This window comes from Mesoplodon mirus (assembly GCF_964341445.2).
Source record: "Mesoplodon mirus genome assembly, chromosome: 6".
Classification (NCBI taxonomy): Eukaryota; Metazoa; Chordata; class Mammalia; order Artiodactyla; family Ziphiidae; genus Mesoplodon; species Mesoplodon mirus.
Genome location: NC_138982.1, coordinates 135,392,889 through 135,528,244, shown reverse-complemented (window position 1 = coordinate 135,528,244; position 135,356 = coordinate 135,392,889). Strand labels below are relative to the sequence as shown.

Sequence of the window (135,356 nt, the reverse complement as noted above, 5' to 3'; positions counted from 1 at the left end):
TGTTTCTGCCTCCTCATATCCCTCCCCTGCCTTCTTGCCCTCACCTCCACCAAAAGCTATCATTATCTCCAGCCTGGCTACAGTGAGGACCTCCCGCTGCCTTTCCCATTCCAGTCTTGGCTTCTCCCACAGCCCCTCCACCGCCTGCAGGATGTGGACCTACGATGACTCAGGTAGAACCCAAGCTCTTCCATGCTGGGCACAGGCTTCTTCCCTGGGTTCCCTCTCCATCCTGCTTTCCTCTCCAACCTCAGCCCTGCTGCTCTCTGCTGCACACTCGTCCTTTTTAAGGATGTGGAGTCATGGAAGAGACCTGAGTGGGGTGTGTGGGGTCACCTCTTCCTGATGTCAGAACGAATTCAGTTAATTTCGAGAATGTTCTACTGCGGGAGTCACCAGCTTTTCCCAAAGGAAATCTGGTTTTTAAGGCTCAGTACCAAACGTGGGTCTGGGGTGCTCTTGGCAGGAAGGCATCAGAGGATGGTGGCCCTGGGCTGGTCATTGGGCTGAGCCACAGGAGAGAGTCTGACTGCTGTCGCTGAGTGACTAAGACAACCTACGGGGAGCCTCCCTGCTGGCCTTTTCCTTTCTGTCTGGGAAATTCTTTTTTTAAAAAAAAATATTTATTTATTTATTTATTTGCCTGCGCCTGGTCTTAGTTGCGGCACGTGGGATCTAGTTCCCTGACCAGGGATCAAACCCAGGACCCTTGCATTGGGAGCATGGAGTCTTAACTGCTGGACCACTAGGGAAGTACCTGTCTGGGAAATTCTTATGATCAGCTTTTCCTGTTCCTTGCTGTGGCTCTTAGACAATTTATCACAGAGCTGCTAGTGGACATAAATATTTTATCCTGTACATGTAGACACAATCAGTGACAGCTGAAGTTTAGTACTATGGAGAACATCACTCATTTGCCACAATTTATGTTTTTTGAAAAAGAAATACCACTGAGATCAGTTATAAGGATAACCTGGTTAGAGGTTAGAGGTCAGAGGTCTGCCTTCTAGTTTTCCAAGAAAACCAAGGTCTACTCAACGAGTACCCTAGGATGTGTACAAAGCAGCCAGCAACACTCCTGGCCAGGCAGATCTCCCTCCCAGGACAGCTTACAATAAGCACTTGAAGGCACTGCAGGTGGCAGAGAATTTTCACAGTGCATGTTCAGTTATTGTGCTGGTGCTTTTGATTTCTCTGTGTTAGTAATTTGCACTTCCACAGGGGCCTGGGGATAGTCACACACTGGAAATGGTTGTCTCCTTCTTAAGAGTAATTTCTCCTCTTGACTGCTAAGTCTTGACTTCCTAAAATCCAAAGTAAGCTGGCTTCTGACTACTGCTGCATTCACCAGGGTTCTCTGGTAACACCAGAGTCTTAAAAAGGATGGGTATTCTGGCTCTAGGAAATGTCATGTTATCTACCTGTCCTTGGGTAATGCCAGTGTGCATTAAGCCATCCTTGGCTCATGCCAGCCTCCCTCCAGCCCCTTGGCAGTTTGTAAACTCATCTGCAGGTAACACACCTTTATTCCAAGTCTAAATGATAGTCCAGTGACTGGTGAACAGTACCACGTATTGGCTTTTTGACTCAAAAGCATCCCTCAAATCTTCAGCTTCCTCAGTTGCATGGGAGAAAGCAAACATGTATTGAGAGCCTTTAGAGGATGGGAGAAATACAATGATGAGCAAGCTAGTCCTTGTCCACCAATTGCCCTGATAATTAGAGCTCTGATTAAACCCTACACTAGGGGCAAGAATATGAGATGATTCAATAAGGTCATTCTGCAGTTACCTTTTCCCCTTAAACTTATTTCCCGACGTTCATTGATTTTTAAAAAAATTAATGAACTTTATTTTTTAGAGCAGTTTTAGGTTCCCAGCAAAACTGATTGGAAAATACAAAGTTCCCACGTACCCTCGGTCCCCACACGTGCACAGCCTCTCCCCCCCAACATCCCACACAGAGGGTCCGTTTGATACAACTGATAAGCCTACGCTGACACATCCTTCTCACCCAAAGTTCATAGTTTACATTAGAGTTCACTCTTGGTGTATATTGACGGGTTTTGACAAATGTATCGTGATACGTATCCACCATTATAGTATCAGACAGAATAGTTTCACTGCCCTAAAAATCATCTGTGCTCTGCCTGTTCCTCTTTTCCTCCCCCTCCCCTCCCCCACCAGGGCAACCACTCATCCATTTACTGTCTCCATAGTTTTGTCTTTTTCAGAATGTCATACAGTTGGAATCACGTAGTATGTAGCCTTTTAGATTGGCTTCTTTCACTAAGTAATACGTGTTTAAGTTTCCTCCATGTCTTTCCATGGCTTGATAGCCCATTTCTTTAGCACTGAATAATACTGCATTGTCTGGATTTTCTTGTTTATTCATTCACCTACTGAAGGAGGTCTCGGTTGCTTCTAAGTTTGGGCAATTATGCCTAAAGCTACTATAAACATAGGTGTGCAGGGTTTTGTGTGGACATAAGATTTCAGCTCCTTTGGGTAAATACCAAGGAGTGGGATTGCTGGATCATATGGCTGTTCATTGTTTTTTAATGACGTTTACCCCATTTTAATCCCCACAGTTTCAGAAATTTCAACCTGGGAAAACCAATGGACCAAACAAAATTGCTCTTCCTCCATTCATCTCCTTCCCCGTCTTTCCCTTCTCCGTTCCTCCATCCTGCCTTCCCCCTCTCCCTCCTTGTGGTTGACGTGCTGTTGTGCTGTTACTTTGTCTTTAGTTGTTCGTTTGTGTCGGTCTCTGTATTTCAGCCCAAGAAGAGCGGATTTCATGCCGGCCTGGGCCAGGGAGCAGAGACTGAGGGAGAGGGGGCACCCAGGTTCAAGAGCACCTCTCTGAACAGTGATACATAATATACACTGAACCAAGGGAAGTGCTGCAGGGGGAGAAAAGCTGTGATGGGGGAGGGGGAATTGGATGCAGGAGTAAAGGTACAAACTTCCAGTTATAAGATAAATAAGTCCTAGGGATGTGATGTGCAATATGATGAATCTTACAGTACTGTCGTATGCAATATATGAAAGTTAAGAGAGTACATCTTAAGAATTCTCTTCACAAGGAAAAAAATATATATTTTTTTTCTATTTCTTTTACTTTGTATTTAGATGATGGATGTGCACTAAACTTATTGTGATCATTTCATGATGTAAGTCAAATCATCATTTCATGATGTAAGTCAAATATATGCTGTACACCTGAAACTTAGTGCTGTATGTTGTTTATAATCTCAACAAAACTGGAAGAAAAAAACAGAAAAAAATTAAAAAAAAAGAGAAACAAACATACAAAAAGCTGTGAAAAACCTTAATTCGATTTATAAGGGTACTTTGCAAAAAAGTCTCGACCTCAAAATTAAATTTAGATGTTCAGTAAAAGAGATGTTTTGTGATTTCTAAAAACTCTCTGTTGTATGTGTATGTGTGTGGGTGTGGTGCACATTGCTGATATTACTAAATATGGAATCATCTAGGAATATCAGATACAGATTTTGAATTATGTCCCATTATTTGCTTATTGAGAAAAAAAATTATATGTTTTCTAGCTTGGAAAAAAAATCCAAACTTGTTATTTCTTACATGGGAAGTACTTGATATATCCCTTGACCTTTCTTGAGAAATTTTAACTCATTTTGGGATGTGTTTGGAGTACAAATAGTGTAATAAACAGTCCTGTCTCAATAGGTCTACTTTGTGTAAAATTATGCTGTGAACTTAAGTTTATCTTGAATTTCGATATTAAGGTATCGGTTAACGACTTTGAAGTAGATATTTATAGCAGCACTTATTCAGTGGAAATTTCATCTTCAGTGTATGTATTTAAAGCTTCGTTCCATAGTAATTCTTCAAATACATTCTTTTAATTGCTATTCCAGTATTTTTTAAGTGTTGCAGATTCTCTTTTCAGAAACGTCTCCTTCCATCACCATAATCTAATAATTCCAGGAAAAAAGAATAAAAGCAATAGTAGTTTTTTTCTTCCCAAATACCTGGCCAACTCATTCACAATTATGGAGTCTAAATGAGGACTTTTTCCCTGGGTCTCTACCAAGAGCAACTAATGTGAGTTTCTCTGATCACTGAAGCACCACTTTCCCGGGGGGGAAAGCAGGTAAACGCATCTCTGTGGTACCCTGAGAAGTGTGGGGAATTAACTGGAACCTTAACTGAAATCACAAGCACAGCAATTTTGTGCCTCAGAAAGTCTATGATGAGCCAAGACCATCAGAGCTGTGACTGTAATGTCATGACCTTGACACGGTTGTTACAAAAACTCTGCAATAAATACTTGTCCACAGCACTTACGTGTGATCCTCCAAATCTAAAAAGCTCTGACAGAGAAAGACAAATACCATATGATATCACTTACATGTGACATCTAGAAAAATGATACAAATGAACTTATTCACAAAACAGAAATAACACACATAGAAAACAAATTTATGGTTACCAAAGGGGAAAGGTGAGGGGGATAAATTAGGAGTTTGGGATGAAAATATACACACTAATGTATAGAAAATAAATAACCAAGGACCTACTGTATATCACAGGGAACTATACTCGATATCTTATAGTGGAAAAGAATCTAAAAAAGTATATATATATATATATATATATATATATATATATATATATATATATATATATCTCCTAACTTCCCCAACTTCTCAATTTTTTGAAGAGAATAAGCCAGGGGGATTTGAAGAAGGGTGGCTGACTATGTGCAAGCTGGGAGGGGACCTGGAGGGACTAAAAACTGCCCTACACACGACCAGCTCCCCCATTTCCAACTTCGTCCCATGGTCCTGTCTCTGGGGTGCTTGGCACTTCTGTTTCTGGAAATTTTCTGGGGGCTCCTTGTTCTTAACCGGCTGGGTTCTCATGGGCAGCCCTTTCCTGAGATACTTAATTTTCAGGTCTCTCTACTCTGCTAAGTGCTGTTCCTTTATTGACTTTCCAGATTCCAAATATCTGTCAACATCTTTTGTCTCTTTTTTCTCTTCTTCTGCTATTGTACATGTGGGTTTCTGCTATTGTATTCTGTTAATGTGTCTTGGGTTGTGGTTTTCTGCACTTGGAAGCAGACTCTTGACACCTTACGTCCTCAAGGTGGTTGGTTGGAAAATGACGCAGCTAGGATTTGAGTTGAGGTCTGCTTGCCCTCCTAGGGGAAGCATGGAGATAAATAATTATGTCCAACTGGCTGGGTTTCACGATGAGGGGCTGAGGCCTTTCTGTCGAGCATGGAATTGCTGAGTGGAGTTTCACATTGTCACTCTTGCACAAACCACACCATCCTAGAAATCACTTTTGATTTCCAGGTTTGTTTCTTTCAAACAGAGCAAAAACATCAAGATACATGAGAGGCAACTTGGCACTATAGCAACTGACTCTTGTTTAACACACAGCGAGGAAGAAACTTGAAAGTCCAATACTGACTCTGAGCTTGGCCAAAGGTAAGCAGACACTGGAAGTAAGTTGTATAGTGGTCTGGAGCCAGTCAGTTAATAGAGGCTTAAATGGAGAGAAGAGAAGAGAGTTTCTGTGTGTGTGTGTAGAGAAAAAGACTGGAATCTCCCTCCCACTCCTGCAATATAATCATCGCCTACCTCTTACCTGCAAGGCATTGCAAAAGGGCATCCTCAGGAAGAGAAGCAGGGAAGGGTGGTGATTAAGACCTCAGGCTCTGGACTCAGACCTTCCGGGTCTCAGTCCATTACCTGTTGGCTGTGGTACCTGGAGGACTTCCTGTGTCTCCTCTCGCCCCCACCCCCACCCCGGGTCCCTCCATTGTAGCCACACTGGCCCCCTTGCCCATCCTTGCTCATGAAAAGCATGCTCCTTTGCACTTGCTGTTTCCTCTATTGGGAATGCTCTTCCCCAAACAGCTGCAGCTCTTTCTCCCTCACCTCCTTCAGGTCTCTTCCTCAAATGTCTCATCTTTACTGAGGTCATCTGTGATCTCCCTCCTGCCTCCCAGCTTTCCTTGTCCACAATCCTTGGCTTTACTTTTCCCCGAAGCAACCTGCCATATGACTCATTTACATGTCTGTCATTGTCTACTGTATTTCTCTAGAGAAACAGAACCAATAGGATATAATACACACACACACACACACACACACACACACACATATATGTATGTGTGTATATTTGTATACATGTGTATATATGTATGTATATATACATAAAAAAATTCATTATAGGAATTGTCTCATGCAACTACGGAGGCTGAGAAGTCCCACGATCTGCTGTCTGTAGGCTAGAGACCCAGGAGAACTCACGGTATAATTCCAATACAAGCCTGAAGGCCCGAGAATCAGGAGTGCTGATGATGTAAGTTCCAGTCCAGGCACAGGAGGAAAGACCCATAACCCAGCTTGAAAACGGTCAGGCAAAGAGAATCAATTCTCTCTTTTGTTCTATTCAGGCCTCCAGTGGATTAGCTGAGGCCCTTCCACATTGGGGAAGGCGACCTGCTTTACTCAGTCTACCTAATCAAGTGTTGATCTCATCCAGAATCCTCACAGACACACTCAGAACAATGTTTAGCCAAATATCTGGGCACCCTGTGATTCAGTTAAGTTGACACATAAAATTAACTATCACATCTATCTCCCTTCACTAAAATATAAGCCCTAAGAAGGAGGGGACTCTGTTTCCTTCTGTGTTGTATCTCCAGCACCTAGAGCTGCATCTGGTTCTGGTTCTGGTTCTGCACCAGATAGTTGCTCAGTAAATATCTGTTGAGTGAATGAATGAAGCGAACCCATCTCTCACTGAGAAGATGAGGAACTTGAGGCCCAGGATGGTGCATGGTCAGTGGCCTTGTGACTGGTTAAGGTAGGACTCAAACCCAGGGGGCTGTATCAGTTATCTATGGCTGCATAACAAATAACCCCAAACGTAATAGCTTAAAACAACATTATTATCTCAATTTCTATGGGTCAGGGATCCAGGCAGAGCTTGGCTGGCTCCTCTGTTTAGGGTCTCTGAAGGTGTCAGCCAGGATGAGGGTCCACTGGAGAAGAATCAACTTTTTCTTTATTTTTTTATTGAAGTATAGTTGACGTACAATATTATATAAGTTTCAGGTGTTCACTATCATGATTCACAATTTTTACAGGTTAGACTCCACTTATAGTTGTTTTAAAATATTGGCTGTATTCCCTGTGTTGTAAGGGAAGAATCCACTTTTAAGTTCACAGGGTTGTTGGCAGAATTTAGTTTCTTTAGGGCTGTTATGATCTTGGAGAGAGAGCAGTGAGCGGTCCTGAAGAGAGATCTTAGCTCCCTGTCTAGGAATTGAAGCTGGGTAGCTTGGATGAAAAAGTAGGAATCTTAGCCGCTAGACCACCAGGGGCTAGAGGCTAGAAGCAAAGTGGCCCTGGCTCTTGCCCCTGTTTGAAAGCAAGAAAGTTTCAAGGAGGCAAAAACTGTAAAAACAGGTAAACAGTTTATTATTAGAGACACAGCACAACATATGGGAGAGCACACAGAGAAACAGTTTACATATTTAAGTCAGAAGCAAGGCAGAAATACACACATGGAGAGAAAGGGTGTGGACATCCTGAATGAGGGGTGCAGTAAAGAGGCGGTTAAATCATTTATATAGGGCGGTTCTTCCGGGTCTTTGTTTACCTTTGGCCAATTATCTTGTTTCTTTTCCCACCGCTGACCTGTCCTAGGGTCCTCCCCCATCTGCCTGTGCATCTTTCCGCCAAGATGGATTCCAGCGTGGGGGCCTGTGGGAGGCTTGACATCACCTATTATGGGGTGGCACCCCTCCCTTTTTGATCCCCAAGGAACCTTGCTGAGCATGTGCAGCCAGGGAAGTTTTCCTTGACCTCTGTAGTGGTCATCTTATCTCTTTACTTCAGCAGAGATCAGCTCTTGCCACTAACTTTGTCCTTAGAGTGTCTAGGGAAAACAAAGCTTCAATTTTACTCCGTTTGACAAACACCAGCTGTCCAGCCCAGGGCTCCATCTACCTCCTACCTCCGTTAGACTGAGGATCTCAAGTCCTTGCTGGCTAGTGACTGGAGGCCTCCTCAGGTCCTTGTCATGTGGGCTTTTCTTTTTTTAAAAAAATATTTATTTTATTTATTTATTTTAATTGTTTTTGCCTGCGTTGGGTCTTAGTTGCAGCACGCGAGATCTTCATTGAGGCGTGCAGGCTTTTGTTGTGGTGCGCGGGCTTCTCTCTAGTTGTGGCCTGCGGGTTCCAGAGCATGTGGGCTCTCTCGTTGAGGCACGCGAGCTCAGGCGTTGTGGCGTGCGGGCTTAGTTGCCTCACGGCATGTGGGATCTTAGTTCCCTGACCAGGGATCGAACCCTTGTCTCCTGCACTGGAAGGTGGATTCTTTACCACTGGATCCCTAGGGAAGTCCCCATGTGGGCTCTTCTACCCTCAAAGGGTGCAAGCTGAGAAGGCACTACAGAGAGTCTGCCAGAAAGATGGGAACCGCAATCACCTGTAACCTAAGGAGCATCCTGTCCCCTTTGCCGCATTCTATTAACTCATAGGTACCATCCATACTCAAGAGGAGGGGATTACTCAAAGGTGTGACTACCAAGAGATGGGGAACAGGGGTGACCATCTCAGAGCCTGCCTGGCATAGGTGAGTAAGACCACAGACTCTGGAGCCAGACCACCTAGCTTCAAATCCCTGCTCTGTCACTTCTTCCCTGTGTGACCTCAGCTAAGTTACTTAACCTCTCTGTGTTTTGGTTTCAACATTTGAAAAGTGAGGCAAATAATAGCATCTGCTTCATAGGGCTGTTGTGGGAATTAAATAAAAATGCAGAAGGGCTTAGAACAGGGCCTGCCCACAGGATTGGCTGTTACTCCTTCCTGCTCCATCAGGGCAAGTGCACACTGTCACCCTCAAAGGAAAGGAAGTCTCAGCTGCCTTGGGTTTCCTGTTTTTTGTAGAATTGTTCAATCCAATCTAGAGTCTGTCTTTGCCCAGATTTCTCCTGCTCAGAGACTTTAGCCCCATGGTTTTAACCTTCTGGGCATATTTTTAGTCACAAACCCAGGGCAATAATCCAGCTCATAAAGTGCCAGCCTGTACGTTAGTGGCTGTTGAATGAAGAGTTCTGATGGGTGTGGAAACTAAGGCCGTGTTTGATGTCTTCTTGGCCCAGACACGAGTGGTGAGGTAGCCAGGAGACAGAACGTGAACTTGACTCAGGGAGGAAAATCACACTGAGTCTTTGTTGCATGAAACAGACTTTTTTTTTTTTTCCATTTTTTCCCCCCAGGGAGTGGATTGGCTTGAGCATTGTCTGAACTAGAGTTCAGGATACAAGGCAGCAGGCAGTCAGTCCTCAGGTTAGTACCTTGCTGAGGAGAGGGTGGTATCAGGTTCCCATACAATCAGCTGCTTGTCCTCCTCCCCATTTTAAACATTAAAAAGAGGTTATAAGTCTGTGTCTTTATTCCCTTCTTTTTATGGCTGAGTAATATTCCATTGTATATATGTGCCACATCTTCTTTATCCATTCATCTGTCGATGGATGCTTAGGTTGCTTCCATGTCCTGGCTGTTGTAAATAGAGCTGCAATGAACATTGTGGTACATGACTTTTTGAATTATGGTTTTCTCTGGGTATATGCCCAGTAGTGGGATTGCTGGGTCATATGGTAGATCTATGTTTAGTTTTTTAAGGAACCTCCATACTGTTCTCCATAGTGGCTGCATCAATTTACATTCCCACCAACAGTGCAAGAGGGTTCCCTTTTCTCCACACCCTCTCCAGCACTTATTGATTGGAGATTTTTTGATGATGGCCATTCTGACCGGTGTGAGATGATATCTCACTGTAGTTTTGATTTACATTTCTCTAATGGTTAATGATGTTGAACATTCTTTCATGTGTTTGTTGGCAATCTGTATATCTTCTTTGGAGAAATGTCTACTTAGGTCTTCTGCCCATTTTTGGATTGGGTTGTTGGTTTTTTTGAGATTGAGCTTCATGAGCTGCTTGTAAATTTTGGAGATTAATCCTTTGTCAGTTGCTTCATTTGCAAATATTTTCTCCCATTCTGAGGGTTGTCTTTTGGTCTTGTTTATGGTTTCCTTTGCTGTGCAAAAGCTTTGAAGTTTCATTAGGTGCTATTTGCTTATTTTTGTTTTTATTTCCATTTCTCTAGGAGGTGGGTCCAAAAGGATCTTGCTGTGATTTATGTCATAGAGTGTTCTGCCTATGTTTTCCTCTAAGAGTTTGATAGTGTCTGGCCTTACATTTAGGTCTTTAATCCATTTTGAGTTCATTTTTGTGTATGGTGTTAGGGTGTGTTCTAATTTCATTCTTTTACATGTAGCTGTCCAGTTTTCCCAGCACCACTTATTGAAGAGGCTGTCTTTTCTCCACTGTATATTCTTGCCTCCTTTATCAAAGATAAGGTGACCACAGGTGCGTGGGTTTATCTCTGGGCTTTCTATCCTGTTCCATTGATCTATATTTCTGTTTTTGTGCCAGTACCATACTGTCTTGATTAAAGATGCAGACTTACTAGAGAATGGACTTGAGGACATGGGGAGGGGGAAGGGTAAGCTGGGACAAAGTGAGAGAGTGTCATAGACTTATATATACTACCAAATGTAAAATAGATAGCTAGTGGGAAGCAGCCACATAGCACAGGGAGATCAGCTCGGTGCTTTGTGGCCACCTAGAGGGGTGGGATAGGGAGTGTGGGAGGGAGGGAGATGCAAGAGGGAAGAGATATGGGGACATATGTATATGTATAACTGATTCACTTTGTTATAAAGCAGAAACTAACACACCATTGGAGAGCAATTAAACTCCAATAAAGATGTTTAAAAAAACAAAAAACCTCCCAAAAAACAAAACAAAACAAAAAAGAGGTTATAACTGGTCAGATTAAAACAAGGGAGCCATTCACTACTCTGTTAGTTTCCTGTGGCTGCCTTGACAAATTACCATAAGCTGAGTGGTTTAAAACAACAGAAATCAGTCTCCCAGAGTTCTGGAGACCAGAAGCCTGAAATCCAGGTGTTGGTAGGGTTCCACTCTTCCAGAGGCTCTAAAAGAGAATCTGTTCTTTCCAGCTCTGGTGGTTCCAGACATTTCTTGACTTGTGGCCACGTCACTCCAATCTCTGCCTCTGTGTTCACATCACCTCTTCCTCTCCTATCCACGGAATATCGCCCCCCCCCTCGCCTCTCATATATGGACACTTGTAGGGGCATTTAAGGCCCACCCAGATAATCCAAGATAATGTCTTTATCTCAAGACCTTGACCTTAATCCCATCTGCAAAGACCCTTTTTCCAAATAAAGTCACATTCACAGGTTCCAGAGGTAAGGACCTGGATATCTTTTCAGGGGGTTATTTTTCAGTCTATCCCATCCCTACCCTACCCCGTCCTGCTGCTTGAATAATTCCACAATTGAATGATTGAATGATGCCCAAGTGGACAAAGTGGAGAAGATGGTCTAGTCATGGAAAAACTGAGAGATGCTGAAATCGTAGACCGCAAGAAGGTCGTTTCCAAATGTTTTAGAACAAGTTAAGGCTGTCACCAAGTCCCAGTAGAGGAAGAGGCAATACACGAAAGTGAAGAGGAGTGTAACTAAATAATGTTCACCCATTAATGTTTTTTGAGCTCAGACTCAAAGAGGATCCATTCTAAAGGTGCAAGGTGGGCACACAGCTTCAGGCAAGTGTTAGTGACTAGAACCTGCTAACGAGAGTGCCAGCGAGACCACAGCACCAGAATGAGCCAAGTATCTTCGAGACGTGAGCTTCTGAGAAGCCACATTTGCAGCAGGAAGAACAAAGAGGGGCACGCCTTCTGCTTTGGGTAGAAGGGGTTTTGTAAATGGAGAACCAAGAGGAAGCAAAACTATTTACCTGCTATTTTTGCTTCTGGCTCCACCATCAAAGCGACTCAGACAGGAAAGCACAGATGGGGTGACAACGTGCTGCTGGGCAAATCAAAGCCAGAGATGAGCATAGTTAAGGGCCCTTTGGAAGGAGCTCTGGCCTCCAAGGCTAGAAGACTTAGCCGACTTCACTGTGGACCAGTGAGAAATACGGGTGGGGAGGCTGGAGAGGCGCCAGTGGAATGAGGGCGAAGGAAGCACCAGGAGCCCATGAGCAGATCAGGGTCCTCAGATCATGAAATTCTCCAGTTTGACTCATAATGTAGAGAATCGGTTAACCATGGCCCAGAGGATAATTTGAGCTGAGGGAGATTTTGGGGAGTTGGAGATATTTAGTTGAAAAAGTATTAATGAACTTTATCCAATACTGATATATACAGCCAGCTAACCAGGCAATCCTCTCTTTGAATGTTTATTCTCTGTCCTTTTCAAGGAGAAGCAATAGTGTATATCTCTCGAATCCACTGGATTCAATTCTTGGGCGTTCCCTCCTCCCTTCCCCCTCCCTTAATCCCCTCACCCAGCCTAGACACAGATCCTGTTGCCTACACTCCCCTCACCCCATCACTTTTCCCACTGAGTACGAATGAGGCAGATGAAACCATGGAGCCCATGAAAAGAAATCCTGACAGCTCTGGACCAGCCAAGGGCTGGCAGCAGAACTTATAAGAGGAAAGAGACTAATTAAGGAAGAGGTAACGCCGAGTTAGCTTGGGGAGGGGGAATAAAAGCATGTAAAGCTTTACCAAGAAATATTTCTCTGTCTCACCGTGAGTATAAAGGTCATTAGTGGATTGATGGGCCCTAAAGAATAGAGAACTTTAAATCGGCAGAAGTCTCAGCAACCATCTAGTAGCCCCTTTGCTGTTCTAAGTGCTGGGGAAGACAAGGATATGGTGCCACCACTTTAATAGCTAACAGTGTGAAACCAACGCTGTGAAAAGACAATGTTAAAAGGTGCTAAACTGCTTGGGGAAACAGTCTGGCAGTTCATCAAAGAGCTAAACATAAAGTTGTCCAAAGACCTAGCAATTCCAGTCCTGGTGATACACTCAAGGGAACTGAAAACACATGTTTACACGAAAACCTGCTCTACACAAATGTTCATAGCAGTATTATTCATACTAGTCAAAAAGTGGAAACAACCCAGCTGTCCATCAGCTGATGAATGGATAAACAAAATGTGGTAAATCCATACAATGGAATAGTACACAGCAATAAGAAGAAATGAAGTATCGCTACATGCTACAGCATGGATGAACCTTGAAAACATGCTAAGTGAAAGAAGCCAGTCACAAAGGGTCACATACGATATCATTCCACTTACATGAATTGTCCAGAATAGGCAAAACCATTGACACAGAAAGTAGATTAGTGGTTGCCTAGGGCTGGGAGGTGGTGGGAGGAATGGGGAGTGATTGCTAACAGATAGGAGGCCTCTTTGGGGGGTGATAGAAATGTTCTGCATTAATAGGGATGATGGCCATACAACCTTGTGAATATACAAAAAAAATTCGGACCCTACACTTTAGATGGGTGAACTGTATGGTATCTGAATTGTATCTCAGTAAAGCTGTTATTTATTTTTTGTTAAATGCCGAAGTTGCAGTACACACAGGATGCTAGGGCAGGACTGAGGAGGGCCACTAATGTGACTTAGGGTTTGGCTGGGAACTTCCTGTGTTCTTTGCACAAATACCACTGGCATCACTTCTCTGTACAGCTTCCTGGAGTCTGCTGGCATTGTGATCAGCCACAAAATCTTCCTCTGGTTTAAAATAGAAACCATCTGTGTGTCGTTCTCTTGTTTTATTTGGCAAGTGCAATCTGTTGTCATTCTTTAAGACCATATTTTCTAGCCATGAGTTCTACATAGAATCTCTGGAAGGCTAGCAAAAGAAAGGGAAAATATTAATTTAAAAAAATTGAAGTATAATTGACCTACAATGCTATGTTAGTTCCAGGTGTACAGCATAGTGATTCTATATTTCTCTACAAATATAGATTACAAAGTGATCACCATGATAGAGCTAGTTACCATGACTATGTAAAGTTAATATAATATTACCGACTATATTTCCCATACTATGCATTTCATCCCCAAGACTCATGTATTTTGTAAGTGGAAGTTGGTACCTCTCAATCTCCCCTACTTATTTTATTCATCCCCATGCCTCCTTCCCTCTGGCAACCAACTGTTTGTTCTCTGTATTTATGAGTCTGTTCCTGTTTTGTTATATTTGTTCATTTGTTTTTTAGATTCCACATCAAAGTGAAATCATATGGTATCGGTCTTTCTTTGTCTGACTCATTTCACTTAACATAATACCCTCTAGTTCCATCCATGTTGTCAAAAACGATAAGATTTAATTCCTTGTATGGATGAGTAATATTCCATTGGATATATGCCACATCATCTTTATCCATTCATCTATCAATGGACCCTTAGGTTTTTTCCATATCTTGGCTATTGTAAATAATGCTGTGATGAACATAGGGGTGCATATATCTTTTCAAATTAGTGTTTTTGTTTTCTTTGGAAAAATATCCAGAAGTGGAATTCCTGTATTGTATGGTAGATCTATTTTTAATTTTTGGAAGAAACTCCATGCTGTTTTCCATAGTGTCTGTACCAATTTACATTCTCACCAACAGTGCATGAGGGTTCCCTTCTCTCCACATCCTCATCAACAGTGTTTTTTCTTGTCTTTTTGATAATAGTCATTCTGACAGGTGTGAAGTGATATCTCACGGTTTTGATTTGCACTTCCCTGCTGATAAGTGATGTTGAGTATGTTTTCATGTTTCTATTGGCCATCTGTATGTCTTCTTTGGAAAAATGTCTATTCAGGTCCTCTGCTTATTTTTTAGTTGGGTTATTTGTTTGTTTTTGATGTTGCACTGTATGAATTATTTGTATATTTTGGATATTAACTCCTTATCAGATATAACATTTATAAATAACTTCTTCCATTCAGTAGGCTACCTTTTTGTTTTGTTGATAGTTTCCTTCAGTGTGAAAATGCTTTTTAGTTTGAAGTTGCCCCAGTTGTTTATTTTTGCTTTTGTTTCCCTTGCCTGTGGAGACAGATCCAAAAAATATTGCTAAGACTGATGTCAAAGGACATTCTGCCTATGTTTTCTTCTAGGAGTTTTGTGGTTTCAGGCCTTGCATTTAAGTCTTTAATCCATTTTGATTTTTTTTTGTGCATGGTGTGAGAAAGTAGTCTAGTTTGATTCTTTTGCATGTAGCTGTTCAATTTTCCCAACACAATTCATTGAAGAGGGTGTCTTTTCCCCATTGTATGTTCTTGCCTCCTTAATCGCCCATGTATGTGTCGGTTCATTTCTGGGCTCTCTATTCTGTTCCATTGATCTGTGTGTCTGTTTTTGTGCCAGCACCATACTGTTTTTTTTTTTTTGTGGTATGCGGGCCTCTAACTGTTGTGGCCTCTCCCGTTGCAGAGCGCAGGCTCCAGACGTGCAGGCTCAGCGGCCATGGCTCAGGGGTCTAGCCGCTCTGCGGCATGTGGGATCTTCCCACACTGGGGCACGAACCCGTGTCCCCTGCATCGGCAGGCAGACTCTCAACCACTGCGCCACCAGGGAAGCCCTGTTTTTGTTTTTTTTAACCATACTGTTTTGATGACTCTAGTGCCTTTTGAAATCAGGGAGCATGATATCTCCAGCTTTGTTCTTCTTTCTCAAAATTGTTTTGGCCAATCAGGGTTTTTTATATTTTCATACGAACTTTAAAATTGTTTGTTCTACTTCTGTGAAAAATGCCATTGGTATTTTGATGGAGATTGCATTGAATCTATAGATTGCCTTGGGTAGTATGGTCATTTTAACAATACTGATTCTCCCAATCCATAAACATGGTATACCCCTCCATCTGTTTGTGTTGTCTTCAATTTCGTTCATCACTGTCTTATAGTTTTTTGAGTATAGGTCTTTTACCTCCTTAGTTCAATTTATTCCTAGGTATTTTATTCTTTTTGCTGTGATTCTAAATGGGTTTGTTTTCTTAATTTCTCTTTCTGAAAGTTTGTTGTTAGTGTATAGAAATGCAACAGATTTTTTTTTTTTTTTTTTTTTTTTTTCTTTTTGTGGTATGCGGGCCTCTCACTGTTGTGGCCTCCCCCGTCGCGGAGCACAGGCTCCGGATGCGCAGGCCCAGCGGCCATGGCTCACGGGCCCAGCCGCTCCGCGGCATATGGGATCCTCCCAGACCGGGGCACGAACCCGTATCCCCTGCATCGGCAGGCGGACTCTCAACCACTGCGCCACCAGGGAGGCCCATGCAACAGATTTTTATGTATTAATTTTGCATCCTTGTACTGTATTGAATTCATTGATAAGCTCTAGTAATTCTTTGTTGGCAACTTGAGGATTTTCTACGTATGGTATCATGTCATCTGCAAACAGTCACAGTTTCACTACTTCCTCTCCAATTGCATTGTTTTTATTTTTTTCCTGTGTGACTGCTGTAGTTAGGACTTCCAATAATATATTGAATAAAAGTGGTGACAGTAGGCATACTTGTCTTCTTCCTGATCTTAGAGGAAATGCTTTCAGCGTTTCACCATTACGTATGATGTTAGCTGTGGGCTTATCATATATGACCTTTATTATGTTGAGGTATATTCCCTCTATACCCACTGTGTTGACAATTTTTATCATGAATGGATGTTGAAGTTTGCCAAAGCTTTTTGTGCAGCTATGGAAATGATCATATGATTATTATTCCTCAATTTGTTAATGTAGTGTATCATATAGATTGATTTGCAGATATTGAACCATCCCTGCATCCCTGGCATAAATCCCACTTGATCATGGTGTGTGATCCTTTTAATGTATTGTTGAATTCAATTTGCTAATATTTTTTGAGGATTTTTGCATCTATGTTCATCAGGGATATTGGCCTGCAATTTTTTTTGCATGTGGTGTCTTTGTCTGGTTTTGGTATCAGGGTGATCCTGGCTTTGGAGAATGAGTTTGGAAGCATTCCTTCCTCTTCAATTTTATGGAATAGTTTGAGAAGGATAGGCGTCAACTCTTCTTTAAATGTTTGATAGAATTCACATGTGAAGCCACCTGGTCCTGGACTTTTGTTTGTTGGGAGTTTATTGATTAGTGACTCAGTTCCATTACTGGTAATCAGTCTGTTCATATTTTCTATTTCTTCCTGATTCAGTTTTGGGAGACTATACATTTCTAGGAATTTATGTATTCTTTCTAGGTTGTCCATTTTATTGGTGTAAAATTGTTTGTAGTAGTCTCTTATGATGCTTTCTATTTCTGTGGTGTTTGCTGTAACTGCATTTCTGAGTTTATTGTTTTGTGCCCTCTCTTTTTTTCTTGATGAGTCTGACTAATGGTTTATGAATTTTGTTTATTTTCTCAAATAACCAGCTCTTAGTTTCATTGAACTTTTCTATTTTTTTAGCCTCTCTTTAATTTATTTCTGCTATGATCTTTATGATTTCTTTCCTCCTACTAACTTTGGGGTTTTGTTTGTTCTTTTTCTAGTTCCTTTAGGTGTAAGTTTAGGTTGTTTATTTGAGATTTTTCTTGTTTCTTGAGGTAGGGTTTAGTACTATAAACTTCCCTCTTAGAATGGCTTTTGCAATGTTCCATAGATTTTGGATCATTGTATTTCCATTTTCCTTCATCTGCAGGTATTTTTGATTTCCTCTTTGATTTCTTCAGTGACCCATTGGTTGTTTAATAGCATATTATTTAGCCTCCATGTGCTTGTGGTTTTTGCATTTTTTTCCTTGTAGTTTATTTCTAGTCTCATAGAACTGTGGTCAGAAAAGACTCTTGATATGATTTTAGTCTTCTTAAATTTACTGAGACTTTTGTGGCCTAGCCCATGATATATTCTGGAGAACGTTTCATGTGCACTTGAAGAGAATGTGTATTCTGCTTTTGGATGGAATGTTCTATATATTAAGCTCATTTGGTTTAATGTGTCATTTAAGACCAGTGTTTACATAGTGATTTTCTGCCTGAATGATCTGTCCATTGATGTAAATGTGGTATTGAAGTCCCCTACTATTATTGTGTTACTGTCAATTTCTCCCTTTATGTCTTTTAATATTTGCTTTATGTATTTAGGTGCTCCTGTGTTGGGTGCATATATATTTACAGTTGTTATATCTTCTTGTTGGATTGATCCCTTGATCGTTATGTAATGTCCTTATCTCTTGTTACAGTCTTTATTTTAAAGTCTGTTTTTTCTGACATGAGTACTGCTACCCTGGCTTTCTTTCCATTTCCATTTGCATGGAATACCTTTTTTCATCTCTCATTTTCAGTCTGTGTGTGTCTTTAGATCTGAAGTGAGTTTCTTGCAGGCAGCGTATAGATGGATATTATTTTTGTATCTGTTCAGTCACTCTATGTCTTTTTTTTTTTTTTTTTTTTTTTTTTTTGCGGTACGCGGGCCTCTCACTGTTGTGGCCTCTCCCGTTGCGGAACACAGGCTCCGGACGCGCAGGCTCAGCGGCCATGGCTCACGGGCCTAGCCGCTCCGAGGCATGTGGGATCTTCCCAGACCGGGACAAGAACCCGTGTCCCCTGCATCGGCAGGCAGACTCCCAACCACTGCGCCACCAGGGAAGCCCCACTCCATGTCTTTTGATTGGAGCAGTAAGTCCATTTACATTTAAAGTAATTATTGATAGCTATGTACTTAGTGCCATTTTGTTAATTGTTTTCTGGTTGTTTTTGTGGTTCTTTTTTGTTCCTTTCTTCTTTTGCTCTCTTCCCTTGTGATTTGATGACTATCTGGTGTTGTGTTTGCATTTCATCTTCTTTTTTTTCTGTGGGTATCTATTAAAGGTTTTTGGTTTGTGGTTACCAGAAGGATATATATAAAATTATTTTAATTTGATGCTCTATTAAATCAGAATACACGCCAAACCCTGCATTTTCACTCCCTCCTCCCCCGTTTAATGTATTTGACCTCAAACTGCATCTTTTTGTTTTGTGTATCCCTTAACTATTTATTGTGGATATAGATGGTTTTAATACTTTTTTCTTTTAACCTCCTACTAGCTTTATAAGTGGTTGATCTACTATCTTTACTGTATATTTGCCTTTACCAATGAGATTTTTCTTTTTATAATTTTTATATTTCTAGCTGTGGGCTTTTCTTTTCTGCTTAGAGAAGTCCCTTTAACATTTCTTATAAAGCCAGTTTAGTGGTGCTGAACTCTTTTAGTTTTACTTGTGTATAAAACTCTTTATCTTTCCTTCAAATTTGAATAATATCCTTACCAAGTACAGTATTCTTGGCTATAGGTTTTTTCCTTTCATCACTTTAAATATATCATGCTACTTCCTTCTGGCTAGCAAAGTTTCTGCTGAAAGTCAGCTGATAGCCTTACCAGAGTTGCTTTATATGTAACTAGTTGCTTTTCCCCTGCTGCTTTTAAGATTCTCTCTTTATTTTGCCATTTTACTTACAGTGTGTCTTGGTGTGGACCTCTTTGAGTTCATTTTGTTTGGGACTCTGTATGCTTCTTAGACCTGGATGTCTGTTTCCTTTCCCAGGTTAGGGAATTTTTCAGCTACTACTTCTTCAAATAAGTTATCTGCCCCTTTCTTCTATCTTTTCCTTCTGGGACCCTTAATATGCAAATGTTAATATGCTTGATGTTGTCCCAGAGGTCTCTTAAACTATCCTAATTAAAAAATTCTTTTTCTTCTTTTTTTTTCTGTTCAGCTTGGGTTATTCCCACTACTCTTACTTCCAGTTTGCTGATCCATTCCTCTGTATCATCTAATCTACTGTTGATTTCTTCTAGTGTATTTTTTTATTTCAGTTCCTCAGCTCTGTTTGGTTCTTCTTTATATTTTCTAACTCTTTGTTAAAATTCTCACTGTGTTCACTCATTCTCCTCCAGAAGTTTGTTTTTTAAAAATAGTTATTTATTTATTTATTTATTTGGCTGCTCCAGGTCTTATTTACAGCAAGTGGGATCTTCGTTGCCAAATGGGGGATCTTTAGTTGCAGCATGTGGGATCTTTTAGTTGTGGCATGCAGACTCTTAGTTGTGGCATGCAGGATCTAGTTCCCCAACCAGGGATTGAACCTGGACCCCCTGCACTGGGAATGAAGAGTCTTAACCGCTGGACCACCAGGGAAGTCCCCCAGAGTTTGCTGATCATCTTTATGATCATTACCTTGAAATCTTTATTGGGATTGTGTATTTCCACTTTGCTTATTTATTCTTCTAGGTTGTTTTTTAAAAATTTTTTTAAAATAAATTTATTTATTTATTTATTTATTTATTTATTTATTTATTTTTAGCTGTGTTGGGTCTTCGTTTCTGTGCGAGGGCTTTCTCTAGTTGTGGAGAGCAGGGGCCACTCTTCACTGCAGTGCACAGGGCCTCTCACTATCGCAGCCTCTCTTGTTGCAGAGCACAGGCTCCAGACGTGCAGGCTCAGTAGTTGTGGCTCACGGGCCTAGTTGCTCCGCAGCATGCAGGATCTTCCTAGACCAGGGCTCGGACCTGTGTCCCCTGCATTGGCAGACAGATTCTCAACCACTGCACCACCAGGGAAGCCCCTTTTTTTAATTTTTAAAAATTTTATTTATTTTTAATTTAATTTTAAATTTTTAAATTTTTATTTATTTTTTTATTGGAGTATAGTTGCTTTACAATGTTGTGTTAGTTTCTGCTGTATAGCAAAGTGAATCAGCTGTACATATACATATATCCCTTCTTTTTTGGATTTCCTTCCCATTTAGGTCACCACAGAGCACCGAGTAGAGTTCCCTGTGCTATACAGTTGTTTCTCATTAGTTATCTATTTTATACATAGTAATGTATATATGTTAATCCCAATCTCCCAATCCATCCCACCCCCCCTTTCCCCCCTTCTTCCACTTGATATCCATACATTTGTTCTCTATGTCTGTGTCTCTATTTCTGCTTTGCAAATAAGTTCATCTATACCATTTTTCTAGATCCCACATATATGCGTTAATATATATTTGTTTTTCTCTTTCTGACTTACTTCACTCTGTATGACAGTCTCTAGGTCCATCCATGTCTCTGCAAGTGGCACAATTTCATTCCTTTTTATGGCAGAGTAATATTCCATTGTATATATGTACCGTATCTTCTTTATCCATTCCTTTGTTGATGGACATTTAAGTTGTTTCCATGTCTTGGCTATTGTTGAATATTGTAACTAGTACTGCAATGAACATCAGGTGCATGTATCTTTTTGAATTATGGTTTTCTCAGGGTATATGCCCAGGAGTGGGATTGCTGGGTCGTATGGTAGTTCTATTTTTAGTTTCTTAAGGAACCTCCATACTGTCCTCCATAGTGGCTGTATCAATTTACATTCCCACCAACAGTATAGGAGGGTTCCCTTTTCTCCACACCCTCTCCAGCATTTATTGTTTATAGATTTTTTGATGATGACCATTCTGACAGGTGTGAGGTGATACCTCATTGAAGTTTTGATTCGCATTTCTTCTTCTAGGTTTTTATCTTGTTCCTACATTTGGAACATATTCCTCCATTGCCTTGTTTTGCCTAATTCTTTGTTTATTTGTATGTGTTAGGTAGCTTGGCTATGTTTCCTGAGCTTGGAGAAGTGGCCTTATATAGGAGATGTCCTGTGGGGCCCAGCAGCACACTCCCCTCTGGTTATGAGAGCTGTTGCTCTAGGGGTGTCCTCCATGTGAGCTGCATGGGTTCTTCTGTTGTGGCAGGGCTGACTACTGGGGGTGAGCTGGTAGTTGGGGCTTCCAGGCCCTGCCTCAAGCAGTGGCTGCCAGCCCACTGGTGGGAGGAGTTGGGTTCTGGGGTGGCTGGCTGTGGATCCCAGGGTGTTCCAGGACTAGTGCTGGCCTTCTGGTCGGTGAGACTTGGTCCTGGATCCCCTGGTGGGTGGGGCCAGGCTCTAGGGCAGCTGGATGCAGGGCAGGGCTGGTCTACAAGTGGGTGTGACTGGCTGCTTGGCCTGGGTGGCTGTGGGACTGGTGCCAACCAGCTGGTGGGTGGGTAAGCCCCCAACACTAATAGGCTAGAGGGAGGACCCTAAAATGGTGCTTGCCAATATCAGTGTCTGTTCCAAAAATGGCTGCCACAAGTGTTTATGTCCCCATGGAGAATCCCAGTGTCCTCCTGCCTCTCTGGGAGGCTCTCCAAGATCAGCAAGTTGGTATCACCCAGGTTCCTTTCAAATCACTGCCTCTGTGCTGGGTCTTGGAGAGTGTGAGAACTTGCACACACCCTTTAGGAAGAGAGTCTCTGTTTTTGATGGCCCTCTGCCTCTCCTGTATGCAAGCCCCACTGGCCTTCAAAAGCAGATATTCTCGGGGCTTATCTTTGCAGTGCAGGACCCCCCAGCCTGGGGAGCCCAATGTGGAGCTCAGACCCCTCCCTGCTTGGGTAGAATCTCTACAATTGTTATCCTCCTATTTGTAGATTGCCTATAGTGGGGTATGTGTCTTCACTATACAATGTCTCCACCCCTCCTACCTGTCTCACTGTGGTTCTATCTTTATATCTTTAGTTGTGGAAAATCTTTTCTGCTGGTCTTCAGGTTGTTCTCATCGATAGTTGCTCTGTAAATAGTTGTAATTTGGGTGTGCCCATGGGAAGAGGTGACCTCAGTGTCTTTTTACTTTGCTACCTTCTCTGTCCTTTGAAACAGGACTTCTAAAAAACTTAAGTTTCTTTTAAAAAAAAAATCCTTAAGTTTCTTCCACAGTATTTGGTCCATCCTTATTACAGTTCTCCATTTCTTTCTTTCAGAGAGCTAAATTTTAAAAGCTCATTTGGTGAAAATACTCCACCATTGGTCCTTGTGCTCAAAGATGACTTTTAACATTAAAACAAAGTTTGCTACTGATGGTATAATTTCTAACCCACTTTTCTGCTGCTAACTAAAATAAGGGCTGCACTTTTGGCAACAAGAAATAAAAATATTAAAAATGGGGAATAGAATTGAGATGCTGTAAAATTCTGAGTGACCTTTGATATACAGTTGAAGGTGACAAACAACTTCAACTCAATTTAAAAGTAGTCAGGACAACTGTATAGAATATAACCTTTTTCTTTTATCTGGAATATTTTCACTGATTTTATTTTTCTCTTGCATATGTTTTGTGTTCTGTTAACTTACTTAAACATAATTAGTTCTATTTCATCTGCATGTGTTAATGAGTCTCTGTTTGATCTTCAGTGTAGTTACCAGGTATTCAAGAAGCCTTCAGTTTACCATTTCTTATTATCCATTATTTTAGCAGACACTTCTTAGTACTAGGTACTGTGTTAGGTGCTAGCACAGAGAAAGGGGTAGCCGCGGGGAGAATTACTTCCCAGATGGCCAGTGGTGAGCAGCTCAGAAGCCTGGAGCAGTGCTGGGAGGGAAAGTTTTCTGCCATGAACATATTTCCCAGAGATGTTCACAACCCCAAATAACTTCTGACCTTCAGGTAAAAGTGGAGAGGGGTGGTGGATCCTTTAGCTGGGTATTAAAAGCAAGAGTGATGCCTTTGAAGGCTAAAGAACAGGAAGACAGATGGGAGTGTAGGGTAACAAGTACTTACAACCTCTCACACCAGCTCTGACAGAGCAGCAATCTGCACCTTGGTTGCACACTCCCTGGAATAACCTGGGAGAGATTTAAAACCTAGGATGCCTGAATCCCATCCCAGAGAACCGGAATTGTTTGGTCAGTGTGAGACCTGGCATTGACGCTTCTAAAGCTCGCCAGGTGGCTGCATTGGCAGCTGTGGCTGAGAACCACAGTGGTGAGGAGGAACAGGGTGACCTGGAGGCTGGTCTGGTGTCGGAGGGCAGGGTAGGAAGTGCCCATGAGGAAGTGCAGTGAGCTCCTCTCTCACAAGGCTGGGCTTCCAGAAGAAAACAGCAAGGGGAGGGCTGGGAGTGACAGGAAGTTGGCTCATGCTGGCTTCCCTCAGGGGGCCTTTCAAACAAACAGGACATATGTTTCTGCTACAATGTCTTCATGGTGGCCCACAAGATGACCTGCTGCATCCCTTTCCAGTCTCAGAGTTCTTGGACATTTTCTCACTGGTGAGATTCTCCCCTCCTTCTTCACTTTCTAGCTGCAAAGTTTGCAGCCTCAGCAGCCAGTTGCCCACATCCTCCTCAAGATAGCCAGGCTCTAGAGACTTGGAAAGGCCACATATTCCACCCTGAGCACCAGCAAGGCCCAGGCCACAGTCCTTGTCACACGTCTGGGATGAACTCTTAGTGCAGGTCCCACAGCCTGCCTTGGGCTTTTGTTACACGGCTTCAGAGGGTCCTGTGGAAGGTTCAGCCACAAAGAATAAGTAAGATAATAAATGTAAAGTATCACAAAGCCTGGCTTCTACTCACTTAATGTCAGTTGGGACAATCAGAAGTGTTTCCAGACATTGTCAAATGTCCTGTGGGAGACAAAACTGCCCCTCCCCAATTAAGAACCACTTCTCTAGTAACGAGGTGACTCTAGAAATTTTAATACTTAACTTATCCATGGCTCAGATTCATCTTATTCTCCTCTGAAACACAACAGGACCTTAAAATGTTTCATCTTCAATTGTTTTCCTCCCTGTGTTTTAGTTGTTTTTTAAACCCAGAATATATTATTATTGTTTTATACAGAAAATAGTCGTTTAGATTTACTCATATATTTACCAGTTTCTTTCCTGTATTTCTTCTTACATAACTTCCATCTGGGAATATTTTCCTTCTGCCTGAAATATATCCCTTAGATCTTTATCCAAAAAGATCTTTTTACGTCAAATGTCATCAACTTTTGTTTGTCTGAGTCTTTATTTTATCCCTTTTCCTGAAAGATTTTTTGCAGGATATACAGTTCAAAGTTGACAAAAATTTTGGTGCACTTGGAAGGTAGTCTATCACTTTTTGGCTTTTACTACTGCTGAGAAATCATTTATTTATTTATTGAAGCTGTTTATTTTATATTGGAGTATAGTTGATGAACAACATTGTGTTAGTTTCAGGTGTACAGCAAAGTGGTTCAGTTATACATATACATGTATCTATTCTTTTTCAAATTCTTTTCCCATTTAGGTTGTTACATAATACTGAGCAGAGTTCCCTGTGCTATATAGTAGGTCCTTTTTGGTTATCAATTTTAAATACAGCAGTGTGTACATGTCAATCCCAAACTCCCTAACTATCCCTTCTCCCCACCCTTCCCTGCTGGTAACCATAAGTTCATTCTCTAAGTCTGTGAGTCTGTTTCTGTTTTGTAAATAAGTTCATTTGTATCAAGAAATCATCCATAATTTAATTGTTCTTTCTTTGAAGGTAATGTGCCTTCTCTGTTTTTGATGCCCTGAAGTTTCACCCTGATGTGGTTTCTTCTTCGTCCAGGTAGAGATTTATTGGAATTCCTGAGCTTGTAACCTCGTGTCTTTCATCAGTCATTATCTTTTCAAACATTGCTTTTGCCTCATCTTTTCTCACCTCTCCTCCTGAGACTGTGATTAGACATGTAATAGATCATCTCGCTCTATTCTCATATATATTATATTTTAACCTTCATATTTTCCATTCTTATGTTTCTCTGTAATGCATCCTTGATAATCACTTCAGATCTACCATCCTAGTGATGGTTAATTTAATTTAATTTAATTTAATTTAATTTAATTTATTTATTTATTTTCGGGTATGTGGGCCTCTCACTGACGTGGCCTCTCCCATTGTGGAGCACAGGCTCCGGACGCGCAGGCTCAGCGGCCATGGCTCACGGGCCCAGCCGCTCTGCGGCATGTGGGATCTTCCCGGACTGGGGCATGAACCCGTGTCCCCTGCATCGGCAGGTGGACTCTTAACCACTGCGCCACCAGGGAAGCCCGTGATGGTTAATTTTATTTGTCAACTTGGTGAGGCCATAGTACTCAGATATTTGATCAAATACCAGTCTGAATGTTGCTCTGAAGATATTTTTTTTACATGAGATTAACATTTCAATCAGTAGACTTTGAGTAAAGCAGATTACCCTCTGTAATGTCAGTGGGTCTCATCCAATCTGCTGAAGGCCTTGAAAGGGAAAATACTGAGGTCCCCAGGGGAAGGAGTAATTCTGTCTCCAGATTGCCCGTTGGACTCAGCTGAAACGTCAACCCTTCCCTGGGTCTCTGGCTGCCCTATATATTTTGGACCTGCCAGTCTCCATAATTGCATGAGCCAATTCCCTAATATAATTGTCTTTCTCTCTTCTTTCTCTCTCTCTCTCTCTCTCTCTCTCTATATATATATATATATATATATATATATATACACATGCGTGCACACACACAAACACACACATCCCATTGGCTCTGTTTCTCTGAATCCTGACTAATATGCTCCCCTTTCTGTCCAATTTACTTATTTTCACTTCAGTATTTCCTAATCTGCTATTAAGCCCATCCTCTGACTTTTATATGTCAGTTCCAGTTGACCCTTGAGCAATGTGAGGGTTAGGGACACTGAAACCCTGCACTGTCAAAAATTCACGTATATAACTTTACAGTTGGCCCTCAGAGCCATGGTTCCACATCCACAGATTGTGTAGCACTGTGGTATGTATTTATTGAAACAATCTGCGTATAAGTGGATCTGCACAGTTCAAACGTGTGCTGTTCAAGGGTCAACTGTATTATATTTTTCATTTCCAGAGGTCTGTTTACCACAACCTCTACTTCTTCCCCCCTCCAACCAACCCCCCCCCCCCAAATCTGTTTGATCGTTTCTTAGTCTGTGGTGGATTGTAATTATTGCTCCCAGCTATCCTCTCTCTTCCTTGTGAGGGAGTCATACAGTCCCGACTGCTCCCCTGTGACTTGCAGTTCCTCCCTGGGGAGTAGTACACTTCCCCATTCCACTGACGTTTCACTTGGCCATGCCTTTGGCCAAAGGAAGTGGAAAGCAGTGGCATGCTCCATGTCCAGCAGAAGCTCTAAGGACTATTGTGGGGCTGGCAGTTCTCTCCCCATTTGGCAGGTCCTTCAGCCTAGATCCTAGAATAAAGACGTCACTGAGATAAGAACAGACCCTCAGTTGACTGAGAGCCATACACAAAATAAGTGAGAAAGAAGTCTTTGTTCTCAAAGCCACTGAGATTTGCGTTGCTATGAATCATTCAGCCTCTTGTGCTGTCCTGATGTTATCAATGTCTTCTTACATTTCTTTGACTGCACCCAGCACACTGTCTATTCTCGAGTGTTTATATCAGTACCTGAAGGGTTGGTGGATCTGGCTGAGCTGCCTGTTGTTTCTGCTGGCTCTTGCTTGTGATGTTTTCTTTTTGGGTTTTGTGATTTCTAACAGTTAATGCTGAAGTTTCTTGTTTTATTTTTTTGTGGTACGCGGGCCTCTCACTGTTGTGGCCTCTCCCATTGCGGAGCACAGGCTCCAGATGCGCAGGCTCATCGGCCATGGCTCACGGGCCCAGCCGCTCCACGGCACGTGGGATCTTCCCAGACCGGGGCACAAACTTGTGTCCCCTGCATCGGCAGGCGGACTCTCAACCACTGCACCACCAGGGAAGCCCAATGCTGAAGTTTTATTTGACCACCCAGAAAGTGTGATTTGGGGCTACAAACCTACAGTTTTGAGATTGTAACTTCTCAGGAAAGATACTATCTTGCCTCTCCACTCAGAAATAAAACCGAAACCAAAAAGGTTCGCTTGTAGTCCCTGGGGAGGGTGTGTAGTAGGCTGAATAATGACCCTCAAAGGTACCAGGTCCGAGTCTCTGGCGTCTGTGAATGTGACCTTATTTGGGAAAAGGGTCTTTGCAGATGTGATTAAATTAAGGATCTTGAGTTGGGTAAGTGATCCCGGATAATTATCTGGGGTGGCCTTAAATGCAACCACAAGTGTCTCTATCAGAGAGGGGCAGAGGGAGACATACATGCAGAGGAAGAGCAGGTGATATGATTATGGGGCAGAGATTGGGCTGATGCTGCTGCAAGCCAAGGAATGCCGGCATTTGGAAGAGGCAGGAACAGGTTGTCCCCTAGAAACTCTGAAGCCTTTTTCGACACATTAAATTCCGCCTAGTGATACTGACTTTGGACTTCTGAAGTCCAGAACTGTAAGAGAATAAGTTTCTGTTGCTTTAAGTCACAAATTTTGTGACACGTTATTATGGCAGCCACAGGAAACTGATATAAGGGTGGGATGGGATTCACTTATTCCTGGTTCACCTTTTACAGGGTAGCGGACGCTCTTTGGGATTTCAGATTTATGGGGAGGCCTCCTTTACGCCCCACCTTGAGTGAGCCCAGAGCTTTCTCTTCTGTCCCGAGTCCTTGTGAGGGGCTGAAATCTACAGGGTTTGTCAAATGCCCTCAAGGTGAAAGGTGGTACTTGACAAACTTCTCTAGGTTTCGGCCTCTGAATATTCCTTCCTTCCTTGCTAGGAAACATCTGAAGTGTTGTTTTTTAAACATAACATCCAGCATTTTAGTTGACTTCATCTGAGGGTCAGGGAACTTGCCATCCTGCGGGACAGGGAAGTCTAGATGTAGTTCCCTGAGACTGCTGACATCTTGGGGGCCAAATGGTAGACATGTCTCCTTCTTATTCATCGTGCAGAGACATGAGCAGATTTCATCATTAAAGAGGCGATCAAGAGACACACGGGGGCTTCCCTGGTGGCACAGTGGTTGACAGTCCGCCTGCCGATGCAGGGGACACTGGTTCGTGCCCCGGTGCGGGAAGATCCCATATGCCGCGGAGCAGCTGGGCCCGTGAGCCATGGCCGCTGAGCCTGCGCGTCCGGAGCCTGTGCTCCGCAACGGGAGAGGCCACAAGTGAGAGACCCGTGTACCGCAAAAAAAAAAAAAAAAAAAAAAAAGAGACACACGGAGTCATGAGGAGGATGGAATACAAGGGAGACCTCAGCAAACATCCATCAGTCAGTGGTGGGAGTTGGGGATGTACGCCGGGGGAGGGGGGAGGCACTCAGACAGTGGACAGTGCATCTCTCAGTGTGGCTAGAGAGCCTGGTGGCTGAGATGCCTCTGATTCCACTCCCACAACACAAAACATGGGGCAGGCCAGGGCAGCACCTCGGGTCAGCTCCTGTGCCCGCCTGGGTGGGCTTTTAGGACTGGGAGATCCACATCCACTCTGTTTTGCTTTTGGAGGCCTGCTCGGGGTTTTAGTTGCAACCACTGGAAACTGACTCTGGCTGATAGAAGCAGGAAACGAGGGTCTCAACCTGACCTCGGGGAGCTCACAGAATCTCAGGAAAGGTTGGAGGAACAGCCTCGGGAGGACGCAGGCAGGAACAATGTCCAAATCAGACCTAGTCTGTTGCTGATGCTAGTTCTCCCTGGCTACTGGATGCTTCTGCCAGAACCCCTGCCTCTACTGCTGCCCTGCACCCACCTCCCCATCTTCCAACTGAAAGCTGGGCTGGAGCCCCGGTTATATGCCTATAGTCCAGCAGCAAGGGGGCTGGAAAAGAGCAGGTGGCATTTTGAGTCCCTTCACACTTGCCAAGATGGAGATTCCTCAAACATATGAAGAGGGGTTTAGGCAGGGACTGGATGAATAATGGGGTATCTCCTTTCCTTCTCTCCCAAGTCAGGTGCATCTACATGTGTACAACTTGACAGCCCTCTTGTCACGCCTCCTTCAGGGAGGAAGAGCTGAACTGGGGAAGAGAATTAATTTCTCCCTTGTCATAAGACTAGCCCCAGATTACAATCAGGGGCGCTAAGAACCCAAAACATGGTGATCTCTCCCTCACATTATTGAAAGAAATTTAAAAATACTGAACGGCTCAACAAACTTCTGATCTTTTCCCCCATGTTGTCTCTATTAAAAAATGTCAAATTATTTCAAATAGTGGTTTTTCTATTCTGGGGACTTTTGATGGATCTGCTTTATTTGTCTGCTAGGACATTTGCTGCTGACCGAGGTTTGTGAAGTCAGTCATACCCGTGAGATTATGTAGCTGGTAAGGCCAGCTACCGTTTATTGAGTGACTACTATGTGCTGGCACTGGGGTGGGCATTTTTCACCAAGTGTCACTAACCCTTACATCCCCAGGTACAGATGAGGAAACTGAGAGGTTACAGGCTAGTAAGTGTCCGAGGTAGAATTCAAAGCCCAGGGCCTTCTATTCTCTGAAGCTTCCCAGATGCTGTCAGGTCCCTGCACCTGGCACAGTCCCTGGTTGACAGCAGGCAGGGACTGAGGAACATCCCCTGAATCAATGAATATTAAAGATGGCACACGAGAGCCTGGTTGAATCTGACAATCACACAGATGTAGTGTCATTAAACGAACTCAAATGGATTAAACAGAGAATAAGACTTTAATTGAGCACCAGCACTATATATATATAATGTGTCCACATAGAAAAATAAATCCAGTCCAAGTGTCCCTGAGAATCCACAAGGTCTGCGCTCTGTACATGTACAGTGTTTGCTGAGGGTTACTTTTGAGTCGAGGCCATTTTTCACATCAGTCTATCGGCACTCTGGTCAGGTTTTACAGCATCTTGGTTTTTATTCCTCATTTTAAATATTTTTGTTTCTCACCATTTAAAACTTGTTTTTTGTTTTGTTTGTTGGGCCGTGTGGCTTGTGGGATCTTAGTTCCCCGACCGGGGATTGAACCCAGGCCCCAGCAGTGAGAGTACCGAATCCTAACTACTGGACCGCCAGGGAATTCCCTGGAACTTTTTTATATTGAGTGAGAAAATGAGGCTGAAAATCACACCTTCAGTGGCTAACTATTTTTTCAAATCATTAAGGCCTTTATAAGGTGGCTAGTTCCCAAGATGGAGTATTTGTGCCAAGTGAGCCTTTAAAATCCAGCTCCTTGGTGGTGTGAACGTTGTCCCAGCGTCTGAGGTTCTCAATTTGGGGGTTACTCAGCTGGTCTCAGCCCTTGTTTGTCGGTTGCTCTGATCACCCTCAGAGGCAGGCGTGAGAAGGAGGGGGTCGCTGGGCCCGGCTGAGTGTGCTTCCTCCTTGGAGACCAGCTCAGAGGATCCCTGTCCAGACAAGGTCCGGAGGCTGCAGCCTGCCCCAAGGTTCGGCTTGTGGCTTTCAGACACTTCTGTGATGACGCTCAGTTTGTCAAAAACTTCATTCTCATCAGACAGTGGGAAGGAGAATAAGAGAAGTGTGCTGTGATGAGGGTGGTTCAGAAACTGCAGGAGAAAAAGAAGAGTTACTTAGCAAATTTCTGCATTTCTTTTTCTGGGCTCAGTTTTATACAGAACTCCTGGCTGGAAAACGCTGTTTTAAAAAAATGTGGCAATAACAGTATGACACTTCCTCAAAAAATTAAAAATAGAATTACTATATGATCCAGCAATTCCACTTCTGGGTATACACCCATAAGAACTGAAAGCAGGGTCTCAGAGAGATATATATATACCTGTCTTCAGAGCAACATTACTCACAATAGACAACGATGGAAGCAGTCCAAGGGCCCATCCATGGAGGACTGGATGAACAGAATGTGGTCTAGCCATACAATGGGATATTTTCTGCCCCAAAATGTAATGAAGTTGATACATGTTACAACATGGGTGAACCTTACGCTAAGTGAAATATGCCAGACAGAAAAGGACAAATGGTGCATGATTCCACTTACACGAGGTACCTCGACTAGGCAAATTCACAGACAGAAAGTGATGGTGGTGGCCGGGGCCTGGGGGAGAAGGCAGATGGGGAGGTTTGTTTATCGGATACCGTTTCTGTCTTGCAAGATGAAAGGAGTCCTGTGACTGGAAGGTGGTGATGGTTGTACAACAATGTTAATGTACTTAATACCACTGAACTGGACGCTTAAAAGTGGGTAAGGTGGTAAATTTTATGTTATGTGTATTTTACCACAATTTAACAAATGCGACAATAAACCTGCATCTCATTTGCTAAGTGATTACAGGTCCCCCCTCTGAGAGTTCCTCTAGTAAACCCAGAGGGAGACTTTTAGGATGATCCTGCTGCTGTGGGGCTGACACAGCCTGGGCATCCTTGCCTCTAGGAAGCAGGGATGCTGTGAGCACAGGGTAGATGTGTCTTGGAATAACAGCTAGTCTCCTGTGCGTCCTCAGGCTGAGTTGGGGGCCCGCTTTGGTGCTCCCCAGCAGCCTGTGTGTCCCTCTGTTTCAGCCCTCAGCTCCATGGCGTCCAGTGTGGCAGCCACCAGCCACTTGAATCCTGGCTGGTCTGGATCTACGTGTTCTGGAGGTGTAAAACACATACCTGATTTTGAAGACTTCGTATGAAAAAGAGAATGTAAATATTTCAACAATTGAAAAATATAATTGAGTGCATGTTGAAATATTTGGGATAGATTGGGTTGCATAAAATGTATTATTAATATTCATTTCCTCTGTTCCTTTTTACTTTAAAAATAACTGTGGCTACTAGCAAATTTAAAATCTATGTGCTTTGTTTCCTTCTAGCCCGTTTTACGAAGGATGACTCCTCATGGTGTGTCCCTCCCAGCAGATGGGCTAGTTACAGACAGGAACCAGAGTCTAACCATCCCTGTCGCTCCAACACTTCAACCATGAAGATGCCCATGTATGTTTCCTGAAATATCTGCTGAGTGCATGTTCTCCACTTTTCATTCTTGTAGGTTCACCCAGGCTCTTAATCTTCAGGACAAGGTGCAGAAACATTCCTTAAAGCGTGGCATTTTTAACTTCTTCCCTTCAGTTGGTTTCACCTTTAAGGGATCAGTTAAGCCTTCTGAAAGTAATTTCCATACCTCAGCCCTCTGAGACGACTAAATTCTACCCTCCCCCACCCCCATCAGCCCACCGAAGGGAAAGGCAGGGGTCAGAGGAATTTCGCCCAGATCCGTTGTGCAAAGGCGGTAGCTGGGGGGAGGAGGGACCTCCCCAAATGCTCCTGATCCAGCGGAGCCATGGGAACAGACTGGAAGCTACCCTTGACTCTCCTGGGAGACAGGAGAGGAGAGAACAAAGCAAGATGCGCTAAATGTCAAGAAAGCGCAGAGCAGGCTGGTGGCAGGCTCAGGGTATCCGTGGTGGGTAAACCTCCCTATGGCTTTTTCAACTAAAAGTCTCCATCCCCAGCAAATCTCCCTCAACTCAAAATTAGCCTCTGGGCCACGGTTAATGAATTCTCTGCATTTTGAGTCAAACTGGGGAATTTCATGATCTGAGGACCCTGAGCTGCTCATGGCTTCCTGGCACTTCCTTCGCCCTCACTCCGCTGGCCCCTCTCCAGCCTCCCCCGCCCACCCATATTTCTCACTGGTCCACAGTCAAGCCTGCCAAGTCTTCTAGCCTTGGAGGCCAGAGCTCCTGCCAACTGACCCCTTAATTAAACTCGTCTCTGGCTTCGATTGGCCTGATACCACATTGTTGTCCCATCTGTCCTTTCCTGTCTGATGAGTCCCTTTGATGGTGAAGCCAGAAGCAAAAAAGCAGGTACACAGTTCTGCTTCCTCTTGGCTTTCCGTTTACAGAACACCTCCGATGCAGAGCAAAGGGTCCGCCCTTGTTTGTTCTTCCTGCTGCGAACAGGCTTCTCAGAAGTGCACCTCTAGAAGACGCACGTCTCATCCTGCTGCTGCAGTCTTGCTGGCACTCTCCTTAGAAGGTTCTGGCCCCTCTGAGTCTCTTGCCTACAGTCACGCGGTCCACGTTCTATCTGTGTCAGGAGCTGTGCTGCCCACATTTGTTCACTGGAGCTGAAACAGCTCCCAGCCAAGTCCCCGTCCAGGAACTGCCCTCCGCAGAAGGGAGCTGCCTCGTACGAGTCCTTCCCAGGGGCAGCCCGGACAATGGACTGGCCGGTGTGGGAACAAAGGCCCGACATCAGCTACCACGACACCATGTTAACAGGCCCAGGAAAGCAAGAAGCGGCGAGGCCTCCCTAAGACACGCACTTCAGAGGGTGGGGAACTCACCCTGTGAAGAGTCAGGGACCTGTCACATCAGTTTTAGGGATCCCACTGAACAGGGAATGCCAGGACATCCTCTCCAAAGGAAGGGACCGTCATTGTGTCTTTCCCGCCACCCCTACCAGGGAAGCACGATGCGAGGTGGGCCTCTTTGGGTTCTGGGGTGGGGGGGGGCGACACGTTCCACACCAGGAATATGGCTCCTGGTGTGAGTGATACAGAAGGCCGCCGGCTCTGAGGGGGGCCTGGAGCAGGAAGGGGCCCCAAAGAGGGTACGGGCTTTGGAGCAAGTCGTCCTAGCCACACCTCACACCGGCTGATGCCGGGGTACGAAGGCCCGGCCTCACCTCCCAGTGACATCTCAGCTGAACCCAGTGAGAACATGAAGAGGCCGTGAGACCCGGCAGATCCTTGGAGGGTCTGCGGTGGGAAAAGGGGGTGAGTGGAGTTTATGGCGAATCCCAAGAGGAGCGTCACTGTGTGATCGCTACAGTTCTGAGGCCAGGCTGGCCACCTGCAGCCAAGAATTATACCCTGTTTGAAAAGAGCTCTGGGAGTATTGGCCATGGGGACTTGGGAGAGACAGAACCTTGGGCCACAGGACTCCAGGTGACCGTGCCACCTACAAGTGACCCTCACGAGGCCTGTCAGACCCACCAGGTCCTGAGGTGGGGTCAGAGGGCACACGTGCAGGCGGCCCGGCCTCCCCTGCTGCACCAGCACATCTGCCTCTGTTCACACCATGACCGCGCCGGGGGACGGGGCCTCATGACCAGGAGAAGTGGGAAGAGGCCAAACGTGGCTCACAGGGAGGTCAGCGTGGCACATGGGCACAAACCAAAAATGGCCCACAGCTGCACTGGAGCCCCAACTGGGGGCCCTGAATGGCCGTGGGGGGAAAGCTCCCAAGAGGCAAAGCTCCGGGCCGTGCATCTGGTCATCCCCTTTGTGTGGGAAGAAAAGTGGCCCAAGATCAGGTACTCATGGAATCCGAGGCAGGGGCCGATGGCGAGGCTGGTGGTCAGGGGCCAGAGGAAGGGAGACTGGAAGGCCAGCACAGGGGAGTCTGGAAAGAGGCGCGTGGATGGACTATGGGAGCAGCTCCAAGTGGGGAGGTCTCTGGACCACATATGAACTCCGAGACCCAGAGCGGGGCCCTCTGCCAGTGGAGCTCTGTCAGGCCTCAGCAGTGCCGGCCACGGCCCTGCAGGATAGGGACAGCCAATCATTCCCGAAACAGGTGTCAACTCCAGTCAGAGCGCACTGGTGCCCCTTCCAGAGTCCATGCCTCAGAAGGTGACTTTATTTGGAGGTAGGTCCTTACAGAGGTAATCACGTTAACGGAGCTCGTTAGGGTGGGCCCTGATCTGATCTGAGGAGATTTGGACACAGATGGGAGAACGCCATGTGAAGATGAAGGCAGAGATGGGGGGATGCTTCCACATACTAAGGAACCAAAGGTTGCTGGCAGCCACCAGCAGCCTGGGGAACGACCTGGAACGGCTGCTCCCTCACAGCCCTTGGAAGGAACTGACCCGGCCGACACCTGCATCTTGGACTTCCAGCTTCCAGGACCTTGAGGCAATATGTGTCTGTGGTTTAAGTCGCCTAGCGTGTGGTACTCTGTTACGGTGGCCCGTGCTGACAACACAGACCTCACATTACATCATGTCAGGCCATGGGACCCAATGACAGCAGAGGAGGCCAGGAGTGCAATACCCTGATGGTATCGCATGCTGGGCCACCCACCCAGTGTCTGACAGCCTGGAAGGACGACAGCTGGCCGCTGAAGGTAGGGGGGTTGGGGGGGGATTGGGGAGTGGCGCCAGCTTGGAGACGGTGTTCTGGGAGGACCGGGCATCGTCCTCCAGCACCAGGCATGCACTGAGAATCAATGACAGTATGTGACAGTGTGTCCCCAAGAAGTAGAGTACAGGGGTTCAGGGACCTAGGGGTAGAAGTAGGAGTGGCCCGCCTGCCATGACTCCTGCTGACCCACTTGGGGAACTGGTATCCATGCAATCTTAGGCTCCGTGAGCTCAGAGCGGGGGGCAGCAAGCTATGGCCCAGGGGCCGAAACCATGTTTCTTTGTATGGCTCAGGAGTTAAGCACGGTTTTAGAGTTGTAAGTGATGCCATTTAAGTGGTTACATAAGTATCTACATAATATCTCAAAGCCTAAAACAGTTACCATCCCAGTGGGGGACGTTTCCACCAGGAGACACAGTAGGGATCCCATGGAACTTTACGTGACAGCTGCCACCTCGTCATGCCAGGATCCTTGTGCCAAGACACTAGCCAGCAAGGAAAGGAGTCGCCACATGGGTCATCAGGAGGAGAAAAGCCTGCTGCTACATGATGGGGGCACCCAGCTGGGTGATGGGGCATCTCATGGTATTGGGACTTCCCCGACCCAATTCTGATGGCAAGTGGATAAGCACAAGCGCCCAGATCTCTGGTGTCCTGTGACCAGGGGCTCAGTCCTCGCAGAGCGGAGGGTCTGAGTCACCCCATCAGGTCAGTAGCCTATGTCAGCAGCGGCTGGTCAGGGGAGAGGGGCCTCTAGAAGGGAGCGCCGAGCAGAGGGTGTTACTTGTGCCCGTGGGACCAGCTGCAGTGATGGGGCTGGACCTTGTTCCATTAACCTTCCTCTTGTACCTTCCCCGGGGGAAGAGATCGACTTAGCTCCTCGAGAAGCTGCGCCCGTGGGTCCCGGTGGTTTATGGGGTGGGCTGGAGTGGACGCTGCAATGCGCCACCCAGATGTCCTTCAGCAAGGAGGAACTTGCTCCCCTGGCTGCTGGGAGTGGGGCTGCCTCCCCGCCGAGTGTCTCCCCCAAGGTTCCCGGGGCTGAAGGAGCTGCCACATCTAGTTACCTCCTTCCTGGGGGCGCCCACACCCAGCCCAAGGGTAATGTGGGCCCACAGGCCCTCTAGCCTCAGCCCTGGCCATCTCTAAAGAGCCACTCCAGCTCCAGAGCCCCTGCAGGACTGGCATCATATCCCTCATCCCATCCTGCTGCACTCTCTCCCGTAGAGGTGTTACTCCCAAGGTTACCTCCACTAAGACTTCTGAATGCAAATCTCCATTTTAGAGTCTGTTTCTTGGGGAATGAGACCAAAGACAGGATCATTTGGGGCTGAGCCTGGCATATTTTCATTTCTAAGTGTGAGAGTATAGCCAGGATGATTTCATTTCTTAAGGCCACTTCTGTCCTACAGTCTCTATCCAGGTACATCCTTTCTCCTTCCCAAATCTTTTGAAAATAGCTTTCTTGAAAAAAAAAACAAACTGCTTTCCTAAAGTCTCGGACACACATCCCATAATTCCAGTCACTCTCAGATATCCCACAACTGAAACCGCTCCTGCCCCTCCTCCCATCCTCTGCCCATGGCTGTTCGCTGGCACTCAGCCTACAGTTTTCCCTCTCTCATCTTTTCTGCTCCGAGCTCTGCTTTATCTCTTCCTGTCCCAGGACCATCACCTTTGCTCCCTGATGACTTGGGGCTCGGGGCAGGGAAGGTCGGAGAAGGAACAACGTCCAGGTTGGAGGGCGGGATTCGGAAAACAAACCTTTACCCCCTCCCCTGGGCTGTTCCATGAGCTCAGACTTCCCTGAAGTGGCACCAGGGATGGGAGCAGCGTGCAAGGTGCGTGTCATTCTCCAGGAAACCACGCTGTGCTGAGTTAGGCGGCCCTGACTTAGAAGGACAACTTCTGGTGAGCGTTTTCGAATCCACACCTGGCTCCATCCCGCTACCTACCTCTTTCAGGTGCTGTGGAAGAGAATTCCTTGGGGGGATGGCATGCTTGGCCTTCTTGTAAACGCACCGCAGCAAGACGAAGCAGCCAGTGAGCATCAGGAGGGCGGTGCACACCGAGGCTCCCAGGACCCCGGCCACGATCCAGGAGGGGGCGATTTCTGCCAGGACAAGGGGCTGGGTCATGTTCTTGTCAGGCACAGACTGGCTGACAGTGACCGTAACACTATTTTCACCATCACAATCCAATGGTAACCCCTGACCGTTGTGGGGACCCACACATTTGTCTCGGAAGGCATGAGGAGGAAACCCAGCAGCTGTTCGAGGATCCAGAGGTTTCCAAGTCTCACCCTTTCCTGTCTTCCTCCAAGTTGGGTTTCTGGCATGATTGTTGATACACACAAAAAGCAGCAGCCGCAAGAACTCTGATCCACTTTATCTACTCACAGGGTAGCAATCAGCTCCCTGGTGGGGATAAAGCTCTTCTGCCTCGAAGCAGAAAACGGGACTCCCTGGGCCCCAGAGCCCCAGTGAAACACAGGTGCTACAGTGTTCTGAACTGAGAACTGCACAGATGACCCCACCTGATCCCCTGCACTCAGAGACCTCCCCAACAGCTAGTGTGGTCGCCAGCGGCCTAAGGCTGAGCTCTGGGACCACCCAGCACCCCCTTGAGCTCCTCTCTGGAAAGACTCAAGGCTTCCAAAAGAATTCACCTTTGTTCGGCCAACTCTTGACCTTCCTCGCTTAGTGCATTTTCACAAAAAGCTCGGGACTGTAAATCTTTCCTCTGTCCCTCTGGGACCTACGTGTATCTCCTACAACCAAGGAGCGTCTTTCTCAAGGACCTGAAAGCCATTTCTCTGAAATGTCATCATCGGGAAGGAGCAAGCCCCTGTCTAAGAGTTCCAGTGGGACCTACCCTGACATGGTTGGTGACACTATGATGAAGCCCTGGGGGACAGTGCCTGGGTCTCCTTGGATCTCCAACCCAGACATTTTAGCATCTTAGACAAGGACATTCCACAGGCACACCTGGTTGATGGTGACAAAATTCAAAGGATGCTTTTGTGACTCACCAAGAGGGGGAAATGGGGAGGGAGAGCAGACACTGTTTTACACAGGCTGTGAATTGTGGGAGAATCTAGTGACCAACACCCTCTCTATAAGGCTCTCTAACCTGTTTCAGTCTGTCTGATCATGCTGTCAGGTGGACTCCCTTTCTGTTTCACCCACAGGGAAATCGTGCCTTTGCTTACCTATGGGATTAATCTGTAGGCAGTGGGCTTAGATGTTCCTTCCTTCCTGTCATTTACTAGCTGAGCAACTTTGGGCAAGTTACTTCACCTCTCTGGACCTTCATCTTCCGTCTCTGAAAGGGGAGAAGAGCCTTTCAATGCTCTCACTGAAAACTTGTGAGGTTTAAATGAGAGAACTATATTTAAAAAAATATAAAATGATGTCTGACAAAAGCAGATTCTCAGTGGGCTATACTTTTCCTTTCCTTTTTTTTTTTTTTTTTTGCAGTACGTGGGCCTCTCACTGTTGTGGCCCCTCCCGTTGCGGAGCACAGGCTCTGGACGCGTAGGCTCAGCGGCCATGGCTCACGGGCCCAGCCACTCCGCGGCATGTGGGATCTTCCCAGACCGGGGCACGAACCCGTGTCCCCTGCATCAGCAGGCAGACTCTCAACCACTGCGCCACCAGGGAAGCCCTCCTTTCCTTTTTTTAAAAAAATTATTTATTTATTTATCTGCTTTGCTGCACGCGGGTTTTCTCTAGTTGCGGCGAGCAGGGACTACTCTTCCTTGCGGTGCGCAGGCTTCTTATTGCGGTGGTTTTTCTTGCTGCGGAGCATGGGCTCTAGGCACGCGGGCTTCAGTAGTTGTGGCACGTGGGCTCAGTAGTTGTGGCATGTGGGCTCAGTAGTTGTGGCACGCAGGCTCTAGAGCACAGGCTCAGTAGTTGTGGCACATGGGCTTAGTTGCTCCGTGGCATGTGAGATCTTCCCGGACCAGGGACCGAACCCGTGTCCCCTGCATTGGCAGGCGGATTCTTAACCACTGAGCCACCAGGGAAGCCCTACTTTTCCTTGTCTTTTAAAAAATGTTTGGATTTTGTCAGTTAATGGGTGATCACTTAAGAGTCATGAAATATTTGAAATAGTTCTCTTTTTGGTCAAAGTGTGTGCCTCATGCCATGTTTCATGACATAAACCTTAAGGAATATTTAAATGTATGATTTTAATAATGTCCTTATTAATAACGGTAATGACACCTAACCCATATTGCGGGCTCACTCTGTGCCTGGCGCTGTCCTGGGTGACACACTTTGATTCCCCTCATTTTGCAGATGAGGCGGCCAAGGCACCAGGCAGTTCAGGATGCGCCCCACGCCACTCGTTACGTTGGGAGTTCACAGCAGGGAAGGACGGGACACAGGACAACCGGGCATGTACTCAGGCTTGGGGAAAGCAGTTGGCAGGTGTTTAGAGGAGAGAGGGATGATTCCAAGGTCAGGGATTCTAGTGATTCAAGCTGGATGGGGATTCCCAAAGCACAGAATTCTGATTCAAGCACAAATGATTCATGAAAGGAATAAAAAGATAAGCTCTTGTTATTTAACAGTGCTGTTGAGAGGCTTAGCCACCGCAGGAGGAACACAGGCAGGTCGGCTCAGCCTCAGATAGAGGCGTGGCACTGGACAGGGAACTACAGAAAAAGAAAGGAGACGGACAGAGAATTCCCTCCAGAGAGACAGCAAGACTTTCCATCTTCTACATGGCTCTTCATTTCTGAGAATATTTGCTTAATATGATTGTAGAACAGCTTCGGGTGGCACTGAAAAGATCACGTGCCTGGGTGAGGTGAAAGATTCCTAGATTCAGGCAAGTAATTTGTGCGTTTACAAAACGAGGGAGGCCTTCCCTGGTGGTGCAGTGGTTGAGAGTCCGCCTGCCGATGCAGGGGACACGGGTTCGTGCCCCAGTCTGGGAAGATCCCACATGCCGTGGAGCGGCTGGGCCCGTGAGCCATGGCCACGGAGCCTGCGTGTCCGGAGCCTGTGCTCCGCAACGGGAGAGGCCGCAGCGGTGAGAGGCCCGCGTACCGCAAAAAAAAAAAAAAAAAAAAAAAAATGAGGGAAAAATACCCAACAACAAGATTCAGGAAACTCCAGGCTGGAAAGCTTGATGTGATATCCAGAAAAAAATACAAACATTCTGGAATGGATGGTTAAGTGGCTAATTACAAATACTTAAGAAAGATAAGGACAATAACAAAAAGTAATAACATGAGGACACCGAGAAGAAATTAGCTCCAAGTGGCTGCCTTTCCTTTTTTGGACAGGGTTACTTGTTGGTAAATTATGGCACATTATGGGCTGGTTTTTCCCAAGCTGTTTTCCTTGGAATGCTCATCCTCAAAAAAGATGTTGAGAGATCAAATATGCTAAAAATGCTAATATACAGGGTGACTTTTCTGAGAGAGAAATGCGGCGTACCATCATTTCCAAGCACATCTGACTACCGGGCTCTTGTTTTGAGACATATCCCATAATCACTCATGGGACACAGTTGTGACAATGCTGCACTTGGCATTGGGTGTCAATTTCAGCTGATATTTGCCAAAGTCTTTCATGGTGACTTTGTGGACAGTAAAACAAAAGAGCTTACATAATAATCCACTATACTCAGATGGATTGGTGACCAGTAAGCAACTAGTTACGCGGTCTAGAGGAAGGTATATCCTAGACACACCAACAGTTTAAACAACAAACCGGTAAGGATCCTGAACCCCCTACCAGCACATCAGTTGATGAGACAAAGCAAGACAGGGAGAGAGATATGTTCAAGGACAAACCCCGACACTCACGAAGAACCTGATGCCTCAGAACTGCAGTGACACGGAAGATGAAGAGTTTTGCTCTCTCTCTGGAGGGCATTCTGTATTACTCTCCTTTGTATTTCTGTAGCCCCCCGATCAGCATCTTGCTTCCAGGAGGGCCTCCGTACATGAAAATGGTCAGGAGCGGACCTGCACGTATGCATCCTTTTGTGGTCTGAGCTGGCGGAACCTCTGGACATCCTTAAGTAACAAAAAGGCCCCAAAAGGCCTGACGTTGGTACGCAGACACCTAGGCCACAAGTTTTTGTCATTCTGTACGCCCATGCAATGCATCCGTACAAAATCACTCAGTGTCTAGGCCAACTGGTGCCCTCCCCCTCCCTCTTTTCCTCCTTCCCTTCCTCCTTCTCCATGTTTTTTTTTTTTTTTTTTTTAAAGAAACACCAGGCGTAGAGGCACTCTGCTAGACACTGGGGTACACATCATATGTGGGGGACTGCGTTGAGGTCCTGAATTCACGAGGAACCCTAAAACCGGCTTGCTGAGCACAGTGAAGGGGTTTCCAAACCCTTCCCCCATGCGCCTGAAGGAACTGGAGATGCGCAGCCTCGGAAGGAAAGGCTTCTGGCGGGGGTGGTGTCAGGGCTCGATCTTGGCTGGGTGGGCTTGGGAGGACTTGCTTCAGGGAGCCCAAGAGGATAGAACGAGCACACTGGAGGCGGACGCGTGGAGGGAGGCCTCAGCTCCCCGGACGGAAGGATCACCCATCAGTCCCTTTGGTCTAGGAGTGAACGAGCTGCCTCAGAAGGTGGGGTCTCCTTCCCAGCGTGAGGCGGTCAGTCGCGGCTGAACTGGGTGGGAGTTGGAGCTGGATGATGATCTCTAAGGAGCCTTCTGGCCGCCCTCACACTCCCGGGGAGTCTCTAAAGCTACTTAAGATGCTCAGAGGAGGAACTTCCCTGGAGGTCCAGGGGCCAGGACTCCGCGCTTCCACTTTAGGGGGCATGGGTTCGATCCCTGGTCGGGGGACTAAGGTGCCACAAGCTGCACAGTGCCCTCCCTTCAGAAGAAAGATGCTCAGAGGACACAGAACTGCAGGCGGTGCATCTCGAGACTCACCGTCAGCGGCTGTTTGCTCACAGACAGGCTCACTCCACTCCCCAGTTTTGTTCCGATCAGGAAGAAACCCTCGAACTTGAACGCAGTAAGTTGTCTGTGACTCAAGATTTCGGAGGACCTCGAAGTCATACTGACCAGTAAGTGGAAACTAGTAACAGAGACAAAAATAAGAACGTGCCTCAGCAGTGAAGGGACGTCATCTTTTCTTCTCCCCCCCCGCCCCACTTACTGGTTATAATCTCTCCTTCAGGCTCAAAATAGGAGGATGGAGGAAGCAGGTGCTCCTCCTGGGTCGTCTCAGGGGCCCCGGAGACCATTCTGAGGTCGGGGTGGGCAGGGCAAGGACTGAGCATGGTCCTGCCAAACCACCTCATGCCCTGAATTCTCCAGTTTAAATGACACGCAAGCCATCCCGCTTCCTTTTTTTAAAAAAAATAAACCAGTTGTATGGGTTGAGTTTTGCCCCTCCCAAATCTGATGTTGAAGTCCTAACTCCTAGTACCTTCGGAAGTGACTTGGTTGGATAGAGGGTCTTTACAGATGTAATCAAGGTAAATGAGGTGATTAGCGTGGGCCCCAATCCAATACGACTGGTGTCCTTATAAGGAGAAAATTTAGACACAGACGTGCACACAGAATGCCACGTAAGGGTGAAGGCAGGGATTGGGGTGATGCCTCTATATACTAAGGACCCAAAGATTGCCAGCGCCCACCGGAAGCTGGGCAAGAGGCCTGGAACACATCCTTCCTCATGGTCCTTAGAAGGAACCAGTCCTGCTGACACTTTGATCTTGGACTTCCAGCCTCTAGAACCTTGAGACAATACATTTCTGTTGTTTCATCCACCCAGTACTTTGTTAAAGCAGCCCTGGCAAATGTACACACCAGTCACCTACAGTAAGACTCAGTGTGATTTTCTGGCGAATGAACACACAAGTCATCTGCAGTAAGGCTCAGTGTGATTTTCTAAGTCCAGAGCATGTTCCTGACAAGGCTGCCTGGGGGGTCTCCTCTGAATCACTTCTCCGTTCACGAACCTGAGCTGCCCGCCCCCAAGCGGATCCACTCCCCTTGAGGGCACACCCCTCAGCCTAACTCTGGTGGGGGCATCCCAGACTCATCTTAGTTTAATTTAAATATATCATAATTGATGATGTATTTCTGAATTTGAGAAACCAAAATAGTTTACAGCAAAATAAAGGGAATTAAAAGAGTACATACTGCCTATATTTCCAGCATGGTTACAATTTCCTCACTGGAGGGCCTTATGAAAAATCTGTTACCTGAATAGGAGCTGCAATAGAAAGTGAGCACAGACTCTGTTTTTACTTTAGTAATTGGTTACTTTTCTTTGGGGGCTGGGCCTGATGACAGCTTGATTCCTTTATTGTGTAAGAAGCGAAGCTCACTGAAGGCCAGAATTGGATTTTACCAATTGAAAACATGAAGAGTACAGTATGAATTCTAATCATTAAAAGCAGAAATAAAAAACAAAAAACACGGGCTTCCCTGGTGGCGCAAGTGGTTGAGAGTCCGCCTGCCGATGCAGGGGATGCGGGTTTGTGCCCCGGTCTGGGAGGATCCCATATGCCGCGGAGCGGCTGGGCCCGTGAGCCGTGGCCGCTGGGCCTGCGCGTCCGGAGCCTGTGCTCCGCAACGGGGGAGGCCACAGCAGTGAGAGGCCCACATACCGCAGGAAGAAAAAAAAAAGAAAAAAAAAAAAAAAAACAAAAAAACACCTGGCTTTCATTTCCAGGAACCCAATACTTCTAAAACCTTACATTTTTTTCAAGGCTAAACTCAGAGGCTGACACATCAGAAGCATACATGGAAGAGGGTGGCATGGATGTGAGGGCTTTTCTAGCCTTTTTTCACTTCTGGACAATTTCTGATTTTTTCTCACTTTCTCCCATCAGGAAGAAAGAATTTCTAAAAGCTTTTAATGCTCTTAGCTCGGCGACCTAATATGGCACTCTCTCAGAGACACCTGCATTCTAAAAGGGAACCACTTAATCTCATTTCTTTCAGGCTGCTGTAACAATACCAATGACTGGATGGTTTATCAACATTTATTTCCCACAGTTTTGGAGGCTGGGAAGTCCAAGATCAAGGCAGTGGCAGATCTGGTGTCTGAGGAGGACCTGCTTCCTGGTCCATAGCTGGGTCTTCTCAGGAGTCCTCACATGGTGGAAGGGGCAAGGGAGCTCTCTGGGGCCTCCTTTATAAGGGCACTAATCCCATTCATGAGGGCTCCACCTGTATGACCTAATCACCTCCCAAAGGCTCCACCTCCTACTACCATCACATTGGGGATTAGGTTTCAGAGTATGAATTTGCAGGGGAGTGTGGGTGGGGTGGGGAGAGGGGGAAGGGAACACAAACGCTGAGTCTATAGCACCTATAAACTGGTAAAGGTGACCCTGCAGGCACAGTGAGGGAGGCACTGGGGAGCAGGCAGCCTTCCCAACACTCTGTGTGTCACACCGAAGTCTTCCACACTGCAGGCAGAGTGAAGGCACAAATGTGTAACCATATGCCTGTCCTGAGGGCACATTCTAGATAAGAAGCTAAAGAGATAAACTGGGTTTTGAATTTCATGCCTGGGGCAGGAGGCACTCAGGCCTGGTAACTGTGGAATCTGATCCTTGATCACAGTAGGCTGCTAGCTCCAGGAGTTATCTTTGCACCCCAGACTTTAGCAGGGACACTTGCATTTGATAAGTGACCATAAAACTTTCTGTGTTGCTTCCTAGGCACACAAATCCTGGGGTCTTGACTATAAGCAAAATCATCTATTCTGTGAAGAAGGCAGATACCCTGCGTCAGTTAATGGAGCATTTTTAAAAACTGAAGTATAGTTGATATACGATATCTTATTGGTTTCCGGTGTGCAACATAGTGATCTGACATTTATATATGTTACGAATTGATCACAACAGAGCATTTGGGGGGGGGGATTAACTTGAGATTTTGGGGGGGCTACATAGTATGTAGATGTACATTTAATTACATCATTCCTCAGACAATACACACAGGTGATCCTTTCTTCCCAAACGCTTGAGAATCAGTGATACAATCAACATTTAATGCAGAGGAGATAACATACGCATAACTTAACTTACATAAAATATACGTAAGTTAGTTTAGGACCACAGATAGCATTCAACTCAGAAGCACTAAGTGTAAGAGTTAAACAAAGATGAATGAAAATAGTCTTAACACATCTACACAAGGGGACGGGAACCTCACGTATTGACCACACCCATTGTTCAGGTAATGGGACAAGCTTACTTTTTTCATTATGTCATTAAATTCCTCAACAATCCTATAAAGTAGGTTATTATCCCCACTTTATTAATGAAGTGGATTATATGCCCATTTTGCAGACCTGAGAAGCTGAGGTCAAGAATGTGACTAGAGGGCTTCCCTGGTGGCACAGTGGTTAAGCCTGCTGTTGCAGAGGACACGGGTTCGTGCCCCGGTTCGGGAAGATCCCACATGCCGCGGAGCGGCTGGGCCCGTGAGCCATGGCCGCTGAGCCTGCGCTTCTGGAGCCTGTGCTCCGCAACAGGAGAGGCCACAACAGTGAGAGGCCTGCGTACCGCAAAAAAAAAAAAAGAATGTGACTAGAGTCACACAATGGCGGGGGCAATGTTCCAACAAGATCTTTCTGCTCCCAGCCCATGTTGTGAAAGGCACTGTCCCCCATGTTGTGAAAGGCACTGTCCCTTTCCCACTGTGAAAGGAAGAGGAGGAAAGCAACGGGGAAGAGTGGGGTCAGTCCAGTAAAATGTGACACCCACCATTCATCCAGGGCTGGGGCTGCCCTGGACACGGACTTGACTATTCTGTGGTGTACTGGGGCCTCATGCCATGTAACAGAAGACGTTCACTGATCACCTGACTCCGCTGACTCCAAGTTCTGCCAGCCAACAGCTGAGTCAGCTCCGCCTTCTCAGGCAACTTCCCTTTGGGGAGAGAAAGGCCTGAGCTCCTGCACCAGCACCCAGGAAGTCTGCTCTGTGCATTGCCCTTGTGGACTGGGAAGCGTGACCTGACATACCGGCCATCCCCCACAAGGGGAAGCTTCTGGAGCTCAAAGGACCAGGCCTGAGATCCTCTGGACCAGCGGTCCCCAACCTTTTTGGTACCAGGCGCCGGTTTCGTGGAAGACAATTTTTCCAAGGACCGGGGGCGGGGGGGTGGTTTTGGGATAATTCAAGCGCGTTACATTTATTGTGCAGTTTATTTCTATTATTATTACATCAGCTCCACCTCAGATCATCAGGCATTAGATCCTGGGGGTTGGGGACCCCTGCTCTGGACCATAAGGTGCTGCCACTGGGCAAAGCCTCCCTCTGACCAACACTGAGCAAAGGAGAGGGAGCTTACATCTGCAATGCATGTGATTTGCCATGCTTACCTTTTCATCTGAGCCATTTTTCCAATATTGCACATGATAAGTCCATGAGTTATAAATATTCCTCATGCTCCATGTTTCAGGTTCATTCTTAATTTTCGGGGCTAAGAAACGCATATGTAAAGAATTAGCAAGTGCTTCTACTTGGATGCTGGGAGGTCCGATAATGGCTAAGTATGAGAACAAAGCAAAATGACAATCAAAATTCACATGTTAAAAACATCAACATTTACTCTTCATAACTGGGCAGACCAACTGGGCTACTGAAGTACTCTGCCCTGTGATACACTGCTGAGGTGACACTGACAGACGTGGCTAAGGAGGATTCTTGGATTTTGTTTCTTAAAAAAAAAAAAAAAATCTTTTAATCTTTGCCTTCATTAATCAGGTTTAGTCCATTTATGTTTACTGTGATTTGATATAGTTGGAATTATTCCAACTATATTACTTTGTGTTTTCTGTAAAGAGTCCCTTCCTTTTTTTTTTTTTTTTTTTTTTTTTAATGGCTTATTCCTCTCCTCTTTTTTTCTTTCTGTTGGGTTGAATTTTCTTTATTTCCATTGCTGGGTTGGAAGCAACAGATAGTATTTCTATTTTTAGTGTTGAACCTATATAATTAAACCACTTTCCAGAAAATACATTTTCCAACAAAGTCTGAAACTAGATCTTCCCAGACCAGGGCTTGAACCCATGTCCCCTGCATTGGCAGGCGGATTCTTAACCACTGCGCCACCAGGGAAGTCCTGGGCAATCCTTCTAATGCATCTCTCGATCTGCTCTTTGGAGGGCTGCACTTGAGTTTAGTTCATGAGGTTCTTATTCTCCTTATTCTCTCAATTGCTATCTGGTGATTTAATTAGTTTTCAATTCCTGATGTTCTAATGATGTTCATTTCATGACCTCTGGTGGGTCCCCATGACCTTCCAGCTCTAACCCGGGAATATTTTTTTCAATGCCGACCAGCCAGCCTGACCCAACCCATCTGCCATCAGCTGTATCCGTCCCTCTGTCCTTCATCCTGGGCCAGCTGGTCTTTCTGTCTCTACACCTGCCTAAAATCAGTCTTTATTCTTCTGCTGATTGTATCACATTTCTTTAAGTCATGATTCCAAACTGACTTCCTCCTCCAAAATTCAACACACAAATCCTTCTAGTTTTTCTCATTAACAGCACTGGCCCCAACTCGTTTTTACCCTCGAGGCATTAAAGTCATCAAATTTATATTTAATTATCTTATTGCTTTATGCCTATCCTGTCCTATCTCTCCCACAAACTTCTTTAAGGCCACAGCCCTCTTTATTACATTCCCTAAGCTCCTTGTGCAAGGCCATCCACTTGGTGGGCACTCAAAGAATTCTTGCTGACGGGCCAACCAAGGGGGAAATAATCAAGGCAAGATGATGACATAACAACAAAATAAAAACCAAGATGGCTTACTGTCATCCACAGGACAGAAGGTGATGTTTATCCAGTCTGAATGCTCATCTTCAAATTGAGCCCTGACCCTCAAGGTGTGGTCACCATACTTGGAAAGACTTGAGAAATCACATTCCGTCAAGACAGTACTTGTGCATATATCTTGGAATTTTCTATAACTACAAAATCAGAAGAAATCATGAGAGTGCTAACCTCGGTCGCTCTGAGGCTGACTGGTGCTTTATTCTTCTGCTACCAAAGGATAATGGAGGATTATGTGAGAAGAATAAAGCAAATTCTTTACTGTCAATTTCAAAGAATACTATGTATCATTCATACGAGCATTTTCCAAACTGTGCTCCATGGAACCTTAATGATCCTTGAGGTATCATAAGACATTTCAAAAATAATCCATCCCACAGTCAAACAATTTGGGGCAAAAACTGGGTGAGACATGAATAGGTGTCTGTCTTCACAACAGAACTGCTCAGAGACTTTCATATCCTAATAAAACGTGTCTTTCCAAAAAGGGGTTGAGTATTCAACATATTTGACCAAGAAAGCTGCCTTCTTTGACTATGTATTTCTGAAACTTGTGGGGCATGGTTTGTGCAATGTTGATATTCACAGATTAGCCAAAATAAGTGTATCACAATGATTTCAAATAATGTCTTGTAAGTGACTATTGTTCAGTTACGCTGGAAAAATTATAAAATTCGTTGACCTCAGATCTCCAGCCCTGGCACCAACCCCTGAAGGGAGGGTGGCAGAAACATGAAGTGGAAGGAAAGGAATGTTTGAGAATACCTACCAGGTGTGTGTAACTTAATGTCACAACAGCCAGAGGAGCTATAATTAGCTCCCCCTGATGTAAGGAAATCCAGGCTCTGGTCTTGCAAAAAGTAAGAATTTTGTCTGACCGGCACCTTCCTGTCTTTGTGCCAAAACCAATCTGGCTACCCTAAGAGGTAACAATGAAGGTGATGGTGATAAAAATAATAACAGCCAACACTTGTCAAGCACGTAGGTGTCAGGTAGGGCACTGATTTCGCAGTATTATCTCACTGAATTTTCACAACCCACAACCCCAGGAGGGCGGAACTGACGTCACTCCTATTTTATAGATGAGGCACAGGCGTAGAGAGCCTAAGAAACTCCCCCATGGGACTTGGGTCTGCTTGACTTCAGAGCCCATTGCCTCAGGCACCACTCCACAGTCCACTGCATTCTTAGGAGGCAGAGATAATTGGGCTTATTCTATTTCACTGTCTGCTTTTTTCCTTAATAGACCACAAACATTTCTCTAATCAATCAACTCTTTGTGGCTGCCTAACATCCCATCACTGGGGAAATCCAAGGGTCATTTCATGAAGGGGGTTTTCTCACATGTGGCCATTTCTTTCCATGCATTTAAACTAATGCATGAATTGGGTGGAACACAGAGTATTGCAAGAGTTGTTCTGCAATAACTTCCCTTTCACTAGGTCATTTTTATTGCATCTACAGATAGTTTTCTTCCCATTAAGTATCTAATAGGATCTATTCCCCATATTTACATCTAATTGTTTTAGATGTTTCCATATTAAAATCACCAAGGGGGCTTCCCTGGTGGCGCAGTGGTTGAGAGTCCGCCTGCTGATGCAGGGGACACGGGTTCGTGCCCCGGTCCGGGAAGATCCCACATGCCGCGGAGCGGCTGAGCCAATGAGCCATGGCCGCTGAGCCTGCGCGTCCGGAGCCTGTGCTCCGCAATGGGAGAGGCCACAACAGTGAGAGGCCCACGTACCACAAAAAAAAAAAAAAAAAAAAAAAAAAAATCACCAAGCCATCCTCTGAAGTTCCCTCCACCACCGGCCAGCCCTACCCAATGCACACATACAACAAGAGTTTGTGCTATGCAACTGCTCAGGTTAAATTCGAATCAAACCTTTTCCAGAGCCACAGAAGGGTAATCAGATTTTTCAGATCAAATTTCTTCCACACCCAGCACGTGTTTTGTTTTCCCCAGCACAGGCCACGCTTGGTCTGCACGTCTATGCTGAGGAGACCTGGACCCCAGGTATCCGTTCTTGGTTACTGGGGGCTCGCATCTCAAAGACAAACACCTAAAACCAAACACCTCTACTGCAATAGCAAAGAAGCAAAGAACAGAACAACAAGAAATAAACCACAGGGGAGAGGGACAGACAGAGAGGGAAGTTCATTTTCCACAGTGAAATCCCTAGAGCTGTCAAGACAGAGTGGAGAAGACACAGAGACGAAATTATAAAACGAGTCAGTGCTAGAAACTACACCGCAGGAGAAAAATAAATCTCAGAATGATGCTTATTAATTAAGTCCTTGGGGAAACTGACAAAACTGGAATATGGACTTAAAGGACTGTATCATTGGTGAAGCTACCAAATCTTGATAACTATACCACAGTGATGTGAAAGGTTATCCTTGCTCTTATGAAGTACACAATGAAATATTAAGGGGCAAAAGTAAGAAAATGTGGCGAACCTTAAAAATTGGTGAATATAGGCTCTTTGGAAGTTCTTTGTATTATACTTGAAATTTTGAAATGTTTTGTTTCCTGGGAATTATTTCGAACTAAAAAGTTGTGTTTTTTTTTGTTTTTTTTTTTTGCGGTGCGCGGGCCTCTCACCGCTGTGGACCCTCCCGCTGCGGAGCACAGGCTCCGGACGTGCAGGCTCAGCGGCCATGGCTCACGGGCCCAGCCGCTCCGCGGCATGTGGGATCTTCCCGGACCGGGGCACGAACCCGCGTCCCCTGCATCGGTAGGCGGACTCCCAACCACTGCGCCACCAGGGAAGCCCCGAACTAAAAAGTTTTAAAAAAATGTAAACGAGGATTATCTTATTCATCTTTCTCCTTCTTCTCTGACTTAGCAGGTCTTGGATATGTTTGTAAAATAAAGGCCGGGTGGGAGGAGTGTGGGATCCATGGCATCTGAGACCCCCAATTCCTCCCTCCTCACTGAAGGAGTTGTCTGCTTTTGACAAAGTTTCTGAGTCACACAGGAAGCAGGTGTGCGGCTCACAGGCCTTTGGCTTCCTGTTGCTGTCTGCACCTGACACAAAGGTGCGTCATCTGCACTCCAGCCTGTGGTGTACAGTGGCAGGCTGCCAAGGGAGGGCTGGCACAGGGAAAAAACAACAGGCCGGGCAGGTCCTGGGAGGTCAGAGCACCACTGAGGCAATCGTGGTTGGTGATACCCTTCCTTCATAAGCGTCTGCTGTCTTCAGAGGACACAGCCAACAGCCAGCAGCTGTCTTACAATCAATTTCAGAGTAACTGAGTGCCCACTATGCAAATGATCTGCACCCCGCAGCACTGGGGTGTGCAGTTTATAACCTACCTGAGGGGGTCGGTGGTAAGCAAGCAAGGGGCTTCCTGCCTGCTTTGAATACCTCCGTTTTCTTGGATAGCTTCCACTGTTGACTTCTAGCAATACTACTCTAAGAACTGGAAGATGGTCACCACTGGCATTTGTCTCTTAAAAAACATTAATAGTGACAAGCCCGATATGTTCGCATTGCGGTAGGCTGCCACAGTGGCCGGTGACACTCACCACCTACGTGATAAAATGTCTGTCACACCATGAACCATCACAAGAAAAAGGAAAAAGGATTTTACTTGTCTGTTTTCAGAGAACAGAGCTTTCACAAGAATTTCTGGGACAGAAAGAAGAAGGCCAGGAGAGAGGCTCCCCCTGGGCTGTCAAGGTCACTGGGGCGACAGCAGGCAGACTGTCTCCTTGGTCTGGCCCAAGCTGGGTGCCCAGCCCAGCCAAAGCCACCATCCTCTGCCAAGAGCACCCCAGGCTTACCTCTGGTACTGAGCTGTGAAAGTCAGATTCCCCTTGGGAAAAGCAGGCGATTCCCACTGTAGAATGTTCCTGAAATTAACTGAATTCATTCTGACGTTTTCAGGAGGTGGCACCATTCCTAGTGCTGTAAAAATAAAGGGGAAAATGTTGGCAACTCTCTTCTAAAAGGCTGTCCAACAAAATAACCATATCCAATACTCAGGTCTTCCCTATGGCTCCAAGTCTTCAAATGGGCATGTGGGTGAAGGAGAGACATGCTTTAGCTGTGCTGAGGAGTCTGGATTGTATCCGAAGAGAAGAAATTGCTAAGGGGAGGAGGATAGTTAAGAGTGAAGTGGGGATGGCTGAAGGTGACCTGGATTTGGGTGGTGGTAGAAAGGTGTGAAGGGATGGGTAGATGGATTTTAGATATATTTCCAGAGGTATAAGATCTAGGCTTCCTGATACATTTGGTGTGAAGAAGTAGATGTTAATATCCATTCCTGGCTTAAGCACCTGATGGCCTGACTGGGGCTGGGGACAGGGAAATCAAGAGTCCCAGTTTAGAATTTGCATTAGGTTTGAGATGCTGAAGGCTACGTAAGTCGGTATATCAGAGACAGCTGGATGAATGAGCCTGGGGCACAGAATATAGATTTGGGCTAGAGACAGAAATCGTTCTTAAACTTTTTAATAGAAAATGCCAAACATACACAAAAGTACAGAGAAGAGTATATTAAACCGCCACCGGCCCATCACCCAACTAATGCCAACAGATATAAATTTGTGAGTCATGAGCCCATAGCTGGTATTTAATGCTAGAGTTCTGCTGATACCCCCCAAAAGGGATAGTGTAGGGGAAGGAGAGGAGAGGGCTCGGGCATGAACTTGGCTGTATGGAGATCTGGTAGAGGGGGGGAGGAGCCCAGATAGAAACAGGCTGGTAGGTAGGAGGGAAACCGGAGAGCAAGGTACCCTGGAAGGCCAGGGATGAGCTCATCAGAAAGGAAGAAAGGATCCATAGTGCTGTTTGAACCTGGGCTGGCAATTTAGAGCAGGACAGGAAGGGTTTCACTGGATTTAGAACTCAGAAACCATAGAGCTGCAGAGTTGAGGGGCAGAATTCAGATCTTGGGGTGCTGGGGACTTAGTGGGAGGCCCTGACAGCCCGCCCAGGCACTTAGTCACTTTGAGTGCGCCTCTGGGGTCCGCTCAGGGGTCGTCTTTGGGGCCATCGCTGCCCGACGTCGTAGCCGGGCCCCCTGGTTCCCGAGCGCACCTCGGGTCGGGACGCAGCGCCACGGCGGGGCCGGGTCTCCGCGCAGGCAGCCCGGCTTGGGAAGCGCGCCGGGCGCGTGATTGAGCCGACACTCCGGAGAATGCCCGGCGTCCCCTCCCAGCAGACCCCTCACCTGACACCAGGAGGCAGCCGCCCAGCCAGCTCCGGAGGCTCTGCGCCATGGTCGCGCATGGAGCCCGGGAGGGCGCTCGGGAGGCCGCGGGCAGCCGCCGGGCACCGGGGTACGCGCCCCTACGCCCGCTTCCGCGCCAGCGTAGGGGAGCTCCGGCCTCCCCGCCCCGAGGCTGCTTCCGGGAGCCGGCGGGGCGGGGCGACACGAAGCCCCGCCCCTGCCTCGGACCCCGCCCCCGCGCGCCTGTCTCGAGAGGCCGCTCTCACCCGATCTGCAGGGTCAGGGGCAGAGGTGGAAGGGCGTTTTCCTCCTCCGGGCGAGTGGAAAACAGATTGTAAAACAGATTGCAAAACTGTACGTGCCGTGTCCCCATTACATCAAATGCGTGCTTTGAAAGGAGCCGCAAGTTAAATAAATACACTCCAACGCCAACCCTCCATCCAGGTGATATCTGGATGGTGGTGGTTTACACCATGCAGTATTCCCCAAGTTTTCTCCAGAGAACGGGTACGGCCTCTGTAATCCCCTCTCCCCTCAAATAAACTGATTTTAAAGCACTCCATTAGCAAATCCAGTTGAGAGGGCCTTCTTTACCGTAACTCCCCCCTCCCCCCAGGGATAAGCAAAAACACAAAGCCAAGTCAGTTCTTTGGCAATAATCGTTTCTCTCACAACACTGCCGAGAAAGCCCTGATTTCCTCTTTTTCAGCTTTGTAGTGGTGAGGTTGGAAAACCCAGAGCAGGGTAAGTACCAGGGGGTGTAAGACACTGCCTGACGTCTGTCGCTAAAACACCTCACATGAACTTGAACGCAGGGAGGGAGAATGTGCCTTTGGCACCCACAGGCCACTGCACAGAGTTGGAGAGAGTTTTGTGCAACCTAGAGATGCCAGCAGAACCACACATCCTCTGCATATATCTCCTGTCTAATAAGAAACAACTCTGAAGACATTCCCAAGTTTATATTAAAAAGCGTGTTTTCTTTTTTTTATCAACCTCCAACCACTGTACAAAATTAAATCTTAAAATATGACACAGAGATTCTATCCCTCTCCCTTATGCAAACGTTTCTGTATTAGTCACCCGCCCCTCACTTGGTGTGTCTGTCTTCCTCACTCAGATTGAGGAGGGTTGTGCAGGGGGCTGAGAGTTGAATTTTCAAGAGTGTAAGCAACAGAATATCATCTGGGAGGTGCCCAAGACTTGGCTGGACCTTCCCTACTTCTTTTTTTTTGACATCTAATGGGCAACTTTATTTTTTTATTATTATTTTTTACATCTTTATTGGAGTATAATTGCTTTACAATGGTGTGTTAGTTTCTGCTTTATAACAAAGTGAATCAGTTATACATATACATATGTTCCCATATCACTTCCCTCTTGCATCACCCTCCCTCCCACGCTCCCTATCCCACCCCTCCAGGCGGTCACAAAGCACCGAGCTGATCCCCCTGTGCTATGCGGCTGCTTCCCACTAACTATCTATGTCCACGCCTCTCTCTCGCTTTGTCACAGTTTACCCTCCCCCCTCCCCATATCCTCAAGTCCATTCTCAAATAGGTCTGTGTCTTTATTCCTGTCTTACCCCTAGGTTCTTCGTGACAGTTTTTTTTTCTTAAATTCCATATATATGTGTTAGCATACGGAATTTGTCTTTCTCTTTCTGACTTACTTCACTCTGTATGACAGACTCTAGGTCCATCCACCTCATTACAAATAGCTCAATTTCGTTTCTTTTTAAGGCTGAGTAATATTCCATCGTATATATGTGCCACATCTTCTTTATCCATTCATCCGATGATGGACACTTAGGTTGTTTCCATTTCTGGGCTATTGTAAATAGAGCTGCAATGAACATTGTGGTACATGACTCTTTTTGAATTATGGTTTCCTCAGGGTATATGCCCAGTAGTGGGATTGCTGGGTCATATGGACCTTCCCTACTTCTAACCCAACCTGAAGCGTGTGCTTCTGTTTCCTGGTGTGTGCCCCTCCTCTCTCTCCTGCAGCCCAGCCTCCCTCCTCTTTTTTTGCTGCTTTCCAGCTCTTCCCTGGAGCCTGTGGAAAACAATGCTGACTGCTCCTGCTATAAACCCTGCTCTTTACGCTGGGAAACATGATGCAGAAACATTAGACATCCATGAGAATAAAGGGAATGGGCAGGGCCTTTTCCTTTCAAAGCAAATCACTTTGAACTGGTAAACAACGCAATGAATGATAACAGAATACTCTGTTTCCCACCTCCCCTTCCCCCAGACTGGGAATTTGCACAGATGATGTCACCAGTCTCCTAATCCTTCCCTCGGAGAACACTTGGAGACCCCAAAGGAGCAAGTGCGGGTGCTGGGAGGGACAGCACCGGAGGTAGCAGGCGTCTAAGTTAATTAAATATTTCTTGATTCATTCATCTCATTACATAACCATCCCCCATGTCAACATCCGACTTGGAAGTGTCACTTTTATCAGAAGGAGCATCTTCAGGCCACGGGTACTCCGCAGAGGGGCCAGGGAAGGGCAGTTGTGTCCTTTCTCCACTGGCCACCAGAAGAAGGTTCGATTCTGTCTCATCAGGGTCCTCTAGCACAACTGTCTCTTCTGGACCAGATGGTAACACTGGAATGACTTCTGAGTCGTCGTTGTCCTCAGGGGCCCTCATGCACACAGAGTTCAAATCCACATTGAAGACAATTCTCTCCCCTGACTCCTCCGCGGGGCTGCTGTCCTCCTCGGAAAAGGTGTCCTGCAGCAGGTTCCCTCTCCCCTGGTAGCCCCTGCTTGTGCATTCCGACTGCCAGGGGCTGGGCCCTGGTGCCCTCAGGGCCTCAGCATCAGCCTCGGGCTCGGGCAGGTCATGCTCCTCAGCAGCCGGGTCACTGCAGTCTTCCAAGGTGGCCGAGGACACAGAGGCGGGACACGGCCTGCCCGTTAGTCCGTGCGTGGTGTAACCACCTGCGTTTATTCGGGGGGCTGCTTCATTATCGCTGTCACTTTCATCATCATAATTATAATTCCACACTTTCTTCTTTCTGTTGATGTGAATGACCTCCACGGTAGCCACTTTTTCCAACGGAGGCAGCCCGGGAAATACCCAGACTGACAATGTATAAAAATTCTTTAAAAAAAAACAAAAACCAGAGGGTATCAATTCTGAGTGTTTGTTCTTTACTTTTTGACATCATAAAACTTAATGAGGTTTAACTACACAGTGATGGGGAAGGTGGTGATGAGGATGATGACCACAACAACAAAAAAAATAATGGCTAATGGTTACATAGCGCTTACTATGTGCAGGGTTCTGCTTTTAGGAATCTACACGTTATAATTCATTTTACCCTCACAACCGCTCTGTGAAGTAGGCTTACTATTCTTATCCCCACTTTACAGATGAGAAAATGAGGCAGAGAGGTTAAGAAACTTGCCCAGGTTTCACAAGTTTCAGGAATACTGAGTGGTGGAGGCTGGGTTTCAAACTAGGAGGTTGCCTGCAGCAGAGACTGGTCCACTCCTTCCTACTGCTGTTTCCACGCTGCTTCTTGCTTGTCAGGGGGAATCTATCCATTTAGTCTGGATAGATTTCAGCCCTGGATTGCTGACATTCTTAAGGGTATAAAGGAACTGTGAGTAAGGAGAGCTTCTAGGGAGCCGATTCCACTGGGGTCAAAGCCCTCTGGACTGGAGGACCTTAAAGAGGCAGGTGACCCCTAAAGGGTCAGAGATGAGAAGAGCAGGGAGACTGCAGCTTGCTCTGATCCAGCACCTCCAGGACACAGAAGGTGAGGTGGGCTAAGGAGACTGGCTACAATGGGGTCATGCTGAGGAGGGTGGTCATGAGATTCCTTTCACAGACCTGGAATCATCAATGACATCCTCCTCCTCTCTATTCTCTTGCTCAGGCTGCCCAATTTGACAAGCCTACTCTTCCCTGACTCTATCCAGACCTAGCCTTGGGATGAATTGTTCCATTGGGTTGTTCATCATTTTTCTTATTGATTTATGGGGGCTCTATATATAATCTATAATCTAGATGCCAATTATTTGTTGATTATTTATGCTACATGTAATTTTCCCCAGTCTCTGGTTTAACATTTTACTCTCTTTATGATAACATTTCATGGAAAGAAGTTCTCAATTTTAATGTAAGAAGAGGTATCACTTTTCTTTCTTCATGGTTTCTGCTGAATCTTCTTTGCCCCAAAGTAAGAATCTCCTTTATTGCCTTCTAAAACTTTTAACAGTTTTGCCTTTCACATTACAGTCTTTAATAAGCCTGAAATTGATGTTTGTGTATGGTGTGAGGTAGGGATCCAATTTCATTTCCCCCCATATAGATAACATTTATTGACCTGTCAATCCTTTCCCCATCGCAATTCCTACTTGTCATTAGTCATGTTTCCGCATATGTGGGTCTGTCTCTGGGATCTCCATTTGACTAGATCTTTGTTAATGTTTTTCAATAAGGTTAGATAATTTTCTCCACAATGGGCTTCTGACATCTTCTGTTAGATATCTTCCTTGTTTTTAAAGTATTTTTATTACCATTGTAATGATATTATAAAAACAGTATGTTTTCATTTAAATCGCATTATTCCATTTAACTGTATGATTCCAAGTTCAGAACCAGGTAAAACTAATCTATGCTGTTAGTAATCAGGAAAGTAGTTATCCTGAATATGGGCAGTGACTAATAGGTAGGAGAGACTTCTGGGGAGGCTGGTCATGTTTTCTTTCTTGATCTGGGTGTGAGTTATGTGGGTACATTGAGTTTGTGAAAATTCACAGAGCTTTTTGCTATGATTTGTGTACTTAATTTCTTGGATGTTGAAAAGCAACTTATATAAAAATATATTTGTTTTCTAAGTGATTGTTGCTAGTGTATAAAAATGCAAGCATTTTTATATTGATTATTTTGTGTGTAACACATTGCTAAACCTATTAGTCCTAATACTTCGTCTCTAGATTCTGAATTTCTTACTTAGCCAGTCATAACATCTATAAATTATCATTGTCTCTTCCCCCACTTTTCAGACTTTAAGCTCCATAAGGGCACATTTTTTTCTTTGCTTTATTCACATCTAGATCCCCAGCACCTATAACATGTGGACACACAGTAAATACACAACACATTATTTGTTAAATGCAAAAGATGAGAAGGAGGGGGAGGGGAGGGGGATGGGAGAGAGAGAAAAGACAATGTTTAAAATGTTTAACATCTGTTCTTGATTAAACATACATACACAAACATACTAGACCTAGGGTGTTCTGTTTTACTATTCCTAGTGTTTTTACTTAAACATAGAGTAACAATTTTTAATGGAGAAATACCAGGCAGACACAAGATAACAATACCTCCTGTCATTACTTGGGGTTAACACAATAACAGGTATAAATATAATTGGCATATAATTTGGGTGCATTTTAAGGATGGGGAGAGCCCCAGGGAGACTGGGAGGAGGGTTAGTAATGAGTTTAGGTAATTCAGGCAGAAGATTACCTAGGAGGTGATAGGTGTGGTGCTAGAGGCCTTTATATCTCAAGGCTGCATGAGAAATATGAATTGGAGTGGGATTTACCTAAGACCTCAAGGCCAAAGCAGTACATGGCCAACAGAAGAGTTGGAGTAAAGGCTGAGAGTAAACTTGAAACTGAACACTAACATAAAAGATTCAAAGTATACATTGTTAAAGATACAAAGATAAAAGTTACACTGATAGATAAAAACCAACCATTCTTGCAATACAGGGATCATAGTGTGGATGAAATCCAACACAGAGCAATTTACTTCTCATAAGCTACAACCAAATGCCATCTAGGTTCAAATACTAATTGTAATTAAAAACTCCAAAAGCACCCCTCCCCCCAAACAATCCCTCCCCCAACCCAACCTGAATAAGAACAAGAAAAAGAAGCACACATCATCCATAACAAAGAATGAAATAATGCCATTTGCAAAAACTTGAATGGACCTAGAGTTTATCATATTAAGTGAAGAAAGTCAGAGAGAAAGACAAATATCATATGCTATCACTTATTTGTGGAATCTAAAAAACATGATACAAATGAACTTATTTACAAAACAGAAATAGATTCATAGACATAGAAAACAAACTTATGTTTACCAAAAGGGAAAAGGGACAGGGGTGGGAAGAGATAAATTAGGAATTTGGGATTAACATAAACATACTACTATGTATAAAGTAGGTAAACAACAAGGACCTACTGTATAGCACAGGGAACTATATTCAATATCTTGTAATAACCTATACTGGAAAAGAATCTGAAAAAGAATATATATATATTCTTCCTGTACACTTGAATCACTTTCTGTACACTTGAAACTAACACAACATTGTAAATAAACTATACTTCAATTAAAAAAATTTTAAAGAAACAAAAGAATTAAAAAATAAAAAGAGGGGCTTCCCTGGTGGCGCAGTGGTTGAGAGTCCGCCTGCCGATGCAGGGGACGCAGGTTCGTGCCCCGGTCCGGGAAGATCCCATATGCCGCGGAGCAGCTGGGCCCGTGAGCCATGGCTGCTGAGCCTGCGCGTCCGGAGCCTGCGCTCCACAGCGGGAGAGGCTGCAACAGTGAGAGGCCCGCATACCGCAAAAAAAAAAACAAACCCCAAAATAAAAAAAACACTACACTTTTATAACCTGTGGAGGGATATTTATTTGTGGCTGTTAAAAAAATTAGAAGAAGAAGAAGGTGAATGAGTTCAAACATAGAAAAATAAGATATTTCTGATAATTTTCTAATGTAGAAGGAAAGTGACACAGTAGGGAAAATGAAAAATGATGGGCAAAGTACTTGAGTCAAGCACATGAGGAGGCTTTAGAAATATGTAAGATCAATACCCAGACTTGGCTGAGTGCTAAAGGCTTTGAGCAGGAAGAATATGTCTCAGGAAGCAGAGAGAAAATATGAAGACAAAATGGCTGGTTTCACTAACAATGAACACAAATAAGAGCAACTCTGGGGGACAGTTATCCTGCGATAAATGAACAAAAGTAGAAAAAATGATTAATTAATGCCAGCAGAGCTTTGGAGAAAGGTGTCCATCTCTATGTTGACACTAGCATTATAAATTAATTCTTTATATTTTTATATAAGATAAATTCACTTTGTGTATCTATTCCATGGAAGTAATCCAAACTAAAAAGACAGCCTGTATAAAAATGTTCATTGCATTGTTCATAATGGCCAAAGACAGACATGAAAGGAAAAGAAATCAATCCAAATGCCCTACAGTTGAGAAATGATTAAGGGAAAAAGGAGACATTAATAACAATGGAAAACTATGTTGATTATTGGAAATCATATGTGGACAAAGTATAAAAAGAAAGCAGAAAATTCAAAATAGAGGTTTATAGGGATGGAAAAGAATCCAGAGTGATAAAACACCTTGATGTTTTGAGACAATGGGGTTTTCTTCTGTGTAAATATTTAAGCATGTAATAAAAATTCTTAAGTTAAAATGAAAAATAAAGACAGGAATTAAAAAAAAAATACCTACCAAAACTTTGGGGAAATCATTTCTTAAGCATATGTAACCGATCCGTTTCAGCATCATTACAATGCTTATGATGACAGCAGCTATTAAAAACAGAGTAATTATTCCTCCTATTGCGGCAGATTCTGATGACTCTGTTGATGAAAAATTAAATGGCTTTATTTCAAAATAAATCCAATGAACAATTGCGTTTGGGAATAAATGTACATTGATCTGGCGGTGGAGGGGTTTATCAAGGGGGCAAAAGTTGGAAAAACTATTGTTAAATACCAAAGAATGGAAAGTAATCCAAGTATACATTTTAAAAAATTGATAAAAATTCAGTTTTTAAAAGTAAAATTTCTTCCAGTTGATAATTATGCTCTATAACTGCACTGTCCAATATGGTAGCCACTAGCCACATGTGACCATTCAAGTGTAAATTATCAAAATTAAAAAAAAAAAGCTTTCTGAGTCACACTAGTCAGGTCTCCAATGCTCAACAGGCACAGTTAGCATGCATGACAGGCAGGGAGGAGTGGAAAGGGGGAGTTTGTCTGAAGAAAACAGGTGCATCACTCTGAAGCTGGACTTTGGCCACGCCAGGAGCCAAGAACTTGCTTTGTCCTGTTATGAGTTCTCCTTTAGTTTCTTGTCAAAATTACTTTTGGAAAATTTCAATTTTCTGAATGAAAATAGCTTTCTTCCATAAGTCCAACTGGACTGAGAAGAAATCAATAGTTACATAACTAAGGCTCTCTTAAATTTCCAGAAAGACTTTTCTTAATATTAATCCTATAGCCACAGCCTCAGGCAAAACAAATACAGGAGAGGAAAAAGTAAAGATGGCTCATATATTTTTAAAGTCTTGCAAAAGGTTAAAGAATGAACAGAAAGAAACTCAGTGAAGGTCTGCTCCCTCAGATGGCAGAAGATTCACAAACCCCTTTCATTCCCATCAGGAATGAATGGGTCATCTTCAAAAAATCTACAAACAATACATGCTGGAGAGGGTGTGGAGAAAAGGGGACCCTCATTTACTGTTGATGGGAATGTAAATTGGTAAGACCATTATGGAGAGCACTATGGTGGTTCCTTACAAAACTAAAAACAGAGCTACCATATGATCCAGCAATCCCACTCCTGGGCATATATCCAGAGAAAACCATGACTAGAAAAGACACATGCACCCAATGTCCATTGCAGCACAATTTACAATACCCAGGACATGGAAATAACCTAAATGTCCATCAACAGACGAATGGATAAAGAAGATGTGGTACATATATACAATGGGATATTACTCAACCAAAAAAAAAAAAGAACAAAATAATGCCATTTGCAGCAACACGGATGGATCTAGAGATTGTCATACTGAGTGAAGTAAGCCAGGGAGAGAAAGACAAATACCATATGCTTATATGTAGAATCTAAAAAAATGGTACAAGTGAACTTATTTACAAAACAGAAACAGAGTCACAGATGTAAGAAAGAAACTCATGGTTACTGGAGGGAAGCGGGGGGGAATAAACTGGGAGATTGGGATTGACATATACACACTACTGTATATAAAATAGATAACTAATAAGGACCTACTGTATAGCACAGTGAACTCTACTCAATACTCTGTAATGACCTATATTGGAAAAGAATCTAAAAAAGGGTGGGTATATGTATATGTACAACTGATTCACCTTGCTGTACACGTGAAACTAACACAACATTGTAAATCAACTATACTCCAATTAAAAAAACAAGACTGAATGAAGGCATGTCATATCAATGGCAGTTCTAGAATCAGATCTAGCCATAAAGGCACACCTTTATAATACAAAATTCTTACACGTATACAGCTCACATTCCTGAAGAGGATTCTGTGAACCAAAGTGATTTCTTTGGAGAAGCAATGTCATGGAATTCTGACCCATGTGTCCACCCCTCCTCCTGCCCCCATGAGTCACTTGAACTAGAATTTTGGTTTTGGCTCTGCTTCTAGGGAATGTAAACAAGACACCACCCTATTTAAAAGAGACCTACCACCCTCTACCTGAAATGGCCCCCCTCCCTGCACCCTTTCTGCTTAATTTTTCTCCATAGTACTTACCATCACTTAACACACTATATATTTTATTTTTTAATCTTGTTTCTCTGTCTCCCAATATAAGCTCTATAAGCTCAGGAATTTTTATCTGTTTTGTTCACTGCTGTATCCCCAGTATCTAGAAAAGAATCTGGCACATAGTAGACCCCTGATAAATATTTGCCAAATGGGGAATTCCTGGTGGTCCAGTGGTTGGAACTCTGCGCTTCTACTGCAGGGGGCACGGGTTCTATCTCTGGTCGGGGAACAGAGATCCCGCAAGCTGTGCATGCATGTGGCACGGCCAAAAAATTTTTTTTTTTGTCAAACGGATAAGCACAGCTTTCCCTCAGGACCTTACTGAAAAGAGCCAACCAATTAGTTTAATGTTTGACAAAGGGGAGACATTTCTCCAGCTCTCTGGACTAAATTCCCCCATATCAATACTGCCTTAAGATACCAGTGTTCACCACTGAGTCCCAGTAAGTTAACTCTGGTCCCAGGTCATCCTTCAAGAATTCCCCACCTGGTCCCTGAGTTTGGCTAGTTGAGGGTGGCTCACACGGCCAGTTTGGATAGTGAGAGGGGCCACGTTATATGAACCTACTTGGTTCCTGAAGTTTCAGACAAGAATTGCGACATGAAATATTTGGATAGTGAGGCATACCTGTACTTTAACTGTCTAATGTAATGATAAAAATAATGGAGGTTGACAATAGGCAAGATGATGTGTTCACACCAAGGAAACATGAAGTGATGGGACAGCATGCTGCTGCACGACCATTTCTTAGTGGGTGAAACAGAGAAAAGTCAGGGGAGATACTGAACCATCACAGAACAAGGATATCAACTTCCAAAGAAGCAGTGCCTTTAGTCAGGCTTGGACTCACTTAAGTGCAGACTGAGTTTCAGCAAACCACTGTCTGTCATGTCACATTACTGGGTTTTTTATTGCTGTGATATTGTGATTTATAATAAGAAGTACATATTTGGTCTTTGTCCCCAGTTCTGAAACCCTTAGAATTTCCTAAGTGATTAGAGCAAAGAAAGTGAAAGGAGCATTTTTCGTTATTCATAACAAGCCCCTCTCAACCTCACTTGGTTTACATTAAGGAGGTGATTTTTGGAAAGCCCCAGAGGATGGGCGCTGGTTGCCAGGGGAACCAACCCTGTGATTTAGAGAGTTGGAACTTTCAGCCCCACCCCTTGACCTCTGGGGAGGGGAGAAGTGGGAGGTTGAAGTAATTGCCAATGGCCAAGGATTTAATCTGTCATGTCTACATAAGCCTCCTTAAAAACCCTAAATGATGGGGTTTGGAGAACTTCCAAACCTTGCCCTATGCATCTCTTCCTTCTGGCTATTCCCGAGTTGCAACCTTTTATAATAAACAGGAATCTAGTAAGTAAACTGTTTCCCTGAGTTCTGTGAGCCATTCTAGCAAATTATCAAAGCCAAGGAGAGGATTGTGGGAATCTCCGATTTATAGCTTTTTGGTCAGAGTCCACGTGACAACGTGAACCTGCGACTGGCGTTTAAGTGGGGGAGGGGCAGTCTTGTGGGACTGAGCCCTTAACTTGTGGGATCTGATGCTTTCTCCAAGCAGATGGTGTTAGAATTGAGTTAAATTGTATGACGATGAGCTGATGTGGAAGAAGTGTTTGGTGTGGGAAAAAGCCCCCCACAGATTTGTAGTACAGAAGTATTCTGTTGAGCAGAGGAGAAATAATTTCTTCATTCAATTGGTTTCACAGTTCTGTTTGTTTATAAGATCATGGTATAGTAGTAGTAATAATAATAATAATTAATAATAATAATAATAATAATAATAATATCTGGCCTTTGTCCCTGGTTCTCGGCACAGAATTTCAAAAACCCTTGGAATTTCCTCAGTGATGGGAGTTCCTTTGGGGGACCATATCTGAGTTTATGTTAATGAGCTGAACTTCTGGAAATTCTGGTCCCACCCCTGACCTCTAGGGAGGGGAGAGGGGCTGGAGATTGAGTTAATCATGAATGGCCGATGATTTAATTAACCATGCCTACGTAATGAACCCAATAAAAACTCTGGACAGTGAGGCTTGGGGAAATTCTGGTTGGTGAACATATCAAAGTATAGGGAGGGTGGTGTATCCCAACTCTGCAAGAACAGAAGCTCCTGCACTTGCAACCTTCCAGACTATGTACCTCTTCATCTGGCTGCTCATTTGTATTTTCTATAATAAAATGGTAAGAGTAAGCATAGTGTTTTCCTGAGTTCTATGAGTCATTCTAGCGAATTATTAAATCTGGGAACCTCTGAATTTGTAGCCAGGTTGGACAGAGGTGTGGGTAGCCTGGGGACCTAGGACTTGTATGGCAAGTTGTAGGCCTTGTAGGATTTGCTGGCATCTGTAGTGAAGGCAGTCTTGTGGGACTGAGCCCCTTAACCTGTGGGGCATGCGCTAACTCCCTGTAGTATCAGAAATGAATCGAATCTCTGGACACTTGGTTGATGTTGAGAATTGGTGTTAGAACACAGATATGTTCATTTGTTTGGGGTTTACATTTCTGTAGGCATGAAGAATCTATATGCAGTTTTAGGTTTGCCCATATTTAACTGACATTATATAAATTATTTAAGCTAAAGTCATGAAATAAAATTGGCCTGTGTATCATTCCTTTAAAATTAGCCTGTGTATCACTTGATTCTGAGGAATACTGGAGAACAAAATCACACCGCCTGGAGTTACAGCAAACACCAGGCACCTTGATGTGCCAGGCACTGGTTAGTGAAGCTCACTTCAGACACAAATAAGCCATAGCACTTACAGTCACTTCCTTATAAATCTCATCTTATTTTATTTTTACTCTGGTAGATCAGAGCATTAAAGAAACTCTCACTGGGGTTGGGAAATTCAGAAAGACTTCTTTGCGGGGGAGATTTTCACAGATTTTCACTTTTGGCAAAACAGTTGGAGACCTAGTGACTTCCTGAGAAAATAATCAGCAGTGGATGTTCCTAAGGCTGAAGGATTGTTCTCCCTGCAAATTCCTCCATTCGAAGGAAGGCTTGGGGAGCATGCTGTTTACTGTTCTGATGCCTTGGCCACAGAAGGGCTTTCAGCATTCAGCAGTGACTATCTCATCCACACTGGCAAGTTTCTCTTTCATCTATGAGCTACAGCCAACCTTCCTGAGAGCCAGGCCACATATATGAACCTTACCACATCCATCATTCTACCCTTTGATACCTCTGCAGGCAGTTGCTTCAGCAACCCAGCCTCCTCCAGCACTTGACTTGAATAATGGCCAGGCTAAGGGCACACAGAACTGAACTTGATCCTGACTCCCTGAAATAAAAGCATTTCCACTTCAGGAGGATTTCTGATGTTAACAAGGAAGATAGCTGTTTGTCCCCATGGTATGGCAATGTAAAAGTGACTCCACCACATGGTAGAGACTGATTGACAGAAAACATCTCTGTTATGTGCCTTTGTTGGAAGAAATGCCTTTAGTGCTCCACGACTTTCAGATTCTTTTCTTGAAATAGGTTTTCCCTCAGAGTAAAAGCAAAACATGAATTTTCAAAAACTGTCATACCTGATTTCCATCCAGGTTGAAAGAGGGTACACTTTAAGGGAGATCTATTTATTTTTCTTGGATCTTTAGGCTCAAAATAAACAGATACACAGTAGTTTGTTTTTGGAATTAACTTGTCGATGACATAACTGAAATTTTCAGTGATGTTTCCATTTATTTTGGGTTTATGCTATAAAAATAAACAAAAAAATCAGTAAGACTTTAAGTGAGAATTTCATTTAGAGGCAAGCCTTAAGAGAGTCTTTGAAGATTTGTCTTCAAATCTTAAACAGGGATAGAAAAATCATAGGCTTGGCAAGCAAAAGTATTTTATAAGTTACTTGGGGCAAGCAATTTATCACAAAAGTACATGTACATGTATACACACACATACATGCACACGCACACACACATGCACACATACATTTTTAAACCATGAAATCTAGTCTAGCAACTTTTTTTTACAAACGAGGAGGAAAAAGTCCCAATGAGGAATAAAGGTCTCCATGATGTCATGTTTGCAGTAAGATAATCTTGCAAAAATAAGATTATCCTATTTCATTAATGATATGTGTCTATACTTCAGAAACTGCTTTTATACATATTAACTCATTTGATTATCAAAAGAGTCTGCAAAGCAGGCATTATTCCCATTCTCCAGGTGAGGAAACTACAGCTCAGAGCGGTTAAGTAACCTCCTCAAGGCCACACAGCTTATCTGTGGCAGAACTGAGGCTGATGTCTAGTTTCCCTGTCTTCTCCTTAAAAACGCTTTGCCTCTTCTTCCCCAGCTACTTCTGTTCCATTTTGGAATTAAAGAGATGATCTGAAGGTTCTTTCCTGAAGAATAACTTTTGTATAATGTCTTATAGTTTTCAAAGTACATCCTTCCCAGTAGTTTTTTGTTTTTTTTTTTTTTTTTTGCGGTGCGGGCCTCTCACTGTTGTGGCCTCTCCCGTTGCGGAGCACAGGCTCCGGACGCGCAGGCTCAGTGGCCATGGCTCACGGGCCCAGCCACTCCGTGGCAATGTGGGGTCTTCCCAGACCGGGGCACGAACCCATGTCCCCTGCATCGGCAGGCGGACTCTCAACCACTGCGCCACCAGGGTAGCCCACCAGTAGTTTTATAAATGAGGATTTCCACCAGCTCAAATACAGCCTTCTATAATAATATTTTTCTGCAAGTTTATATTTGAAAGGAGGAGGAATTATTTTTTAACACCCCGCCCCCGTAGCAAACTAAAAGCTCATGCCTGGAAAACAAGCAATGAAGAAGAAAAGGGACAGAAACCAGAAGTGTCATGGTGAGAGGGCTGTGCTCGAAGAGAAACTGCAAACCAACAGTGGAGAGTCAGAACATCTGGGATGCATCCCTGGCATAGTCACTGTGGTCATCGTGTGATCTCAAGTCTAAGTGGGCAATGCTTGCTGCCTGTTTCACCGGAAGCTCCCTCCCACTGTGACTCATATGCGTAGTCCCTGCTCCGAGCCAAGGCCACCCCCGTCTCATGCTCATGAGATTCCGTCCACTCTCATCTCCTCCCCCAGACACTGCTCCCTGCCCTGCACCCCCCGGAACATTCCTTCTGCACACGGACATGCTGTCATTTCTTCCATCTTAAAAAGTCCCTCCCTCGACCTCACTTTTCCCTCCAGCTACCACAGCATCTCTCTCCTTCCCTTTATAGAAAAACTACGGAGACCTCTTTCCTGAAGTCAGACCACACTGAAGCCTAGACCCTTCAGTTTGAATTGTTCAAATCATTACAGATTTTTGGCAATGTATTCATTGCCAACTCAGTACTGTTTGGACCACTTACCTTCTTAACCATCCCCCCTGATTGTTCTTCAATTAATGCTAAGTAAAACTGTAATTCTTCCTCATTTAGTATCTTCAGAGCGACAGACTGAAATTTCACATTCACAGTGATGTGGTCTGTAAAACCAACAGTCTCAAACTCTGGTGGGTCCAAAGGCAGTGCTTAGAAAACAAAACAAACCCCAAGGTCAGTAAATAAATAGCATAACCGTAATGATACCATTGTCATGATACAACCATACCTCTTTACAACTGTCTTTTAATTCCCCGTGGCCCTCGTTGAGGTGTGGGTTATATATATTTTTTATTGGTGAAAAACTGAGAACAATAAAAGTGAAGTGATTTGTTTACTATTACCACAAGAAATGGAAGACAGATTTGGGGATGAAAGTCAGTATTTCCCCAATGTTCAGGGTGTATTCTAAACACAAGAGTGAAAATGACTTCTTCTCATATAATAATAATAATAATAATAATAATAATAATAATAATACATAAACATTGCAGAAATATCAGAAAATACAGATAGGATTGTCCCTGAATGTGGTTAATGCTCTTTTGTCCATGCTGTACATGTGTACATATATCCACACATATAAAAACTGAACTAGTGTACACACACACATACACACACACACATCTAAACTAAAATTAAGTCATTCTTACACTGTTTTGCATGGTATATGTTTTCACTTAATTTATTTCATAAACATATTAATGCATGTTTATCTACATCATTACCTGGCAAACTATGGCCCGTGGGTTAGATTTTGCACAGCCTGCAAGTTTGGAATGGTTGTTATTTTTGAAAGGGTTGTGAACAAATGAAGGATATGTGACAGAGACCATACATGGCCCACAAAGTCCAAAGTGTTTCTTCTCTGGCCCTTTATAGAAAGTCGCTGACCCTGATTCTTCCTCATAATTTTTCACAGCTAATTCTATTCCACTAAGTGCTGTCCCATGATTTAACTGATTCACTCTTTTGAACATTTAGATTGGCTCTAAGTTTTCTGAATAGAATCTATAGATCAATGAGTATTCTTAGAGCTCAATTTTTGCATTTGGCTGTAATCATTTCTTTAGGACAAATTATTAGAGGAATTCTGGATTAGAGCAGGCACATGCTAAGCTTTTCAATACATACTGCCAGATACCTTCAGAAAGGCTGTGTCAAATCACGCTCCCTGCATTTCCTCTAAATCTGGGTATTTACATATTTTTAATATTTACCATTTTGAGTCTTGAAAAATGGTATCTCATTACTATTTTAATATACATTCTTTAATGGTCTGAGTACCATGTTTTATAAGTTGGGCTATTTCTTTTCTCTGTGGACACATACACAAATAGGCAATTCCACAATTCCAGAGACTCTCATAAGTATCTAAGTTTGCTATAGCAGGATTCAGTTGTCATCTGAATACGTGCTTTGCTAAGCACATATGTGCACATATACACTTACACAGCCTTTAACAGGGCCCTGAAGTCGAATCTTTCTCTTGGAAACAGGCTGCAGATCAGGACACTGAAGAAGTGATGGAGTCTAGCTGACAGCCACTGCCAGCTGCTCTGTAGCTGTTAACACAAGTGCCAAAGGGAGCTGACTCCAGTTGTAGGGAAAGAAAGAGAGGGCAGACCCGCTCTTGGGATCCAGTCTTCGCTGAGTCTGGGCCCCGCGTGTGCACACACCTGGGCGTTCACACGTGCAAGAGCTACGGGGCTCTGATCTGGGGCAGGGGCTGAAGTGTTAGGAAAACATTGGCCCAGGGAGTTGTGACAGCTCTTACAGGCCATCTGAACCCCGTTCCCCACTTCCTGTCGGGCTGTGAAACAAAGCAAAAAGTAGCAGCTTCTACACACCAGAAACGAACACAACACTGTAAATCAACTATACTTCAATAAAAAATAAATTCAACAGAAAAACAGCAGCTACTACTGCCTGAATGCCTGCCTCGTACAGGCATGGATGCAAAAGACAGGTTAGCATTGCACTTTTTGGAGAAGAAAACGGAGGCTCAGAGAAGAAAAGTCACCACTCCACGGTTACAGAGTTGGAAGTAGCAGAGCCAGGAGGTGAACCTTAGCCCTGCATCTAAGACACCTCTGTAGAACTTCCTACTTCACGGCAAAGCACATAACGATGATATTGGTGATGATGATGAAGATAATAAAAAAGATCGACTCACTGTCCATTGCCAGGAAGAAAGAGCCCATACAACTGACCAGAGCTGCATTCCCTCTGAATCCAACAACTTTGGGGATGTACATCTCTGTCATGTTTACCCACACATCTGTTAGGTCACAGAATGATCTTGTGATATTTGTACAGTCCCCAACGATCTTCATATCTTCTTGTTTACTTTGAAAGGCAAAGAAATGGTAAAAGAAAACTTTAGCATTTATGTGACGAGAATCCATTAACTGCAAACCCCACTTCCACATTCTTGTCTAGCTCTGCTCAAACGTCCCTTTGTTGTCATCTGCCCTCACCACCTTACTTCAAATGGCACACCTTACCCTGTGCCCCCCACCCCTCTCTCTTGATCCCTCTTTCCTGTCTCTATTTCTCTTCATACCATTTGCCACCGCCTGCCCCATTGTATCTTTGTTTACTGATATCTCTGCCTCCTTTCAGAATGTCTGCTCCAAGAGAGCAGGGATTTTGCTTCACGGTTTGACCCCTGGCATGTAGTAGGTGCTCAGTAAATATTTGCTCTATGAATGAACGAGCAAATGTTGGGCGTTCATGGCAGAGGCCCCAGATCTCCCTGCCCCTACAGGACAGTCACGAATGCCCCTCGCTGAGACCCCCTCTCTCTCGGGCTGAGGACCACGTGGTCCAGTCCTAAGTCAGCCTGTGCTATATGGGGACAACACAGACATCTGCTCCCTTAAGCTTCAGAAAGGTAGGTGGGTGATACATGTGACTGCCTAACGCAGGGAGAAACTTAACGACTTTAGCAGGTGCCAAAGAGAAACCCACAAGAGGCCCTCCAGTGGGTCAGTCAGCAGCAGCAAAGAGCTATAAGCCAGATAAACAGCCAACAAAAGGACACCCCGAAGGGCTACTGGATCAAAGTAATGGCTTAGGAGGGTGATTGTTAGACGTGGGAAGAAGACAGCCAAAGAGGGCTCCGTCCATTAGGTCATGAGTCCCTCAGCAGCCCCTAAGTAGGAAGATTAGCACAGAGAGGCTGCACTCTGCGTTGGTTAGTGACCAAGCCAGACTTTGGACCTGGGCCTGTCTTAGTCTGGGCCAGGCAGCTTTCTGATGTGCCACATGCCTCCCTGAGTAAAGGAAAGTAAACACAACCCATCAATATGGTCACCAGATCTTTGGACTTCTGTCCTCAGAAAATGCAGCACTTTTCAACACCCAGACTTACTGAATCAGAGAAATAATTGTGAAAAACAGAAACAATCATTATTTCGCTTCTGAGGCTTTGACATGGAGAAATTAGCTTTGGTTCTAAATGCAAGCTTTGTCAAAAATAACTTTGGGTTGTTAAAGTATTCAGTGTAATTAAAAATGGATGGGTCTTTTGTCTTTAGACTTTTAAAGCTCTGATTAAAAAACCGAAATTGAGAAGGGGCGAAAGAGGGGGAGAGAGAGAAAAGCTCTATCACAAGTAAGATCACCTCTTCCCCACTCCCCACATTATAGAAAGATAATATATTTAGCAAGAGAAAAATGAAATGTCAAACCAACCTCATGATGGTGTACCATAATGTATAGTGAGTTGGTACAATTGAATGGTTTTTTAATTTCCACGATAAGATTGACTGCAAATTTCGTAATGTCATCTTTAAAGTGCAAGATTCATCTGAAAAATCTAAAGGGAACAAGAGGAAAAAAAAAAAAGAAAGAAAGAGAGATTGAAATCTGGAGCCCAGCGTTGTATCTTGGTCACTGTTCAAGCTGTCCCTTGGGATCTGGAGGCCGAGACTTCTAGCAGAGGAGCCCTCCCAAGAGCCCTGGGATCTTGGAAACACAGAAGGAACTGGTTTTGCTGGACACGAGAAATGAGCTAATACAATTAATAGATGAGCAACACGTCGTCAGGGTGGACCAGCTCAGGAAACAGGAACTCGGCACTGTGTAAACAGAATTTGGGCTCACCCAATTGTCACTGACTCTCAGCGGCTGTTTGGATCAAAACAATCTATGTCATCCTGGGCCACCCCATCCTCTCAAGTCAACCCTCGACCCCTCCTCCAGTCCCCCTAAGTGGCTTGGTCCACGGCAAGCTTTCCCTCCTCTGAATTCCCCACTGTGCTTATTCCCTATCACAGAGAGGAGAGGGAGAATGTGTGTCCAGATTGAATCTTCCATTTCATCCCCAAGCCTATGCTGAAGTGTTGATAGGTGCTATTAACAAACCCATTTTACAGACTGTGAAATTGAGAAGTTGAGTTATGTAATGTTAGGTAGCTGGGAAGTAGCAGCAGCAAAGGAGACTTCACAGCTACATTTGTCAAACCCTGCCCTATATGGTTAAAGTTTCAAAAAGCATCTAAGTTTCCTATGGTTAGGACCTGGGCCTTTGCTTTTTGGTTGCCAAATCTTCATCCCCCAGGGCTCATCACAAGGCTTGGATACATATTTAATGCATAGTGATGTTCTGTGGACAGGTTTATATGCAGGTAAGAAATTTAGTTTAAAAAAATGTGTTTTCCCTTATCTGGTACCAGGTACCAGGTAACAGGTGGAAGAACGCAAATGAATGGGAAATTATGTCTGGATGACTTTTTGTTTGGCCCAGTCTGTGTCTCCTCATTCTTCTATTAGTGAGAATATTAAGAGGCGAATATTCTTTTAAGGGGTTTAAAGATTAACTCTAGTGTTAATTTCTTATAATAGTTTTATGAGACAAATGTGAGAACCAGTATTGGCTAAATTCTCCTTTAACAGGGAAAGTTTTGTGTTTGTTTTGTTTTGTTTTGTTTTGCGGTACACGGGCCTCTCACTGTTGTGGCCTCTCCCGTTGCGGAGCACAAGCTCCGGACGCGCAGGCTCAGCGGCCATGGCTCACGGGCCCAGCCGCTCCGCGGCATGTGGGATCTTCCCGGACCGGGGCACGAACCCGTGTCCCCTGCATCGGCAGGCGGACTCTCAACCACTGCGCCACCAGGGAGGCCCAGGGGGAAAGTATTTGAGGAAAAAGATTCAAACAAAATGGCAACAGATCTGGGATCAGGAAGCAAATTTCCCACACTTTTGACTTCTAAATGGTCACTCCAACACTCTGACCCTTACACAAAATTTTGTCAAGTCAAGAAAAATCTCTTACCAGTCAAAACATACGAGATACCAAACATGAGGCTGATGTGCACTGGGAAGAAGAAAAACATGTTAGACAAGCGACAGCACTTTCACCAGGTTCAACTGACGATTGCTACTCTGAGTCTGGGATTCTTCCTCACAGATGTATTTAAATTGGATTGAGACTTTTCTTGCGCTAAAGAAAAAAGCTCAAGTAAACAGTTCTTAGAGAGCTGACTTTGGTATCAGCAGCTCATTGTCTAAGGATGTTTCGTCCTGACTGGATCCAAAATAAGATGTTTGGAAGCTGATACTAGTCATGAGGTTTGGCTGGTTGAGGGACTGTCCTGAGAAGCAGTCATCTGTCTGGAACAATTCTCAGAATATGAATAAGCATGCTGCTAATTAAAAAACTTCCAAGGTAAAGATATTTACCAGGGTTGGTGGAAGAAGAAAGGTCTTGGTGATGGGAAGTGGGGATTCTCATTCGTTTCCTGGATGTCACCACGACTTGGCGAGTCGGGGGGCGGCTTAGGGGCATTTTTAGTAGGTGGGGGACCAGGGCTGTCATATACTCTCCAATGCATGGCACTTGTCTGGGGAGAAGTGTCCCACTCATGGATATCTTACTGATAAACTATGGAACAGATGACACAGGGATACTGAAATAGAATCAAAAGAATGGTAAAGAAAAGGCACAAATGAATAGGGCTATGGAAAAAGAAATCAATAATAAATGAAGTGTGGAAACCAAAGTTCAGGGATGACTTTTTGGTTTTGTGATGAGGAGGGAGATAAGGCGTCTGGCCTCTTTCCAAATGTAGGAGTAGAGTGATAAACTCCACCCTGGATTAGAATGAGGGTATTAAGGGAAAGTACTCTTCAAATAACAGTGAGCCTCACCCCGTTCATTATTGAGCCTTAAGTCAATTATTATTTGTTTGTTTTCCTAAAACAACAGTAGGGCAGAAACCCATTGTGAATCAAACCATTAACGTTTGTTTCCTATCTACATTCCAATTGGCTCTTGACATTGGGCAGCTGATACTGGATCCTCAAGGCAGGGAAATCAATTGGCTACTCCCTAACAGGGTCCCTGGCAATGGAGCTATGAGAAAAGTAACACTTACCCATGGGATACAAATTAAGTGGTCCAACCGCTGAGACATTCTGGCTCAAAAGCATCTTTGTTATCTTATACGTCCTTTCTTTACTTTCACATCTGAAAAGCAATCAGTATTAGGTGATCAAAATTCTGAAGTGTCTAATTAAACTGCAAAGATAATGGGCAAAGACAAGACAATGAAAGATCAGCAGGAAATTCCTGATTCCAGGCTTCCTCTGCCCTTCTGGGAGCTGGATCATGTACCCCATTACACCAGCAGCTTTACCTCAGCTTCTGGGACCAATTCCCTACCTAGGCAGGTAGAAATTTTAAGTTTAACTTTTGAACAGATAACACCAAAATTTTGGTTCCAAAATTTTAAACATATAAAAAAGTAAATAGTGGAAAGTCTTGCTTCCTTCAGAAAACTATATTTATTTGTTTTTTTGGTGAGTCCTTCAGAATTTCTTCATGCATAAGCAAAAACAAACATGTACTCTTATCCCCCCACCCTTTTTTTTTTTTTCACACAGAGATAGCATATACATTACCTGTCCAATTCCTGCTTTTTCTACTTAAAAATATATTTGGGAGATCTTTCTACATCAGCACCAAAGAGAATTTCCTTGTGTTTTTAAATAGTTGCATAGTCTACTCTATGGACATACCATGATTTATATAATCAGTCCCCAAGGCGAACATTTGAGTGGCTTCCAACTGTTTCTGCAATGGATAATCTTGGAAATGCCTTATTCTTCACATGTCAAGTCTAAGTGTGAGAAAGCTTCCCAGAAGTAGGATTGCTAGGCCAAAGGGTGTATCAGTCAGGGTCCCAGCAGGAAACAGCACATTCAAGTTAGGATCATTTGAGGAAGAGTTTAATCAAGGGACTATTTACAAATGTGTGAGCCAGATGCAGGCCAACCATAAGGAAGAGTGTAGTATCTGAAACTAACAACGGCAGGGGTTCTTATCATCCTGGGTTTGAGGTGCAGGGGGAAGATATCAACACTGGAATTTGGAAGGAGAGAATCCTGTCTGAGGAGCTAGGATGTAAGCCGACCCTAGGTGACTGCGCAGCGAGGGGGCTGACGGATAAACATTCCTCTCTGTCTTCTCTTACCTGGGGCTCCCCAGGGGCTGAACCCAATCAGAAGTCACAGGACAAGGCTGCGGGCAGCTGTACCCATACAAGACAGGATCCCAGGGCACAGTAAAGGGCGGGGAAGGCGGAGGCTGGGTTTGCATGGGGCAGACAGAAGAGACCTGGCACCAAGGGGCCATTTGTAATTTTTCTTGTTTTTTTTTTTGGCCGCACGGCGTATGGCTTGTGGGATCTTAGTTCCCCGACCAGGAATCGAACCCGTGCCCTCTGCAATGAAAGCGCGGAGTCCTAACCACTGGACCACCGGGGAAGTCCCTGCATTTGTAATTTTGATAGAAACAGTCACACTCTCGCCGCTTGTGGCTGTACCAATGTACACAACTGCCTGCGACGTGTGAGAATTTCTGCTTCCCCACAAAGGAAGAGCTTGTGGGGATGAATAATGATTATGATCATGATAACCATCAAGCTCTTGGATTTCTAAAAATCAAATTCATAAATGCAAAGTTGTCTTCGGACTAATATTCATTTTGTATTTCTCTTATTCTGTGTAAGATTGAGCATGTTTTCATATATGGAAGAGCTATTTCCTTTCTTAACTGTCTGTATCTTTGTCCATTTTTCTATTGAGTTGTTGCTTTTTTTTCTTATTGGTTTGAAGGAGCTTTTTAAGTATGAGGGAAACTGGCCCTTTGTGATATGAATCACATCTTTTTTTATTTTTCTCTGCCGTTGTCACTTTTCTCTGTCATTTGTCCTTTGATTTGCCTGTGCTATTTGTGTTTTTTAAACCATGCAGAAACTTCTGGGTTCTATGCTTTCAGATTTAAAGGTATTTTCTTTCTTAGCACCTGCATTTTGAGTTACAGTTAGAAAGTCTTCCTCCCTCCAAGGTGAGAAAGGAATTCTTCAAACATTTTAAGGAACCCCCAATCGGTCTCATTCTTTCTCTCCCTCAGAGCTTTTGTCTCCCTCCATCCAAGCAACTGGGTATTCTTCAGTCCCCCAAAACACTGACGCAGCATCAGGCCCCGAGTCAAAATGAAAATGGGAGCATGCCTTGAAGTAGCAAATTCAAGAAGCAAACCAGACTCAGGAAGGTAGCAAGGAGGAAGAGAGGGTCCCCCCAGGCACACAGCCAGCCCAAGAAGCACTCTCTCATGCACAGGGATACTCAGGGCCAGTGCCACTCCCCACAGGTGCACACATGCACTTGCACCTGAAGGATGCTGGGAACCCTCTCCTGTTGCCACCCAGCACACCAGCCTGGGATGGGCTCTGGGAAAATCAAACCCTGAGTCTCCCCTTTCCAAGGATCTGCTATCCCAATCCACAGCGTGCTGGTGACGCTGAAGTGTCTTTAAACCTCTGCTCCTGGCCACGCTATGTACCTGAATGAAGGCTGACCTAGAAACTTAACCCACGATGGACCAGCTAGTCATGCCCTGGGTGAGGCGGGCCGGGGACAGCTTCCAGTCTGCCTGGCCTACCCTCCCTGTACACATGCCAGGTGGGCATCAGTGCAACATGGGAGTCTCCCACGATGCAACCCAGCTGCTGTCCCCATGAAAAGAGTGTCAACAGTCAAGGGGTGTAGAGAGAGAGGCCAGGCAGGGTCCCCATCCTGCAGAGAAGGGGCGAGTAAGACCCAAGTGTGAACTGAGACTCCAAGCCTGCCATGTGTTCCACTGTCCCACCAGATTTCACTAACAAAACACAAGTTCAAAGATAAAATGATGAAGAATTTCAAGACAACCACAGGAGAGCAATCAACCAAGTGTGGGACTCTTCTACATGCAGGGTCCCTGGGGACTGTAGCCCTGGCTGCAGTGATGAGAGTAACCAGAGCTTCAGGAAGCCTGATCTGTTTGGAGTCGCGGAGAGTTTTAAGGAGCTTCATGAACAAATCCAGGCAGGATGCCAAGATGGGAAATTAGATTTTCCAAGCAAGCAAGAATCTAGTACCAGAAACCTAACTGGAAGTGGAGTATGAGTCACCAGGAACAAAGAGAGGAAGGAGGCGTCCCCTGGCCCAGCGTAGGAGAGCGGGACTTCTAATTGTGTAGTCATGTGTGTGTACTTCTCAGCTGCTGAAGACGGGGAAGGTTTTGCAGATGCAGAACAAAGGCAAAGATGTGCTACCATCAGAACAAAACAGAGGGACCAGAGGCCACAGGACAGATGACCAGGTAACAGGGGAGTCACACGCAAAGTGGCATTCTACAACCCTGGTGTGCCCAGCACCTAGGGAATGTCCACAACCGTGCAGGCCCTCTGCTGAGGAGTAATGATGGGAGATGACATCACATCTCACAAAGATATCTCTGTGGATGTTCTGAATGGATACAATATTATGGGATAAGTTGAGGTGCCTGGATAGCTCATGGGTGGTAGGTGGCAATTTTGACTTGGAATCTTTTGGATTTCTCTAGAAAACCCTGGGTGAGACCTGATAGTGTGATGGTCAAGAGGAATTTTTAATGTGTTTTTAGCTTGAATTCAAGTCAGCTATTTTGTGTGCTATGAAATGCCAATTGTAATTCGGTGATTCTTCATTTGGATTAAATGCTCGTATTTGCATTTAGATCTGGCTTTTGCACAATATAAAGGAGAATGGTAAAATTCATGCTAGTAATTAAATTTATGTTTTTTTACTTAGAATGACCTTCAATAGAAAAAAAAGGGCAGGTTGAGAGACACCACTGAAGAAAAGAAACAGCTTTATATTTTAGTACCTTTGGTGGTATTTTTCCTACTTTTTAATCCAATGGGGCCCTGATTTTTTTTTTTTTTTTTTTTTTTTTTTTTTTTGCGGTACGCGGGCCTCTCACTGTTGTGGCCTCTCCCTTTGGGGAGCACAGGCTCCGGACGCGCAGGCTCAGCGGCCATGGCTCACGGGCCCAGCCGCTCCGCGGCATGTGGGATCCTCCCGGACCGGGGCACAAACCCGTGTCCCCTGCATCGGCAGGCGGACTCTCAACCACTGCGCCACCAGGGAAGCCCTGGGCCCTGCATTTTTTTTTTTTTTTTTTTTTTTTTTGTGGTATGCGGGCCTCTCACTGTTGTGGCCTCCCCCGTTGCAGAGCACAGGCTCCGGATGCGCAGGCTCCGCGGCCATGGCTCACGGGCCCAGCCGCTCCGCGGCATATGGGATCCTCCCAGACCGGGGCACGAACCTGTATCCCCTGCATCGGCAGGCGGACTCTCAACCACTGCGCCACCAGGGAGGCCCCTGGGCCCTGCATTTTAATTTTGCTCTGGGCCTTGCAAATTCTGCCACCAGCCCAGCCTGTAGTTCACTGCTGCCTACAAGAAACCAAAGCCTTAGGTTGAATTCAAGGCTGCCACCAGCCTTTCCAGTGTTCCCACTACTGTCCCACACAAGTGCCGAGCTCTGGGCAACGCACCACATCCTGCTCTGACACTCCCATCGCCACTCACCCTGCCCCCTCCCCGACTCCCCACCCAGCAATCCTTGCCATTGCTACCCAAACAAAAAACTACCCATTTTTAAGGCCCAGCTCAAAGAGATGCAACCTGGGCAAAGTGATTCTTCTCTGAATTTCAACTCCTCCTAAACAAACAGACAGCCAGACAACCCTCACGGAACTTGCTGCCCCCTATTCTCCTGGTAGAGAGCAGAATGCTGTCTTTTCTCCTACCCGGCACAGCCTGACACCTGGCGCATCTTTGCCAATCAATGAATGAATGGATTCAGAAAGACTCTACAAATAAAACTACATACTTTTCCTCCTGGAAATTAAACAAATAATAATACAAAAAAAAGCACAAAGAAGAAAGTAACAATCATCTTTATTTTTACCACCAAGCACCAACCATTGTTTACATCTTGGCATATTTGTTTCTAGTTTATGTCTTGTTTTGGTAAAAATACTTCTTACGTGCTCATTAAAAAAATTAAAAATAATGTATAAAAGTAAAATCCCAGCATCCTGATATTTCCGCATTAACATTAGGTGAACAGAATCCCAGAGATCTTTCTATGCATAGACACACACAACACACACATTCACACAGATGTTTCTGTCTAAATTTAATTTTACTTGGAACAAAACTGAAGCAAAGGCTGAAGAAACTGTTGACATTTAAATTATTTCCATAAGAAAGAATAGCTCCCTAAAATATCCCTCTAAAGTTAAAGAAAATTACAAAAGACATTAGGAAGTTGGAACATGATCTGTTCACAGCATTCTAACTGTTCGACCCTGTTTACCGATCCATGCTTCCAGAGAGAACTAGGACTTCCTTGGTGGTGCAGAGGGTGGGAATCAAGTCATTTCCTGCGACAAGCAGGTCAAACCTTATCACTAATGCGCACATCACGAGGAAACGTTTTCTTTAGAGCAAATTTTGCTATGGCCTCCCTTTCACCCCTTTTGTCTCCAAGCCAGAACCGTAGGGGGGAGGATACTTTGAAACCTGTCCAAGATGCAGGACAAGTGACGGAAGGCCTGTTGGTCTCAGCCGCCGGGGTCAGTTAGTGTGACACCTGGGGGCGGGGGGACTCCAGGCCTCTCGCTCGCTGCACCTGCGTCTGCACCTCCCACCTCGTTCCGCTCAGTTTCTAAGACTTTCTGCCAAACAAAAGCAAGGAAATCAAACAAACATTAAAAGAGAGAGAGAGAGAGAGAGACAGACAGACAGACGGGACATCCAGAGTTTCTCAAAGCCATCGCTAGCCACACAAGTGGGTTGATGGACCCAATTAACTGGGTTTAACTGGTTTCTCTGGTCAGGGTTGAAAGGCGAGCGTCGACTCGCACCCGGTTCCTCATTCCTTCCCGACCCTGGAGGGGGACCCACTCCTGTCCCCGCGACGCTGTCCCATCGCCCCGTCCTCCCTCCAGCTTCCAAGCGATGGGTCTGAAAGGACATAGGACACTCCAGCTCCGGTTGCTCCTCCGTGACCCTCTCCCTCCCGGGAACAAGGGATGGCTAAAGTCAGTTTGCGCTCTTGGAGGGCGGGCGGAAAACCCCGGACCGGAGACCCGAGCCGGTAACCCAGTTTTGCAAGGCGCTGTGGCTCGAGAGGAGTTTGACTTTTGAACTTGACAGTGGCTCTCATCTCGCAGCGGCCCGCGACCCCGGTGTGGCAGGTGGTGGAGCCGCAGGGCTGGGCGCGTGAAGACGGCTCCCAGGAGGGGCGATGAGCGCGGGACGGCCGGCCAGGGCCGAGGGCAGCGCGGCCGCGGGGGCCAGTCAGTGGACGCACTCCAACGACCCGCCGGGCCGCGGTGGTGGGGGGCAGGGGGCGGCCCCCGGGAGAAGGGCGGCAGCAGAACACCCCCCGGCCCGGAGCGCCGGCGGGAGCCCGTGGAATCCGGGTGGGGGGAGAGACAGGAACCTGGAGAGGGATTCCGGGAAGCGGCTGCGGGGAGACGGCGTTCGCCCGGTCCCCGCCCCCTGTCCCCGCCACTCCAGTAGCCCCGCGTTACCTCGGCCGTTTGGCCTCGCCGTTGTCCTCGGGGTGCGAGCCTCGGGCGCACCCTCCGCAGCCCGGCTCCGCCGCCACCCCTCCGCACCCCTGGTCGGCGCTCGCTACCAGGATGTGCGCGGCTGGCGGCGCTTCGGCAGCGACGGCCGTCGCGGGGCAAAGGCGAGAGAAGTGGCGAGGTGGTGGCCCTCACCCTCTGCTCCGAGGATGCTCCGGATAGGTCCTCGGGGTCTCCTCCCCGAGAGGTGGAGCAAGTCTTTAGCGCGGGTGCGCGCGCCGAGCGCCGGCCCCCAGCGGAGAGCTGGTGCCCGGGAGGGGCGGGGACACCAGGTCTTGGTAATTTACCCAGATTTATTAAGACTGCGCCTTCCGCCGCCACCCCTCCTCCATGTAAGCTCCACTGGGGAAAAGAGAAAGGATTTTGGCTGTTGTGTTTACAGCAGTATCCTCAGGGGCTGGAACAGTGCCTGTCACTTAGAACAATGCCTGGCACATTTAATCCACTCAGTAAAAATGTGTTGAATGAATGAATGAACAAAAGACCGAACGGGCTCTCTGCTGCACCACCCCCTCTTTACTAGTTCCACAAACTGCTCAGATCATAATTCTCCAATCAATAAAACAGGGATAAAAATAACTATCATGAGTTGTAAAGGCTTGGTATAGTTCCAGGCTCAAGCAGAACTTTGTAAATATGGTAAATATTGGCTCCCTCCCCCTTCTCTGTGGGTCTTTCCTCTGTGTTCCTGGTTGCCCAGTCCTCCACTGATCAACGTCTTTGGGGGTAGGTAGAGAGGAAAGACAGTCCCTCATTATTTTGTTTACCTATCATTTATATCCCATCAATTTCCAAAATAGAACATGAGGTAGCTTTCAGTAAAATGTATGTAAATTTAAAAAAATGTATTTCTATTTATTTTTTGGCCGTGCCCAGGGGCATGCCAGATGCAGGATGCTAGTTTCCCAACCATGGTTGGAACCGTGCCCCCCCACCCCCCAGAAATGGAAGGGCGGATTCTTAACCACTGGACCACCAGGGAAGTCCCAAATGTATGTATATTTTAAACATTAAAGCTACTGAAATGTACATGTTAAAATCCGTTTGAAGGAGGAGAAGAAAAAGAAAAAACAACTAACCATCTAGGTAATTCTAACTGAGAATTCAGTTTCACTTTCAGTGTTCTGACAAGGGAGGAGTACGATGTTTCACACTTTCTGTAGATGTTAAAAAAGAACATTTTCATCCATCAAATTAACTAACATTTGCTGTTGCCCCTCTGTACAAAAGGCACAGAGATGATCATAAGAGGATGTCAGACTGCTTCACATGTTAACCCTTCGTCTCCAAGAGGAGCAGAATTCCCACCAGCCCCAGAAAACCTGACGGGAACTCATCATGGGGCCTTGGTGCTCACAAAAGACATTCGACATTGAAAATATTTTCAGCAGCAGTTTAAGAGAAGATGCAGAAATAGTCTCTGAAAGTGGAGGAAAGCCAATACAAAATTGCATGTACCTTTTTATAAAGACATATGCATACATTACAACTAAAAATATATCAAAATGTTAACTATGACTAATTGAAGATTGGGTGATTATATATGACTATTTTTTTCTTTTTACGTTCTACATTTTCTAGGTAAAAATTTTTACTTATACAATCAGGGAAAAGATTTGTTTAAAAACAAATGCTGGACTTCCCTGGGGGCGCAGAGGTTAAGAATCCACCTGCCAATGCAGGGGACATGGGTTCGAGCCCTGCTCTGGGAAGATCCCACATGCCGTGGAGCAACTAAGCCCGTGCGCCACAACTACTGAGCCTGTGCTCTAGAGCCTGTGTGCCACAACTACTGAGCCCGCGTCCCACAACTACTGAGCCCGCGTGCCACAACTACTGAAGCCCGCGCGCCTAGAGCCAATGCTCTGCAGCAAGAGAAGCCACCGCAATGAGAAGCCTGCGCACCTCAACAAAGAGTAGCCCCCGCTCTCTGCAACTAGAGAAAGCCCACGTGCAGCAACAAAGACCCAACACAGCCAAAAATTAAAAAAAAAAAAAAAAAAGCAAATGCTGTCCACCCCAAGACGTAGAGTTTAGAATTTGTCACTCCACTCTTCACAAGAGAAAAGCTGAACCAATGGTAAAATCAACTCTTCTTAGATCCATTAGTGAATTGAGGTCACAGGGCAAACTGCAGCCCCCAAAACTGGAGAGACGGGCAAACGCAGAGAATCAGTGGACAAGGAACAGAAGCCTCAGAAAACAGGAAAACAAACCGTGCTTGACTTACTGCTGGAGGCTGAGCATGGACTAGCTTGAGAGTTAAAAACTCCTGGGGAAAAATCGGCCCAGATGTAGAGCTGGCGGTGCCTGAAGGCATGTCTGACGCGGAGCTGGGCGAGGTAGAGAGTAGGGGGCAGTGGTCGGGATGGTGGGAGAGGGAGGAGGGGGCGGCCAATCACTTAAAATTGGTGCCAAAGCAGGACCAGAAGCCTAAATTCCAGGAGGGTGAGAGAGTGCTGTGCTTCCATGGACCTCTTCTTTATGAAGCAAAGTGTGTAAAGGTGGCCATAAAGGATAAACAGGTGAAATACTTTATACATTACAGTGGTTGGAATAAAAATTGGGATGAATGTGTTCCAGAAAGCAGAGTACTCAAGTACGCGGACACCAATTTGCAGAAACAACAAGAACTTCAAAAAGCCAGTCAGGAGCAGTATGCAGAGGGGAAGGTGAGAGGGGCTGCCCCTGGAAAGGAGACTTCTGGTCTGCAACAGAAAAATGGTGAAGTGAAAACAAAAAAGAACAAACAGAAAACACCTGGAAATGGAGATGGTGGTAGCACCAGTGAGACACCTCAGCCTCCTACAAAAAAGGGCCCGAGGAGACCCGACTGTTGAAAATGAGGAAATATTCATGAATAGAGTTGAAGTTAAAGATTCCTGAAGAACTAAAACCATGGCTTGTTGATGACTAGGACTTAATTACCCGGCAAAAACAGCTCTTTTATCTTCCTGCCAAGAAGAATGTGGATTCCATTCTAGAGGATTTTGAAAATTATGAGAAATCTTGAGGAAACACAGATAATGAGTATGCTGTTAATGAAATTGTGGCAGGGATAAAGGAATACTTCAATGCAATGTTGGGCACCCAGCTACTCTACAAATTTGAGAGACCACAGTATGCTGAAATCCTCGCAGATCACCCTGCTACGCCTATGTCCCCGGTGTACGGAGTGCCACATCTACTGAGATTATTTGTATGTATTGGAACAGTGTTGGCCTATACACCTCTGGATGAGAAGAGCCTTGCTTTATTACTGAATTATCTTTATGATTTCCTAAAATACCTGGCAAAGAACTCTGCAACTTTGTTTAGTGCCAGGGATTATGAAGTGGCTTCTCCTGAGTACCATCGGAAAGCTGTGTGAGATGCTTTTACTCACTCATGTTTGGATCTCTGTAAACACATTTTTGTTTCTTAGTGCTTCTCTTGTACAAATGATGTACTTTGGAAATGTTAGTGTATAAAAGAAGTGATGTTTGTTTTCTGTTTGATTTTAAACAGCAAATAAAAGGGGTTACAGCTCCTTTTTTCTTTTCTTTTCTTTTTTTTTCTTTTCATTTCAAAGTTGCTACCAGTGTATTCAGTGATGGACAACAGAGAGACGTACTGTAGAGTGTTTTATTGCTTAGTTGACAAAGCTGCCTTTTTTTTTTTTTTTTTTTGCGGTACGCGGGCCTCTCACTGTTGTGGCCTCTCCCGTTGCAGAGCACAGGCTCCGGACGCGCAGGCTCAGCGGCCATGGCTCATGGGCCCAGCTGCTCTGCGGCATGTGGGATCTTCCCGGACCGGGGCACGAACCCGCGTCCCCCGCATCTGCAAGCGGACTCTCAACCACTGCGCCACCTGGGAAGCCCAACAAAGCTGCTTTTGAATGCTGGTGGTTTTACTCCTTTGACACTATGCGCTTTTATAATATGTGTTAATACTATATGACAAAACGCTCTGATTCCTAGTGCCTAAGGTTCAATTCAATGTGTATAACTGAACACATTCATTTGTGCTCCCCCTTTCTTTTATGGTGCTTACAGTAAAGGCCCCATCCTTTGCAAGTCATCTATGTTGTTCCTTAGGCATTTTATCTTTGCTCAGATTGTCAGAGAATGGTGGCTTGTTTCATGGTTTTTATATTTGTGTCTAATGCACATTTTAACATGATAGGTGCAATACATTGTGTAGCTACCGTTTTCTGGAAAAGTCAGTCTTTTAGAAATTGTTTTTCAGATCTTCAATAAATTTTTTCTCTAAATTTCAGAAAAACAAAACAAAACAAAAAAACCCCCCAAAACTCCTGGGGACCCAGTCTTAGCGGGGTCCCCCTACTTTCTTGAGCTTTTTTCACAGGTGCCCCACCAGAAAGAAGAGAAAGCTTCCTTCCTGTTTAGCCAGATGGAGGTGAAAAGTAACCATCTGAAATACACTGAGAGTGTTCTGTTAAAAAGAAAAAAAAAAAGCCTGCTTTCAAGGGGAATTATTTTAGCCAAGTCTACTGTGACCCAGCTCAAAGGCAATTAGACAACTCAGCCCCCTCAAACCTTCCTGTCATAAGGGGAGGAAAAACAGAGGGACAGAGGCTAGGAAACTCCTCTGAGGGTCACAGTCCAGAGGTTCAGGCTCATTAAAAAGAAAAAACAAATCCTGAAATTTAATTTTAAGATTATTGAATGTTTCCCCTCCACAAAACCTTCCACCACACCCATAAGACTCCAGTGGATTACAACTCTATTTAAGAGAGAGTTTCTAGGGAAACCCAGAGACAACAGGGAAGACAAAAAATGAAGATCCTGGAAGAAATCAAAGCCTCTGACACCTACAGGGGCAGCAAGCATTAAACACAGACTAACTCTTAACCAGGTAAACATGACACTTCACAGTAAAAGATTATTTATCTCAGCTCCTGTTACCTGATACATCATGTCCAACTTGCTACAAAAAGTATAAGGGAAAAAAAAGCAGGAAAAACCCAATCTGAAGAGACAGAGTGAGCTTGAGAACAAGACTAAGATGTGACAGAGAATCTGGAATTATCAGACTAGGTGGAGACATGACATCATGCATTCATCAAAACCCATAGAACTGTATAACACAAACAGTGAATTCTCTTCTACAAACTATTACAGCATTTGGTTAATATTAATGTATCAATATTGGCTCATCAATTGTTACAAAGGTACCACACTAGCCCGAGATGTTAAAGATAGGGGAAACTGTGTGGAGGAGAAGAGGCCTGTGGGAAATCTCTGTACTGTATGCTCTATTTTCCCATAAATAAAGTCTACTATATTTTAAAAAATACACATTTGTTCATTCGTTCAGAAATATTCATTGAGTACCCACCCATGCCAAGCACTCTTGTAGGTTTTGGAGTGAGTAGAGTATATGACACAAGCCAAGTTCCTGCTGTCCTCTGGAGCTTATGTTCCAGTGGGTGGGGAGGTTGGGGTGATAGTGGTACAAACTATAAATAAACAAGATAACTGAAGAGTGACATGAAGACAAAACAACAAGTGGTGAGCTGGAGGGTGCCTGGCTGGTCTGGGAGGGCCTTTCTCAGCTGAGGACATCTGGGCTGAGATCTGAGCCATGAGAAGTCTGAGGCCAAGAGTTCCTAGAGGGTGGGGCTACAAAAATAGTTACTAATTACGAAGGGGACCTGAGTAGCTTTACAGTGGCAAATACTGGCAGAGGTCGTCTTAACCAAGCAATGCAGTCAAACACCATCAACGATGGAACAAAGTAAAATTCCACACCACTCAACAGGGAGCAATACCACATCTGTGACCCTTCTGTCAAATGTGCGTAACCAGAGAGAGGGACATTCTCCAAAATCTCTGGCCGCTAGTCTCCTAAAGTCACGGAGGTTAAGTTGTGACGGTCGAAGTCTGAGGAATCATTCAAGACTAAAGGAAACTAAAGAGACATGACAACTAAATGCAATCTGTGACTTTGAGACGGATCCTTTTAATCAGAGAGGGCATGACCAGTGACACTTGAAGAGGGTCAGAGGATTAGACGGTATTCATGTATCAAAGTTGAGTTACTGATTGTGAGGCTGTATTGTAGTTTATATAGAAGTGTGTTCTTGTTTGTAGGAAATAAATACAAGAGTTTTTAGGGGTGATGAGGGCACCAGAAAATGGTTCAGAGATAAAGGTCTCTGTGCTGTAGTTCAACTTTTCTGTAAGTGTGTGATTGTTTAAGAGTAAAATTTTATTGAAGATGTACCAAGAAGGAAGCAGCGAGGTAATACAATTTTGGCTCTTTGTGGAAAGGTAGGAGCTGGAATTATAAATTTGCACATCATCAGCATAGAGCTGAAATGTTAAATAATCAATTGTGTGGGGTCACCTAAAGAGCAGATGGAGAAGACAGATGAGGACCGGGCCCCTGGGTCTCACCAATGTTTAGATGGCCAGGAGGGAAGCAAGGCAAAAAAAAACAAGCAAAAAAAAGTCATACATGGTCACTGTGGTTGGGAGGAAACCAAGAGGCTGGATGTCATGGAAGCTGAGAGAAGAGAATTTCTTGATCACTTCTGTTGAATGTGTTGAGGGGTTAAGTAAAACTATCTAGTGACCAGGGCTTTGCCACTCAGAGGCTGCCGGTAATCTCTTGATAAGAGCTGTCTCAGCGGAGCCCAGTTAGAGAAGAGGCTGAATAATGGCTCCCACAGATGTCTACCTCCTGATCCCCAGAATCTGTGACTATGTTAACTGATGTGGTAAAAGGGGCTTTGCAGATGTGATTAAAGATCTTGAGAAGGGCAGATTATCTTGGATTATTTGGGTGGGCTCAGGGTAATAATGAGGCCTATATAAAAGGGAGGCAGGAGGATCAGAGTCAGAGAAAGAAGATGTGAGGACAGAAGGAGAGGCCAGACATTGGAAGATGCTTTCCTTGAAGATGGAGGATGGGAGCCGGGACCCAGTGGATGCTGGTGGCCTTCAGAAGCTAGAAAAGGCCAAGGACATGGACCTTCCCCTACAGTCTCCAGAAGACACAGCACTGCTCTCATCTTGAGTTTAGGACTGACCTCCAAAACTGTAAGATAATACATCTGTTTTAAGCGGCTGAGATTGTACTAATTTCTTATAGCAGCAGTAGCAAACCGACACAGGGAGAGAGGGTTAGGAACAAAAATGGGAGGTGAGAAAGGAGAGGAAACAACTTTGAAGAAGTTTTGTTGTGACAGTCAGCAGAGGAAAGGGGTGGGAGCCAGGGTGGGCCATGGGTATTCATGGGCCATTGAGTATTTTTAATTTTTAATTAATAGACTAAATTTTTTTTTTTTTTTTTTTTGTGCGGTACGCGGGCCTCTCCCTGTTGTGGCCTCTCCCGTTGCGGAGCACAGGCTCCGGATGCGCAGGCTCAGCGGCCATGGCTCACGGGCCCAGCCGCTCCGCGGCATGTGGGATCTTCCCGGACCGGGGCACGAACCCGCGTCCCCTGCGTCGGCAGGCGGACTCTCAACCACTGCGCCGCCAGGGAAGCCCAATAGACAATTTTTAAAGGCAGTTTTAGATTTATAGAAAAATTGCGTGGAAAGTACAGAGAGTTCCCATCTTACCCCTCCCTCCAGTTTCCTCTATTAGTATCTTGTAATAGTGTGGTACATTTGTTACAGTTGCTGAGCCAATGTGGATACATTGTTATTAACTAAAGTGCCTAGTTTACATTAGGGTTCACTCTTCATGCTGTACATTCTATGAGTTTTAACAAATGTATAATGTCATGTACTCACCATTACGGTATCACACAGAGTTAGTTTCTAAAAATGCTCTGTGCTGCATCTATTTGTTCCTCATTTTCTCCTCCTTAGCCCCTGGCAACCACTGATCTTTTTTACTATCTCTATACTTTTGCTTTTTCTAGCATGACATACAGTTGGAATAATACAGTACATAGACATTTCAGACTGGCTTCTTTCCCTTAGCAATGTTCATTTAAGGTTTCTCCATGTCTTTTTGTAACTTGATAGTACCTTTCTTTTTAGTGCTGAGTAATATTCCATTGTACGGATGTACGACAATTTGTTTATCCATTCATCTATTGAAAGACATATTGGTTGCTTCCAAGTTTTGGCCATTATGAATAAAGCTGCTATAAACATCCATGTTGGACTTCCCTGGTGGTGCAGTGATTAAGAATCTGCCTGCCAATGCAGGGGACACAGGTTCAATCACTGGTCCAGGAAGATCCCACATGTGGCGGAGCAACAAAGCTCGTGCACCACAACTACTGAGCCTGTGCTCTAGAGCCTGCGAGCTACAACTAGTGAGCCCATGTGCCACAGCTACTGAAGCCTGCGTGCCTAAAGCCTGTGCTGTGCAACAAGAGAAGCCACCACAATGAGAAACCCACACACCGCAACGAAGAGTAGCCCCGCGCTCGCCGCAACTAGAGAAAGACCGTGCACAGCAACGAAGACCCAACACGGCCAAACATAAATTAATTAATTAATTTTTAAAAATCCATGTGCAGGCTTTTGTGTGAACATTTTCAACTCACGGGTAAATGTCAAAGAGTGCAATTGCTGGATTATATTTTAAGAGTTATATTTAGTTTTGTAAGAAACTACCAAATGGTCTTCCAAAGTGGTCGCACCATTTTGCATTTCCATCAGCAAGGAACGAGAGCTCTCACTTCTCCACATCCTCACCAGCATTTGGTGCTGTCAGTGTTTTGCATTTTAGCCATTCTAATAGGTGTGTAGTGGTATCTCGTTGTTTTAAAGGATGGGTATTTTTAAGATGGGAGATTACTATGCATGTTCACCACCTATTGAGAATGGTCCTATAGAGAGTGGTAAATTGATCATGGGGAAGAGAGGAGATAAAGGCAAGAGTGAAATTGTTGAGATAAGAGAGGGGAATCCAGGAACACTGGAGGGGCTGGTCTTAGGTAGAGGGGATGTTTTGCCTTTTGTAACAGGAGAAAGGAAGGCAGAGAGAGGGTAGATTTGGAGGCAAAAGATAAGAGAGTGTCAGACAACTTTTGCTTTTTGCAGGAAGTAGGTGGCAAAGTCATCTGCTGAAAATAAGTGTATGGACAATACTCTCGTATATCAAAGACTTCATAATGGGAGGGGACCTGTGAAGGAATTCCTCTGGACTGAAGAGAGCATTGATAGGGGTTTGACCCTTCCCTTCATAAAATCCACACCCCTACACCTCTCTCCTCTCCTGGGGGTGGCCACATTAGGAGTCCAAGAACTGCCTCTGGTCTCAACTCTGGCATGAACAGTTCATTGGTCGAGTTTACTTCTGAGGTCAGAGGCTTAGCTCTAACTTGCACTTGGTGGCTCCAGGCTAAGATTCTAGGTGCTGTGCTCATGATAAGCTATGAGTGCTCCCTCAGACTTGCATGGGGGACAATGCTGGAGTCAGCTCCTCTCCTGAGTCTCTGACTGAGAAACCCCCAACTGCAGTTTGACCACATGTAGCCTCTCTTTGTGCAGCTGCCCTCCTTAGCCCAGGCACGTGGAGTAAAGAAGCAGCGAGGAGCTGCTTCTTTCAACTCAGCTGCAAGCTGTCTCTACTAATAGCGGTTCAGGGCATTGCAGCCTTTGCACCTCGTTCCCCTGTGAGCAATGAAGAGTGGCTGCCCCCATCGCCCCAACCTCAACTAAGGGACTAAGCCACAGGCACATGACTCTTTCCCCGCTTCTGATTCTCAGAATGACTCATTTCCTTCCTCTTTCCCCTGCTTTTTAAGCCAGCATTGCCCTTTATCTTGGCCCTACCCATACCCTCACCTTGTGGGGTATGTACCAGGGCCTTGTGGCCACTGCAGTTGAATGCAGTCGAGATCATGCCCCAAGCTTGCTTGAGAAATGGGTGCCACCAGGGCTTGAAAGCAAAGAAAAAGAGAAATGAGGGGATTTGAGACAACTTTCTCATCTAGAACGTGCCTGATAGACCATGTGATTCCTGAAGTCTCTTGAGACTTTGTATTGTGGCAATGAATTAATTTTACATATACATTAATAAATATCATCTAGTGTGTGACTACATAAATGTAGGTTGATTTTTTTAAAAAAACCCTAAACCCCATTGTTTTCTCTCGTGCCCCAAGTCTCCCAATGGCCCATGACCATCTGTTGGGAGACCTCTGTGCAGAGAAAGCTGTTGGATTCCCAGGAGACCCCGCTTTTCTACGGGAGTAGCCCAAAACGGCAGGTAGCTCATATGAGGCTGGCAAGGGCAGGTCAATGTCCTTGGGCTCACACCTAGGTCCCCGTGCGTCCCTGGGAAGCAACGACGCAGGGAGAATTCAGTCCGTGTCCACGGAGGGAAAGCTGTAAGAAACTCCAAGACAAATGCTATAAGCCCTCTTGATGGGATTAGTGCCCTCTTAAGAAGAGGGAGAGATGACAGTTTGGGGCAGAGAGAGTTGGAAGTATGGGGGTCATTGAAGAAGTTTCCAGGAGGGAATTGGCTCTATGCACCCAGAGTGAAGATGATTTCGGCTGCAAGGAAGGATTTGGAGACCTGCAGTGTGCAAATGGCAACTGATGCTGTGAGAGCAGATAAGCTACTCCAGAGAGAGTAGGGAGTAGGGCCCAGGGAGGTGAGGCCAGAGCCACAAGCAACCTCAACACGTACAGAACAGCAGAGGAAGATGAGCCTGTGGGTGAGACAGGAAAGGAGGGTCATGGAGACGACAGAAAAAGCAGGGAGCTGTCGCAGCAGCCAAGGGAAAAGGATGCACGGAGGAAGTGGTCCAGAGGCAAAGGGCACCGAAATGTCAGGAGAGTTAAGGGCTGAGCAGTTAGTTGCCTGTGACTTGGTGGAGCACACGTGTTGTCCAGTTGGGAGGGCGAAAGCATGGGCTGAGGACTGAGACCAAGAAGGTAGGGGACTTGTTCGCAGGAAGTTTTGCTGGGAAAGCGTGGGAGGGAGCTGGTGTTGCAAGTGTGGGGGTGTAGGTCCTGCTTCATTCTTACCCTTTTTCTCCCGCAAGTCGGAGAGCCCTGAGCGTGTTTAAAGGCTGGTGTAAAGGACCAGCACTTGGGAGGTGCAGGCAACAGAAAACCAGGAAGCCTGAGGTCTGAGTGGGTGGAAGTGTCAGGCGATCTCCCCAGATATGTTCAGACGAGGCGTTTCTAAGAACAAATGCTAATTTCTACTTACATTTTGGAAGGTTTCCAGGGTGACGAGTTTGTCCTGAAGAAATCCGTCGCTGCCTCTTTGGTGCTATCTGGAACCCAAGGGCGTCGCCTGCCCTAGAGGGAATACACTTTTCAATTCCATAATATGTTCTTTCATTTAAGAAGTACTTTTTTCTTCTTCATTTGTAATTAGACCTCAGGTACACAGAATAGAAATTATTAATCATAATCCTCAGTACATGACGTTCTCTCATCACTGGTCCATATTTGTCCTGCTTCAGATTAGTTATTTTATTTTATTTTTAGAATTTTTTATTTATTTATCCAGTTTTATTAAGTTCTAATTGACATACAGCACAGTATAAGTTAGTTATTTAAAATAATATAATAACATCTATGGACCCACTTACCCTCTTCCCTCCCCAATCTAGACCCCCTAACAATAGCCTACATCTAACTCTTCAGCTCCCTGACCCTCTGCCTTCCCCAAGCTGGGGCATCCAGAATCCAGTCCACCATCTCGTTGTTTTCTTTTTTTATATCACTCCGTTGCATCTATATGTAATCCTTTAAAAGCATTTTTAAAAGTTGAGTTGTTTTTAATTGAGAGTCTTTTGGGACTATATTTTTTTCATATGATGTTAAATTTCTAAGGCTCATGCCCATTGTTGCAGGTGACTGCGTTCATTCCATTGGAAGCTATATAATGTTCATCACATGAACAGAGCACTGTGGAAGGCAGACTTCTAAGAGGGCCATGAAGCTTCCTAGGCCCTGGTGTGCACACACATCATTTAATCATACACTAGGTGCTGCTGTGATGGGATTTTACAGATATAATTGGGGTCCCAAATCAGATCTTAAGAAAGGGCACTGGACCACTCACAAGAGCCCTTTAAATCTGGGTCTGGAGTCAGAGATGGAAAGCTGCAGTGGAATTTGCAAAAGAAGACTGTCATGTTGTAGAGAGGGCCCTGTGACAGGTGGCTTCTAGAGGCTGAGAACAGCGCCTGCTGACAGCCAGCAAGAAAGTGGGGCCTCTGCACTACAACCACTAGGACCTGAATTTTGCCAACAACCAGGGAGCTTGGAAGTGGATGCCAGCCTCGGATGAGATGGCTGCCCTGTCCAACACCTTGATCCAGCCTGGTGAGACCCTGAGCGGAGAACCCAGCCACGGTACGTCCTGATTACTGACCTACAGAACTTAGACACAGTAAATGGGTATTGTTTTAAGCCACTAAGTTTGTGGTAATTTGTTATTCAGCAGGAGAAAATGAACCCAACCATAATCTATTTCCCCATTTTTTCCTTGAGTATTTGTGTTGTTTCCAGGTTTTTATTATTGAGGGCAGTCCTGCTCTAAACATTCTTGTATACTTTTGCTGGTTTTACAGGTGCAAGAGTTTCAAGTATGTTTCTAAAAGAGAAACTGTGGATGTGAACTTCTAACTTTAGGAGGACATGCCAAACTTTCCTCCAATGCTCTTACATCAGTTTATACTCCTACCAGCAAATATGGAACTATTTTTGTTTATATTAGCTTCTATCTCAGTTGCATGTGGTTAGAAGATCTGGTTTGTGTGATATCTATTCGTTGAAATTTGTTTAGGGTTTCTCTGTGGCCTAATATATGATCAGTTTTTGTAAATGTTTCATGTGTGCCTAACAAAATGTTTTCTTTAAGGTTTGGGTGTGTAGCTCTCTCTATTTTTTTTTTTTAGATGATTAAATCTTTTACGTTCTTGCAGATTTTTTTGTTGTTGGTTGTTTACTTGACCTGTCATTGATTGAGAATGTTGTATTGAAATCTTCCACTGTGAAGGTGGGTATGATCAGTTTCTCCCTATATTTCTATCACTTTTTGTTTCACATATTCTTGGGGAATTATCATTTTTAGAGACTTTCCTCATGCTTAATAATACTTTTTGATTTATTTTGTATTGTATGACTGACCATAAATCCTGATTTGCCTCAGAAGTCTTGGTTTATTTCTCTTTTCCTGTTGTAATTCTTAATAATACCTTTTATTCTCAAAGGTATGCTGGTTTATACAATAAATTATATATACTTACCCTAATTTTAGATGATATTAATATTGGTACAAGAGCTATCTTTTGGCTAGTATTTGCCTGATATGTCTTTTTCCATGCTTTTGCTTTCAACCTTTGTGTGCTCTTATGTTGTATGTATATCTACTCATCTCTATTTCAGTTATTTCTGCGCTGATCTTTATTTTTTCCTTCCTTCTACTGACTTTGAGCTTTATTTGTTCTTCTTTTTCTAGTTCCTTTAGGTATAAAGTTAGATTGTTTATTTGAGATTTTTCTTGTTTCTTGAAGTAGGCCTGTATTGTTATGAACGTCTCTTTTAGAACTGTTTTGCTGCCAAAATCCCATAGATTTTGGTATGTTGGTTTTGTTTGTCTCAAGGCTTTTTTTTTTTAAAATGAACCATGTTTATTTGTCTGAAGTTTCTTATCTTTTTTTTTACCTTTTTTTAAAATTAGTTTCTTCTTTATAACAAAGTGAATCAGTCATACATATACATCTGTTCCCACATCCCTTCCCTCTTGCGTCTCCCTCCCTCCCACCCTCCCTATCCCACCCCTCCAGGCGGTCACAAAGCACCCAGCTGATCTCCCTGTGCTATGCGGCTGCTTCCCACTATCTATCTACCTTACGTTTGGTACTGTATATATGTCCATGCCTCTTTTTCGCTTTGTCACAGCTTACCCTTCCCCCTCCCCATATCCTCAAGTCCATTCTCAGTAGGTCTGTGTCTTTATTCCTGTTTTACCCTGGGTTCTTCATGACATTTTTTTTTCTTAAATTCCATATATATGTGTTAGCATACAGTATTTGTCTTTCTCTTTCTGACTTACTTCACTCTGTATGACAGACTCTAGGTCAATCCACCTCATTACAAATAGCTCAGTTTTGTTTCTTTTTATGGCTGAGTAATATTCCATTGTATATATGTGCCACATCTTCTTTATCCATTCATCCGATGATGGACACTTAGGTTGTTTCCAGCTCCGGGCTATTGTGAATAGAGCTGCAATGAACATTTTGATACATGTCTCTTTTTGAATTATGGTTTTCTCAGGGTATATGCCTAGTAGTGGGATTGCTGGATCATATGGTAGATCTATGTTTAGTTTTTTAAGGAACCTCCATACTGTTCTCCATAGTGGCTGTACCAATTCACGTTCCCACCAGCAGTGCAAGAGTGTTCCCTTTTCTCCACACCCTCTCCAGCATTTATTGTTTCTAGATTTCTTGATGATGGCCATTCTGACTGGTGTGAGATGATATCTCATTGTAGTTTTGATTTGCATTTCTCTAATGATTAATGATGTTGAGCATTCTTTCATGTGTTTGTTGGCAGTCTGTATATCTTCTTTGGAGAAATGCCTATTTAAGTCTTCTGCCCATTTTTGGATTGGGTTGTTTTTTTGCTATTGAGCTGCATGAGCTGCTTATAAATTTTGGAGATTAATCCTTTGTCAGTTGCTTCATTTGCAAATATTTTCTCCCATTCTGAGGGTTGTCTTTTGGTCTTGTTTATGGTTTCCTTTGCTGTGCAAAAGCTTTGAAGTTTCATTAGGTCCCATTTGTTTATCTTTGTTTTTATTTCCATTTCTCTAGGAGGTGGGTTGAAAAGGATTTTGCTGTGATTTATGTCATAGAGTGTTCTGCCTATGTTTTCCTCTAAGAGTTTGATAGTTTCTGGCCTTACATTTAGGTCTTTAATCCATTTCGAGCTTATTTTTGTGTATGGTGTTAGGGAATGATCTAATCTCATACTTTTACATGTCCCTCTCCAGTTTTCCCAGCACCACTTATTGAAGAGGCTGTCCTTTCTCCACTGTACATTCCTGCCTCCTTTATCAAAGATAAGTTGACCATATGTGCGTGGGTTTACCTCTGGGCTTTCTATCCTGTTCCATTGATCTATCTTTCTGTTTTTGTGCCAGTACCACACTGTCTTGATTACTGTAGCTTTGTAGTATAGTCTGAAGTCAGGGAGCCTGATTCCTCCAGCTCCGTTTTTCGTTCTCAAGATTGCTTTGGCTATTCGGGGTCTTTTGTTTCTCCAAACAAATTTTGAAATTTTTTGTTCTAGTTCTGTGAAAAATGCCAGTGGTAGTTTGATAGGGATTGCATTGAGTCTGTAGATTGCTTTGGGTAGTAGAGTCATTTTCACAATATTGATTCTTCCAATCCAGGAGCATGGTATATCTCTCCATCTGTTTGTATCATCTTTAATTTCTTTCATTAGTGTCTTATAATTTTCTGCATACAGGTCTTTTGTCTCCTTAGGTAGGTTTATTCCTAGATATTTTATTCTTTTTGTTGCAATGGTAAATGGGAGTGATTTCTTGATTTCACTTTCAGATTTTTCATCATTAGTGTACAGGAATGCAAGAGATTTCTGTGCATTAATTTTGTATCCTGCTACTTTACCAAATTCATTGATTAGCTCTAGTAATTTTCTGGTAGCATCTTTAGGATTCTCTATGTATAGTATCATGTCATCTGCATATAGTGACAGCTTTACTTCTTCTTTTCCAATTTGGATTCCTTTTATTTCCTTTTCTTCTCTGATTGCTGTGGCTAAAACTTCCAAAACTAAGTTGAATAAGAGTGGTGAGAGTGGGCAGCCTTGTCTTGTTCCTGATCTTAGTGGAAATGGTTTCAGTTTTTCACCATTGAGGACGATGCTGGCTGTGGGTTTGTCATATATGGCCTTTATTATGTTGAGGAAAGTTCCCTCTATGCCTACTTTCTGCAGGGTTTTTATCATAAATGGGTGTTGAATTTTGTCAAAAGCTTTCTCTGCATCTATTGAGATGATCATATGGTTTTTCTTCTTCAATTTGTTAATATGGTGTATCACATTGATTGATGTGCGTATATTGAAGAATCCTTGCATTCCTGGAATAAATCCCACTTGATCATGGTGTATGATCCTTTTAATGTGCTGTTGGATTCTGTTTGCTAGTATTTTGTTGAGGATTTTTGCATCTATGTTCATCAGTGATATTGGCCTGTAGTTTTCTTTCTTTGTGACATCCTTGCCTGGTTTTGGTATCAAGGTGATGGTGGCCTTGTAGAATGAGTTTGGGGGTGCTCCTCCCTCTGCTATATTTTGGAAGAGTTTCAGAAGGGTAGGTGTTAGCTCTTCTCTAAATGTTTGATAGAATTCGCCTGTGAAGCCATCTGGTCCTGGGCTTTTGTTTGTTGGAAGATTTTTAATCACAGTTTCAATTTCAGTGCTTGTGATTGGTCTATTCATATTTTCTATTTCTTCCTGATTCAGTCTTGGCAGGTTGTGCATTTCTAAGAATTTGTCCATTTCTTCCAGGTTGTCCATTTTATTAGCATAGAGTTTCTTGTCGTAATCTCTTATGATCTTTTGCATTTCTGCAGTGTCAGTTGTTACTTCTCCTTTTTCATTTCTAATTCTATTGATTTGAGTCTTCTCCCTTTTTTTCTTGATGAGTCTAGTTAATGGTTTATCAATTTTGTTTATCTTCTCAAAGAACCAGCTTTCAGTTTTATTGATCTTTGCTATCATTTCCTTCATTTCTTTTTCATTTATTTCTGATCTGATCTTTATGATTTCTTTCCTTCTGCTAACTTTGGGGTTTTTTTGTTCTTCTTTCTCTAATTGCTTTAGGTGCAGGGTCAGGTTGTTTACTCGAGATGTTTCCTGTTTCTTAAGGTGGGATTGTATTGCTATAAACTACCCCCTTAGAACTGCTTTTGCTGCATCCCATAGATTTTGGGTCGCAGTGTCTCCATTGTCATTTGTTTCTAGGTATTTTTTAATTTCCTCTTTGATTTCTTCAGTGATCACTTCGTTATTGACTAGTGTATTGTTTAGCCTCCATGTGTTTGTATTTTTTACAGATCTTTTCCTGTAATTGATGTGTAGTCTCATAGCATTGTGGTTGGAAAAGATACTTGATATAATTTCAATTTTCTTAAATTTACCAAGGCTTGATTTGTGACCCAAGATATGATCTATTCTGGATAATGTTCCATGAGCACTTGAGAAAAATGTGTATTCTGTTCTTTTTGGATGGAATGTCCTATAAATATCAATTAAGTCCATCTTGTTTAATGTATCATTTAAAGCTTGTGTTTCCCTATTTATTTTCATTTTGGATGATCTGTCCATTGGTGAAAGTGGGGTGTTAAAGTCCCCTACTATGAGTGTGTTACTGTTGATTTCCCCTTTTATGGCTGTTAGTATTTGCCAAATGTATTGAGGTGGTCCTATGTTGGGTGCATAAATATTTACAATTGTTATATCTTCTTCTTGGATTGATCCCTTGATCATTATGTAGTGTCCTTCTTTGTCTCTTCTAATAGTCTTTATTTTAAAGTCTATTTTGTCTGATATGAGAATTGCTACTCCAGCTTTCTTTTGATTTCCATTTGCATGGAATATCTTTTTCCATCCCCTTACTTTCAATCTGTATGTGTCTCTAGGTCTGAAGTGGGTCTCTTGTAGACAGCATATATATGGGTCTTGTTTTTGTATCCATTCAGCCAATCTGTGTCTTTTGGTGGGAGCATTTAGTCCATTTACATTTAAGGTAATTATTGATATGTATGTTCCTATTCCCATTTCCTTAATTGTTTTGGGTTTGTTATTGTAGGTATTTTCCTTCTATTGTGTTTCTTGCCTAGAGAAGTTCCTTTAGCATTTGTTGTAAAGCTGGTTTGGTGGTGCTGAACTCTCTCAGCTTTTGCTTGTCTGTAAACGTTTTAATTTCTCCATCAAATCTGAATGCGATCCTTGCTGGGTAGAGTAATCTTGGTTGCAGGTTTTTCTCCTGCATCACTTTAAGTATGTCCTGCCACTCCCTTCTGGCTTGTAGAGCTTCTGCTGAGAGATCAGCTGTTAACCTTATGGGGATTCCCTTGTGTGTTATTTGTTGTTTTTCCCTTGCTGCTTTTAATATGATTTCTTTGTGTTTAATTTTTGACAGTTTGATTAATATGTGTCTTGGCGTATTTCTCCTTGGATTTATTCTGTATGGGACTCTCTGTGCCTCCTGGACTTGATTAACTATTTCCTTTCCCATATTAGGGAAGTTTTCAACTATAATCTCTTCAAATATTTTCTCAGTCCCTTTCTTTTTCTCTCCTTCTTCTGGAACCCCTATAATTTGAATGTTGGTGTGTTTAATGTTGTCCCAGAGGTCTCTGAGACTCTCCTCTGTTCTTTTCATTCTTTTTTATTTTGCTCTGCATCAGTTATTTCCACTATTTTATCTTCCACCTCACTTATCCATTCTTCTGCCTCAGTTATTCTGCTATTGATCCCATCTAGAGTATTTTTCATTTCATTTATTGTGTTTTTAATCGATGCTTGATTCATCTTTAGTTCTTCTAGATCCTTGTTAACTGTTTCTTGCATTTTGTCTATTCTATTTCCAAGATTTTGGATCTTGGAAATAGAATCTTGGATCAGCTTTACTATCATTATTCTGAATTCTTTTTCAGGTAGACTGCCTATTACCTCTTCATTTGTTAGGTCTGGTAGGTTTTTATCTTGCTCCTTCACCTGCTGTGTGTTTTTCTGTCTTCTCATTTTGCTTATCTTACTGTGTTTGGGGTCTCCTTTTTTCAGGCTGCAGGTTCGTAGTTCCCGTTGTTTTTGGTGTCTGTCCCCAGTGGCTAAGGTTGTTTCAGTAGGTTGTGTAGGCTTCCTGGTGGGGGGGACTAGTGCCTGTGTTCTGGTGGTTGAGGCTCGATCTTGTCTTTCTGGTGGACAGGTCCACGTCTGGTGGTGTGTTTTGGGGTGCCTGTGGCCTTATTATGTTTTTAGGCAGCCTCTCTGCTAATGGGTGGGGTTATGTTCCTGTCTTGCTAGGTGCTTGGCATAGGGTGACCAGCACTGTAGCTTGCTGATTGTTGACTGAAGCCGGGTGCTGGTGTTGAGATGGAGATCTCTGGGAGATTTTCGCCGCTTGATATTATGTGGAGCTGGGAGGTCTCTTGTGGACCCGTGTCCTGAAGTTGGCTCTCCCACTTCAGAGGCACAGTACTGACTTCTGGCTGCAGCACCAAGAGCTTTTCATCTACCCGGCTCAGAATAAAAGGGAGAAAAAGTAGAAAGAAAGAATTAGTAGAAGAAAGAAAGAGAGAGAGAAAGAAAGGAAGAAGGAAAGAAAGGAAGGAAGGAAGGAAGGAAGGAAGGAAGAAAGAAAGAAAGGAGGGAGGGAGGGAGGAAGGATGGAAGGAAAGAAAGAAAGAAAGGAGGGAGGGAGGGAGGAAGGATGGAAAGAAAGGAGGGAGGGAGGGAGGAAGGAAAGAAAAAGAAAGAGTGAATGGAAGAAGGGAGGGAGGGAGAGAGGAAGGAAAGAAAGAAAGACAGGAGGGAGGGAGGGAGGGAGGAAGGGAAGGTAGGAAAAAAAGAAAGAGGGAAGATAAAGTAAAATAGAATAAAGTATAAAATATAGTAGCGTTATTAAAAATAAAAAAGTAATTATTGAAAAAAAATGGATGGATAGAACCCTGGGACCTATGGTGGAAGCAAAGCTATACAGAGAAAATCTCACACAGAAGCATACACATACACATTCACAAAAAGAGAATAGGGGGAGAAAAATCGAAAATCTTGCTCTCAAAGTCCACCTCCTCAATTTGGGATAATTCGTTGTAAAAAAAGGAAAAGGGGAAAAAATCTTAAATCTTGTCCTCAAAGTCCACCTCCTCAATTTGGGATGATTCGCTGTCCATTCATGCACTCCACAGACGCAGGGCACATCAAGCAGACCGTGGAGCTTTAATCCGCTGCCTCCGAGGCTGCACAGAAAGATTTCCCTGTCTCTGCTCTCACAGCTCCCAGGTCTCAGCCTTGGAACTGGCCCCGCCTCTGCGCGTAGGTCGCCGGAGGGCGTCCGTTCTTCGCTCAGACAGGACTGGTTTAAAGGAGCCGCTGATTCGGGGGCTCTGGCTCACTCAGGCCGAGGGGAGGGAGGGGCACGCAGTGCGGGGCGGGCCTGCGGCGGCAGAGGCCGGCGTGACGTTGCACCAGCCCGAGGCGCTCGGTGCGCTTTCCCGGGGAAGCCGTCCCTGGGTCCCGGGGCCCCGGCAGTGGCGGGCTGCACAGGCTCCCCAGAAGGGAGGGTGGACAGTGACCTGCGCTCGCACACAGGCCTTGTGGCGGCGGCAGCGGCAGCAGCAACCCCAGGGTCCCACGCCCGTCTCCGGGGTCTATGCCTTCAGCCGCGGCTCGCGCCCGTCTCTGGAGCTTCTTTAAGCAGAGCTCTTAATGCCCTCTCCTCGCGCACCAGGAAACAAAAGGGAAGAAAAAGTCTCTTGCCTCTTCGGCAGCTCCAGACTTTTTCCCCGGACTCCCTCCGGGCTAGCCGCGGCGAACCAACCCCTTCAGGCTCTTCCTGCCGCTAGCCACATTCCTCTCCCTGCGCTCCGACCGAAACCCGATACCCGAGCCTCAGCTCCCAGCCCTGCCCGCCCCGGCGGCCGAGCAGACAAGCCTCTCGGGCTGGTGAGTGCCGGTCGGCCCCGATCCTCTGTGCAGGAATCTCTCCGCTTTGCCCTCCACACCCCTGTTGCTGTGCTCTCCTCGGCTACTCCAAAGCTTTCCCCCTCCACCACCCACAGTCTCCGCCCGCGAAGGGGCTTCTAGTGTGTGGAAACCTTTCCTCCTTCACGGCTCCCTCCCACTGGTGCAGGTCCCGTCCCTATCCTTTTGTCTCTGTTTATTCTTTTTTCTTTTGCCCTACCCAGGTATGTGGGGAGTTTCTTGCCTTTTGGGGGGTCTGAGGTCTTCTGTCAGCATTCAGTAGGTGTTCTGTAGGAGTTGTTCCACGTGTAGGTGAATTTCTGATGTATCTGTGGGGAGGAAGGTGATCTCCGCGTCTTACTCTTCCACCATCTTCCTCCGGACCTCCTTTTTTTTTTTTTTTTTTGCGGTGTGCGGGCCTCTCACTGTTGTGGCCTCTCCCATTGCGGAGCACAGGCTCTAGATGCGCAGGCTCAGCGGCCATGGCTCATGGGCCCAGCTGCTCCACAGCATGTGGGATCTTCCTGGACTGGGGCATGAACCTGTGTCCCCTGCATCGGCAGGCGGACTCTCAACCACTGCACCACCAGGGAAGCCCTCAAGGCATTTTTTGATTTTTCCTTCAATTTCTTCGTTGACCCACTTGTTGTTCAGGAGTATGTTGTTTAATCGCCACATATTTGTGATTTTTCCAGTTTTTTTCTTATAACTGATTTCTCATTTCATACCATTGTCATTGGAAAAAATGCTTCATATGATTTCAATCTTCTTAAATTTATTGAGACTGGTTTGTGGACTAGCATATGATCTATCCTGGAGAATGTTCCATGTGCATTTGAGAATAACGTGTATTCTGCTGCTTTTGGATGGAATGCTCTATATCTATATCTGTATCTATATCTACATATACATATCTCCATCTGGTCTAAAGTATCATTGAAGGCCAATGCTTTCTTATTGATTTTCTGTCTGGATGATCTATCCATTGATGTAAGTAAGGTATTAAAGTCTGTTACTATTATTGTACTGTTGGCAATTTCTCCCTTTAGGACTGTTAATATTGTCCATATATATTTAGGTGATCCTATGTTGGGTGCATAGATATTTATAAATGTTATATCTTCTTGTTGCATTGGCCCCTTTATTGTTATGTAATGCCCATCTTTGTCTTTTACTATATTCTTTTTTTTAAAGTCTATTTTTCTGACAGAAGGATAGCTATCCCAGGTATCTTTTGGTAACCATTTGCATGAAACACATCTTCTCTTCACTTTCTGTCCCTTTGCTTTCAGTCTGTTTGGGTGCTTACATCTGAAGTGAGTTTCTTGTAGGCAGAATATAGATGGTTTTGTTTTTTTATCCACTTAACCACTCTTATGTCTTTTGATCAGAGAATATAGTCCATTTATATTTAAAGTAATTGTTGATAGGTATGTAGTTATTGCCATTGTTTTACATGTTTTCTGGCTGTTTTGGTAGTTCATTTTTGTTTTTTCTTTTTCTCTTGCTTCTTCCCTTGTGGTTTGATGACTTTCTACAGCGTTATGCTTAGATTCCTTTCCCATTATCTTTTGTGTGCCTACTATAGGTTTTTGCTTTGGGGTTACCATGAGTCTCACATATAGCAGCCTATATATACAAGAGTCTATTTTAAGTTGATAGCAAGTTAAGTTTGAATGAATTATAAAACTCTACATTTTTACTCCTCCCATCCCAATTTTTATGTTTTTGATGTCACATTGTACATCTTTTTATTTTGTGTATCCCTTAACTAGTTATTGTAGTTATAGTTATTTTTACTACTTTTGACTTTTAACCTTCACACTAGTTTTATAAGTGATTAATCCATTACCTTTACTATATATTTACTTTTACCAGTGTGAGTTTTAATTTCATGTTTTCTTGTTACTAATTAGTGCCCTTTCTTTTCAATTGCTGGTTTAGTGGGATGAACTCCTTTAACTTTTGTTTGTCTGGAAAACTCTTTGTCTTTCTTTCAATTTTGAATGATAGCCTTGCTGGGTAGAGTATTCTTGGTTGAGAGTTGTTTTCCTTTTATTACTTCGAAAATATCATGCTGCTTCCTCCTGGCCTGCAAAGTTTTTGCTGAGAAATCTGCTGATAGTCTTAGAGGGGTTCCCTTGTATGTAACAAGTTGTCTTTATCTTGCTATTTTTAAGATTCCCTTTAACCTTTACCTTTTTTTTTTTAACATCTTTATTGGAGTATAATTGCTTTACAATGGTGTGTTAGTTTCTGCTTTATAACAAAATGAATCAGTTATACATATACATATATCCCCATATCTCTTCCCTCGTGCGTCTCCCTCCCTCCCACCTTCTCTATCCCACCCCTCTAGGTGGTCACAAAGCACCGAGCTGATCTACATGTGCTATGCAGCTGCTTCCCACTAGCTATCTATTTTACATCTGGTAGTGTATATATGTCCATGCCACTCTCTCATTTTGTCCCAGCTTACCCTTCCCCCTCCCTGTATCCTCCAGTCCATTCTCTAGTAGGTTTGACCTTTACTTTTTGACATTTTAATTATAATATGTTTTGGTGTGAGTCTCCTTAGATTTATATTTTTTTGGAACTCTCTGGGTTTCCTGGATCTGGATGTCTGTTTTATTCCCCAGGTTGGGGAAGTTTTTCAGTCATTATTTTTTCAAATAAGTTCTCTGCCCCCCTTTTCTTTCTCTCCTGCTTCTGGACCCCTATAATGCAAATGTTATTGGGTCCCATATGTTTCTTAAGCTATCTTCATTTTTTAAAATTCTTTTTTCTTTTTGCTTCTCTATTTGGGTGAGTTCCTCTGCCCTGTCTTCCAGTGCACAATTCTTTCTTTACTTCATCTAGTCTGCTGTTCAACCCTTCTTTTGTATTTTTCAGCTCAGTTATTGTATTCTTCATCACTGTGACTTCTGTTCATTATTTTCTTATATTTTCTCTCTCTTTGTTGAAGTTCTCACTGTGTTTATCTATTTTTCTCCTGGGTTTGATGAACATCCTTATGACCACCATTACTTTGAACTTTTTATTAGGTAAATTACTTATCTCCATTTCATTAAGGTTTTTTCTGGGGTTTTACGTTACCCTTTCATTGGGAACATATTCCTCTGTCTCCTCATTTTGCTTGACTCTCTGTGTTTATTTCAATGTATTAGGGAAACAGCTATCTCTCCCAGTCTTGAAGGAGTGGCCTGTGTAGGAGATTAATGACACTATTTAAACTTGCCCTAGCTTTGGTTGTCTCTTGAACCTTTGTGATTGTCTAGACAGCCTGATTTATTCTTGATAGGTCCAGTCATTGAGGGTGTGCCAAGACCTTTGAGTGTTCCAGAGGGAGGGATCTCTGTCCACACCTAGTATTAGGCTGATTAGAAGCTATACCCTCAGGCAGCAGCTTTTAAGGTATGCAAATATATACCTTCCTGTGAGACTGCAATTGTAACGGCTACTAACCTCCAGACCAGATGATCCGGAAGTGTTTCCTTGGCAAAAGTTGCAAAAATTGTGGCTCCAGTTGAGTGTGTGAGCTCCTTTCTGGAAGGTACTTGTGAGCTGTAGTGAGGCCAAGGGAGAGCACAGAGATGGTGTCTCCTGGCCTATGTTCCCTGAGAGCACTTCTGTAGCCTGTAGATATGTGGTAAACCTGAAGCCTACTTCTTAGGCTGAAGCTCCAGGACAAGTATTTAGGCCTTTTTTCACAAGGATACTGGGGTTGTGTGTTCCAGTCTGCTGTCTGTGCATTGCGTTGAGGATGGTAGCCTGCCAAGAACTGTCCCTCTGATTGTTTCGGACCAGTAGGTCCCAGAAATGCAATCTCCCCTGGCCCATCAAGGGTCATCCCCTATGTGAGCTGTGAGTGCCTTCCTGGCTTTGGTGGGGCCATGGGAGCACCTCTGTCCCTAGAGAGAGTCCAGACAGGGTTCTGCCCCTCCAGCAGATGCCTTAGGATTAGCAAATGAGTTTCCTTCCCATATGGTCTCGGTGTGGTTCAAACTGTGGCTTTTGTTCAAGGTCCCAGGACAAGTGAGTATTCCTGTGAGCCCTTTAAGAGTGGAATCTCTGTCAGCTCGGTGCTTTACAACCACCTAGGGGGTGAGATAAGGAGGGTGGGAGGGAGATGCAAGAGGGAGGGGATATGGGGATATATGTATGCATATAGCTGATTCACTTTGTTATACAGCAGAAACTAACACAACATTGTAAAGCATTGTAAAGCAAAACTCCAATAAAGATGTTTAAAAAAAAAAAAGAGTGGAATCTCTGTTCCCTACAGCCCTATTGTTGCAGGAAAGAAAATGGGGCCGGAGAGAATGGTCACGTCCCAGGTCTCAGGCAAGTCCCTGGGACAGCCGCCAAGTGTGGGTTCTTGGCTTCGCGCAGGAACGAATTCAAGCGCAAGCCATAATAAAGAGAAAGAAGGTTTATTCAGGGAGATACGCACTCCACAGACAGAGTGTGGGCTATCTCAGAAGGTGAGAGGCCTAAGGGTATGGGCTTGTCAGTTTTTATAGGGGTGGGTAATTTCATACATTAGTTAATGGAAGGAGTATTCCAGCTATTTTGGGGAAGATGTGGGGATTTCCAGGAATTGGGCCACAGCCCACTTTTTGACCTTTCATGGTCAGCTTTGGCACCTGTGGGTGTGTCATTTAGCTTGCCGATTTATTACAATGAGTGTATAATGAGGCTTAAAGTCTAGTGGAAGTCGACTCATCCACCATCTTGGACCTGGATGGTTCTAACCAGTTTATGTCATGTCTTCAATGGCTATCATTCTTTTAAAGGTTGTGCCCTGTCCCCTTCCTGTCTCACTATGGTTTTCCTGGACATAAGCTCCATTGGTTTTCAAAACAAGACATTCTGGGGGCTTCGGTTCAGGTCCCAGGGATTGGGGTGCCTCATGTGGGTACAGACCCTTCCCTCTTCAGGGAGAGGCTCTGTATTTGTAAGATCCCTCCTGAAGGTGGGTCTCTGTGCCAGGGGTGGGGTTTTTGGTGAGACTGCATCTCTGCCTCTCCTATCTGTCCTGATGATGACTCTTTTACCCTTTGTTGTGGAGGAGCTGTTCAGCCAGTTTTCAGACCTTTATCAGAGCGAATTGAATCATATTTATCTGTAAATTTATAGTGTCTATGGGACATGGTAAGTTCAGTATCTTTTTATCTTTTTATACCTCCATCTTTAACTACCCCCTACCCCCTTATTTCTTGATAGTTTATTAGACTCATTTTAACTTCTTGGACTTCAACAACATTTCTGTTTCTGATGGAATCTGTAATCCAGTATTTGTTTTTGTTTGTTTTGGAAATGGTTATTCTGATCAAATGTCTGTTGCTATTTTGACCTGTGAGCTCATTTTTCCATGGTGAGGCTGGGGGAGTGGGGATTGATGTCTCTATTAGGCATTATCTATGGAAGAAAGCTGGACTCTAGTCCACACTTCCCCCGAGGGTGATGGGTGAGACCGGTCAGTGACAGACACCACTGTCAAAGCTTCAATTCAGTCCTTAGAGTATCAGGAATTTTCTGAGAAAGGCAGCGCTGAAGAAAATTCCAGAAGCGGAATTCCCACACTTGGCTGTGGAACTTCCTGTGAGCTGTGTGAGAAGTGGCCGATTGCCAGCACAGACATCTAAGAGGAAGAGCAAAGAATGATCCTGGCCTGCGGGCTTTTGAGATGTCTCTGAGGAGAGCAAGTTATCCCATCACTGTAAGCTCAGTTCTACTTAGGTCTGTTGTAAACAAGAGGAATCATCAGTCTGACTGAATATTTACTAGGAAAAAAGATGATTAAGAGAACAAACTAATGTTTTCTCACTGAGTCATCATCTGGCAGATTCAGTTATGGGCTGTGGGTGCTGGATAGTCTCTACCTTTCAGGTGGTAGTTTCTTGAGTTGCTCCATCCTGTGCTTCTTTGTCTGAATCATTGGGCATGATTGATTCTCTCTGCCCTGTATTTATCATTTCACTTATTTAATAGCTGGTTTGAAGAAAAGTTATAACATAATACACACACCTCAAATTAGTCAGTACTTATCCTTACTACATGGCATATGCGCTATTCCTTTCCTTTCCTTTCCTTCTTTTTCTCTCCTTCTGTCTGAGACTCACTAAAGTGATTTTATGACCCACTAATAGGTCCCAGGTTGCAGTCTGGAAAACACTGATTTGGAGGAAGGCAAAGGAAGCCCACAGGCTGCTGTACGTGAGGGGGTGATTAAACACAAAAACAGGGGAGGTTACTTCTTAGGTTCAAATTAGCCAAGCAGACACAGTGACAGGGCCTCCCCCGCCAGCTGTCCTGGCAGGCTGGGAGGCTCTGCCCCTGCCTGTTCTTGGCTGCGGCAGCCACAGTGGTGAGGTGACTGTGTGCCACAGCTGCGTCCCCACAGGGCCCCACAGGACGCAGCAGGCTGGGGGCTCAGCCAGACAGCAGCTCAACACGCATCTCACAGCGACCTGTGGGTTTCCTCTGCTTCCCTCTAAGTTAGTTTTTTCAGAGTCTAGTTCAGGACCTATTCGTGGGTCATGAAATAATCCATTTAGTGAGTCTCAGACAGCATTAGAAAAAAGAAAAGAAATGGAATGGAATAGAAAATAGCAGAGCACATTGTACATAGTAAGGATAAGTACTGGCCTGTTTCGAGGGTGCCATACGTGGTGTCTTTGTGGTGGATGGTGCATGTGGTGTGTGCATTTTCCGTGTGCTGTGGTGTGTGGTGTATGTGGGGAGGGCTGGGGAGGGGTGTATGCGATGTGGATGTACTGGGATGTAATCAGAAGTGGCTTTACCTCGAGGCTGATGGGGAAAATGTTCAAGTATTGAGTTATGGGGAAGTCATTCTGGCTTATACGTGGTTTGGTCTGAACTTTGTGTGAACTAGAATGGCCTGACTCAAGCTCTGTCAAACATACACAGCACACCTTTAACCATTAAGGTCAAGAATATCCACTTCGAAGGTGAGGACAAATGGCTCCCTTTCTGTGTCCATGTTAACCCTCCCTTGAAGATAAGGTTCCCTTCCCAGACACCAGGGTCCAGCTCTCTCGCTGTCTATGTACTAAGCTGTCTCTTTTTTAAAATTTAAATAAAAATTTATAATTTATACAGACTTTTTCTTTAAATAAACAAGGTTTTCTTAAAAAAATGTTACAGAGGGATTTTTTTTCATCAGTTCTTCATACAGTACAATCCTTTTGTTGAACAAAAGTTATACTGGTAATGAGTATTTACAGATCCAAAATAGACTGGAGCTTCAGATATAAAAAATTTAACATTCATTCTAGTTCACTGATTAGTCACAGAAATTAAATATCTGCCCAGATATACACAATTCAGTAAAAAGCTGTCTCTTCTGAAACCTCGAAGGAAAGTTCCCTGTCATATTAAATGTATGTTCTTTGTTCTGATAAGGTATGACTATGTTGACAACCATGCTTTTATGCAGCAGTTTCTCAGAGCTACTGAGAGGCTGCCTCCCAGGCTATAGTCCTCAGTTTGGCTCAAATAAAACTTTCTTCTCTTCCTTATTATATATTGATTATTTGCTCTGACAAGGCTAATGAACTTGAACTTCAGGGACCGTAGCACTTTGCAAAGCCCTGTCCCTATTTTGGTAGTTGGAAGGCTGTACTGTATTATTTTCCTTAAAGAGGGAAAAGCTTTACAGTAAGTCCCCTACATACATGCGAACCTTCAAGCTGTGAACTTTCAAAGATGCGAACGTGTGTTCACATGTCCAATCACGTGTTAGTTCACGTGTCTGATGTACGTTGTCACCTGCGTGCATTCTCTACAAGTGGTTGTGCTTTTGTGTACTTACTTTGTGTAGCTTACTGATGAAGACCTGGTGGAATTGGAGGCCCAGAGAAAGGACGAAGAGAGACAAGAGGAAGAAGAAGTAACTGAAGAACAGAAGAGATTCACGATGCAGGAAGTGGCAAGGGGATTTTCTTTACTTGAGGAGGCACTGTTAGTTTTTGAGGCACAGGACCCAAATGTAGAAGGTACACGAAGGTTGCAGCAGCCGTTCAGAATGCAATCCAGTGCTACTGTGCCATCTATGATGAGAAAAAAAGAGCTACTACCCAGACATCACTGGATCGTTTTTTCAAGAGGGTAGATAGAATTGAACCCAGCGAGGAACCAGAACCTGAGCCATCAATGTCAGGCGTGAGTGAAACTGCACCTTGCCCTCCGTCTCCTGTTGCTGACGACCCTTCAGCTCCACCATCTCCACCTCCTCTCCCTCCTCCAGTCAGTAACTCTTCTTGCCTGTTCACTCGATGCCAGCCCCTGGACGCCAGCTGTTGGACTGTACTGCTGTACTTTTCGAGGTACTGTTCTGTAAGATTAAAAATGTTTTCTTTATTTTTTTCTAATGTTTTTTATGTATTATTTGTGTGAAAACTATTATAAACCTATTACAGTACAGTACTATAGAGCCGATTGGGTTAGTTGGGTGCCTAGGCTAACTTTGTTGGACGTACAAACAAATTGAACTTATGAACGCCCTCTCAGAATGGAACTTGTTTGTATGTAGGGGACTTCCTATATTCCCCTCAAACCTGGGCCCGTTTCTGGTGGTGCTGTAGCACACTTTACTTCCTGTGAGTCACAGTCAAACAGGAAAAACACAAAACCTCATGTTCTCACTTTCCACCTAGCAGCCAGCGCCACCTTGATAGGTGCAAATTCACTCCCTCCCTGAGCTTCCCTGGAATAAAATGCAGACTCCTCAACCGGGCCCAAGGCTTCCTGTTCTTGTTCCTGCTTCCTGCTCCTGTCTTATCTGGACCCCTCCTCACCCCATTCTCTGCCCCTGCTAGAGTCTACATTAGTGTCCTGTCCTCCAACCCTTTGTTCGCCCTCCTCCCTCAGGGGGTTTGCGTGCAAATGCTGTTCCCTGACCCTGGAAGACGTTTGACCTCCTCTTTTCTGGCTGCTCCTTTCTTTCCTGGTCTCTGCTGAGCTGTCCCTCCTTCCAGGAAGCCCTCCTTCTCCAAGTGTGAGGGGAACTGACTGTGAATGAAAAATGTGGCCTACCATCTCAGTGAACAAAGGATGCTGCAGCTATCAAGCCACTATGGCCACCCCTACGGTGAGCTCTGAGGGAACTCAGGATGGAGATAAACTGCCCACTGCCAAGTCCTCAGCCACTGCTGCCCCCGCCCTGTGGTGCACCCTGAGGGGACTCAGGGTGGGAAAGCACAGGATACTGGTCCTAGATAGCTGAGGTGCATATCCAAGGAATGATTTCAGCGAATCCAGACTCTTGCATCTTCTAGTACATAGAAAAGTGCTCAGTTCTTTAACTTGAGATGTCTGCTTTTCTTTAACTAGCAGTAATCTTTTGCTGTTCCGACTACCTGGTCTGTGTTGCAAAACCCCCATACATGCTGGATCCTCCTTTACCTCTTCGGAGCTGTCCCTCAGAGTCCTTCGGAGAGGCTCTCTCCCTGGCTTGAAGTCCTCAGAAAGTCTGCCAAATAAAACATAATTCTCAACTTTTAAGTTGTGCATTTTTTTTTCAGCCGATGTGATCGTCCTGTAAAGCCCAGGGCATCCCACGCTTCTACCCTCAGAGCACGCTGACACCACGTTAAGGCCTAACTTGACCCTACGCTGTGTGCCTGCCCCATAGCAGCTCCTGTTATGCCCTTACTCCAGGTGGGCCCTGCTGCGCGTCCTTGCCGGGTGCTAAGTCATCCCCTGACACCAACCCTAAGAGTCAGGAGCTGCTGGGGAGGGGGTGTAAGATGGGTTCAGAGATGTATTATACAACGTGGGGAACATAGCCAATACTTTGTAATAACTGTAAAGTAATCTTCAAAAATTGTATAAAAAATTTAAAGATTAAATTAAAAATGTAATCAAAAAAAAAAAACAGTCAGGAGTTGTTATCACCTTCCCCATTTTACAGATGAGACAACACAGGCCCAGAGAGGTTAAGTAACTGGCTCAAAGTCACACAGTAAGTGGTCAAGGCAGGATTCTAACCTTAGGGTCTGCCTCCAGAGCCCCCTTTGTGAGCACGAAGTAGAAGGTACTCGATGAGAGTTGGTTAAATGGATTCTTAAGAGAACAGAAAATGTAAAACTCGTATGTAACCTAAGCTGATCTTTAAAAAGAAAGCTCAGGTGAGCCCCCAGATGGGGTTGGAAATGACAGGTGGCACAGGGGCTGGGGAGAGCTGGATTTCACTGCAAATGCCACTGTGGAGCTGTGTGCGCTTAGAGGTAGCCCTGGAGGTGGAGGAGCTCCAGGCTTGAGGATGGGGGCTCCAGCGAGGTGAGCACGATACCGGAGAAGTGGGGAGAGACAGCGTGCTCAGGCATCAGAGAGGAACCCCCCAACCTTCTGCAGAGCACAGGGAGAACCAAAATCTCAAAGCACATATTGTAAGGTTGTTTGCTGTGGATTTTGTGATGTGACCATTGAGCACTCCACACCCCGCCAGGATGCTTTCTGGAGCGCTCACGGGGCTTTTTTGTGTGTGAGCGGATTCCTTTGACAGAGCTCAAAGAAGTCTAAGGATGCAGGCCCGGTGAGCTGGCCTCATGCGTTGTGACAAGGACTGGCCTGAACCCATCGTACTTGGATCTTCAAAGCCACAGGGGTCCTAGCAGACTTCTGGGATCTAGAACGAATGTCTGAGTGAATCATCGTTGATGCAAAACTACCCTCTCATTTCACTGGAACTGCCCCTGGTCTCACAGCCCCAGACTCTAGCTTTTCATTTTTTGTAAAAATTAAACTCTACCTCAAATGTCTTGACGTGCCCAGTAGGTACAAGTAACCTTATGGTGAAGCAAGTGCACATTTAGCAAAGAATCCTACTTTCAGCAGAGAACTGTTCTTTCCTGGTCACATCTACTGTACCAGTAATGTGGTAATGGTGTATTTCGCATAAAATCTTTGATACCTGGAGCCATAAAGCTCTATATACAAAACCTTTCTAAGGATGTTTATTTGCAATGAACCGATGGTTGAGTAAGATGACTGGTTACTATTTGGAGCCATTTGTTCATCCTTAAGACAACTCTTTAGACAGGGGAGGCCACATTTTAAGACAGCAGGGTGGGATCCGTGGTATGTCTAGGGGCCAGTTCCCCTGACCCCTCAGGACACCTGTAAATGCCTTTGTTACTGCTCCAAGGCTCTAAGTTAAGGGTGTATTGGACAGGGCTCCGTTTGCCTGGGGAGCAATGTGCTCCACTGTAGCCAGGTTGCTATTGTCTAACTGCAGGATTGGTGGGGCCTCCCAGGCCCAGTGAGGTTTCCTGTGCCACCGCAGGGGAGCCAGTCAGCAGAAGTGCCCCAGCCTTGAGTACGTGAGCAGGGGTGGGGGAGGGGGAATTAGGAGGCAGGGGAGTCTCTGAGACGGGGCTTGAGGATGTCTGGGATGGCTCTAACTATCCTGGTTGTATCGTCTGCCACACCCCATTTGGTGAGTCAGGAACCTGACTGGGCCTCTGCAGATGGCTGCCAGCTGCCCTGCTTGTGTCCTGAACTCCCAGACTTTCTTCTGTATCGTTAGATACGGGAACGTGCGTGACTTTGCCAAGAGGTGCCTGGGTCTGGGCTTTCTTTCAATCTGAGCACACCGCTGATGTCTGCTAATATGGCGGTGGGGCAAAGACCTTTGAACCACTGGTTCATCATCACGGGAGTAAAAACAATATAGGTGATTTAATTTTTAGAAAACAATGGAAACACATTTAAATATATATGTGTTTATTTTTAACATATAATATGTAATATATACTCTCTATATAATATGGAATATATAATGTGTGTAATATGTAATATTTTAAAAGGTACATTTTAAAAATATATATTAAAATAATAGAAAATGTTTTTAGGGTTAAACAAAACTGCAAACGGCGTGGCTATTATCGGCTGAATTGTGTCCCCCCAAAATTCATATGTTGAAGTCCTAATCCCCAGTACCTCAGAATGTGACTGTATTTAGAAGCAGGGCCTCTAAAGCGGCGATTAAGATAAAATGAAGTCATTAGTCTGGGCCCTAATCTAATATGACTGGTGTCCTTATAGGAGGGAATTGGGACACAGACACAGGGAAGACCATGTGAGGACCCAGAGAGAAGACAGTCATCTACAAGCCAAGGAGAGAGGCCTCAGAAGGAATCAACCCTGCCAACCCCTTGATTTCAGACTTCTGGGCTTCAGAACTGAGAAAATAAATTTCTATTGTTTGAGCCACCCAGGCTGTGGTACCGGCAGCCTGGCTGGCTAACACAGTAGCCATCTTGTTAGTGTCTGTAGCATCTTTTATGCTAGGCAATGGCTCCCTCTGCTGGGTCTTTATGTTAAACGCCAAATGCCCTGAAAACAACGCATTTCATGTTTGGACACTATAAAATTACGAACAAAGTACTCAGATACTTCTTTATAGAATCCTCGATAGGATTAAGAATGTAGAATCTTCACTGAATGCTTCACAGAATCCTTCACCTGTAAGCAGGGTTGATATTAAAAATATTCAGCAGCTGGGGTGCGGGATTGCTACTGTGCCTGGTGTGGAGGCAGGACTGAGAGGAGGGGGTGGGGAGGGTCCTGGGGGAGGGTCTGGGTGGCCACGGCAGCATTGGGAGGACCAAGGTGGGGGGAGCCACTATGCACCAACGCTTATGGAAGATGCAGCCGTGTGGGGTGTCCTGCTGAAGATCAGTTTGTAATCATATAAAATTGTTTTCTAATATTTCCTTTCTAAAACTGCAAATCTTTAACTTAGTCTAGTGCTCCTAGAAATAGTCCTCAAGCAAGTACTGTTTTCTAAGCAGGAAATCACTGGCCTTCTGTCATTTGTGGTTGTGCAACACGCATCTCTTGTAAGTCAGATTCATGATATTGACCTCACTCTCCTCCTGGTGGACAAAATGCATCGCTAATGCTACGAACGAGACAGCAAGTCTTGAGACCAAGTCTGGTGCTTCGCAGTTAGAGGGTTAAACTCTCCATCCCTTCCACTGCTATGAAACGGAGGGCAACCCCAGCAATTTGTGCTCCAAAAAGCTATCATGAGAACGGAAAAATCAGCCCCTAGATTGGCGCACACAGTAAGCGCCCAATAAATAATTTTTAAATAAGTGAATGGCGATTGGGCACCATGAAATGAAAACACTTGGCAGCCCGTGTTCCAAACTTGGGTCATCACTAGGCTGTTCTAGATTGCTTCTGTGAAGTGAGGATTTTCTTCTGTTGTCCAGATAGCACCTTTTCTAGATGCAAATGAGAAAATCAAGGGTGAAAGCACAGAGCCCGTCCAGCCTCAGCCTCCATGACCCAGTCCAATAAGAGGAAACAGCATTTGAAATAGGGACTGCCTGGCATGTCCAGGCTGCGTGGAGTGGGGTGTGTGGTCAAACCATACTCCTTAGAAGGATAAGGAAGCTTCCAATGAGTCCTAACTTGAGCTTCCCATTCATTCCATCACTCATGGATTCAGGAAGCATTTACTGAGTGCCTCCCATATGCCTGGCACGTGCAGGGGTTATGGCAGTGAGCACAAGGGACACAGACCCTCATTTCTGGGAGCTTACACTCATGAGGAGGACGATTACACAAATGTTGTAATCGTGATGAAGCTAATTAAGGAGAAGTACAGGGTGACAGGGCAACATGAGAGCAGGAAAAGGAGCAACTTCCAGCTGTGAGCGGCTGGGAAGGCTTACCCAAGACAGTCATCTCTAAGATGAGGCTTGGGAGGGGAGCCAGAGGGGGTGGTGACATGGGGAAGCCTTTCAGGAAGACAGAAGAACCTGTGTAAATGTCTAAGACAGTGGTACCATCAGAGCAGACAGGGGCGTGGCATGGGGGCGCTCAAGTCCAGCTGTGGGGCAGTGGATTTACCCAATTCCCAAGAAGATGCCCACACCTGGGCTGCACTGGTCCAGAGGATATGCTTTTTCCAAACTTGCGCAAAGGGGCCTTTGGGCTGGTGGGTCCTGAAACCTGGCTCATTCAGAAAACTGAAAGTATGACAGATCATGGGGAGCGAAAACCTCTTGGCCAGTTACCAGCTGTTCCTCGTAGATAACTGTCCTCAGCTTTACCTGTTGACCTACATGTCCTGGACTCTCTGTTCAGGTAAAGTCTCTCTCCATCCACTGACCTTGCCCCTTAGGGAGATATCTCTTATCCCCCTGCATAAGCTCTCACCTCCTCTGGAGCCAACCAAATGCTTCATGTGCTTACATCCCACCAGAATCACCCGAGACCTTGGTTTGTTGCTTTCGTCGCTCTATGCCCAGTGCATAGCACATAGTAGGTGTTCAACTAAATGTGTAGTTGAATGAATGAATCTGTTTTCAAAAACATGGGGACCTCTCTTCGGGAACAGCTCTTACTCTGCCTGAATGCAGGCTTCATTGTAACAGGCATTTAGCGCTCACTTCTGTGCATAACGCCTGCAACCATCAAAGGGTATACATACTCTTCATCTCTAACATCTCACCTCTCTGGAGCTACATCAGCCTTCCAGAGGCCACCAAGAACAAAATAAAGCAGTCTCAGAAAACAGTGCACTGAGGAGCACACTCTGGGTGCTGCAAAAGCAACTGTCAGTACTCTCTGTCCTAGCTTATTAACCCTTATTTTATACACATTGATAACTAGTGTTGATTCTCTGTTGTCCTAGCCTCCTGCAGAATAGAAATTGTAAAAAGAAAGCATGGGTCATTGGGTTGGGGGGGGTGGAAAGAAGGAAAAGAGGAGGCTAGCAGGATCAGTTCAGCCACGGCTACTGCTTTTGGGGCCCACTTCCCAATACTCTTGCAGGGACACATGCCCTGTAGACAGTTCTGCTTTTCTGCTCCAGTTCATCCTTGGAGGTTGCCTCTGTGGTGTGACCATCAGCCCCCAGACATGCTGGCTTCCTTCTATTTCCTCTTTCTCAGGCTTAGCCTCTGAGACACCATGGAACTGACGCTGCCAATTCTGATTACATGCAGAAACCGTATCCCAACCATCAAGCCTTTGATTCTCAATTTCCAATTAGTTGCAAATTGGTGATCACTTAGCCTTGAATAACATAATTTCCTCTGTGTATAAGAAGATGCTTAAAGTTGAGAAATTCCTTGCTTACACAATTTTTCTTTTTTTCTCTTTCTGGCACCTGCCTGTGGTTTAGATGCCATATTTTAACTTCTCCTTCCTCAAAGGGTCAACCCAACTCTGCTGTCTTGTTGCAACTGGGTCTGTTCCTACTTCTACCCACAGTCCAAAGTTCACAGGCACTTCTCAGATCCCCTTCTCAGCTGGGCTTTTTCCTTGGGCTCTGTCCTAAAAATAACTTCACTACCATCTCAAATATGCCTAATCACCCCAACTTGTATAATTTCTGTTTTCTGTACGTAGATCATACTTTTTTTCTAATACATCAACAAATATTTAGTGACTTCGTATTTATGTGCCCAGTATTCTGTAAAGTGTAGTTGGGGAGATAGACTGGAAAACCCGATCTTGTCAACTAGAGTCATCTCAGCGGGTAAGAATACAGGAAAGCGTGAGATATGCAGCCTGGAGCACCCGGCACTGGGCAATGGCTCCCCACTTCTCTCCTCAGCGATGCAGGGGAACATGATATTTCCAGCTACCATGCATCCCTATCGGCTTGGGGTTGCTCCGCCCCTTTCCCAACCAAGAAAATTTAGGGAATGATGGGATATTATCAAAAGGACAGTCTTTTTTCTTTTTAATCTTTATTTTATATTGGAGTACAGTTGATTAACAATGTTGTGTTAGTTTCAGAAAATCACAGAAGTGATTCAGTTATACATATACATGTATCTATTCTTTTTCAAATTCTTTTCCCATTTAGGTTCTTACAGAGTATTGAGCAGAGTTCCCTGTGATATACAGTAGGTCCTTGTTGGTTATCTATTTTATTTTATTTGTTTTTTTATGTTTGGTTGCATTGAGTCTTCGTTGCTGCATGTGGGCTTTCTGTAGTTGCAGCGAGTGGGGGTTACTCTTCGTTGCAGTGCACGGGCTTTTCATTGCAGTGGCTTCTCTTGTTGCAGAGCATGGGCCCTAGGCTTGCAGGCTTCAGTAGTTGCGGTGCGTGGGCTCAATAGTTGTGGCTCGTGGGCTCTAGGGCACGTGGGCTTCAGTAGTTGTGGTGCACGGGCTTAGCTGCTCCACGGCAGGTGGGATCTTCCTGGACCAGAAATTGAACCCGTGTCCCCTGCATTGGCAGGTGGATTCTCAACCACTGCACCACCAGGGAAGTCCCTGGTTAACTATTTTAAATATAGCAGTGCGTACATGCAAATCCCAAACTCCCAGTTTATCCCTCCCCCTCCACTCTTCCCCCCCTGGTAACCACAATTTCCTTCTCTAAGTCTGTGAGTCTGCTTCTATTTTGTAAATAAATTCATTTGTATCATTTTTTTTAGATTCCACATATAAGCAATATTATGTGATATTTGTCTTTCTCTGTCTGACTTACTTCACTTAGTATGATAATCTCCAGGTCCATCCATGTTCCTGCAAATGGCATTATTTCATCCTTTTTAATGGCTGAGTAATATTCCATGTATATATGTACCACATCTTTATCCATTCCTCTGTCGATGGACATTTAGGTTGTTTCCATGTCTTGGCTATTGTAAATAGTGCTGCAATGAACATTGGAGTGCATGTATCTTTTTTAATTATAGTTTTGTCCAGGTATATGCCCAAGAGTGGGATTGCTGGATCATGTGGTAACTCTATTTTTAGTTTGTTAAGGAACCTCCATGCTGTTCTCTATAGTGGCTGCACCAATTTACATTCCCACCAACAGTGTAGGAGGGTTCGAAGCGACAATCTTAAACATTCTCTATTTCTCAGAAGAGTCATCTTTAGAAACGGGGATACTTAGTAATAAATCACCATATCACACCGTACAGTGAGTCCCATCCATGCAGCTTAGGCAGCTGCAGCTGAGGATGGCTGGCCGAGATAGGGCTGTTTTCTGAGAACAGATCACCCTTCAAGGAAATAAACCGAGTTCTTGAACTGCCTTTGCTTCCGAACTGCTGACTGCGACCGGCAGGACCACACTGTGCTGGCAGATAAGCCTTGAAAAGGGGCAGGTGCTGTCAAGTTCTTGGTCGACTGTGGTCCCTCCTTACTCAGGAGGACTGTGTGAACAGGAGTGTCTGCACACTCAAGCTTGGAGGCCAGAACTATCATTTCTCAGCCTCTCTGAGTCTTCATTTCCTTGTGTTGAAATATGGGGATCTTAATTCCTATGTCGCAAGGGCTGTGGTGGAAATTCAGTACTTTTGTGAGAGCCCTTAGCACTGGGCTGGCATTAAGTGCTTGCTCAATAATTATTTGCCGGGTTGGAAAAAAAAGGTATTTACTTACAAGCCTGCTCTGCAATCTTTCTTGATAAAAGTACACAAGATCCATCTGCCAGTGATATCTTGCTAAAATAAAAACAGGTGGAAACTGTCTTAAGTGGAATTGCCTATAGAAGAGGTGTGTCCATTATCATTGTTTTATAGGCTTCAGTTAATCCAGTGTGTTCCTTGCTTGCTTTCCTTCCCAGGAATTGTTCCGTGGGTGAACTCTGTGAGCTGGGGGCTGTGATCATTACACCAAGGCCACGCATCTGTCCCCTGTGGGCCAGTTAGCTCAGCTTGGCTCCATGTCTATACACATTGATCTTAACCCAGCTGGCAGACTCACAAATGTGTGACTATGTCCCCAAGGACACCAGGGGGATGGGTTTCTGTGGATATGGCAAATAACTCCTGTCTGCTGGAGAAGCAACTCCGCAACAGCTCTGTTATGGTTATTGTGACCTGAAGGTGGCGCTGTTTCTCAAGGAAGAATGGTATGGGCCTTTTACAGGCTGTGTGAAATGGACTCTCAGAGGTGGAGAGAAATCTGCAAGGTAACTGGGTTCAATTCCCTCCTTTTCCAAGCAAGGAAATTGAGATCCAGAGATAGAAAACTCTTGCCTGAAGCCAAACCACAGAGGCAAGGCTGGATACAGGTCTCCCAGATTATACACTTGCAGGTTTCACTACACTGTTTCCTGGTCCTAATGGCGTTAAGCAATTAATAATGCTTACAACAAAATGGAGTGAATCACTGATACCTAAAAAGCTATACTGTCATTGAATTTCAAATGTCTATTATTCCTAATCACAGGCCAGGTTCAATCTGTCTGTTTTGGGTTTTATTATAAAAGGCATATTTATGTATCTATGTTTTCACGGATGATTTCGTTTTCTTTTCCATACAAATGAAAGAAGGAAAATAATTGGTATGGGTGGAATTTTATTCTATACTGATTTGTTTTTGAAATGTAAGCATGATTTCTGTTTAAATGATCACAACTGAGATGTGGGTTTTTAAAAGATGCTCGTGGATAGAAGCTTGATAATGAAAATAATTCCAAGGTAGCTATTTTTAGCCCCTTTCCTAATTCATAGAAAGTGGAGCACATCAGGGAATGGATATAGTAGGTACATCCTCACAGGCATGCACAGAATCTAAATTCAGTCTTTTAGAAGGTTTCTACCGTGGAAATAAATTTTTTTTTAAGTAATCTTTTGCTTACTTTCCGGGGAGAGTAAGAACTGAGGAAAGTGAGAGAAGTGAGTCCTACATCCTCGTGGGGGGCCTTGTCGCAGCATCATCCGTGGGTCCTCCAGGTGTTCGGAGCCTGTCTTACAGAATTCAATGTCGCTAAAAAGACAGGGCCTGTACCTCTGCTCTTGGCACCAGTTAAAACTTTTCTTGAGATGCAGATGAAACAGAAGACATCATTCCAGTGATAGCAGCATCGTTTCCCCCATTCACCTGGGAGAGAAGGAGTTTATAATCCTTATATTTGTTTTTTTTTCCTTCAGAGCTAAGGGAGACGTACAAAAAGATGTTTTCTGAAATTTGGGTCTACTGGATTCAGGAAGGCTGGATTTCTATCTTTCTGAAAAATGTTCTTTATCAAGTAACTTAGATATTTTTTTCCATTGCAGCTTCCTATGATACAGCAGAATTGCAGAATCTTCAGGCTGTGCGCTGCTCTTTATTTTTACCTCTATCCACACTCCCTTAAAAGACCCCCTTTGTTACATCAGCATCACCCGGTAGCCGGTTAGGAAGGCAGAATCTCCGGCCCACCTCGCACCTATGGAATCAGCCCCTGATGTGTCAGCGTTCCCCAGGTGAGTCGTGCGCCCATGAGTGTTAGAGGAGCACAGACTAGAACACACAGATCTCTCAGGTGGGAGCTGCAATGCCCGTAAACATTTGCCTTAGTTCAGCCTCTGTTTTCATATCAGTGTTTTATCCCTCTCCACTTAGCCTCTCTCGTTCATGCAATTCCATAGATATTTATTGAGGTCTGTGATGTGGCTGAAGGGCTGAGAATAAAGATGAAAATCCTTGGCCTCCTGAAGCTGATGGGGGGAGATAGAAAATAAACTTTACTTATGTTTTTTAAACTTTCAAAATAAACTTTACTTATATTTTTTAAAATTTTATTTATTTTTGGTTGTGTTGGGCCTTCATTGCTGCCCGCGGGTTTTCTCTAGTTGCGTCAAGTGGGGGCTACCCTTTGTTGCCATGCGTGGGCTTCTCATTGCGGTGGCTTCCCTTGCTGCAGAGCACGGGCTCTAGGAGCATGGGCTTCAGTAGTTGTGGTGCGTGGGCTCAGTATTTGTGGCGCACGGGCTTAGTTGCTCCAGGGCATGTGGGATCTTCCGGATCAGGACTCGAACCCGTGTCCCCTGCATTGGCAGGCAGATTCTTAACCACTGCACCACCAGGGAAGGCCTAAACTTTACCTATATGTATAATTATATAATGTACAGCATGTTGTAGAGTGACAGGCTATGGAAGAAAATAAGGCAGGCTAAGGGGGACGGGACTGTGGGAGAGGGTACAGTGGTGTATGGGATGGTCAGGGCAGGCCTCTCCAGCGAGTGGGGCCTCTGAGTGGAGACGGGAAGGCAGTGAAGGCAGGAACATGTAGGGGACGGGACCTGGGGCAACCCTCTGCCACGCTCCTTTAAAGTTGCTACGTGGGTCCCTGTGTGTCAGGTTTGCCAGATTTAGCAAATAGAAATACAGGATGCCCTGCATTTTTGAATTTGGATTTGAGGTTGAGTTTCAGACCTACAATAAGTTTTTGGTATAATATACTAACTTGTAATGTTATAATATATGCATATATATATCAATGGTTTAATACATGTGCTAGTACATAAGCCTGGTACTAAATTACAGTATATATATTAAAAAGTTTTCATCGTTTATCTGAAATTCAGATTTGACTGGGGGTCCTGTATTTTATCTGGCGACTCCTCTGTGAACGATGGCCCCGGAGCAGGCCATGGCTGGAGGAGGACGTGGCTTTCTCTGCAGAATCACCATTCCTTTCTCCATCAATCTGTGTCTTCCTTCCTGGGCCTTGGCCAGTGGGACCCGGAAGGCAGTGGCTGTCCGTGACCTTGTTGTGTTATCCCCATGGATGATGCCTGAAGGTGGTTCCCCTGGACCTGTTTTCTGCAGTCAGATAAGAATTTCCTGAACTAAATACTCCTAAAAAGACTTTTCTAGTAAAAAAAAAAAGACCCATATTTTAGAATACCTCTAGTTATACATTGCCTTGTGACTGTATCAGCCATCACCTGTTGGAAGAAAAACACTAACCATTCCTCTGTCCATCTAGTCTGTATGGGAGAAACTCGTGAGATATTCTGCAGGCAACCTCCATACAACATGTCAAGTGCAGTTTTCCAAGTGCTGTTTTTGATGTGGGAAGTGTGACCCCTCCCGCCTCTTCCCAGAAGAGTCTAGGGCATAACATCTGTCTGCCAAGCTCAGAGTCAAGCCATAACCCTTCCACATTTAAGTAAGGGGAAATCCTCCTCCCTTCCTTTACTTATTCATTTTTAACCATACCAACTGGAAAGGACATGGCTGCTGAAATGACAATAGCTCTAGGTCACTTTTCAGTAATTACCCCTTACAGAGCCCAAGCTTGAAGAGAGAAGGTTCTAGAACTGGAAGCTTTTGTGTTTTCTCATGAGGAGAAGGATGACTATAAACAGCCTACCTGACTTAGCCAAGATAGCCTGAGGGGCCCCTTTGCTGTCTTCTCTCTTGTGCTTCTGAACACCTGCCATCACAAGTTAAAACCATTAATAACACCCAACAAAACAAAATTCAGTTGCATTTCATAATAACAAGCCCTTCTGATGAGAGGTCACAGCTGACGGTAGAAATAGAATTTCTTCTTTGCCTCCTGACTTGGGGCAGCGGGTGGCAGCAAGGACTCAATGGCTTGTTGCAATGAATTTCTAGATCCTGATCTGCACATGTGACAGGTCCTGGGGTGGGACTGGAGTGGGCCAGACAATAGGATAACTTTTGCTGAAATGTTTTGTACAAGAACACCAACACTGTGAATTCAGCTTCAAAACAGTTTCAAAGACATCGATTCTAAAGTACCCCTGGAGATGACAGTTTTTTCCATATAATTAGGAGTGCATTAATACTTTATCTTTGTTTCTTATGTTCTCTTTTCAGTAAAAAGTGAGAAGACTTATCTGAAAAGAAATTAAGTTGCTCTTTAAATTAATTTGTGGCTTTATTGGAGATGCAAACGAACTTAGACCTGCTTTCTGCTGTTCTTTGGTGCGCCAGAGTATTTCTGTTGAATCAGCTCGTTTGCAATTCTAAAAACTAGTTTCAAAATTTGGGATTGTGAATTAGATTGGGGTGTGTGTGTGCGTGTGTGTTGCATCTGTACTTTTCACATTCTACAGGCTTTCCTACTCATTAGTTATGACTTGGATTTGTAAAACTGGGACACTTTGATAGAAACTTCAGGATGACAGTAAGTACAATAAAATGCTCCATAAAAGTGGCAAACAGGAAAACTACCACCAAAGGTCAAACAAAAGCAATCAACCAACCAACCAATAAGTAAACAATAAGAAGAAAGAACACTTACATTTTAATTACTCACCAGGATATATCAGAACGAATTTGAAAAAATTTAACGTACAAGCGCATGTTTTAAACATAATATTTAAGTAGGAAGATAGATAGCAGTATTGATTTTTTGGTTTATGAATATAGTTTTCACATGAAGTAAATTAGAAGCGAAATTTTGTATAATTTGCACATGAACTAGTAGAAGTCATGCTACTTGTAGCAGTTATATATTTTAAAATATGATTCTTTGCTTATTATAATATAGATACATATACATTTGGGGGAATTTAGGACATAGAGGTAAGCAAAAAGAAGAAAACAATAATCACAGGTATCGTACCAGGCAGAGAGGACCTTTGTGAATTTTAGTGTACATCTTTCCAGTTCTTTTTTTCTATCTATATTTATTTTTGTTAATGGTATTGCCTAAGTTCTTTTCAAACTCTTAGTTAATCTGTATGTCATATGAGGAAAGAAGGAGACTGGAAGGGAGAGGAAGGAAAATGAGACTTTGCAGTGACTCTGATAATAACATATGAAACAAAGAACTGCTAGACAGATAGAAAGCAGAGTGCCGTAGTTCTCTGCTGCTTTTATTTACGTCAAAGTAACGGTCCAAGGCAGCCTGAAATTTTCATCATCAGAGTCATTCATATTTTTTGCATGGGTTAAAAGCATACATCTTCATGATGTAAGAACAAAGGGTAAGTAGGATCAACTTTTCTGGTTTAGTTGTGATTCATTTCAGAAACATTTGCAATTTCCATCCTTGACATATTTGAACCTTGCAACTTAATTACGTGGATTTAGTAGTCAAGACTAGCACATTTTCCTCTCTGCTTGTAACAGAAATGTCTAACTTCAAGCCGCCTGTGTTAGAGGCAGGCATGACCAAGGAGAAACTGAGAAGACCTGCACAATCAATTTACCCCCAAGCCAGAGGCCATCGCGAGAGGTTGCTGGGTTCAAGACCCGCTACGACAAAATGGGCAGCCAAAGAAAGTGAAAAACTTCACCCATTCGCCCAATCCCTGAAAATAAATAGTCAGAAAACGATGACAGCAGGAAACAAATGTACTTAGGCTTCATCATCAGAAAGATTTGCAATGGCGCACAGACAGAAGCCAGCATGAAAACAATAAGAATAAGAATAACTGTGCGTGTCAGCCGGGCGTGTCACCATATTGTACTCAACTTGAGGATATTAATTTCACAGTTCTCGTAGATAAGTTTAAACATAGGAACATGTCACAAATAAGCAGCGTTCTCCGCAAGGCTACATCAGCTGGGATTTCACAGTTTGCAATTTTTAAATTCAGCTGGGTCTCCAAGGGCCAATCAATATTGGTGGCAATTATTCTTAGTACACAGTCCAAATGAAATGGGTGTGTTTTTTTCTTTTTTATCAAGGTGGGAGATGGTGATATAGAAATAAACAAATTCCCTTGTGGACGGCAATTGGGCCGCGTAACAGCTGCAGCAAGTCGGCTGTGGGTCCCTTTGGCCTGTTCCTTGGGAATAGTCCAATAATGACCCCATTATTTTAACCCTTCAACGTAAGCTGTGTTTGATAGCTAGCCTGGAAAAACCTGGCATGTGTCAAACAAAGAGAGAATGAAAACAAAACAACAACAACAAAACCCCCAAACCCAGGAGCACTTCCCAAAGCAGCTGCTGGCAGCATTACCTTATACACAGGTTTTATTTATACCCTGGTTTCTAAGCCACAACCTCTAGAGGGCCAGTGCTTGGGACACAGGGATGTTTTCACAAAGCAGAGTCAATTTACATTCTAGAGGGAAAGCAGTGAAAACCTTAAAAACTTTTTTCCCAAAGGCAGATACTGAATTATGCACATCCCTAGATTTTATTCTTTGAAAAGTTAGTGGTTTTTTTTCTTCTTTAACTTTTGGTCTTTTTAGGGGGAGTTTGGGGAGGAGCGGTGGGGGTAGTGATGGTGGGGAATGGGGAACAGAAAGGCAGAGGAGAAGTGGACCTCAGAATGACAGTTCAGGTTGCTTTTCCTGGCGGGGCCCAAGTTTGAGTTAGTCAGCCCTCACTGGCAGGGATTTGGCTGGCAAGACTCACAAAACCCAGGTCATAGGCGGGCAAAGCAGGGACAGGAAAATGCACGCCTCATGACAAATTAGGTTTGTGTTTGAATTTCCTAATCCTTGGAGTAGGGTTTCTTTTATCTTCAGCCTGGTCTCAAATTGGGCTTTTTCATCCCATTTTGCTTTTTCTCTAATTAATCACTTAAGATAGAGTGCTAGGAATCTAAAATTATTCTAGTGTCATTTTATGTAAGTTGATAAAACAAACAAAACCCCAAACAAATCAAAACTGAGTGCTCTTGTTCCTACCTGTGTTTTCAAACTACCAGTTCTCTTACATAAATGTTACAAGAAATGGAACATTCTGGAAAACAGCCAAAGATGCAAATGGAAAAGGGCCATAATAATAACAACCCGGTGGTTCTTTCTATAAACCCAATAGCCCATTAGCCACCTTGGAATTAGGGATTATTCTGGCGGAATCTGGTTATTTTCCTCTCGATTTGAAATAGAAACTAGAATGAATGAAAGGGAAATTTTAGAAGAGTTTTAGGATCATAAAATTCTATGTGCCCTTTGAAGGTTGCAGGTGCAGGTGGATTATCATTTATTATTTGGAGTGGACTCCAGGAAGGAGGTAAGGATGAATAAATAAACAGAACGGGGTGCTACTGAGTTTAAGATGGTATTTAATTCTTTCTTGCCTGAAAAAAAAAAAAAGGTACAGAGGAGGTATTCATTCACTTATTCTATACTGCCTTCTCCGTAATTACGATTCTTTCCGTTTCTTTGAGTGAGTGGGTCCAAGTCGCTAGGAATTGGTGGTTAGAAGTCAATATTCTAAAGTTCAAAAATACATTGTTTTCTTTCCCTCCTCCCCGACTTTGAAAATGTTTTAGAGTAAAGGCTCCTGATTGCAATGGTGGTTTGTGGTTAATAGCATTAGACTTCTGGTTTGGATTAATGCCGCTAATTAGTTTCTGTCCTTGACTTTTTCTAATTAAAGCATAGAGGCTTTGGTGCTAAACACCTGGGCAGATTACCTAATTAGGTGACAGAAACATACACAGTTGTTCACAGGTAATTATTTTAACTTTCACTGCTTGTTTGGTATTAAACACACTGATAAAAAGGGCATCCTTTCTACCCTACTAACCTCAAAGTATCAGTTCATTGGCAAGGAAGCTGGTACTGGTATTGCCTTCTAAACAGACAATGTTGACCCCTTTTTTGGTGAATATGTGCAGAAGTGACAGATTCGGTTTTCTTCCCCCCACGCCCAGACACAGGAGAAAACTCACTTGCTAGTTGTTCTCACTCTGTTCCCTACGTGTTCCTTTGAGAAGGCAGTTTCCTTTGATGGGCCAAGTAGAACTTGGATGCTGTGTCTTTGGGTGCACAACACTCCTGGGAATTTTTGGAAGCATGCCTTTTGGTTCCAGTACTGAATAATCTGGTGGGAGCCTCATTGCTCTAAACATGGGATGTATTCTCTGGTTTAGAATTCAACATTGAAAACCCAGTGTCTGCACCCTTTACGTTCTTAAAAATGGAAAAGACTGAAAGCTACTGGGATCCTTTCAACCATGGGAGTGGCTCCATGGATCATCCCCAACTTGCACCTGCTCACGGGAAGAGTCAGGCCCAGATGGAGCTGAAAAGGAGGTACCTGCACCGGGACCCAGAGAACATTCTACCACTTGAGGCACACACACACTGGAAGCTTGTAACAAATCTCCATGCATGGTGGCAACTGGCCTCCGTAATCTCTGCCCAACCAATCCCTAAGGACCAGCTGAAGGACACACTGGCTATTTTCTAAGCATTCTCTGGCTTTCCTTTCCTTGGCTTTTGCTCTTACTGATTCCACTTCCAGCCACACCTCGTATCACATCTTCATCCCTTGGGACCCTCTCCCCGCTTTGGGGTCCATCCCCCACGGTGCCCCTTCTCCAAAGCCTTTCCTAGAACTCTCAGTTGATCTACTTCTCTTTCCTTGGAAGCCCTGTAGCTTGTGTAGCTCTCCTCCAAGCCTCACTGTATTCGGTTTTGTATTATTGGGTTTTTTTGGGGTTTTTTTTTTGCGGTACGAGGGCCTCTCACTGTCGTGGCCTCTCCCGTTGCGGAGCACAGGCTCCAGATGCACAGGCTCAGCCGCCATGGCTCACGGGCCCAGCGGCTCCGCGGCAGGTGGGATCTTCCCAGACCGGGGCACGAACCCGTGTCCCCTGCATCGGCAGGCGGACTCTCAACCACTGCGCCACCAGGGAAGCCCTGTATTATTGTTATTTGAGTCTCTATCTTAGCAATGATATTATCAGCCTTTTCATTATTTACTCAGCAATTACCAAGAGCTTCACACATACTAGGTGCTTTTTTAGGTGCTGAAGATTCAGTGACGACAGAACAAATTCCCTGCTCGCATTGAACTTACAGTCCAAGGAGGAAGGAGGGCAGATAGCAAACAAGCGAACACATGAACAGATATAATAAGGTCATATAGGGATAACAGCTATGAAGGAAAGAATATCACTAGACAGGGTGATGGAAGAGCAATTTAGAAAATGATGATGACACTCACTGAGCATGTGTGTTGTCAATTGTATCTATGACTCTGTCTAATGCTCACAACACTGCTATGAACTAGGTACCACTAGTAATCCCACCCTAGAGAAGAGAAATTGAGACCAAGTGGTTAGGAAGCTTGCTTGAGGTCACGCAGCTACTCAACAGTCACATGGTCAGTACCTGGTCACCTTCCCTTCCTTTTTGTCCGGCCACAACAGTGCCTGGAGCAGACCTTGGAGTGAGGCCCTTGATGAACTACGTGGTCGCACACCTATGGTTTTCTTTCTCCAAAATGACTCATATGAATCTGTCCCCTTTTTTTTTCTCCCATCCTCCCCACTTTAGATCAAGCCCACACGATCTTGGGTCAGGACACCTGGCTTCTGTCTTTCTCCGCTCTGGTCTTCCTGGTTTCCTGCAGCTGCACAGCTGCAGAGGCCCTGGAGGGGTTTGGCTCTGATGATGAGATGAAGACTCCTGGGATGTGCTGCCCCCTCCCCTGCCGACTCCAGGGAACCCCAGCAGTGGGAGACCTGGTCAGAGGTGAGCAGGATGTTTAGATCAGCCTGGGGGCAGCGCAGAAAGGTCCAGCCACAGCTCAGGTGCAGGCAAGAAGCTGGAGGGCTGGTCCCTGCCTGGGAGGCTCATGGGCTTCTAAGAAGCTGGCCACCCAGCTGGACTGAATCAGGTCCTGCTGTGTCCCTGGGACTCCTGACCGCCACCTTGGACCCAGGCGCCATCTGACCCCACCTGGTCCTACCACTCATTTTCATCCTGCCCCAACTCACCTGGTTGCCTCCAGCCCTACTTGTTTCTGCCACACTGTAATGCAGATGGATAAACCTGAGGGACACACAAAGGTTGTGGTCCTCTTGGGCCAGGGATTTCCAATCCAAGTCTCAGTCTCCTTATCTGTGAAATGGGCTAGTGGTGGAGTGGCTGTAAGGGTTCAGCCGAACGACATTATGTGTAAGTGCCTAGCTGAGTGCCTGCTCTCCAGTAGGTGCTGGGTAAATGCTAATTCCATTCGCTCCAGGAGTCCTCCAGGCTGGTTGCTGGCCTGGTTGGCATCTTCACGGGCTTCTAGACCAGTCCTCCTGACGCATGCTCCCATCGCAGCCCCCCAGGCTCCAAACCCTTTTCTGGCCCCTGAGCACCTGCGGAAGATAAAATCCAAAGATGCCTTTGAGGTTTCCCATGATCTGCCTGGAGCATGACTGTGCTTCTGATTCCGCAGCCTCAATCCTCTTCCATCACACTGGCCTTCTTGCTCCCTCTCCCCACAGATGGTTTGCACTTTGGTCCCTTTTTGTTGCTCCCCCTGTAACGGCCTCTTCCCGTTTCCTCCTAAAGGGATCTCATCCCTCATTAGTAGACATACCTGAGGGCTCTGCCTTGCTTCCGACAACCCACCTTTCCTGGCCACAGCGCAGCCCTGGGCGCCGGGTCAGAGGGGCGGACTCTCGGCAGCCTCAGAGGACACCTCAGCCAGCTGGGCCAGGCAGATGTGTCTCCCAGGAATTTGGCACTGAGTCAGGCCCACGGGATGGCTTGCTCTGAACCTGGCCATGGCTGCTGTGGGCCAGGGGAAGTGTGTAAAGCAAGCACAGAAAGGGAGGCACACCCACACCAGCACCTGCTCGTCCCACAATGCCCGTTCTCTCCACCGCCCTTCCCGTCCGTGCTGCATGTCTGAATCCCCACTCCCTGGAGATTCTTCTAGTCCTTCTATGAGCACAGCCTGAAGCGCACAGTTGGAAGTTGCTTGTTGAATAAATGGATGGGTGGATGAACAAATGCTGGGGAGAGAAACCCTAACACTACATCAGGGAATTCTCTGGAGAAGGGGTTAAAAAGCTGATTCTCTGGCCTCACCCTGATTTAGTATTACAGATTCCAGGTGGGGCCTGAGAATCTGCTTTGTTACAGCCCTACAGATGTTCGGATACAGGAGGTCTGAGAATCACAGAGGTCGGTCAGCTACGGACTCCTGGGTCTGCTAATAATGCGAGTTCTCTGAGAGCGTCACACGTAGCACATTCACTTGGTGCCAGGCTCGTGCTCGGGTCCTTACACGTGTCATCGCACCCCGAGTGAGAGTCCTGCGAGGTGCTGGTCCTCTGATTTGCAGTGTCAGATTACAGGCAGGTTAAGTCCCTGGCCGGAGCCTCGCCGTGAGGTGTCCACCAGATGCTCTGGCCCTTGGGCTCCTTTGAGCGCCTTCCCTTGTCTGGAGAAGTCTCCATCCCCTGAGTCTGCTCCTCCTTCAGGAAGCTCCCAGGCATTTGCTTCCCCCGCCTCCCTTGCCATGTGGGGCTGGCCCCGCCAGTCAAATGCCCCAGCTTGGGGTTGGGGTCACTGGACCCTTCTGGTTGGGGTGGTGGCATCCTGCTCTTGGGGGCAGCCATGGCAGAAGTCCTAGCACCAAATGCAGTGTCCCATGTCCCTGGTATGATCTTCGGGGGTCTCTGCCCAGCAGGAGTGGCACAGGCCTTCACTGTGGCACCCCTGCGGTGCACTGTGGGCAATGCTCTTGACCTTGGAGCTGTTGTTCTGGTTGTCTGTTACTGGGTAAGGTACCACTCCAGAACTTAGAGGCCTAAAACAACGGCAATATTTATTTTGCGTGTGAATCTGCAATTTGGGCAGGGCTCGCGGAGACAATAGTTTCTGTTGTGCTCAGCGTTGGTTAGAGTGAACTGAAGACCTAGGGGGTTGGTGGGGTGCAGGCTGGACCATCTCAGGCTTGCTCACCTGCACGGCTGGCTGCGGGTGCTGGCTCTTGCCTGGGCCCTTAGCTTAGGCGGTGGCCAGAACACCTACATGCGGGCTTTCTATGTGGCTGCTTGGCTTCCTCACAACATGGAGGCAGGGTTCAAAGGGTGAACACAGAGAGAGACAGAGACAGAGAGAGACAGTCAGCAGCAGCTGTGTCACTGAGCTTCAGAAGTCATGCAGCCACTGAGGCCGGCCCACATTCAAGGAGGGGAATTAGACTCCACCTTTGATGGGATGAGGGTCCAAGAATTTTCAGACAGGTTTTAAAATGAGCACAGCTGACTTGTCTGGTTTCCTACCTTTCCTGAAGCTTCTACGAGCTTCTGAATTTAAAATAAATTCCCAGATTTAAGCTATCTGGAGTTGTTTCTATTATCTTATTCATAGAGCTGGTATGGGTGGAGTCAGGCTGCACACCCAAGTCTGTCTGATTCCAAAGTCTGTTCTCCGAATCCCACATCCCCTCCCTCCTGGAGGGCACAAGAACAGAGCTCTTGGGTTTCCCTGGTGGCGCAGTGGTTGAGAGTCCGCCTGCCGATGCAGGGGACACGGGTTCGTGCCCAGGTCTGGGAAGATCCCACATGCCGCGGAGCGGCTGGGCCCGTGAGCCATGGCTGCTGAGCCTGCGCGTCCGGAACCTGTGCTCCGCAACAGGAGAGGCCACAACAGTGAGAGGCCCGCGTACTGCAAAAAAAAAAAAAAAAAAAAAAAAAAAAAAAAGAACAGAGCTCTTGTGGCCAATTAATGCATTCATTCAACCAACCAACCAAAACTCACACGTTTAACAAGTACCTCCCATTTGTTAGGCCCTGAAGTTTCAACAGTAAACTCATTTCCCCGCATCACGTGTACAGCCTGAGGAGAGGTACAACACATAGTGAGGCTGCTACAAGGCAGCATGATGAGGGCTAAAATAGGGAAACTTCAGGAACACAGGAGATGCACCTAACCCAGAGGAATGAGGGGGTTGAGGAAGGTGTTCTAGGGAAATGATAGCAAATCTGAGACTTGAAGAGTGAGTATGAATGAATTAGGCCAGCTGTGGTGGTGGTGATGGTGGTGACAGAATGCTCCAGCAGAGAGAACAGGGTGTGCAAAGGCCCAGGGGCAGGCAGGGCCCTGCCCCTCCACAGGAGTAAGGGAGTCGTATGTGGCTGGAGCACCGTGGGTGGAGAGGGAGGAAACAGAGACATGAAGCTGAAGAGGTGAGCTGGAGGCTGGTCATGTAGCGCCTTCAGTAACCTGGTCACTTAATGTAAGGACGACTGCAGTGCTGGACATCAGAAGTACTTAGGGGAAAAAGTAGGATTATTTGTATAAAGTCAAGGGCCCACATTTAAATTCTGGATATTCAAATAACTATATCAGGGTATCATTCAGCAACTTCCTGAATTGCTGCTCACTCATTCATTCCACAAATATTTATTTGAGGGCCTCCTACACTCCAGGCCAATCCTAGCACAGTTTGATGAAAAGGATGGCTAACATGCCAGTGTTTGCTTTTCTGTGACCTCTAAGGGGACTGTTGCTTTCTTTTCAATGGATACACCAGTCACCCTGTGGTCAGGACAAGGTGTCAAATTAATGCCAGCTGCGTGGTGACAAACGCTAACTGGCCAGAGTCACAGATGTGGTGCCATGCAGCTGTCCAATCATTACAACCTTGGCTGTAAATGGGCAAATCCAGCTGGCTGCCTTCCTGTTGTGAAAGCACAAAACCAGCAGAATTTCTTCATACTGAAAGGGAACAACACACAAGCTTCCTGTTGCCCTTCGGATTGATGGCTTGAAAGAAGGAAATACAGATGAAATCTCTCCTTGACTGAAGGTACTTGAGCAATGAAGAAGGCTTAGTCATGGCTATAGACCTTTAGCCAGACCCCCCTCACTGTGGTCTTCCCGATTCTAGTTTACTCAGCTATTGGGAGCATCTGTCAGTTACTGCAGGCAGGCAACTGGAGGGGAGGACAATTGCATTCTGATTTTCAAAGATGTGTGCATGGATCCCAGACCGACAGTTTCAGAAATAAGATAAAATTTAAAGCTAAAGCTCTAGAGTTTCACTGATCAAGATCAACATGACTTTCTGTTCAAACAACCAAGGACAAGACAAGTGGGTGGGATGGTGAGGCTGAGAAGCTGGGGTGTCTTCACCACTTAGGAGCTGATGTTCCATGTTTTGCCCAGTGACCCACCTGAGATTCTGATGTGGTAATTTCCATTGTGTGCAAAGTGGGTAACTGACCCATGAGTTGAATGATACAGTGTCATGATGCAGAATAATGACGGGCCATTCTTGGTCAGCTTGGGCTGCTGTAACAAAATACCATAGACTGAGTGGCTTAAACAATAGAAATTTATTTCTCATATTTCTAGAGGCTGGGAAGCCCAGGATCAAGGTGCTGACAAGGTAGGTTTTATTGTGAGGCCTCTTTTCTTGATTTATAGGAGGCGACCATCTTGCTGTGTGCTCTCATGACCTCTTCTTTGGGTGTGCACTCAAGCAGGGAGAGAGAACAAGCTCTCTGGTGTCTCTTCCTTTTCTTACAAGGGCACTAATTCCATCATGGGGGCCTCACCCTTGTGACCTCATCTAACCCCAATCACCTCTCAAAGGTCCCACCTCCAAATACCATCACATTGGGGGTTAGGGCAACAACATACAAATTCTGCTGGGGCAGGAGGGACACAAACTTTCAGCCCATAACATTAATGGACATACAATGAAATTGCTAACCTACACAAAGATCAACCCTGTTACAATCTCTCTTTATACTTGATCAATCATCTGAGAATTTGAGGGGATAATGTGAAATGTAGGAGTATGTAGATTTTCTTACTGAGTTCAAGAGACTGGATATATTTCATAATTAAGTCTCACGATCCTTTGTTGTAGAGGCTTGAATTCAGAGGTTGTAAATGGGACAGTGAAAAAGCAAGCTGACATTTAAAAATCACAAGATTTCACATAAACTCCTAGATTTTTATTACTTCTCTTGAAACATTGCAAGATCTGGCTCGGTGATGACATGTAACAATGGCTGGAGCAGCAGTTGCCCACCTCTGGCCAACCTAGTCCCCAGCTGTCTTCAGTGGGATTCCCTGGGAAGCCAACTCAGATGGGGATTTATAGTTAGAGGTGTTTTGGGGAGTGGTCTCAGGATCATTCCTGGTAGTGGGATGAAGGAGGAAGGATTGGATGGAAAAGCTGAATCACAAAGAGGTGAATCAGTCACAACCAAGGGCTCAGCCCATCCCAGAGGAGGTAGAATGGGCTTTCAGGGTTGTCCTACCTCAAGGGAATGGAGCCAGACCTTTATATCCCACTTTGACCATTCCTGGATGTGGGCTGTCCCCAGGAAGGGGCGTGACCTTGGGCAAGATGGCTTCTTTTTTTTTTTTTTTTTGCGGTACGCGGGCCTCTCACTGTTGCAGCCTCTCCCGTCGTGGAGCACAGGCTCCGGACGCACAGGCTTAGCGGCCATGGCTCATGGGCCCAGCCGCTCCACGGCATGTGGGATCTTCCCAGACCGGGGCACGAACCCGTGTCCCCTGCATTGGCAGGCGGACTCCCAACCACTGCGCCACCAGGGAAGCCCAAGATGGCTGTTTTCAGCTAGGGCAATTCCCAAAGAGTAACCCTGCTAAAAGCCACCAGCATCCACACTCCCAGCAGTGTGTCCGTCCTGCAGGGGTCTGGGCAGCACACCACAGCATCCACTACACCAC

The 135,356-nt window shown here is 44.7% G+C and overlaps 1 protein-coding gene and 1 pseudogene across 10 annotated transcripts; one reads left to right on the top strand and one right to left on the bottom strand.

The window, feature by feature from the left end:
* Window positions 1-30,257: 30,257 nt before the first annotated feature.
* Window positions 30,258-81,734, bottom strand: LOC309805914 (interleukin-10 receptor subunit beta-like). Of its 9 annotated transcripts, XM_082624292.1 has the most exons (12): window positions 74,291-74,457; window positions 73,884-73,925; window positions 72,302-72,425; window positions 70,779-70,951; window positions 68,591-68,751; window positions 66,792-66,960; window positions 52,251-52,374; window positions 48,440-48,597; window positions 47,006-47,172; window positions 42,583-42,730; window positions 37,622-37,779; window positions 30,258-31,119 (listed from the first exon to the last, which is right to left on the bottom strand). In XM_082624292.1, exons 1-12 carry the CDS (start codon window positions 74,424-74,426, stop codon window positions 30,838-30,840), a joined length of 1,842 nt encoding a protein of 613 aa, XP_082480418.1. In that variant the 5' UTR covers window positions 74,427-74,457; the 3' UTR covers window positions 30,258-30,837. The 9 variants fall into 9 exon arrangements, 7 of the variants coding, with proteins under 7 accessions (XP_082480418.1, XP_082480415.1, XP_082480414.1 ...); XM_082624287.1 differs by lacking the exons at window positions 30,258-31,119; window positions 37,622-37,779; window positions 42,583-42,730; ... (2 more) ...; window positions 52,251-52,374; window positions 74,291-74,457 and adding exons at window positions 54,662-56,753; window positions 61,156-61,286; window positions 74,986-75,077; window positions 81,522-81,734; XM_082624288.1 differs by lacking the exons at window positions 66,792-66,960; window positions 68,591-68,751; window positions 70,779-70,951; ... (1 more) ...; window positions 73,884-73,925; window positions 74,291-74,457 and adding exons at window positions 41,491-41,752; window positions 53,642-53,816 and having other exon boundaries at window positions 30,919-31,119.
* Window positions 81,735-84,001: 2,267 nt separating this feature from the next.
* On the top strand, window positions 84,002-84,976 carry LOC309806516 (mortality factor 4-like protein 1; annotated as a pseudogene). The gene has a single exon. The product of its transcript is annotated as a mortality factor 4-like protein 1 (transcript).
* The last annotated feature ends 50,380 nt before the right edge of the window (window positions 84,977-135,356 follow it).

Coding starts and splice junctions, on each gene's coding strand:
- LOC309805914 (XM_082624292.1), bottom strand. CDS start 74,426: ATGACAGCCCTGGTCCCCCACCTACTAAAAATGCCCCTAAGCCGCCCC. Junction 68,752..70,778: donor TTTCTTCCTGGCAATGGACA/GTGAGTCGATCT, acceptor TTGTTTTCTAAG/CACTGCCTTTGGACCCACCA. Junction 31,120..37,621: donor TTCCACAGCACCTGAAAGAG/GTAGGTAGCGGG, acceptor TTTCTCCTGCAG/TTTCTGAACCACCCTCATCA.